This window comes from Nymphalis io, chromosome 20 (assembly GCF_905147045.1).
Source record: "Nymphalis io chromosome 20, ilAglIoxx1.1, whole genome shotgun sequence".
Taxonomy (NCBI): Eukaryota; Metazoa; Arthropoda; class Insecta; order Lepidoptera; family Nymphalidae; genus Nymphalis; species Nymphalis io.
This window is the reverse complement of record NC_065907.1, coordinates 7,465,446-7,587,341: the sequence shown is the minus strand read 5'-3', so window position 1 is coordinate 7,587,341 and position 121,896 is coordinate 7,465,446. Positions and strand designations below refer to the sequence as shown.

Here is a 121,896-nt window from a genome sequence, read left to right as displayed (position 1 = left end):
AGATGTTTTAAGTTAAAATAGCCATCCTACTTAATTATATTCGGTATAAAATAGTAACCCATATAGTCTGTGATTAAATTATATTTATTATATTTATTTACTAATTTTTATATATTTTTTAAATACACCATAACCTACCTACTCTTTATAACACGCAATTTTATAAACAGTCTGTCGGAAAGCATATTTCATTAATTTAACTACGAATTAGCTTAAAAACTTTAATCAACGTACTTCACCGTGGTTATGAGATGACGACCATTTTGTTAGGTATAATATGATTTGCTTATGTTTCAAAACAATAGGGATTGAAGTTCAGAAGCAATATGAATAGCTCTAGTCCAGTAAATTAAGATCGTATGTCGCTTCGTTAAGTCACTACAAGTTTATAAGGAAAAAGTAATACATTGCTCATCTCTGCCATTGGGGCTGATGATATTTCAAATCATTCTAATATTGCGCTCGAGGGCTCTGAGTAAGTCTTACGTTAGTTGTAAATAAGTTACAAAATAATATTCTAGTTTAATTAAGTGATTTGCTGATGGTTCTTTCATTTGGTCAATTATATATCTCTGAACACGAAAATAACTCAGGGAGGCAGTATACCAACTGATTAAGAATTGTAAAAATTTGATCTATATTATGTATGTATATATAATTGATATTTTCTAGACGTAGATTTTATTTTTGACAAGAGAGTTGATTTCTTCAAAAAAAATTATCAGTATAATATATTCAAATTTGTCGGTCTTACAAAATAAAATAAAATATTATCTAAATATTGTATTAATTTCCCTTTGTTTACTTACGGGCTAAAATGTCGCATCCTCAATTTCTAACAAAAAATGTTTTCTGTCTTTAGATATGAGATCCTTTGTGTTTTATTTATTTTGGTGTCATATTTGGTACAGTTCTGCACGGTGTTTTTGTTATTTACGGTGTTTTTTATTTTTTTATTACTAAAAAAGCCGAGATATTAGAGGTAGAGGTAGAGGTAGCTAGCATTTAGAGGTAGCTTTCGTTTCGCTGCTTCTAAGTGTTGGAACGATATCCCACCTCCGATTAAGAACAGTACGTCTCAAAATAAGTTTAAGGCACAATGCAAGCAATGGCTTCTATATATGCAAAAGACGCAATGTGTCTGGACAAATGTGTGTAACTAAACTTCAATATTTAATTGGTACTTTGATTGTAATTAATTAAAACATATATCTCTATTTGTTTAAACATTTTAAATATTATTATTATTATTTTATTTTCATTTTTTATTCAATAAGAAATATTTTCCTTTTTCTAGAATTTAACAAAAAAAAAACCTCACTGTTTTAGAAATGCTTGCATGTTTTCTTTTATTTTAGCCTATTGGGCGTGTTATAACGTTGTATTAACTTTTATTATTTAAGTTATTTAATCTTCTTTTACCTTTTACTGCACTGAATGTAGCGTTTGTGTTGGCAGCATATGTACAAGGCGTAGACTGAAAAGCAGCCTAGCTGAGACTACGAACTTTTCACCAAATTATGAAATATGATATTATTAACTCTTTTTTTATGGTTTTGTACCTTAATTTTTGTCTTTGTTTCTTTTTGGTGAATAAAGTTATTTTATTATTTTTATTATTATTATTATATCCCAGTGGTTAGAACTCGTGAATCTAAACCGATGATCGTGGGTTCAAGCCCGGACAGGCACCACTGAATTTTCATGTGCTTAATCTGTGTTAATAATTCATCTCGTGCGGTGAAGTAAAACATCAATGGAAAACCTGCATGTGTCTAATTACACTGAAATTCTGCCACGAATGTATTTTACCAACACTTTGTTACAAGCCAATTAATTTGTTAATTCTGAAAGCATTAAAATTCATCAAAATTTTAAATTATTATCTACATTACCCGCATTGGAGCAGCGTTTTGGATTAAGCACCAAACCTTCTGTTCAAAAAAGGAGAGGAGGCCTCAGTCTCAGGAGCAGATATTATCAATTGTCTCGCTCGTGGTAGTCCTATTAGTCTGTGTCAAGCAACACAGACTAGTATTCGAACTAAAAACGTCCCAAATTGAGACGTATTTCAGTCTTCAATTAAAAATTATCATGAAACCTACATGCCTTATCATGAAACCTACATGCCTTATCCTGTAGGGTAATATATTGATAATTTTTAATATGATTATTATTAACTAATTGAATGTCAACATTATTCAGTCTTATTTAAAATTATTTTAGTACCTATCAATCACTGTCTATCATCATATTTATTGTCACATATACATACAACAATTTCGTCTATGTTTGTATATTTTTTGTTTCGTATAATGTCGCGCTTTGCTTGCTACCATTTAAAATTACCATTATACAAAAACTTCTCTTATGGCTACATATTTAATTTTTATCTGTGCGCGATGCTAGTCTACTTCAACAGGTTATGTCAACTGTGTGATGTGTCAGAAAACAAAATTGTCAACAACGTATTTGTATAATTCAAACGTTTGATTCTATTTTAAAGGTATTTTCTATGTGTTAGTTAAACCACATATAATAAATTATACGTTGCTTTAAATTCTAACAAACAATGTTGACTAACATTGTTATATCTCTTTAATGTACAAATAGCAGCCGAAAGTAACTGAAATTGCTTATTGACTAGGTGTGGCATAAATTCCCCCAACGAATTTCTAACATACTTATGTTATTGTTTATAGGTTTTAGGACAGTCAAGAATATAACAGTTTTGAATAGATAAAAGTGTATTCAGCAAACGAATTATATTATTAATTTTTAAGAATGCCAGTATTAGAATCTTGTTGGTCGCCATGTATTTGGTCTTCAACTGTGAAGAGCGGGACAAGAGCGGTTGCTGTTTACACCGCGGCAATGAGTATAATTCTCATAATATTTATTGCATATCAAATGGATGGTGGTGATTCTACACAGCTATGGAATCCTCTATTTGAGGCTGATGTGCGAGGGTGTAAGTCAAAACTTCGATTTGTAACTTTAGGGTTATGTTCTTATTGTGGATTGCAACAAACTTTTTTGTGAATTGAAGTGATTAGTAATTAGAGCAGAAAACATATCTCTAATTGAATTAAATGAGATTTGTATTGTATTTTGTTTTAATGAAAGACTAAAATGACTAGTTATAAATTTCATAAATAGTATTAAACTCAATCAAGAGCTATACACAGACTCATTTATATTATATTCATTATAAACAATCTACTTCATGAAAATGAGTAAAAATGGATTTAGTGCACCCATGAGCATTCCATTCAAATCTTAAGCAGTTTTGAGGTGGTTGTATAATTTTAATATCAATTTACTTCTTCTATTTTCAGCCCTACAAGTATTTGGAACCATTTTCATCATAATATTGGTTGTGTTTATTGTGTCTTCGATATTAATGGTAAGAAATATAATCTGATATAAATATTTAAAGCTAGCTCATTCATTCACCTTTAGATCTAATATAAAAAGCCAATTGCATAAATTAACCTGGATAGACATAGAGAGCCCGTTGGTGTGGTTGGTAGCTTGCCTTTCACGCCGAAGGTTGTGGGTTCGATTCCCACCCAGGACAGATATTTGTGTGCATGAACATGTTTGTTTGTCCTGAGTCTGGGTGTAATTATCTATATAAGTATGTATTTACAAAAGAAAAATAGTATATGTAGTATATCAGTTGTCTAGTTTCCATAGCACAAGCTCTGCTTAGTTTGGGATCAGATGGCTGTGTGTACAAAATGTCCCATGATATTATTATTATTATTATCATATTATACATAGATATATGTAGATATTCCAGGACAATCTTTTCTTTGTTGCCATCACTATAAATGTTACTTTTCATGAGATTAATTCTCCATTACAATAAATATGATATTATGTAGATGGTCCTTATATTATTATTCTTCTTGGTAGTAGGGCTTTGTGCAAGTCGTCTGGGTAGGTACCACCCACTCATCAGATATTCAAATACATTTGTTGCAAATAGGTACAACCCCCTAATAATAGGGATTATATTGTTAACATTAAAGAAAAACATAGAATTAGTGTACTACATTTAAAAGCTAATTTTTCATACTTTTTACACATTCTTATACTTGAATAATTCAGAAGCTTGCAACTTCGTACTGATATATAACATAAATATAATAAGTATTTTACCATCGTCCAGAAGAAGCATCATTCTTACACATTAGCTTGTGTGAGGCAACATTTGTATTTTAACCGAATAATATACCCTCTGGATATTACTTCAGTCACATAGAAAGGGTTACCGTACCGTAACAGCCTGTGAATGTCCCACTGCTGGGCTAAAGGCCTCCTCTCCTCTTTTTGAGGAGAAGGTTTGGAGCTTATTCCACCACGCTGCTCCAATGCGGGTTGGTAGAATTCACATGTGGCAGAACTTCAGTGAAATTAGACACATGCAGGTTTCCTCACGATGTTTTCCTTCACCGTAAAGCACGAGATGAATTATAATCACAAATTAAGCACATGAAAATTCAGTGGTGCTTGCCCGGGTTTGAACCAACGATCATCGGTTAAGATTCACGCGTTCTTACCACAGGGCCATCTCGGCTTGTTAGAAAGGGTTAATGCAGTATAAATAGTTGGAAGTTCTTTGAGATATGTAGACTATGTGATTAGAATTTTTTTTTTTTATTTTAGGTAGTTGGCGTTAACATATGGATGCGAGGGTTAATGCTACCATGGATGATTACAATGGGCTTAATCATAGTCTTCCAGTTATTATTTGGCTTGTGGCTCATCGGAGGATACTATATTTATGTGAGTTTAATGGATATTTTATGTAATATAGAAAACCTACCTTTGAGTTAATGGTCTTTAAGTATCCTACTGCTGTGCTGTGCCTTTTATCCTTTTGGAAGGAGGTTTTAGGCTTATTCCACTGCACCATGCGGGATACATATGTGGCAGCTTTTCATGTCACACATGTAATTTTCCAGAAAATATTTTCTTTCACCGTTGAGTGTAAATTAAGTATATACCCAAATTAGGTACATGGAAATTCAATGATACTTGTAAAGGCTGACATTTGTAAATTTTTAATTTATTTCATTTGAATATTTGAGTTAATATTTTTCTACAAATGGAGGAGTTTCCGTGCATCGTAGCGTAGTCAAGTTTTCTGTGATAGAAAATTTAATACCCGAAATTGAGGTAGCTTTTTCTGGTATTTGCTCATGGGCAGGTTAAGTTTTAAGTATTTAGACTGATATTTTTAAAACCTCTATATATTTTTTCTTGTCTGAGCCAGCATTTGTTTTCACACCATTCTTCTATGTATAGAATTCACGAAATTAATAATGTTTATCAAAATGTAAATGCAAAACTGTATGGTTATTTTAATTTATAACATAATAAATATAACAAGTTACCTTACGATAAGTGGCCATCATCGCTTACAGACACTGGGCCAGAGTAATTAGTACACAATTAAATGGACACCTTGTGCTGTAAATGATGCCGCAAACCACAATATCTAATTTGTTTTGTTCTTTGTCCCTGTAAGTACAATGGCTCACACAACAGTAATGCTATGTATTGTTGTTTGGTGGTGGAATAACTGGTTAGTGGGTGGTACCCACCCAATAATCCTTGTACGAAACCTTACCACTGGTAAAAATTATAATATTTTTATCTCACAATTTCAGCTTGATGCTACTTTTGCTGCATTTCTTGACTTCTTATGGATGGCATACAATGTAAGTACCCATTATCTGTTCCTTATATAATTAAGATAAGATCTTTTAAATCTGTGACAGATTATCTGTGTTTAATAAAATATATTTTTTAATTAAATTCGGTAAAACTTAAAAATAATAAAATATAATAAAACAGGTCCAAAAAGCTTTAAGAAGTAAAAGAAAACATTTGTATCATCTTATCTTATTATCTTTAGTTATATTTAAGTTTTACTTTATTGACTTAGCAATCCCCCTACACAACGACTCATAGATATGTCCAGCTGTTACTTCATAGCTTATGTACTTCAAACACCTGAACAATCTTTCTTTAAGGGGAAGAGGCTTAAAATAATCGAATAATTTATTAAATATATAGTAAATATTTTAAATTTGTTAATTGAAAATTCAATATATTAATGCTTGAAATTGCTTGTTGCGAACAAGGTAGGTACACCTACCAAGTGTAGGTGTTAGCATAAATAGCAAAATTATAAAAAAGAATTTACTTATCGTTTTCATAAAAAGGCACGCAATTATGATAATTCTAATTGTTCTACTCCCTGCTCTAATCACTTAAAACGTCACTACAGTTACTTCTGATAAGCACGTCCTAATATTATTAAAAGTTTTTACTCTCATTTCAGATTTATTGCTGGTTATGCGTGTTATCGCAGTATCAAATAATATTGGACATGCAGTCACCGAACATAGAAATTTTAGTTGAATACTAATAGTGTTATTTAATCGAGTGAACTGCAAAACATCAAAGGTTGTACCAAGTCTCCAAATGTATGTAAGCATTGTTTTTAAATATGCAGGTCACAAAATAATAACTAGACAGCAAATAACATTAAACTAAAAATTTTTTACTTAAGCATTTGTTTGTTAAAATTCATTTAAAACTATGAACTTATTCAATGTTTATTTTATTAAAATCTCTTGATGCTTGTAATGATTATTAAGTAAACAATGATATATAGAGGTGTAAAAAAATATTATGACCAATCAAATTTAATTAATGATAGTGTAGTAGCTTATGTTAGAATTAATGTGTTCGACTTTAACAAAGATCCTTAAATATTAGTAGTATATTAGTTATAATAACATTATATATGATTGTTATTAAATGGCAACACTAATACATCAAATAAAATTTGGATAAACGTAATTCATGATTTGCAATTTTTGGTGCAAAGAACATTCCAGTGAATATAACATTACAACATACCTTTAATATAAATATGATAGCTGAACTAATTGATAAATAAAAAACCTTAGTTGAATACAAATGCAATTTAGTTGTATTCTATCTGTATTTTCTATTTCTGAGATTTCATTGCGTACGATGTGTCTCAAACAATGGTAGCAAGAGTCGATTAGAGGTAAATTTTACACAAGGCCCAGACAATGTTTATGGTATTGGAACACCAATCCTGCAAGAAAATTCCAAAGGAAGGCAAAGCAACTCAAAGTTAAATTAAACTAAACATACTTGAAGTTTCACTTAACAGATGTTGATCTATCAAAATTAAAATATACTTTATTCAAGGAGGCTCTAGCGAGCACATTTGTTTATCATTTTACAAAATTAAGCTACCATAACAGCCTGTAAATGTCCCACTACTGGGCTAAGGCCTCCTCTCTCTTTTTGAGGAGAAGGTTTGGAGCTTATTTCACCATGCTGCTCCAATGCGAGTTGATGGAATACACATGTGGCAGAATTTCAGTTAAATTCGTCACATGCAGCTACCATTGACTTGGAATGTAGATTCTACCGAGTAGAAACTGAGACAATTCTGACTGAATCTCTTGCCGGATGCAAGTGATTCAGTAGTGTTGAGGGGTCGTGTGTTTTGGTTTGACAAATTTTATTTGATGATTAATGACCAAGTTTACTGGACATCTCACTGGAAATATTAAATATAATTCATGATGTGTTTGACCTTTTAGTATTAAAAATATTCATGTAAAAGTAGCTAAATTTTGACTGTTTAATATCGTTACAAAGAAATAGATTCATTTTAATGTATACTAAAGATAAGATAAAAGACAGTAATATTATAAAAAGTATGCTTTGAATCTGATGATTTATTGTATAGTAATAAATCTGACTGAATGCTTTTCTTGTCTTAGTTGGTCATGACCTGTGAACCAAATAATCTACGTTACAAAATAAAATAATCAGTTGATTGTTAAAGCGCAATATGGATATAAAAGTTTTTTTTTTTTAATTAAGTCTAGCACAAAATTACAATAATTATTGTTGAGTTGATTGATTGATTGGTTTTATTAGAAATAGTGTTCAATATAATCGACAGCATTAATTAGTGTAAAATACATATATTTTATTGTAAGTAATCAATGAAATCAATGTATTTTTGTAATAAATTATGTAATCGTAATTATATATATTAAAATATTGTCAAAGTAGATTAAGTTTAAAGTGCCTGATAGCAATGTATATCCGATTCCAATAGCATGAGTAAAAATAAATAAACGGCTTTGATCCTGAATTTACATGACGTCATTGCTCGAGAAATATAATCTGTGGCGTTTATGAGATTTGTGAAAAAAGTATTTATGTCTATTATAAATAAAGATATATTAATCAAGAATCGTTCGTAATAATATAATATTTTGACTTTGACTATCAAATCTCATGGAATATTGAAATCTATGTTTTGTTTATCTTTACTTGTACTGCCATTGGAATGTAGTATAGATGCGATTGTTACGTTTTTTAATAGTTATGGCATTTTACTATTAGTTATGTATAAGTGCAATTATATGAAAAACCTCCGTCCATTTTTCTGACTTTATTTTTTAATTACAATTAAATTTGTCTAGCATTTACTATTATATATTATTGTTAATGTAATAGCTGGTTCACATTGCTATATCTATTGTAATATATTTCCATATATAACCATACAAATTTACTTGATTTTGTCTTTAAAGGCTGATGGTTATTATATTGGAAAATGGTTCGTTTTGCTCATTAAGTGATTCAGATACTACTATTGGCTTGTTAAATACTTAGTATGTCTTTGAATAACGGTTAATGTATGAATAAAACTGGTGTACTGGTGTTAGGGCTTAGTGCAAGCTCGTCTGGGGAGGTATCACCCACTCATCAGACATTCTACCGCAAAACAGCAGAACTTGGTATTGTTGTGTTCCGGTTTGAAGGGTGAGTGAGCAGTTACAGGCACAAGGGTTGGTGGCGCATTGGCGATGTAAGCGATGGGTAACATTTCTTACAATGCCAATGTCTATGGGTGTTGGTGACCACTTAACATCAGGTGGACCATGTTCTCGTACGCCTACTATACGATACTTTAAAAAAAAACTTGTAATGAATATAGTATAGAGATATTATCTGCCATAAATTTACCAATACAATTGAAAATTGTCAATGTCAATAAGATGAATTAGGGTTTTATCTGTATGAACAGTTATTAATATATACTTGTATTGCAACAATCAAGCAGCGCAGACAGCAACAAAAGGGTTCGACTTGATGCGAACCAGCTCTAATATATAAGTATTACTATGTTATATATATAAAATGTTCATATTGAAATATTGAATGTTTGAATCTCAATTGTATTAAAGTTTTCCTTAATAAATTAATTTTGCCTTTATATTTCCACCGATAAAATTGTATATGATATTTTGTATCAGATGTTTCTTATTATTTAATAAAAGGGATATTTTATATAAATTTGTGTTTTAAATATAGCTTGTGAGATTTTTGAAGAGTATCTTATATATAATAAAATATTATAATTAATGTGTAGTATAGACGAAGGTGTAGCTAAATGAGCCGGTTGGTAGATACTTGCCTTTCGCGCCGAAGGTTGTGGGTTCGATTCCCACCCAGGACAGAAATTTGTGTGCATGAACATGTCTGTTTGTCCTGAGTCTGGGTGTAATTATCTATAAGTATGTATTTACAAAATAAAAGTAGTTTATGTAGTATATCAGTTGTCTGGTTTCCATAGCACAAGCTCTGCTTAATTTGGGATCACATGGCCGTGTGTGAGTAATGTCCCAGGATATTATTATTATTAAGTAATAATTATTTACATGCAAAGTAATAGCTGATAGTTTATGACAACAACAAGCAGTAACAATATAAAGTAACAGTCACTGCTGGGCTAAGGCCTCTTCTTCAGTTTTAAGGAGAAAGTTAAAAACTTATTTCAACATGCGGCTTCAATGCATGTAGGTGGAATACACATATGGCAGAATTTCAGTGAAATTAGACACATGCAGGTTTCCTCACGATGTTTTCCTTCACCGTCAAACACGAGATGAATTATAAACACAAATTAAGCACATGAAAATTCAGTGGTTCTTGCCCGAGTTTGAACCCACGATCATCGGTTAAGATTCACGCGTTCTAACCACAAGGCTATCTCGGCTCTTAATAACAATATATTAATTATTTTTCTTCATGAATATATTAATTTAACATCCAACAATTAAATACTTGTTATCTATATACATACAAATAATAAAAATGTAGTGATCGCTGTCTGTACATGGAAGAGATATGTGTCTATTATCGGGGGTCTTTATCAACGCAATAGAACCCAAAACATTGATTGTTTTCTAACAATTCTTTTTTGTCTTTTTGTCTGTGCGTTTGTGCGCGCATATCTTAGGAACGGCTTAACTGATTTGGTTGCGGTTTCACTAATGTATTATGGCAAATGTCACTTAAAATTTACTGTTTGTTTTATTTTAAAAAGTTATGTCAAATTAAAGAATCATGTCGAATATTTATTCGGTAAAAATGCTATAAAATAACTGTTCAGTTGAATTCGCTGAAACTTAAGCTATCTATAAATGATAGTCTGTAAGATTATGATGATTGAAAGTTAAAGTTAAAAAATGGAAAGTTTCAGAGACATAAGTCTTCTAATGTAAGTGGAGCTCAATATGATTAATCATATAGGGTTATATAATAGGGTTCAGCTTATGCTGGACAATCGCCGGTTAAACTTGCCCACGCATATATGTAAAGCGTGCCGACTGCCGCGCAGTTACATGCAGCGAAAACAGATATGTCGGAGACGCACGGCGCTCACTGCTAACAAGAATCTGGTAAACCTCTGTATTCGTTTTGTTAGGATAGTGGTTTATTAAAAAACTATATATATTACATCGGTAATATATATGTAAAAAAATATAACAATATATATAATACACATTTCTTTTGTTACTACGTCTAACTAGCTAAAGTAAAGGATAAATGTTATATGGAAGTCTGCGATGTTAAAGTAAGAAGGTTTCCCCGAAAGCGGATGACTCCAATCCTGGTAAAAAATGGACAGTTTCAGAGATTATTATGTAAGTTGAGCTCAGATAAATATGATCAATATGTAATGCGCGCCGACTGCCACGCTGTTACATACAACGAACGCAAGCATGTTATGAATAGTCGTTTTTATAAAGATGGCTCTTTGTTACAGTTTTGACATATTTCAACAGGTAATTGAGTAGGTTGTTTGAAAATACTGATACTTAAATATTAGGTCCTTACATATGAAATTAGCGTTTTGTCGTACTGACCACTTTGATCTGAAATATCTCCTCTTTGGTTAAGAATTCCAAATTCAAATTTATAAATTCCTTTAGCTGGTACATTTGATTTTTGAAAACAGTCATTCATTTGTTTTTTTTTTTCACATAATTTTTTTCTTTGGCGTCGCTTAATACCGCACAATGGAAAACATGAAATATTGGTATATTTACGAGAACGAGTTCTACCGTGGCACCAGTGCTACAGAAACAGCTCGAAGGATTAATGATGCGTACGGCGCTGGTGTCGCAAAAGAAAGCATGGTACGTTTTTGGTTTCAACGTTTTCGTTCTGGAAATTTCGACCTTCAGAACCAACCCCGTGGACGCCCGGAGACCAAAGTGGAAAATGAAGAATTAAAGGCTATTGTGGAAGCGGATCCATCACAAAGCACTTCAGAGATAGCTGCAGGCTTCGGGGTAAGTGATAAAAATGTAATATCCACTTGAAGCAAATCGAGAAAGTAAAAAAACTTGAACGATGTGTACCTCATGAATTGAGTGAATCGAACTTGCAAACACGCGTCGACTGCTGTGTTACTTTGCTGAACCGACACAATAATTAAGGGATTTTAAATGGAAATGCCGAGATGGCCCAGTGGTTAGAACGCGTGAATCTTATCCGATGATCGTGGGTTCAAACCCGGGCAAGCACCACTGTATTTTCATGTGCTTAATTTGTGATTATAATTCATCTCGTGCTTAACGGTGAAGGAAAACATCGTGAGGAAACCTGCATGTGTCTAATTTCATTGAAATTCTGCCACATGTGTATTCTACCAACCCGCATTGGAGCAGCGTGGTGGAATAAGCTCCACAACCTTCACCTCAAAAGGGAGAGGAGGCCTTAGCCCAGCAGTGGGACATTCACAGGCTGTTACTGTACTGTTACTGTAAATGGAATCATTACTTGTGATAAAAATTGGATACTGAAAGATAATCGGAAGCGCTCGTCGCAACGGCTGAACCCTGGAGACCCAACCAAATCCTGCCCTAAACGAAAATTGACTCAGAAAAAGTTACTTGTGAGTGTTTGGTGGACTAGCGCCGGTGTCGTTCACTACAGCTTTCTATAATCTGGCCAAACGATTACGGAAGATATCTATTGACAGCAACTGCAAACCATGAAGGAAGAACTAGCTGCTAAACAAACGAGATTGGTCAATCGTTCTAGGCCACTGCTGCTTCACGACAACGCAAGACCACACACTGCACAACAAACAACCACTAAGTTAGATGAGCTACAACTGGAATGTCTGCGATATCCACCGTACTCCCCGGACCTTGCTCCAACAGATTACCATTTTTACCGGAATTTGGACAACTTCTTACAAGGAAAAAAATTCAACTCCGATGCGGCAGTCCAAACCGCCTTCAAAGAGTTCATTGATTCTCGCCGCCATGGTTTTTTTAGTAAAGGGATCAATGAACTACCTATGAGATGGCAAAAGTGCATAGATAACAACGATGCATACTTTGATTAATTAAATATATTTTACAAAAAAAAAAAACACTTTATATTCCTCCCGTACAAAACGCCAATTTCATATGTAAGGACCTAATATTTGTTTTCGGTTTGTAAATAACTTTGTGAGTTAAAGATTAGATAGGTATTTCCTTTCGTCGCCGCATATATTTTTTCTCGTTATTTTGTTAAATTTATACTTGGTTAGTTGACAATAAGTACTTATTTAAAAAAAAAAACAGATTTACGTTTTAGTTTTAAAAGGACACAATATCCTGTGAAGGTATCGTTTGCAGTTACACTAAATAAAGCACAGGGAAATACATTCAAGTTTGTCGGAATAGATTTAAGGAATGATGTTTTTCTCAAGCCCAATTGTATGCTGCTCTATCTAGACCCGGTTGCGGCAAAAACCAATAAATACTAATATCCCACGAAAATAAAATAAAAATGTTATATATATTGAAATATTATGTCTGCTCTTTGTGATTTTTTTTAAGTTGTACGCGGGTGAAGCCACTAGCATAGCTAGTTAGTATTAATTCATATTTTATTATATAATATATATAATAATTAATAATTTACATTAAATTGTTTTGAGCGAACGCCGAACTTGTCAGCTACTTATAAATTTTTCATAAATAAGAAGTGCTACGAAATAAGACTATTTCGCGGCAGACAGCAACTTGTAATGTTTTCTGAAGTGCAAAATAAAACCAGTAAATTGAAAATTCTTAATATTTTAATGGAGATTTCGTTCACGTTATCGTTAAAAATAAAAATCAGTTCATAAAAGTGTTTTAACATAACAAATAATTTCGATACAAGCCTATACCCAATTATTATTTTAATTACAACTTTATTACAATTTTAAAGATTATCTTAGATTACGATACGATAACGAAGCCTTTAAATCATAATGAACAACTTTTCCTCTCATATTGCACAATAAAATAGCATAAATATATATAATTTTTTCATTATAAAATGACATAAAAAATTTAATTTGCATAAAAATAGACTAAAAATAATACACTGGAATGGACATGAGTATTTAATTGTCATGCGTGAGTCCTTAAAATAAAATAAAGTAATACTTTATGGAATGTCAACATTTCAAAGGAAATCGTTTGTTTTTAAATTGATGTTACAAAAGAAATACAGGAGACGAATTCGAATTACACTTTATCTAAAAACGTACAACTAAGATTCCGTACTTTGTTTTTGCTTCGTTGGTTTACCTTCCAACAGTAACCAGTTGCTTTACTGGCATAGTCATAGAGAGGCTTCGATATAAATTCTATACATATATATATATATATATCATGTATGTGTGTATATATACATATACATATATATACTTTTTATATTATTCGCGAATTCTAGAAAATAGTTGTAGTACGGATTACAATTAAAAAAATCTACTTAAATTCTACAAAATAAAACGTGTAACAGAATTCTCTGAGCATTTTCGAGAAACAAAAAAAAATCCTGTCATAACTAAAAAACGACATATTTACATTGAAATCTTATTTCGTATAATAAAATATTATACAATACTTAATCTATAATTTACAAGGTTATTCAATACATCGCCTAAGTACAATGTCTAACTATTTTACAATAATTTACAAAGCTTATTTTAAAACATTAAAGTGATATGCAATAAGCTATAGATATAGCTTGCGGGTAAAAATAATCCGCTATTTTATTCGCACTAACAAAATACTGTTTTGGCTCAAATTTTACCGCCATTAAAATTACACACGACGCCATCTTGTGACCATAGGGTATAGACAATTTAACAAATTTATTTAAAACATAGTTTTTTATTAATTTCAAATATTTTTATGTGTTGTATTATTTTTTTTTGGCACAGGCATGTTTTAAAAATAAACATGTTAATAATTTGTGAGTATTTCATAAATTCTTCTTTGTACGATTCAAATGATACTTTAATATCGAATTGAAATTCAAATTAAGTTCCATTTTCAAAACAGAAAAAATAACAAACCACGCTTAAAAACAGTAACAATAAATAAACAAGTATCGAACGTACAAATCAACGCTATAAGGAAAATTCCTTTGAATATTTCAAAACTTTCGTCACTAACGTAAACATGGCTATGAGCTGGTGGAATACCAATTAGTATTCGGTGGCGCGGACTTGTCTACTGGTTGGTGCGAGTGAGACGCATGCGCTGAATGCGCTTGAGGATGATAGAGATGGAAAGAGGATGGAGGATGAAAGAACTGTGATTGGTCCAATGAGGATGCGTAGTCCAAAGCACCGGGGACTGCCGAATATGCCTGAGGCTTCAACGGCAACGGAGCCTCTCCTAAATACGGATGCCTTAACGCTTCGGAATAAGCACTATTATCGTAAGGCAAGGCATACTGTTGCTTGTCTCTCGGCGACACTGACCCCGGCGGCGTCATTGCTGAATGATAATCTGCATATCCTCCATAGGCCAAGGAACCTATATCTGTACCTTTGTGACCTAATTGTTCACCGTATCCAGAACCTTCGCTCCCAGGTGGTGTTGGCAAGGGTCCTGATTGACCATCGCTAGAATAATATCCCGTTCTGCCATCTCCTAAGAAATTACTTCTAATAACGCTTTCTCGGTTCGCGTAAAGTTGTCTTAGCAATGCTGAAGCTGGTGTTGACGTATGATTACCTGGTATTTGACGATTTAGATGGTTTAAGTGGTGATTCTGGGTGCCAATCCATTGTATGGTCGATTTTTGTTGCTGCTGTTTCAATAGTGCATCGGTGGAAAAATCAGTCGGCCGATGCGCTATTTCCTTTCCATCCAACGCTACCGATGGCAAATGTTTGGACATAGCATTTTCTAGATCTCTAACGGATGTAGCGTCGGTACTTTCTGGAAGCGCTAAATTTGTTTTGTTCATATCGCGGTCGGCGGGTGATATGGCGGCCCCGGGATTAGAGGAACTCTTTCGTCTCTCTTCTTCCTTCTCCGCTTCGTCTTCGCAATCTGTTGTATGTTTTCGTTTCTTCAGTCTTCTAGCTGGCATTGGGGAGGTTCTCTCTTGGTTTGTGTGGAGTGGTATGGGTTGTGTGTCGTTTAGTCTTGTTAAATGTGTGACGTCAGACGTTTGTGGAGCAGTTGAAGCGGAATCATTATTGGTGGGTGCTTCGGTTCTCTCTGCGGTGTGCCGCTGCGGGGGTGGGGGAGCTCCGGGCGTGTCAGCATCTGGGGGGCCATTTTCTGGATCACCCGTGGTTTCTTCGCGCTTTACTCCTTGTACGCTTTCTTCTAGCTGACAACAGTCCATCACAGTGTTTGGATACTCACGTCCGCTGAAAAGTAAAAATTATCTTTAATACTTGTCTTTCTACAATCTTATAAAACTTTAACAAAATATAGAAAAACTGAAATAGTGTTTATAAATTCAAATAATAATAGATTAAAATTGTAATATTACTTTTTAATTGTTATCTTTATTAAAAAAAATTAGCTAATGTTAGATCCTCCTCCTAACATTCTTTTCTACAGAGTGCAATACTCTTTCTTACCTTATAACATAATTAACGCAAATAATGTTCTGCTCTTCGGCGTTCTTTGAGGAGCAGACAACTGTGGCGCATGTCTGCATCCACGTGTAGCCTCCCAGCTTGTTCATCAGTCTGTAGTAATGTGTCAGCACTTGACCTTTGTTCATTACTGTAAGAAAATTATATATTTCATGAGCATTTTGTCACGGACACATAAGCCACTGAAATTATATGAAATTTATATAAATCTATCTGTGTTTTTGTCTGACAGAAGGCCTGTTTAGTGCGAGATAATATAGCGTGAATGGTTGGCTGAGGCGTGATGATCGTTTTAGTTTTATTATACTGATTGCTGGTACCACTACTATTAAAAGAATTTTTTTCATAAAACACCACCCTTTTTAACCTTTAGCCAATTGGCCTCTCAAATGTCTGAGAGATTTTATCAGCCTGATACCGAATCCCATTGTTACTTTTTCTATTCTCCATCAGAATTTAGTATCCGTTGACGACTATCGATGTTTTGAAAAGTTGTGACGGTGTACATCATAAAATTCTAAATATTTTAGGGTATTTGTTATTATGGCTACAAATTAAAAATTTAAACATCATAAAAACCACCAAGTAATTATTACTTCACTTTCCATGGACGGTTAATATTAATCAGACGAAAGTCACTCAGTATGACGAATTAAGCAAAATATGCATATTTAAATAATTTTATTTACATACAAATAATAACGATTAATCATATAATTCAACCGCCATAATTATATTTATTGTAACTAAATCAGGACAGATACTCATAATCGCGACCTTGAATTAGCGACTTAAATCATTTGATGACGATCGCATAGAACAATAATGATTTTTATATAACGTGCGTTATCATCAGACACGACAGTCTTGAGACAACATCGCGATGATTTTGATAAGAAAAAAAAAACATATGGAAAACTGTTTCAGATAAAATTGAACTATCTGTACCTACCAAACAGCTCGACAGCTGCGTGGTGGAATAACCTCTAAAAACCTTTTCTAAATTGGCAGTGAACTTAGATTTTTCAATATTTTTTTGTTTTAATATTTACACAGTACAGTACAGTACGGTAATAGCCTGTGAATGTCCCACTGCTGGGCTATGGCCTCCTGAATTTAATATTTACTCATTTTAAATCAATAGGTATTTTAGTTAAACATTCATATGTGACATTCTAAGAGCTTTTCTTTAAAACTTAAAGTCTTGCGTGTGTACTAATCAAAAGTTGCATTATATTCCATACATACAAAAGACAAAGTGTTCGACATGTGTATTGTGTACGTGAATCATTAAGACAAACATGTTTTTTGGTTTTGTTGTTTTATTGTTTATTGTTGTTTAATTTACAATACGCTTGGCTCCGCGCCAAAACTTAGGCGTCATTTGTTAATAGTAACTTATTGTTGTGGTAAATTGTTATGGGTTTGATTTTGTTTTTAGTTTATCGATTATTGAGATGGCTTAGTGGATAGGACTCATGGTTCTTTATTACACCTTTTCAACCTTTATTTAACTGTCTATCTAATGTATTTACTGTTGGTTTTTCAAAATAGATAAAATAAAACAAATAAAATTAAAGGTCCCGGGGTTTAAATATAATAAATTCTGGATTTTTTTGTTTTTGTTTTGGTTATTTGACAAAACAAGCAAAATCTACCAATCGATATATAAATATTATAAATAAATAAAAAATAATTAATTTCCTCTCACAAATTCAAAATGTAATACGTTTAAGGTTATGACAATCTTTTGCGTGTGAAACCAATTTTATTTAAAAGTCTTACCCCTCCATAACTAGAAATTACAATAAGAGATTTTTAATAATATAAGTATACATTATTGTTATACAATAATGAATGGGTAAGTAGAGCTTAAAAATAAGTAAGCTATCTCGTCCACGGCGGCAAATCTCAAAGAAAATTAACCAACTGCGCAGGACATAGGTATTTTAGTGCACAAGTGTGGACGCAAACACACGCAACCTCAGAAGGGCGGCAATCCGACACGACCGGAAGGAACTTTGTTTTAACTAGGATCTAGGACTAAGTTTTATATGTACAATGTACATGTATAGTAAGATATGATACTTTGTATTGATAAAAATAGGATAGATGCTGCTATTGTTCTACTTATAATTTTAAAAGATTTTAAACAAAACTTTAATATCATACTCTTTCAAAATAATTTCAATTTAACTCTGCTAAGAAACTTGGCTCGGTTATTTTTATTTTCAAATGTGTATGAGCAATTATAATATTTAAAAATCGATAATTATATTATTTCAAATATGAGCTAATATGGTTGTGTAACGAAAAAATTAATCGTATTTGTGTTAAATCGAGTATCCTTATCGATTCAAACGATTGTTTTCGATGATTCGTCCACCCATGACCCAATAAGAGTGAAATCAATCGACAATAATGTCGTAACGCCACTTCGTATTCAGTGTGTGCGAATAGAAATTCATGTCAAGACAAGCCTTCAAGGTAGCAGGAAAATTTATTACTGATCTCCTTTAAAAAGTTTCAACTTGTAAATTCAAATTAATATTAACGATAAACTTTCTAATTTAGTCGCATAGTTGTATTAATTAAACTTAATATATAATAATAATTAAGAAACGAGATGGTGCTGTCAATTTTGGATATGCACCATAATTTTCAACGGAGAAGGAAATCATAGTGATATCTGCATATGTCGCAGTGTAGCAGCGTAGTGGAATAAGCTAAATATCAAAGAAAAGGTATTTGCCTAACAGTGGGGCATTTATGGGCTGTTACGTCACTTACTAATAGTAAGGTTTGAGCATTTTCTTGTCATATAAAAAAAAAGTTAAAACCAGTCTGAGAAAAAAGTCAATATATCTGATCTGATATTATACTTATTTTTATAATAACTAACAAGCCTACAAATATTTAAACTAATAAATGAAACCTCTTTTCTCATTTTTATAATAAAAAATAAAAAATGCCTATTTCGGGACTTCATGAGGGCTGATACTTATATTATTATGTTCTTGAAGACACCTATGACATAGACAATAAATGTTAAAACCAAATCATTTGTCAAGAACGAATTAATTATTATTATATACCTATAGTATTACGTATAAAAAAATATCCTTATAACTCCATGTTTAGTTAGAAGAACCTTCAATCACACATATATTTCTCTTGATTAACTCATCGTACGCTTCCTTATATACAAAAGCGGAAAATATATAACCAAATAAAGTCCTCCGTCCGTATGTATGTGATATCATTATTTTTCCACGTATCCGTCAGAATACAATTTAGGCCTAGCGCCATACCCGACTGTTTGTGATTTGAATAATAATATCCTAGCATCATTTCGTTTCCTTTCCACAGACTTCGACGTGGGAAATGTCGGCTCTTAATGCTTCTTGAGCCTTTATCCATTTCTTAGGAATGTTATAAAGCTGTAGACATTTTATATTTTTTAGTAATAATTCGTCATTTTATACAATTGTCATAACTCATCACATCAAAACATTTTTATTTATTTACATACTTTTACTATTGTTATTGTAACCCCGGTTCGGAATGTTGATAATCGGGAGTGATTTATTATTATATCGAAAAGAATCGGAAAGACAATCGTCGATTACTCTTTTATAAAAATATACAAAATTGATGATTGATTTGATGAAAGTATATAAAGTTACAACTAATTATTTCTACATGAAACACAGCAACAACTCAATCAATACTTTGTTGTCAGATATTCCTATATAAACTGAAACGAAATAATAGAACATGACGCTATAAGAATATGACGGTTAAAGTAAAACCTTGCATTCTACATTCTTGTGTAGAATTCGGTTTATCGTGCTTCTGAAACCTAAGGCCAATTTATATGAAACTTATGTTTATGCTACTGTTGGTAGGGATTTTTGGAAGCCCTGCCTTTGCCCTTGCATTGCCCTTCTGGGTATCGCCTACTCATCAGCTAGCCTACCGCTAAATATAATACCTCTAAATACTTTGTATTACTGTATTCCAATTTGAAGAGCGACAAAGCATCTAATTACAGGAACAAGGGATGGGTCTTAGGTGCCATGATTGGTGGCGTATTTACAGCGTATTTATTATAGCGCTAATGTCAATGCAATTGGTGACTACTTGATTGATGATCACTTGCTTTGTTTTACTACAAATAGCAATGTAATATTTCGTTGGACGTAATGTCAACTTAATTAAATAGAGTTGTATTTATTGCCTATGTTAATGATGTAAATCTAAATGAAGCAATTTTATACATTGCGTAGGTATATTGTGTTTCAAAAATCACGAAATCAATTGCCAACTTATGTAACCATACACAAAACAAGATGGCCGCCGATTAAATCGAATCACGGAGCATCGACGTCATTTAGTAACTTTTTCACTACAGCCGTTGATAGCTTTACGAGACCATTAATTTGAATTTAAAATGCACAATATACAGATGCCGGTCAAATGTGGACATTTCTGGTGTAGAATAACAATTGTATGAATTAACATACAACACCGGGTGTTTGCTAGAAAGCGGGTAATTTGGTTACAACCGTACACGCGAATGGGATTCATGATTCTGATATAAGTGTATAATATTAAAGTATGTGTGGTAATAAAATTAGAAGATTATGGCTAAAACTTCCGTCACGGAGCGATGGCAGAATTTTAAGTTGTAGACATGTTAAATTATTATTAGTTTTAAATACATCATTGTAAAGATATTTATTGGCATTACGTTGGGAAATTCTTAAATATAATTAAGCTCCAGAGCAACTTTCGGCAACAGCGATAAATCTTAAGGCTGTGTACAAGATTGTGTATTTATAGTGAGCGATTAATAAAAGGCCATCGGACTTTCCGAAAACAAATTATTAAAAAAAAAGATATTATATATATTATTAAAAGTAAAGAGTATAAAATGTTTATTAATTATAACATGGAACCTTAACGTGCCACGGAGAGCACGTTATTTCCACAACCGCAAGGTTAAGATCTCATTCAAAATCTTATTATTCAATCACCTCGCAAAAAAGCAGCATCACTCAAAAAAAGCTTAGTTATGTAATCTATGAAATATATTATAAAGAGTTACTTACAATCAACATGACATTTTCTAAGTTTATTCGCATCTTCGCCGTGACATAGAGCATATAGATTTTTCCCTGTAAGTTCTTCAGCTGTATATCCCAGCAGCTCTGACACCCTGCTGATATACACAAAACATATCATTAATATTACGATACGTGCAAAATTTAATTTAATTCAATAATAGATTAATTTCAATACGTAGATGTAAAACGCCTGAAGCTATCAACTTTAAGGTATTTTAAATGCGAATAAGAATGTATTGGTTACAGAAGATTCAAATATTTAACATAATTATATCGTATTTATTTATTTGTAAAACACTTACAGCATACATATAAAACATTGAAAAAAATGAATTTATAAAACAATAATAGTATATCTAATATGCATGTTAATTACAAGTGTACATAGGCATTTCCAAATTCGAAGTAATGAAATTAAAATTAAAAGTAACAAAATTTTATCAGTAATTTATAGAAATGTCAAAATAAAATTATCAATTAATGTCATTTTTATATTTCAATACAGTTCAACAATTACTTTTGATTGGATGTCTATAAGTTATGTATTTGTAATACCTGGGCTCGCAATGCGCTATTCGAAAGTCAAAGCCGATCCTCGTGACAAACATATCGGACTCCAATCTGATTTCGTGGACCGACGGCGGTGGCAGTGCTATAGCCAACGCCACCATACCCAATAGCGCTGGAGGAGTCTTGCGACTATGTGAAAATGTATACTGCGGTCGCAGGCGGCAAAGCATCAGTACTACCTAAAACAAAGAAAAGAGTTTTTATTATGGTAAAAGAAAAAAAATGGATATCGGTTTGTGGAATTCGTTGACTTTGTAGATACAACTAGAAAGGGAGCATAAAATTGATAATACAGTACAAATATACTTCATTATGTATATACCTATAATGGGAGGAAAAAAACCTAAAGAAAAATTAGTATATAGTGTTGGACACCTAGATTATTTGAATAGTTAATGTAGTGTTCAGATGTAATTATATCTTAATAATCTTAGCTAAGACTTTTCAAATTTAAGATTAAATGCGAAACTTGGTTTACAAAGAAAACAAACTTTCAGTGATTTCGAACAGAATCAGAGAGGTTTAAGTCACGTATACAAATTCCCAGGTAACTCCTAAAGTTAAGAAGGATGAACTAATTTGAAATTTTCGCAATAAACGCTTCGCCTGTGGCACAAAAGCCATATAGAGGGTTACAAACGATTTTCTCTAATTGCTCTGTCGATATTTACGAATTGTATGAGCAATTTAGATGTAGATAAATACGAATTATGGCTTTAATTCACAAAGTACTAATCTCGAGATGTATAATTTATTCTACCATGAATTTGATTGCTTATGGAAACAGAACTGAATTTAAGTAAAGATGTAGTTGAAGACGAAATAACTAATATTCACTTAAAAGACTTAAGCTCGTCTAAAAGTAAAATTATGGTTTGACAAAAGATAACAAGACAATAAGAAGACATCCTAAAACTGATAAATAAACGAGACATAACCACCGGAAACAATCTATTAAAGACAGTTTAACCAACCTAGTACGTTATTCGCAAGTCGCTAGAGATATAATCACATTTTATGTTCTAACACCGAGTTAAGGCAAAAATTATGGACCACAATTCGCCCTGAGGCACCCCACGCCGAGCAATAACTCTAACAATAATATTTGTGATGCAAGCCGGATAAAACCCGTGCGAAATTATTTAAGTGTAATAAAATGGTAAATCGTTTATTTATACGAATAAACGATTTGATTTTTCAATGTTTTAAGCCATTTTCATTGTTTGAAAGGTAAAGGTAAAGTGCTATTTCTGGCTGGTTTACATGGTAAAATCGCCATTACAAACTCGTAGGAGATTCACTATAAGCTTACATGTTTTGAAATTAAAACTAAATATATAAATTGTTAATGAAATACTTTTGGGATCATGAACACAGTAGATTTAATTAATGATAATTAACATTGGATGATTAACACAAAACAAACGAACAAAATAATTATTTCTGATTTATTATAAAATGTTGTAATTCTGTAATATATCATGAAATTTTGTTCCAAATGCTGTCAAAACTATCATAAATATATAAATAACTGATTTGAATTATATAAAGTGATGTTTGGTAGAACAATAAAAACGGCACTTGGCGTTACGACGTATAAGCGTTGGGTGATAACGGCTGTGAACGGACGGACAAATCACTAACCGCACACTATGACCAATTGAAATAATCATATTTCATTAAATGATTTCAAATTATTTGATGCGACGTGGACAGCGTAAATTTTTTTTAAACAATTGTTATTGAAAGCAATAAGCTTACTGATGACGTACGCGATGTGATGTGACTTATCTAAGATTTAAAACGACAAAATAAGTCAGACGTAAAAAATGAAGAGAACACACATCGTTACAATATCCTTCAACTAGGTTTCGATCATCCATTACAAGAGAAACAAAGCTAGAAGGTAATAGATTGGTTTTTAATGAAAACAAATATTATTGTCTGTTCCAAATCCTAACACAATGAAAAGTGTTTCTTCGTGTCAGATACCCACCCGCCAGTTACCACCCTCTCCGTTTCTCGTATCACGGTCCTTGCTTCTTCCAACCTAGATCGAAAATGAAAATTCAGCTTCCATTTAATTCTCATATTAGATAAGAAAAATGTCCACATATTTTCGTACCGTTACAGAAATCAACTTGTTAAAATCAAAATCTAATCATTCGTCAAGTGAGCTCTTGCGAGTACAAGCAAGTTTTAAAGTCATGTTACTAGACTAAAATGTAATATACCACTAGTTCGCAATGTAGATTCTACGGAGAAGAAATAATACTCTGAAAGTTCAATTGACTATTTTCATACGTTTTTGAAATTAGGATCATTACTGCTGGATACCAGGTACCAAAATTGATTAGATTAGCAAGAGATTTTAGAACTCTAAAAAAAGCTAATTTAAATTTAAATATAGGTGTGATTACTCGTATTTGTATGTGTTTTAGCTGTTTCAACTGTACTTCAAGTAAAAACATTCTATATTTAAATCTTTTTTAACTTATTTGTCACTTTTTATATTTTCAATAAGACTACTTATATAATCATCACATTAAAGAGTGTATATTTGTATTCTTACCCTGTAACCAGAGGATTTGAAGTGGCAACCCCTCTTCGTCAGGGTGCTTTTCATTCGTATGCAGAAAGCCCTGTCCATCCCTCGGTACAGCGACCCACTCGCCGCCAGGCTCATTTGTGCTGACACTGTGAACAATATTTTATATAAGTAAAAACTTTCTTACCTATTAAACATGAGTAATTACAATGTTCAATTAAAGTTAAGGCTTATTTTTAGCTTTTTTTATACGTCTAACTTTATTGTGTTTTAAAATTCTGTCTTATTTTAATAATCCAGGTGGCCTAATTGTAAGTGCATGTGAAATTTAACAGAAGGCTGCGGTTTAAAATCGGGAGAATCACCACATTATCCATGTGATGATACAACATCGTGAGAAGACCTGTTTATGACGGGTGGAGTTCTGCCAAATGCATCAATCCGCATTAGAGCACAGTGAAATAAGCTCCAAAACTTCCCATTATTTTTAGTCATCTAATGACGTGATATTCTAAAGGCGTATACATACATATGTTGATAGTAAAAATGTTCTTTGTATAAAATTAATTATAGTCCTAAAAATATTCTCCAAAGCCTAAAATTATTCGTTAACGCAGTGTAAATGTTTCGAATTCGAATGATAGCTTGATTGATTACGGCGCATATCTAATTAATGGCTCTCTATCGATGGGAGCTTCGAAGCGTCGTTTAATTGATTTCATTGGAGCTGAGGACTTGGAAAAAACTACCAACGCTTCTCAAACTTCAGTAGTAACATTACATTTTAAACTTGTCCACGTACGATTGTTACATATTTTATATATTTTAATATACAAATTACTATTATTTGACTATTTTATTTAAGGGAATCGTTGTATTCAAATATTTTACATTACTCAATTTAAAAACCTCCATTTTATGCAAAATTGTACAAAACCACGATTATACTTAACAATAGTTACTCCGTGAATCATGTCCCAAATACAAAAGATGATTCACGAAGCGAATGTTCAAGTCAAGTCGGTAATATCTTTCATACGTCTTCCTTATAAAATATTTTTACTGTTGTAATTATTCACAAAGGAAATGCGATTACAAGTCATAATCATGACGCTGACTCCTTGTCACATACCCATAATAATAGAAGATTCTTATTTTAAATATCGAATTTTAATATTAAATTTAATTGATTATTTTATAAATGCTATTAACGTTTCGAAAGTTTGGGAAGCCAAAGATCAGAATAATCACCACCAGATAGATACTTGTATGGCCATCAGACGACAATACAACTTTATCCACGCACTTCACTTGTCCATCACTTCTGTGCTTCTTTCAACACGCCATTCGGAGTACAATCGACGACTGTCACATCAAATCCTGATAGATTTTTTTCCAACACTTTTTTTCCACGTCCAAATTGATTCCTTAGCATCACGTAAAGTGTCTTTAAAACTGGGTTAATAGACCGTCACCTTGAAGAGCTTTAATTTTTTTTAAGGTTTAACATTAATTAACATTTAATTTTGAAATTATTTTTTGTTATCATGAATTTTTCACTTAAGAGTTAAGTTTTACTATGTATTTAGTTATACATTCATAAAATATAAAAGTGGAACATAACGAATACACATTATAATTGATTTCGAATCGCATTTAACATTATAATGAAAGAAATTCTCTATGTATCATTTGATATTTTATTATTAAATAAAATAAATAATCTATCAAAACAAGTACAAGAGCAAACGCGTTAAATGCAGATCATAGTTTTTATAAGAAAATGTTAAATGTACTTCTGAATGCAGTGAAGCGAGTAACGACCGCTATCAGAGAAATTACACCCAGTATTTTTTGTCCATACTCTCTTTTAATTAACTTTAACCTATATTTTGATAAAAAAACTATCTGCTAACGTCTCGAAAGTTAAACGATACGGTTTCCTAAATTCAATAAACATCTGATTCTTTCCCATAACGATAAAATATAATATTAATCAACACAATAAAGGTGCGTACTGGCTCCCCATTGACCATTTCATAAGATGCCAACACCGTGAACGCTCCATAATCTAATTTCAATTTGGTGCACAATTTGTTACATTAACAGTGGGCGATTGGATGAAATTTTGGAACCAGTACAGTCACAGCTTAAAAGGTGCCTTCGAAATGGAGGCACCTTAATTGAATTCCATCTAATTTTGAGATAGAGTTTTTTAAGGCCATTTAAGCTGGCAAAGCTAAGTAAATTGGCTAACGGTATTACGGCTCTATTTAAAAAAATATACGTTTTTGCAGACATTTCTTACAGAACTCTACTACTAGAATCTAAATATTTTAGATTTACCTTTATATAGGAATAGGCGATTTAACATTGTAAGCGGGTTAGAATTACGACGAAATTGCAGTTTAGATTTCATGCAACAATAGATACGTATGATAATGTTTGCATTGATCAATCGATAGGATTATTTATGAGTTTCCAACTGTCCCCACAATACCATAATTTATCCTCATTTACATTATCGCCGTCCATCACGACTATTTCATATAAGCCGCAAATTCCACAGTGGTTTTGAATTTTGATAGCAGACTTTTTTTAATTAAAAACGAAACATGAAAATAGCATATGTTTCATCAAGATGGGTCTAGTTACGAGAATATTAACCGAAGATTGTGAGTTGAAATCTATACACGACTGAGAGATGAATTTTAAACTTAAATTACCTTCATGAAAGTTCATGTAAGTACTTCTTCGACGGTAAAGGAGAACACTGTAAAACTTGCATGTATTGCTATTAAAACTGCCATATGTGTATCTACCATTGCACATTGGAGTGTGGTGGAATAAAGGAAGGCTTAGCCTAGCAATGGGACAATTACAGGCTGCAAATAATTGCTTTTTTATATTTGTTATTGCTTTCAACTTTAATGAAAAAGAAAATTGTTTTTTTTAAGCTAAGTTATTATTTTTGACTTTCCGTTTTGTCTAGTTGATGGAATTTTAAATTAAATTTAAGTCCCCGTCCATCTAATTTTAAGTTTTTATACAGACTAGATTAGATTTTCATAAATATTGGCATAAAATGAGAATTTACATTCTGACGGTACTTTTTAATAAGTATTTATGTTTTTAGTGAACGACATCCATTATTGGGTATTGCAAAAACTTGGATAACTTTTTGTTAAATCTTTGTATAGCATTGAAAACTATAACGGAAGCTTACTTATTAAAATTACTATACATTTTTTCTAAAGTTCATTACGCTATACCGTTTGGTTAGAAAAAACTCGATATTATAAATTCAGAAGAAAACAAGTTGGTTTATTTATCTAAAGTTTGCAAAACAAACAAATTTTTCGAAACCTCATCGCATCCAGATTCGGCCACCATTCGCCTTTTATTATTAAGAAGGATTTGTGTAATACTATGAACATACGTACTCGTATATGTTTATCGCCTTACGTATCTTCAAGCAATGGATGTTATTGAATCTAATATCATATACAAATCGATAATTGTAGTAAAGAGATTTGTATAACAAAAATATGTAAGAAGAATAATATTTTTCAGCACATTTCAAGTAATTGCTGAAGAAGCCTCCTGAGGAGAAGAATAGGGAGTAATTTTATCCGAAACATACAGTCAGATCCTGATTTCCCATAACCTCCGAACATAAGATACTACGAACTAAGCACACGGAAACTCAGAAATGCATGTTCAGATGTGCGACAGCTATGTTCTGTTAAATTACACTTCTTCTCACTGAGATATCTGAGTAGAAATTAACATAATATTATGAAAATTTACGAAAAATAATATATCAAAATCACCTACCATCAGGATTATTAGTCCCATGTTGACTCCCTTCTTCGCTGCCTGATGCAGGACTGTTCAAGCCCGCACCAGACCTGCCCGCCAATGATAGTCCAAGCTGTTCAGCAATTTCCGCGTGGTCAGCTTGATGCACGTAGTCAAATATGCTGCTACCAGTCATTTCTACCTGAGAAGATAAATTATAGTTTAATAATAATATTTATTTATGTATAGTACTATTAACACTTATACTTATCTCTAGTATTAGTCTAGAGAAAATTGGGACGTTTTTTGTTTAGGTAAAGTAGTATTTTTAGATTATAATGATCGATTCTTTTATATATTAAAACTTGTACATACGCTACTCTTACAAATATTCAACTATTTGTATAGTTAAGTACGATCTTCCTATTAAATGAACTGTAAGAAATATCTACCGAGTTTCTCATTTAAAAGTTCATCGTTTTGAAACAAACTTACTTACTTCTACAAAGTTATTAATTATATAGTTCGCCGTGGGAACATAATAATTAATAATAATACAATTCTATTAAAGAGTCCATTGAACATATAGTTACCATGCTTGGCAAAAATATTTTTTTTTTTTGGTTTCATAAGATATTTTGTCCACGATAAATTAAAAAAGTTACATTGGTAGATTCCAAAATATTTGTGCCTAAAAAGTTATTAATCAATTAATATATATTTAGTGGTACCAGACAGGGCGTCACTAAGTTTTTATGTCCGTGTGTCTTTATATTTATAAAATTTATTTATGGCGAGCAAATGAAAAACATCGTGAAGAATCCTATATGTGTGAGATAAAATTGTGCTACGCTTAAATGTAGCATAATCATTGGAGCGGCGTTATGGAATAAGTTTCAAAACCTTCTACTTAAGAGGAGAGGAGGCTTTTACCCAGCAGTAGTATGATGTAACTTAATACGTTAGTTTTAGACTCAAAACTATCATTTAAGTATATATAGCTATAAATCATTAGCTTAAAACAACTTAACGTGTCAATTTTTTTTTAAACTTGGACCTTGTGCCTTAAGTAGTTAAGTTTAAAACAATAAAGGTAGCAATGAAGAAGCTAAGCTGTGGTAGTCAAATGAAGACGCGTCACGTACAGTCATCGTTATGAATGAACAAACTGTTATCATACATCGCGAAGCAGGTGGCTTCGAAAACAACAATAAAGTACAGAAACTGGAAGCCGTGAATAGCCTCGAAGACAGCCAGCCATTTAAATAAAACTTAAATTGGCCTATGAAAGATAGGACATAAGAGATAATTCTAATGTTAGCATAATGTGAATGACAAAAATAGAAATTTTTAAACAATAATTTTTAATAACCATAGTGATCTTTAGTACTTAATGATTTTCAAATAATAATAAAAGAGGAGAAAGTAGTAGTAGATAATAATTAATTTGAAAGCAAATAAGGTCTCTATTTTTCAATAAATTATTAAACGATGGAAAATTGTCATCGGATACTATTTGAAAAGTTGTTGCTATCTAACTTTCTTGCAGGTCCCTTACACGGCGTATGCAAATGTATCTTTAAATAAATTTATCAAATATAATTGTGAGACCCTATTAAGCATTCAAGTGTCGTGTATCCGCAGTGATGTCGCGCATGTGAATACCACAAACAATGGTGAAGTTACGGTGGTCGGTTCTGGGAAAGATCCTGAGGATTTTATGGCATTTACCGATTCAACGATTGACGGCCCACAAATTTGAAGCTGGTGACAGGTGATTTGAAGTTGAATAAATTAGTTAAGTTCGCAGTATCTTGGTAGTTGTTGATGCAACGGACGTTTATGTTGATGTCCAATTAGAATATTTAATTAATAGTTGTTCATAGTGATTAGATAAGAATCATACACACATCACACACACACATCCGCTAGAAATATATGTATTAACAGATAAATGAATCGTAAAATTAGATATGGTGTTTGAAAGAAACATAAAGTTCCAAAAAGCATAAAGATAGATCAAATACCCTTTGAAATAGGTCAATCTGGTCGAGACCTTCAATAATGAACCGACAAGAAGCATCACGTAAATAATTTTCAAGAAAGGGTCGGAACATGTCAAAACAAAAAGTTAAATATCCATTTTCTGATTTATCTATAGAAAATACGACTTCGTACTGGCGACGTTATCATCAGTCTTTACGGGCCCCGAAAAAATGGCCGCAACAGAATTTAATATAACGAGAGCGTTAGACAGGGCTTATAAGAAAGTTGTGTCTGCTTATTTACCAGGAAGTTTATGTATTTTATGTCTACACACACTAACGTATGATGTAGTGTCCATATGTTAGGTGTTTGGATGATATTTGAGTTTGTGTGCAAGTTTGGGGGTGTGTGAGTTAGGTTCGCAGCATTAGGATGAAAGGCACGCGCGCGCCTTGCCCGGAACGTGACTAGCATCTCTCATCGTCCCTTTCCCCCCATCCTCTGTCTCCCTCACACCACCCTCCAGCCATTTTGGATCAACTGTTTCTCAGTTTTCAGATCTTTTCCTTTTCCCTTTAATTTCGTAATGTTGTTTAATTTCATCTGGATGTAAATTTTTAGGTAATTTTTCGTGTGGCTTTTCACCACGTTTATTATTCTCCGTCTGTTCTTTAATGGCAATCCTGTGTACTGTTTTACTTTTGTCTTTTAATTTTCTTGGATGAACTCTTTTATGTAATTTTTTTGATATTGAATTGATTTTTTCTTTTTTTTGAAAATTGAAAAAAATTGAAAAAAATCAACGATAAAATATTTGCCTTTCTTAGGTATATTGTATATTATTGAGGCATTTGAATCCTACCCCTACTACTACTACTACTACCCCTTTATTAAAATATATAATATTATATATCATGACTATACCAAAATGATATAACCATTTAAACACTTTCATTTAACATAATATACTATATGTTACAATGTAAATAAATAATAATAATAATATCCTGGGACATTTTTCACACACGGCCATCTGATCCCAAATTAAGCTTGTACAGAGCTTAAACTATGGCAACCAGACAACTGATATACTACATATAGTATTTTTCTTTTGTAAATACGTACTTATATAGATAATTACACCCAGACTCAGGACAAACAGATATGTTCACGCACACAAATATCTGTCCTGGGTGGGAACGGACCAACAACCTTCGGCGTGAAAAGCAAGCATCCACCAACCACGCCAACCGGCTCGTCAATGTTGAGTTAAAATGCTTCAGAACTGAAAAAGACTTAATGAAGGAAACTCGAGAGGGTTATTATAATATTATAATATTCACTACCAACAATAAATACAAATTGTGTCTATATGTATATAAGTTAATAAAAAATAAAAAACACTGTCATTCATAGTTTCACATGAGACGGTACAGATGTAATCATTATTCGGCGTTAAGACCTCCGACAGATTTCGGATAAGCAGTTACGTGGGCAGATGGGCTTAACTTTAAACAGGCAATTGTGGTTACGCTTGTTAAAAAATGTTTTACAGACAAAAAGTTTTAAACGTTAGGAATCAGTTTATAGTTATATACTCGAAAGCAGTATTTTAAATAAATAATAAGTGCTTATGTGGCTTAATTAAATCTTGTTATATTAATATTGTAACATTTTTTGAAATATAGTTTTTAATTGAGTCTTTGAATTGAAAAGTATTGTAAATAGGTCTTGTGTCTTGATAAAGAAAAGATTTGGATGTTTTATTTCTCCGTGATGAAGATTATTCAGGTCTCAGAATCAAATCCGGTAGTATATATTATACAGTAAAGTAACAACCTGTGAATGGCCCACAGCTGGGCTAAGGCCTACTCTCCTTTTTTGAGGAGAAGGTAGGAGCTTATTCCACCGCGCTGCACCAATGCGGGTTGGTGGAATATACATGTGGCAGAATTTCAGAGAAATTAGACACATGCAGGTTTCCTCACGATGTTTTTCTTCATAGTCAAGCACGAGATGAATTATAAACACAAATTACTCATAACTCAGTGGTGCTTTCCCGGGTTTGAACCCACGATCATCGGTTAAGATTCACGAGTTCTTACCACTGGGCCATCTCGGCTTCTTATATATTATATACAATCATCAAATAGGTTATTTGGCAAGTGGACTGGTAAATTGACCACCTGATGGTAAGTGGTCATCACACCCCATAGATATTGGCATGTAAGGAATATCAACCGTTTATAATATTCCAAGACTAAAACATAAATTAGTATTATGTATGTAATTAGTATATTTTTTTATATATAATATCACAACTGTTGTGTTCGTGTCTTAAGTGTAACTTTTTCAACGAGTATTATTTGGATTTACTTTACTTTTGATGAGCCTTTAATTTATATGTTTTGAAGTCTTAATTAGACTTTTCGACATATTTTATGACCCGCAATGTTGTATGGTTGTTTTCCTTTAAGATATGTTATTTGTCTACGTCCTCGATTTCCAGTGTATTATATGACCAGCCTGTCAATTATCGTATCATCTCTATTATATTATCCCAGTGTCAACACATAGTCATATTTCACTGGTGGTAGAGCTTTCGCAAGCGCGTCTGGATAGGTACCACCCACTCATCAGATATTCTACCGCAAAACAGCAGTACTTGGTACTGTTGTGTTCCGGTTTGAAGGGTGAGTGAGCCAATGTAATTACAGGCACAAGGGACATAACATCTTTGTTCTCAAGGTTGGTGGCGCATTGGTGATGTAAGCGATGGTTAACATTTCTTACAATGCCAATGTCTATGGGCGTTGGTGACCACTTACAATCAGGTGGCACATATGCTCGTTCGCCTTCCTGTTCTATAAAAAAAAAGTCATACTCTGATAAATATCAGATGCAGCGAAAAAATCCCAGCACATTGGAATTATTATTATTTAATCGGGACTTTATAAGAGACGCAATTAGTCACGTAATGAAATACGACTCCAGGCAACACCCAACGCAGCGCGTACGATGAATTTATAACATTTTTAATTACCATTAAGGATATTGATAGAATGACATACTCCGGATATGAATTTATTAATAAGCATTCAGCTTGTCTAAGTGTTGTCTAACGTCGCTTCCTTTAGCGACTTGTTGCGAGAAACAAACGAATATAATGTTTGAAAGATAACCAAGGTGGTTTGCTTTTGATATTATTTTATATAAATACTTATCGCCAGAGTAAATACCTTTTAGAAACAAAAAACAATGCCGATGTTCTTGACGAATTGATTGCGTTAAATGAGTTTTACTTAGTGTTATTCTATTTTATATTATACGAACCACAAACAGTATATATATATAGCATAGTAAAGTGATTGATTTCCAACTGTAGCATAAACTTTACAATTTAATTTCCCACAAACGGTGATAAATGTCAGTCTGAGTGTCGCATTCTAATATAATGTATGTACATAATGAGTATGCATACCATGTATTTATATGATTATAATTATAATCTAATAGAAATAATGAAATAAATTAATGTGTCGGACATAACACGTGTTCGTGCGCTTCATTAAACTTTTTAATTAACTCTTGTCGCTGAAATAAACACAAATAAATACACAGCACACATAAATATATAAATGTATTTGTTATGTTTGTACATAAGATATTTTTAATGAGTAGATCGTTGAGTACATCATTGGTATATATGCCAAAATGTTTATATCCTGGGATAAATTATGAATATTTATAAAAAATAAATATTTCCGGTCAATCAATCAATCAACAGCCAATCGTTGTCCACTGCTGAACATAGGCCTCTCCCAAGGTGCGCCAAAGCTCCCTGTCCTCCGCCTTCCGCATCCAGTTGGTGCCCGCCACCTTCTTAAGGTCGTCGGTCCACCTGGCTGGAGGGCGCCCTACGCTGCGCTTGCCGATTCGCGGTCTCCACTCTAGGACTCGTCTGCTCCAACGGCCATCGGTCCTACGACATACGTGACCAGCCCACTGCCACTTCAGCCTGCTAATTTTGCAAGCTATGTCGGTGACTCCGGTTCTTTTCCGGATAATCTCATTTCTGATCTTATCCTTCAAAGATACTCCGAGCATAGCTCGCTCCATAGCACGCTGAGCGACTTTGAATTTGTGGACTAGTCCCGCAGTTAGTGTCCACGTTTCGGCACCGTATGTCATGGCAGGTAAGACGCATTGGTTGAAGACTTTCGTCTTCAAACATTGCGGTATAGACGACTTGAGGACTTGACGAAGGTTGCCAAATGCTGCCCATCCCAAGCGAATTCTTCGATCGGCTTCCTTCTCGAAGTTGTTCCTACCGATTTGTATAATCTGTCCTAGGTAGGTATATTCACTAACAACTTCGAGAGGTTTCCCCTCGACGTATATCGGTCCCGGCACGACATGCCTATTGAACATGACCTTGGTCTTGTCCAAGTTCATGCCGAGACCGACACACCGGGAAGACTCGCCTAGGCTACGCAGCATTTCGGTGAGTTGTTCCAGCGACTCTGCTATGATGACGATATCGTCGGCAAATCGAAGGTGTGAGATGTACTCGCCGTTTACATTGACTCCATACCTAGTCCAATCCAGCGTTTTGAAAACGTCTTCCAACGCGTTGGTGAACAGTTTCGGGGATATTACATCCCCCTGTCTCACCCCTCTGCGCAATTGGATCGCCTTCGTCTTACAGACCTGGATGTGGACAGTCATTGTAGCGGCGTTGTACAGACATCTCAGTACCTCGATATATCTCCAATCGATATGACATCTCTGCAATGAGTCGAGCACTGCCCAGGTTTCGATGGAGTCGAAGGCTTTCTCGTAGTCCACAAATGCCATACACAGCGGCTGATTGTACTCTTCGGTCTTCTGCACAATCTGCCGAACAGTATGGATGTGGTCCACGGTGCTGTAGCCTGATCGAAAGCCGGCTTGCTCTGGGGGCTGGAACTCGTCAAGTCGTCTGGCGAGACGGTTCGTGACGACTCTTGAGAACAGCTTATACACGTGACTCAGGAGGGAGATTGGTCTGTAGTTTTTCAAGAGGGTTTTATCACCTTTCTTGAAAAACAGTACCACCTCACTCCCGCTCCACGTTTCCGGGGTCTTGCCATGTTGGATGAGATTTCCGGTCATAAACAAAAAATTGGTTATCAATAGCCAACGTCTAGACGAGTGAAATCTAATTCGACGCTAGATTTTCAAACTTATTCAAAACTTATAAAGACATCTTTGTTAAGATGAAATTAAAGTGAAACAAAGTATAATTATAACAAAGTATAATTATTACATTAATCGTCACTAATATTTATTTATTTATATATATTAAAAGTTGTAATTAATCGTTTTATAAGAAATAACCAATTAAGCATAATATTTGCTGTATTAGTACTGCTGATAATTATATATCAAGGAATTTATATTGCTATTTTCACATTGGAAGACAAAATTTTTTATTTTTTCAATTAAATTCAATATGATGTGTACAACGGTTCGGAATTTAGATTCTTTTGAGAATCGGCAATTAAATCTTTTTTCTTAAACGAGCTATATAATAATGATTTATTTTAACTTTTAAACATATTCTATCACATATACCTTATTATTATTTACTTTGAATTTAATTAATATTGACCCAAATATAATTTACGAAAAAATGTTATATATATTATTATTATTATATGCACTTACTTGTGATAGTCCTAAGTATATAGAAACAGTTTCTGATATGTACAGGAATCTCCCATCGGCTGCTACCGACAACGCGAATCCGTCGAGAGACTGTGGACAAAGGAAAATATATCTTAATACCTATGAAATATGATTAATTTTTCTAATGTTAATTTAGAAATTAGTCAAGTATTGAATTGTTGTTATACTTTTTACTAAATAAAAAAAAATATATCAATTCTATGAATCTATTGATTTTATTATAAAATTTGAATATTCTTTTGCTAACGCTATCTTATTTAAAAAAAAAGAAATAGTTTCGAATTCATTTATTCGCTATTCGATTGAAGTGATAAAAAAGCTAAACAAACATTAAGAAACGAAATACTGTTATGACATAACTTAAATACAAATAAATGGATACGGCGTATTTAAAACGCAGTGTTATAAAAATATTGTAATACTAAATAAAAATATTATAATAGGATAAGGGATTTTTAAATTATATCGACAAATATAAGAACTTTTCGTAATCGTCGTTAAATAAGCCATATACTATATAACAATTTTCTTATATTCTTTTTCCTGATATATTCCTTAAGTGTTCGTAGTTGGTTAAATAAACTTAATTAAACTAAATTGTCATTTCACTATTAAAATTGAAAGTGTATTAAAGATGCCCCCTCCATTACTTTGGTAGCACCACGTAAATTATAATGATAGACAGTTGACAAAATAGTTCTTAAGACGAAAATATTTTTTACGAAAACTTCAATTGGTCGATGATGATTGAAGAAAATAAAATTCAACAAAAACCGATGCTAATGTTTTTACGACGATTTCTCCAGACGTGAGCCTAGTTCGAAATTGTACATGTCATCCGTCTGTTAATAAGAATAAAATGATTAGTCATTGATTGCGATTTAAATATCGAACGGTTAACATTATGAGCTTACATTTTTCTTTTTTTTATATTAGAGGACAAGCAAAGGTAAAATTCAGCTTATGTATTTTTATCTACAAATCATACCGTGCTTAGCGGTTAAAGTAAGCATCATGAAAATCCGCACGGGTCTGATGAAATTCTACCACATGATTAACTTAACAGACCTTAACGGTCAGACCATCATTATGTCAGAAAATATGACGCTTATAAAAATACCTTTAAATGTACAATTATAGCGATATTTTATTACAATCAGACGTATTTTAATGAACGAAATAATTTTTAGTCAATATCTTAAAAAAATCGATATGACCTCCACAAGCCGCTGCATGTACGTCCTTATTTTTTTCCTAAAAACGTACAAATAGTACCGCAACGTTGCATTAAAAAAAAAAAAACAATCGGAGCAAGGAATCACGTACTAACCCGTTCTCGATCCGTAATAGAAACCGCAACACCCACAATGTTATAATACAAGTTCGATTGCATAAAATTATAATTTACGTGATCGAATGACAGGTAAATCGATTTTTTAGCGTACCGCATTAGTTATAGTGGAACTCGTTAATCGATTTAAAAAGCTAAAACGATAATTATAAGCGATCGATTTAATCGATTAGAACGACAGTTGTTATGACAATGAGTTTTTTTTTTCATTCTTTATCTGACTCCTTTATTAATTACATAAGTATTATTTATTCATCCATCTCTACTTACTTTCTTCAAAAAATATATCGATAATAATTTATTAAAGAAAAATGTTATTATTAAATACATATTTTCTTTACGAAAAGTAAAAACCACGTTATATATATTCGTAAAAAAATTATTCGATTAGTTGTTATAAAGTAAAAAAATGCAACAGTACAAAATCTGTTGTCTGAACCGAGACGAATTTTGACTAAGTAACTTTTAAGTAATCGCTTATGGCAATCTCGCGTCACAATAGACAATTATTAAAAAAAAAAAAAAAACGAAGACCGATATGGTCAACAATAATCAGCCTTTATCAAGCACCATTCAATACAGAACTAAATCACGAAGCCTTTCGCACTTGACCGAGTTTTTTTTTCTCTCAATCAATCCTTTGACAAATTGTTCCACAAAGTATATATCCAATTAATTTTGTTATGAAATTTCGGTGAAATCGTCGAATTATTAAATCGAAGTGTCGAAAGTTTTGTATGAGTAGCCGAAGTGGCCAAACTCTTGTATACGACCGTTCTATTGTATAGATGCTATTGTATACTGCATAAAAAGCATGAAGTCGGCCGATTGGGTAATAAAGTCAAGTTCGATTGTGTTTTGAGACGTTTTCGGAGGTGACGAAAATAAACAAACTCTTATCAAGCGAAAAAATGTAACGGAAACAAATCATCGACATTTAATAGTTACGGCTGTGAAGTTAATTTCTTACTCGGGTGACCTTGAGTTTGACATGAACGAAATAAAAAAATCCATGTAAATTTGATTGAGCATTTAATAGGAACCTACACGAGACTGCTGCCTTATTTAAGACTTTCACTTATCAATTTGTCGTTAACTTTGCATGATAATTTAACTACAGAGTTATTTGCAATCATTTTATAGTTAAAAACGTATAAAAGCATAAAGATAATAGTTATAAATATAATTATTTTTTCGCGGCAACACTTATAATCCGCATTACATTTTTAAACCGAAAAATATTGTCAATAAAAAAGGTTGTACACTTTTAAATTGCAATTTTAAATTTTTATTAAATACACAAACTTTCTCAATTATTAAACGTAAATTGGATACTTCATCATAAGTAACCTTGAAGGCATTACTGAACTTGTTCAAAGTGAACAATTAAGTTGCAACCCTTGTGTCATGTGCTCAGTTCAATATTCAGTATTAATAAAGGAATATTTAGTGTTAAGATTTACCCGAGAGATCATCTTAAATTACTGTAGGTAATAACGATACGATCCTAATTCAATTTCAATCCAACTTTGACTATTCTATGTTGATTCGGATCGGAATCGAACCGATATGATGTCAACATAAACCGTTATGTCTAAATAAAAATTAATTGTTAACTTTTACGCCAATAGTCAACAATTTAATTAAGAATAGAAAAATGGATAAGCGGCAACTATTACGCTTCGATTCGATCGCGATTGGAAATCGGTGTCCAAAATTTGGGCTAAACCATGTAAACTTTGCTTCCGCGAAATAAAGCAGTAGTGCTTGGTTCAAGCTCGTCTGGGTAAGTAGTCCAACATCTGGACTAAAAAGGCATATTTATATATGTAGTACAGTAAAGCTTACCTGTAGTATGTGTGTGCCTTGATGTTGCTCAAACAATTCCATAGCCAGCCCTGCAGCTGTTCGTCTGTTTTGAGCACCTGCAACAATGTGATATACTTTTAAACAAAAACTAAATACCGTCTAATAACCATTTTTATCATACTCTATATAATATTACTTTTTTATCTGTCAAAAAACGAACAAACATTACGGATACGGCGACTTTTTTTTTTAAATATAAAGTGTTGCAAAGCAAAAGAAAACACTTAAGCCATAGTTGGTAAGTCCTGTATGATCGTCTTAAACAATATCATAACAACACAGCGGATACAAACAAAAATATAGCGTCGAAATATAATATTGTAAAAAATAAAATATGTCATCGAGAACAACAAAGGGCGTCATAAAGTAGGATGTAACCCGAGACTCCGATGGTATCGCAACTGGCGGTAGCGACACGAGTCCCTCTTCTACGTACCTGTCGGGGTATCTGCGTACTGAGATGATCATGATTTTTTATATAAGTTTAATTAAGTTTATTCATATATTCTTTATCATTGTTGTAAATATTAGCGCAAGAATGTAATACATTGATTTATTTATATGAAAGTTACAAAGTTATGTAAATACTTAAACTGGACACGGCTTCAAGCTATAACACATTAATGCCCTGATCGGCTTTGTGCCTCGTTTCGGTGTTCCCCAAACCCACTCAAGTAGTTGTTTTAAAACATCGCTCAAATTAAATGGTGAGTGAGCCAGTGTAATTCCAAGCACTCATGATCACATTTAGATCTCATGGTTCAGGGCGTATGGTGTAAAAAATAGTTTATATTTCTAACAATGCCAGTGTCTATAAGCGAAGGTCATTTAACTGTAGACATTTACCGGTCTGCCTTTCATAAATCAATTATTTTTTTCTTATCATTCATAAAAGTAATGTTTGCGTAACATTTTTTTTCGTACCATACCATTTTTCTTTCTTTTCAAATAATTTATTAATATTAGAAAATTTATCGTAATACTAAAAGTTACTAAATTTAATTCCTTATATTATGCGAATAATAAAAAAAGTAATACATAACTAAAATGAACGCAATGCAATGTATGAACTTCTAATAAATCATTCAAGAGTACCGACAGCACAAAAAGGGTACGAGTTAATTCATTTGTTATTGAAAGTGACACTAGTCACAAGGACACAAAACTTCGTGACCGTGCTTCGTGAGGCGGCGACAGACGGACATACAAGCACGACCCGCGCAATATTACGATATTAGTGCAAGGAAGTTAACCATCACGAGTTTATGTAATGTTACCGAACATGAATTCACACTGATTGTTCACGTGGCGTGAAGTTTTATTGAGAAATAATTATGCGCGAAGACTTATGATAGGGAAGTTATGGTCGCAACACACATAGATAACAGATGTTCTGAACAAAGCCTTTTCTCCTCTTAAGAATGATTAGAGCTCATGTCTGTATGACTACTTGTGATCAACACCAATATCACAATTTGCATATCTGCCTTCCAATTTTAAATTAAGAAACGGATATAAAAAAGTTAGAACGTCTCAATTTTTGATGCTTCTTAAGTTTAAACTTAATAAACATTAAAAAAACTTATAGATGAAACACTTTCACTAAATTTTATAACAAAGGAATATTAAAACATTGCATATGTTAAATGTTTTCGAGTAAAATACAAGACACATATTGTTTAAATAACGTTGTCATAAGAAGTCAACCGTAACTTTTCAAACAAAACAAAACAAAACTGTTTGTGCTATGAGTTTAACCAAAGTGGTGACTGCATATGGAAGAAAGTTTAAGGATAGTCTTGTTTTTAAATCAGTTTGAAGTGAAGCTCCTTTGGTGACGAAAATAAAATTTAAGTAAAACGTTTCTGTTTGCAACGTTTTAAATCAGAACGCCTTATTTTCTTAATAGGTATAAATTTGGAGCATCATAATATCCTGTCACTATTTTATGACAAAAATTTATGAGCCTTCTAAAGTTTATTTATGTATAGATAATGACCAAATTTAATAAACAAAGTAATCAAAATGTTAACAGCTACAATTAACTTACATTTTTTTTTTGTTATATTCGCCGGGAGGGCAAATGACTCTACTCCACCTGATGGTAAGTGGTAGTAGAGTCCAAACGCGACGACGGCCAGTACAGACGGGAAAAACGTTCTGCACTAGCCGCTTTCGCCTTGCCGGCCCGCAAGATGCCTCTTCACGCCTCGTTTGAAGGAACCCGGGTTGTAAGAGGAGGGGAACACGTGAGCTGGTAAGGAATTCCATTTTTTGGAAGTGCGACAAAGAAAGGAGTTGCCAAATTTCTTTGTTCGCGATGGAATTGATGTCACAGTTAGGCGGTGACATCGACATACTTTCCAATAAATATTTACTTGCATCTTTACGGATGGATCTTAATTGGAATTATCGTATATGAATACTTTTTTATATTAAATATAGTTTTTTATATTAAATATAGTCGTATTTATATAACATTTAATTTTTTGACATTTCAAGAAAACATAGGACAGAAATAAATGTTATTCTAACTTACTGTAACCTAACATATTTATGAACACAAAATGAATCCTATATATATATAATAATTGAAGTATCATCGTCAGAGTAATAATCGTAAAATGATCATGATAAAATGGTAATAGATAAGAATAGTAAAGCAGTACAGTTTTAACAAACTTAATTCGAAAGTGCTTGCGAAAGCTTACTAGAGTATAACTTATTTTGATCAGTCCGGACTATCCTGCAATACAGATGCCCCGTATCCATCCTACATACCAAGTCGGCGATTTCAAAGCGCAGTTCTCTCTGTTCTGTTGAATTAAATCGTAATAAAACACACGCTCCGGCTATCGCGACATCGCGAGATAAATATATACCCAAATATAGCATGTGAACTTTTTTTATCAGTGTAAAATTTCAGGGTAGATTGGGTCAAACGATTATGCTATGCGCTTTACAATGCCTGAACGATTTATTATTTGCTATTACGGATAGTTTTAAAAGGTAAAAAACATATTATTTTTATCTGAAATGCTTAAGTCTGTTGACGGTCTTATAATGGATGAATGTAATGGATCGGCACATCGGTCTTGTGGCTATTTTATAGCTGAAGATATCATGGTCGTGGGTTCAAACTTCGTGTCGGTTCAATAAGTTTAGCAGCTTTTTGAAATTGGCAGTGTTAATGCCTCGGAAAGCCTAACTGGCTTTCCGAGGCATTAACACTGCCAATTTCCTGCCCCATGAACTCTTCGGCCGTTTCGGATTGCCATCCCATCGGATTATTAGTGAGTGCACCTATATTTCCGCACGCACTTGTTGGCCACAGCGCTCGTGGCTCGGCGGCGATATTATAGTACTTAAGTGTGTGCAAATCGGTTACAAAGACATCAATTTTCACCTTACTGTTGCGAAGTCAAAAGGAGGGTTATGATTTTGTACGGCATATATGTATGTGGGTATGTATGTATGTTCGTCTGTTTTCTCATAACTTTTGAAATACCTATCATAATTTGACAATTATCTCAAGCGTCTATATGGCGTCCAATTAAATTGAATATGGCGTCGTCTAGAGGACATAAGGTTATTAATTAAAATAATAAAAAATCTTAACAGCATTTTAAAATTGTGTAGTATGAAGCTGTATGTAAGCATACCGATGGTCGATACAGAAAAACCAAAGACAAAAGATAGTATAAGTAATAAATAAAACAATTTATATTACTCGTTCGACCCCAAGCAAGAACAAATTTTTATTAAGGCCGCTAAGACTCGGCATAATTTTCTCATTACGTACGAAACGGTGTGGTATTACCCTTAAGTCAGATTCCGACCTCATAATGGCTGTAATTTCAACGCATTACGAGCTATAAGCTAATAATGTTATATTAATCGATAAATATATATACCCGTGACGTCACATCTACACTAGCTGATGTGTAATTGAGTAGAGATGAAAGAAATTATAGTCCTTTAAAAGTAAAGCTGGTGGTCCAAATGATCTATTTTTAAAATATTAGTCATACGGTTGACTTTTTGTGTCATCGGAAGTTTAATTGTTATATGAGTCATCTGATGGTAACAGCGCATTGATACCCTGATATCAAAGATATTATGTCCCTTGTGCCTGTAACTACACTGGCTCACTCAACCTTCCAACTGGAAGAAAACAATACTATATATTGCTATTTAGCGGCAATATATGTGATGAATAGGTAGTAACCCTTTCACCAAGTATGTTAGGTTAAGGTAAATAAGTATGGATATATTAATGTTTTCCAAAAGATACTGTAAATTTGTCCTACCAAATAATTAGTAATATTATAAATGAGATTTTTTTGAGCTTTCAGTTCTTAACCTCTTAACTAAACAATGTGAAATTTCGCACACACATTGCATTGAAACCGGGCGGAAACTAGTATTAAATATATTTCAATTAAACTAAAATTAACCTATAAAATACTTAATTTGGAACAGTAGTTTTGACAAAATCAAAAGAACATTTAAAGTTGTATGCTACATTAGGTTATATTTTTGTCATATAATTTAATTTTATTTTTTAAACTTTGCGATGTACTTATATATGTAATAAAGTAAAGTAAGTAAAGAACATTTCTCACGTAAGAAAACGAGCGTTTGACAAGTTTTTAATTAAGTTCATCAATAATTACCATATAACGAAGCCTTAAAATGTCAATTAATATAATACAAAATATCAAGAAGACGAAAAAGAAATTAATATTAAAAAAATATATCCTTATAAACTTTCCCGCAATAAAAACTCATCGTGTTACATTTCCAATGTTTGGTGAGAACAGTAATAATTTGGAGTTATTTGTCCTTTTCGACATGTGCGGGCAGTGCCAACATTGACCGGGGGTGTTTTCTCAAAGCGAAATTAAATAAAACTCAACGCCTAATAAACTGAGGGTTGGTGGAATTCGGGTACTGGCTGGCCCATTTGGACGATAGATTGGTGGATTATAATTACGAGCTTTATAGTTATATAAACCGACTAAAAACACCTTCTGTTTCATTGTATGTTAGTGTGCGTTTTTTTTCTACACGGTCGTTTCTTATGATTTCCTAATATACCATCCATATGAATACCATAATAATAATAATAATAATAATGTCCTCCAGACCGATTTCGGCCACGGCGGCCAATCTCAAGAGAGATTAGCCAACTACGCAGGAGATATTATAGTGCACAAGTGTGTGCGCAAACACAGGTGCACTCTCTATTCCCTAACTCTCATAATCCGATGGGACGGTAATCCGACACGACCGGAAAGAGTTCCGGCGCAGGACCAACGGCTTTACGTGCTTTCCGAGGCACGGGAGTGTACACACTTCCAACTTCTAGACTCCGGGCTGCTACTGAGAATTTTCTGACAGAAAAACCCAATAACTTTTTTACTGGCCCGACCCCCAGGTCGGGCCAGTAAAAAAGGAGGTCCTAGGTTTAATTCCCAAATTAAACCCAGGACCTCCGGGTCTGCGGCCTTATATCAAGCCACTAGACCAACGAGGCAGTCAAGTCAGTGAATACCATATTTAGTATATGAAATATTAATTAAAGTACTTTGATATTCCTATATATACATTTATGTAAACGTAATATTATGCTATACTATTTATGGTTATATGGTTTTTGCATTACTTATTCAAATTATTAAGACAATTACTATTCATTATTACAAATCTATTAAAAAAAAATCTAGATATATTTTATACAATAAAATATTTTATTTGATATTGCAATCATATTTGCAAAAACGGCACAATTATATTGATATAAAAAAAAATTCAAAAGGCCATCAATACATATAATATAATATATAAGTGAATATAACTAAACGAAAATATACTCCATAAAACTAAAAACGATTCCGAGAAATACCCCAAGACAAAGTTTTCCCTCCCTTAAAAATAATACAACACCCGTTGATTACGAACCCCCGGGGCCCTTGACCGGAACTCGGGCATCTAATGAAGAATTACCACCCTTTGTGGTTCAACTACTTTAAGATCACATGTTGTTATCAAAACTACACTTTTGGTATTTCTTAATGGATATCAATTTGTTATATGAATATTATCATAGCCATAAATATAAGCAATAATTCTAATTAAAAAATAAATTCTAAAATCAAAATAATTAGTCTGGCTAATTAATTAAATTCAATATTTTATTTATACCGCTTACAAATTTGTAAGCCATATTATATACGCCATAAAAAATAATACAGACCTAGCACGTACATAATAATTTATATTTAATTATGTCAGTACAGTTGTGGCATGTGTGAGAGTAAACACATAACATAAATATGTGAAAAATACCTAAAAATCACGATACCGTAGCATAATGAATTATAACTAGCCAATTACACGGACGAATAACCCTTCGACCGGCTGCCGGGGTTTGTGCGACCGACGATCGATACCAAATAAAAATGGCTACAAAATCCCGGAAAATGTTGCAGTATTCAGAACACGTACTGTCAATATAGAATGCCGGGCGATGATTGTGATGCACCGACAGAGGGACGAGCAAAAATGGTCTGCCAACAACTGCGGATTGAAAATAAACGCGAACTACGAATAGTACCTATAGCTAGTTTGGTATTGATATTAAAACTGTGAATGTCTCATGGCTGAATGCAAAATTATATGTAAAATAATAGAATACATATTATATGAAGACTTCGTTATGTCATTCGACTATTTACAATCGATAAAATAAGCAATAAGGTACTTATATATGCAGAAAATTTTCGAAAATTAAAGACTATAAATAACGTAAGAGTAATTTAATTATACTAGTACTTAAAAAAAATGCCGAATGAATATGTCTTAATAGATACCAACTTTATTGAAGAAAAAAAGTATTGTATTAATGGTGAGTAGGGGGTTACAGAGTTCATTAAAGATGGCTTAGGAAGGGTTAAGTTATTGAATGAGATCAATGTATTGTATAAACTGTAGGTGAGGGTTCGAAGGATGTGATCAAGACTACTTACAAGATAATGAGATAAATACTTATTTAATTATAAAAAAGTCTACAGTCTACTAAATTAAAATTTAAAAGTTTCTCAGTCTCATAAAAAACAAAACATAAAAATGGAGTTATAACCGAGTAGATGAATAATTTTGGACTAAACTAAAATGATTCTATAAAAAATACTAAATAAAGCGGGTAGAACGAAAAATTGTGAAAATCCAATATTTCGTCTGAACCCGTGTCGCGACACATTTTCCCTTATTTATTGTTATTTTTCTATTTCGCTGGCAGATGTGCCGTACTATGATTTACGGTAGATTGTATTTGGAGCCGAAATTATAACGGGCTCATAATTTTTTTTTTATAATTTTCTTGAGGTACTATATATTTTATTAAGTGTTTATTATTTATCTAATTACATAAATGTCTTATTAATTATTTAAAAAAAATATATTTAAAAAAGATGCTATAAAATTACTTACAATTCGTCTTAAATATGGATATTTTGTAATTGTTGATGTAAATTATTTCATAATTTTCTATTATATAAATAAACAAAACTAATGTGTAAGAGAAGATTCGAAATTTAAAACCGAGACGGGATGTAAAAGATAATATTACTATACATTAAATAAAAATAAGGAATCGAAAGACTTGTTAACATACAACATGTCCGATTTCCACGAACGCCAACACCCTACTGCAATAAATCAAAGGTGCTGCCGCCAAACGGCAATATGGGGAACAAAACATGTGTTTACCACCAAGTTAATTTGTCGAATTTATCTGCTTGTCTCTTGTTATTGTATTGAGAAATATTGCGTTTCGCTGAGTTATGTGTTTAGATTCTAAGATAGCTTGCTTGCCATTTTCACCGTACTCATTCGTGTGTACACCTATCAATTTTATATTATTATGATAAATTTCGAATACACACATTGGTTATTTGAAAATAGTTGTTCTTTGATGAAACTTATCTCGAAATCTTATTGAAAGTATTGTCCGTTGGTAATGTAAAAGTAACTGTTATTTCAAATCGTATATTTTCCTAAAGCCATGTTGGTGACCCAAAATAAATAAAATAAAGCTATGTAATAGTAACAGCCTATCTCCTTCTTTTTGAGGAGAAGGTTTGGAGCTTGCTGGTAATGGTCCAATGCGAGTTGGTGGATACAAGTGGTAGATAATCATCCGCCACACGCAGCTTTCATTATGATGTTGTTTCATTCTCCCACGAGATGAATTATAAACACAAATTAAGCAAATGAAACTCAGAATTATCGGTTAAGATTATCGTGTTCTAACCAATGGGGTTCGAATATTTCAAATTCATCACGGCTCAATTATTTTAAATTTGTATAAATTATAACAACATAATTATAAAATGATAGTACATAACCCATATCAGGATATACAATAGAGTTAAAATTTCACACTAATTACACACTACTAATTGCGTACTTCACAGCTGACATCTGACAATTATGATAATTAATATCGATTTGGTAATTTAAATTTCAACGATGAATATTAGTGATAATTCAAATACATTTTTTACCAAATCTATATGAAACACATAATAATAATTCTTTGTTTTGTTTTTTATATTTCGTTTATAAAACTGACTAAGACTGCTTAAGATAAAAATATATATAACACTAATTTTCTTCAGCGGCTTCGCTTGCGTTAGGGGAGGAGGACAGATGTTAGATGTAAAAAGTAGCCTATGTCCTTTCTTGGGATTCAAGCTTGTTTTAAAAAAATATATCGGAATCGGCTTAGTGGTTATCCATGAAAGCGTAACGGACATACAGAGTTGCTTTCGCATTTATAATATTAGCACAGATTTATCATTTAAATTAAAATATATCTAAGATCATTTATTTGTAAATTTCCGAACGTATTTATATATTTTGTATAATTAATTCTATCACTAGTGAGTCTCAAATAGCATGTATTTACGGTTAAATATTTCTAACAGCACAGACATAAAAATAAAAAAGTACCATAATGGTGTTGGTAATGTGACGAGGTATTGACTGGACCGATCCAGTAAGCCATTTACGGTAGAAATATCCACTGTTATATGTATTTAAGAACTTAATTTAGCTTCTTAATAGATCAAGACGACATTGCAATAGTGACACTAGATTTCAAATTTATATATAGTTGTAATTAGTGTGACTACATCGTATATCTTTGAACGTGGCCATGTCTGATTGTGAAATGTAACCGTTTACATATACTATGTATACTAAAGTCTGTGTTGGATGTATTGAAAAGATTTAATTAATGTTTGTTTACCGTAACAGCCTGTGAATGTCCCACTGCTGGGCTAAAGGCCTCCTCTCCTCTTTTTGAGGAGAAGGTTTGGAGCTTATTCCACCACGCTGCTCCAATGCGGGTTGGTAGAATTCACATGTGGCAGAACTTCAGTGAAATTAGACACATGCAGGTTTCCTCACGATGTTTTCCTTCACCGTAAAGCACGAGATGAATTATAATCACAAATTAAGCACATGAAAATTCAGTGGTGCTTGCCCGGGTTTGAACCCACGATCATAGGTTAAGATTCACGCGTTCTTACCACAGGGCCATAATAATATTGAACTATTTATTCACGTGTATTATGATCAGCTCTATGGAGAGTATTACGTATAAACAAATATTCATTCGTTTTTATAATCTTAAGTGATTTGACATTTTTTCTCCATTTCTATTTATAGTCTGTTCTATAAGTGTTTTTGTCAAATAAGGCCAAATAAATAATGCAAGGTTAGGACTTGCTTTATTTGTTTGGACTGCTAAGATTAGTGTCCAAGCTAAGAACAATTCAAATAGAATAAGAAAGTATCTGATATGTATTTGCATTATTTATCTCCTAAATGTGTTGATTGGTTTAACAATTGAAGTAACAAAGAAGTTAGTCCCAAATTTAAATTTACTATATATAAAAAGTCGATTTATCCATAATTAACGAGAGTATACTTAAAAAAAACGATTCTAAAATTAAATCATTAAATTGTCCGCGTTACACCCATATGAGACTCCCAGTGAACCTCAAACTTTACACACAAAGCCGCAAGTGGCACAGTGGTGAACCAATTAAACGGGCCAGACAAAATCGTCAAACGAACCCCAACAATTTGAATAAACCAAGTCACGTTCGCCAAATAAGCAACACTAACAAGCGGTATATCGCTTGCACTGATTGTTAATTGATTAGATTAAAAATTTTGGCCCAATTCACGTCGTATTGTTACACCGGGGGATTGCCCGCTAAGTAATCAGATGTTTTATTAGCGTCGGTGCCTTTTACAATTTACATGTTGACAGTTATTAATCAATCGTTCTGTATAATTTTTAATCAATATTTTAATAATTTGAAGTATATTTTATTAAACAAAAATTTATATATATATTTTTTTTGTTGGTAGTCAAACAACACTTTTTACACTATATTCAAATAATTTCATGAATCATACGCGGATTTTACTAAAAAAAATGAAATCGTTACTTTCAATGAATGATTACTGGCAGATTTTTTTTAAGTTTGTTTTTATGTAGTGATGTATTTTGGTCACATTTTGGATTAGTAACTACGACTATATTATGTCAATAGCGCAGTTATTTGGATGACAATTTTTATCTTTGTCCTTAAGTCAATGCAGTTGATATATTTTTTCATTTACGCTCTCCATCTCTCGGGTTAGTCAATGCTCTAGACTTATTACCTACTTATTGAAAAATATGATAAAATACAAATATGCTTTATTCTATACCAAAGAATAAAGTAATAGACACACAAAATAAATGTTATATAAGTATGTAAAAAGGTGTTCTTATCGCACCTTTGAGTAGAGGTCAAGAAGTTGAAATAACTTAGGAGATTATACAAAGGTTCAGATCTGTCAATTATAATAAATTAGTTTTATATCGTCCTTACCTTTTATAGTTTAAGCATATTTAGACAGGATTAAATGTGATTGCTGTTTTTTTCTCGAAAGTGCAACTAAAAAGGGTAGCAAAATGAAATAAAAAAATAAGTACATCCGAATCAAATCCGATAACTGCAAATTTAATAAATTTTATTCGTCTCGTAATATTAAATAATATGTTCTATGATTTCTTTTTAGTGATATTTTGAATAGAACTAAAAATACCGTTTAGAGGCAGCAAAATCGCAGACTGTGCTATATGAATGTGCATCGTATAAATCTCACAGGTGACATTTACTTACAAATCGAAGTACTTTCTCAAAGTTCCCTCATCTTTATTGCGTACGTGAGCATATTGGAACAACATAGCCCCAAAACATTTTGCTCTACAATTCTGACACCCCTAAACGTGCATGTTTTATTGTCGAATATTTTTATTTTAATACCGCTATAGACTATAGGCGGGTTTGAAAATTGAGTTAAAATGACAGTGGCATACGTAGTGATTCGCTCCGCGGTCGCATTAAGCGCATTAGGGACTGAAATTGGATTTGTCGTGGGGCGGTCTGTTGGTACACTTGTTAGGAATTTGAGCCTCTCTTACTAAAAAACTCTTTATTATATCAGTATAATTTAGCTATTTAATTATATTAAAAATAATCAGGGAGATTATTACTATAAGTAGCAATAATATTTATATTTGTATTCTTGTATTGTATTCGTAACATACAGTCCCGTTAGACAAGCTAAGCTAAGCAATTGTTAATCATAACTTATATATTGTTATTATCTAAGGTTCTAAGCCAAATAAATATTATAGACAACAAAAAATGTTTTTGCACATGAATTATAAAATACGATATATATTACAATGTTATTAGAGAATTAGTTACTAATAGGTGAGGTAATTGAAGTTCAAGCCATACTTACTAATTCTAAGTACTAATATTAGTGCGGAAGTTGTTGGTCCGTACTTTTTTCGCGTAGTAATGGAGGAGCTGATAAATGTGACTAATAAAGGAACCGCTCCCGACTCAAGGAGTCGATGATTTCGACGCGGAGAAGTGGAGCCGACTCCGTGATGATTGAAACCGAATACTTCCACACGTGACGAGAGTTCCTCTTTAAAAAGACGTTAGTAAAACCCGCCCATTTCATAATTATATTATGAACACTTACAGCTCGTTTCAAAGTAAATTAGTAACATATATATACTTTATATCCCATAACTATCTTCAATGCGATCATATCGATATCATATGCGGTAGGCATGAATAGTTTTTATATCAATCTGGAAACTATACATGTACAAGTATTAAGTTTACTTCGTAAAAATAATATAATGTATAAATGAGGATGATTTACCAGAATACCTACAAAGACATCCAAAATACAAGCACAGCGCATTCGACAATCAACCGCATACGACGTGCGTCACGTTTACACAGTAAAACAAACATTTGTATTTTTTCCCAATAGCGTATAGGTAATTTATTTATTTGAAGTATTGCGGTGAATCAGAGTCCCCAAGGCGTCTTTATTTGCGTGCACGCGTCGCTTGTCAATGTTTGTGATTTAGTCGCGTATATTTTTTTGTCCACGGAAAAGTGGATTCGATGCACTGTGTTTTTTTCTCACACATGTGACACAATATTTATTTGAAATAAATTGCGATACAGGGAATCATTATTAAATTATTAATGAACTTACACATTTTTTTATAATTAATATTACATAAAACACTCGTAGCCTGTATGTTCCCACTGCTGGACAGAGGGCCACTTTATTCTTATGTAGAAGATTCTAAGATATTTCATCACGTTGCGCAATGCGTGTTAGTACCACACATGTGGTAAAATTTCATAACTTTTAAATAGTAGATAGACAACCGTAGAGATCGAGATGAATTATAAACACAAATTATGAAAATTCATTTGGTGAAACCGTATCGATTAGAATCCACCTATTGAACTGAGTCATCAGGTTCAGGTCATTCTTCAATAAATAATGATAAAAATGGGTCAATAAATAGCTATAACTAGCTAGTTTTATACTTAAGAGAATTGAGTGAAATAATAATAATTTTTCATATAAAAATAAGTAGAGTATATTTCGGGCGATACAAACAAGTTATTATTAATTGTAATAACATTAGCATGTTAAAAATGTATTCTCACTATTAAATATACGAGAGCCTTGTACAGTTGAAATCTTGTTAAACTGTCTGTACCGTTCGTAACACGGTTAGCACCGACAATGACTTGACGAAGGGAAATCAGATTTGCGAACCCTCCCAAGTTATTTTAAACCCACTCAGTCATTTTGCATAGTTCTGAGGGGACGAAATATTGTGTCTTTTAGTAGAATGTTAGACTATTTTATTGTACATCAATACCTATTGTGCTACACATTTATGTAAGTACTAGATTTTAACCGCGGTTTCGCACGCGTGTAAGGGCAGTGAAAATGTTTGGTTTATAAATATAGCTTTTCTCTTCCATGGGGTTCAAGCTGGCTTCATATAAAATTTCATCAAAATCGGTTCAATGGCTTAGCAGTGAAAACGTAACACAGACAGTTACTTTTGCATTTATAATCTTAGTATAGATATGTACATGTTAAATATAGTAATAAACGAATATATATATAATAATATATTTTAGCCCTTTTTCGGTAGAAATCGGTAATCAACATATTGAGCTAGTTGCTTGCTTTATACTTAATTAATCTTCTTAATTGTCAATTCCAAAGCGTGTATGTGTTTTTTGTTTTTTTTTTTGTTCTTTAAGTCGTATCATTTTAATTTTTTTTTAAATCCATAATTCTAATTTTACTACAGTAGCTATTACTGCTGTGGTTTCTTGTAACTGAGGGAGCACATAGACTTATAACTCGCATAATGTATTTAAAGCTTGTCATGTGTATTCCTTGTTGGAGATTATATTAAAAAAAAATAAGATTTGAGATTTTGATTATGATTATACCAACCTTTCAATGCTTTACTCGACGGCGGCGTGTCGCGACTCCACGGCGGGTCACCATGACCGGAGAAGTCACGTAATTTGAGGTAGCTTATTGTCAGCCTTATGATCGACGCCTTATCCAGTTGACTGGTGATGGCGGCTGGTAGAGGTAGCATCTTAGCCAGTTCGTAGAACTCGTAGTTCTCTTTGCCTCGTCGAGAACGCGCTGCGTCACGACTCTTCTCTTTCCGCAACTCGAGGATGCTGTAAAGATGTATGATATAAGTTTGGGATGTTATGGATAATTTTACATAGGCAATAATGTAACATACATTAAATAATTTAAAATTCGAATGTAGGATTTAAAATTATAGTATAAAAGTTATTGTTCATAGTTTAGACACTTACGACCTTAGGTAAGAAAGATAGAGTATAGCTGTTGGTAATATTTAAATTTATTTTATATGTATTGAGATGCTTGAATAATTGTCAATAATACTTTGATATTTTATAAAAAAAATATTATGACGACTTCTGTCTTGGCCTTTTTTTTCTATAAATATCGGATAACATTAATTATTTAATGCAACATAAATTACAAAAGTGTTTAACGAGTAAATTTGTAACACAAAGATATACATTCAAAAACGAAATCATATAAAATTTCAGCCACACGAGAAGGTAATATTAAGAAATATAATATTCGTAATATGTTTCATGGATATTCCTTCAAAGTTAATAAAACGACGGCTTGTAAAAATCGCATTAAGGCAGGTGGGTGTTCCGCTGTTACGCCACACCCACGGGCGGAGTTGCTAATGAATTTGTTTTAATAAGGACCAGCCGGCAGACGCTAACTCAATATGCAAGGAATTTAACGTAGAAACGTAATTACTTTCATAAGTATACAAGCAACATTGTATATAGGAATATATATTTACAAATTATTTAAATAGTAACATAATAAAACAATTTTCTTTTATTGTTATTAGACATTTTTTCAGTAATTGGATGGAAGATAATTAGATAAACTTTTTGATAAGTGGTCACATCTGTCCATGAACATTGCATCGCGTTATTAATCGTTGGTCTTAAATTGCTACGTCCTGTAATTACACTGGCTCACTCACCGTTCAACAAAACAAAACAGCGGGGGAGGGAAAAAACGAAATTCTTCCAATTAAAACGTTCAAATTTAATAGGCGTCTTAATATTTTGTGATGGTTAGAAGGCATTTGGTCTACCCGATGGTATGTGGTAGGCGATTTGTTTTTTCAGCAGTACTAACATTACGAATGTGTGTCACCGACAATATACGACGTCACTACTCACTAGCTTTTAAGTTTAATAAGAAAAATAATGGAAATATAAACATTTATCGTGACTTCTAAAATGACATCAAAGTTTTATATTTTCCATATGACGTCATTAATCAGATTCCTGTCTGCCTCATTCGATCTTTATTTATAAGTTCTAGATAGTAGGTATTTAGATTTATTCAATACAATGTTAATACGCTATGGAAATTGCGATTTACAATTCTTAATGTCTTGATTATTTCTTACAGTAACTTAAAATTATAGTGTAAAGACTTTGTTAAAACAAGCTTAGTTTGTATACAAAATTACCTCCTTAAGGAGATCCTTAAGGAGGTAATTCTAGGCTTAAATCAGGTCACGCTTACTTTAAAAATGCATTGTCATCAGACTGAACCAACGTGTAAAAATTCAACTCTGTAAAAAAGGGCGTGGTTGGACTTAAACTAACGATAAGAAAACATTGCAAGTTAAATAAAAACTTGTAAAATACGAATAATCTTATATCTGTAACTCTGCATACCCATTTCAGTATATTTAATTTGGTAGCTAGTGCCTTAGTATATTATTATAGAAAATCAATTCCAAACAAGAAAATTCATATATGTCTGTGAAATGTTCAGTAATGATAACGGTCGAATTTCGACCACTATTTACATATGTATTTAATAAATTTGTATAAGATTTTATTTGTTTCGGTCATTGAATATATAACTGAAATTCGTCTTTATTTTGTTTGGTTAGTAGAACATTGGAAAAAACTATTTAAATGAATAAATAGGTATATACATATATTTAATTTTATAATATAGGTAGGCGGACGAGCATATGGGCCACCTGATAGTAAGTGGTCACCAACGCCCATAGACATTGGCATTGTAAGAAATGATAACCATCGCTTACATCGCCAATGCGCCAACCTCGGGAACTAAGATGTATTATGTCCATCGTGCCTGTAATTACACTGGCTCACTCACCCTTCAAACCGGAACACAACAATACTAAGTACTGCTGTTTTGCGGTAGAATATCTGATGAGTGGGTGGTACTTACCCAGACAAGCTTGCACAAAGCCCACCAGTGAAACTTCCTTACGGCCTATAACATTTTTGGGAATGAAACGACCGCATCCAGGCCATTTCAAATTATAAATAAATAAATTATGAAACTACTTAAATTGATAAATTTGATATAAAAACCACTGAGTTTTTTTTGCAGGTCAGATTTGTTTATTTCCGAATCAATAGTAAATTAATGACAATCAATTAGCAAGTGTAACGCTTCTATATAGAAAAAAAATTTGACTTTGACTATAAAAAAAATATAGTTTAAAAAAAACCTAAATATTAGTTTTTTATCCACTCATAAAAAATGATCAAAATCACGATCCCTTTCTAGTTTTAATATATTTAATAATTTTCATTATCAAAACACAAATATACGCATTAGGACACCAAGTTGAAGATTACGTGCAGGGGTGCTAAACCCAAGGTGCGGAGTAAGCGATCCTCTGATGGGCCTGGTTTACGATCGAGCTAGATTACCAACTTCCCGGGAGACTCAAGTTTATTGTCACCTGAGTAAGGTCATTTGAAAATGTCCGTGACGTTGCTGAAATGTTGTCGTATCATGAAACTTAAACTTAACGGAATTTGTTTGTTTATTTTAATGCTCAGTTTCAACTGTTCACGTATTAAGAACTTTTTGGTGATATTTTATTATTTTACACGATAGCAATTTTTTTTCTAATTCATATACATCGTATACCTATGCGATGAATGACATTAAAAAAAATCAATTAATTTAGTCAAATAAGTATATTAAATTTTAAGTAAAGAACCATTCTGTTTTTATAAAACATGTTAATTTTTTTTCATTTCATTACGTTGTGATTAATTGTATTTAGGTATAACTTAGTATGTATGTATATAAAATGTTCTTTAAAGTGTAAGAAATTGAAATGAGAATAAAAGTCCAGTTCCCCTATCGAAAAATAACTACAGTTTAGGGACTAATAACTCTTAAATATAAAGAAAATCTTTACGTACCCTTTAAGAGTTATCTGATCAAATTTTCCGATAACGTTACAAAACGGTTAAAGTATAAAACAACCGGCCCTTTGAGCTTGATTTAATGTTACTCGAGGGTCAGTTGTGACCCATTGCAGCATTAAATTGTTTAAAATAACTTTACAGTGACCGAGGGTTGACCGCCCTTGGCTATTACGTGATATCTTAAACGATTTTTTGTTTTGAATAATTTTGATTTTTGTCTATGTTGTATTTTATTTATCCTCTATAGTTGTAAGGCTTTATTTAAGCGTGTATTATGACGTCACAATATGTTGATAATTATCATTGTAGATGTGTGGAGATGCTGATTAATAAATTATTTAACAAAACTGATTAAAATATTACACCATCGTGTTTATATATCTTATGACGATGAAGGATATTCTTTCTATACATAGAAATTACGAACATATATTACTTTTTCTTACAATTTTTTTGTAGAGTTATTTTTTATGGTAAGATTTAATAAATTTTAATATAAATGATAAAGTAATTTTATTTTATTACAAAAATAAATAATGGTTGGCTACACATAAAAAAACCTTTTAATAAGCCTTGAGCCAGTGCCAAAAAGGTCGTTAACAGTTCCATTCTGGATAGGTTAACACTCTTAGGTAAAAAGCTAAGCGTTTGCCAGCTTTGTGTCATCAGATACCTAAAAGGCAGTCATTGAAAGGAAGATATGATTTCTATACATTTGAAGTTGATTATCGACAATATAAGCAAAAGAAAATATTCTGGTAATAATAAAAATAAATATTTAATGTTTTTTTTTTAATTAATAATAATTTCATGAAGGCAGACGTGAAAATTGAAGATAAATAATTAACCTTCGGCCATAGTCACTGGCATAATGCAAATTACTTTTTACATTGTACATCGAAAAACAGCCAAACAAATTATTACTATTTGGTGGTAGAATAGTTGGTGACACCCAGCCCAGGCCTGCACAAAGCCATATAATAAAGTTACTTCACACTATACAATATATATGAAACAGAATACGCCCATTAATTAAAATCTTTATAAATTTATTTATCTTATGTCATTTTAAATATAATAAATGTATATATAAATATAAGCTTATAAAACGTTTGCACAATAAATAATACTTAGGCGATTCTGTGAATTCCAATAGTAAAACAATACTGCGCATTTATTTTGGATACCTTTTCCCCAATAAATTCTTCTTACTACTAAGATCACTCCAATGTTTTCGTTCCGTCCAATTTTTATGACGGACCTCCCTTCATTTTAGAAGTGGCTGTCTTTAAGTGTTCCCGTACGTGTCTCGACGCCCCGGACACCTGGGAATCAAACCCACAATACGCTACTAACGCCTTGACCCCCTTGAATATTCACCCAATAATTCTACGCGCAAAAACAACCTCTATTCCAATCGGTCTTAAAGTCTAAACTTCGCTTGCATTTGTCAAACACATTGGTCAGCGTTGATTGGAATAGGTTCGCAGAAAAACGACCGAATTCGAAAGAATATATACGCTAAAATCAACTCTAGTTCAAAGTATGAAAGGCTATGTGTATTCGATTGGGGAAAAAATAGTGCAAATTGAAATAGCCAGGGAGATGTACACGGAAATCGAAGTCGGGTAGAGGTAATAAAACGCCGTCCACTACGCAACCGTGTCGCGGGAGTTACGACTAATGTGCCCGGGACAAATTGAGTTGTGCCCGGGTAGGAATTAGTTCGCCCCGGGGAATAACTTGCATAGCATGATGGAGATGACAGTTCGTCTATTACATTTAAATGTCACTTCGGTTGACATCTCGCGATATTGACTAATTATTATGTATGTATGTATATACGTGACTTTTATGATTTTCATTTAATACAACAAAAAAATTCAGGGTTATATAAAAAAAATGTATATTTTTTTAATAAATTAAAAATTATAACATATCCTGTATTGGTAACTCACGCCAAGCATGTTTTTTTTTCTTCGCTATAAAATAAATCCTTGCCAAAGCATTATTTAATCCCTTATTAACAAGCAAGCAATAAAGTTCTCTTTTTGAAATATCGCACTTTAACCATTATTTACAGATTAAGCTATCAGGTAGTGGTAGATTAACGGAGCCTAAATATGGTCTTTCCGACCTTTTATATCATCGCATTTATTGTGATCTGTCACCTCTGAAGGGTTGACACTAAAGGTCGACACTTCGATAACCCTTGCAATGATGTGCGTCTATTCGGTTGTATAATCTCTTGTTATGGGTCTTTGATACAGCGCCTGGGAATTTTTAAGTATTTTCTGCTTCAATAGTCGTATGTCTAAACATTGGTTTTCTTTGTTGTGGTTCAATGTGATCAATGCATGGGAACGCGCAATGAAAAAAAAAATTTTTACTTAAAAATACATGTATACATATATTATCTTACTTATTAAAAGAAATGAACAATAAATTTAGGTCATTAATTTATTATTAGACTTAAGATTAAATTTATATCGCTTTACTCTATTTGGAAAAAATATATGACACATATATTTGTATTCCCAATAAATTATTTACGTTTATAAAACGTTAAACCTGGCAACCCTTTGTCAATCTAATATAATAGTTATGGGAATTTTATGGTAAGGAATATGACAAGACATTATTATTGACAAGTGGTAGCGAAAAATGAGCCACTTGAGTTCAATGGGACAACTCAAAGGTGACAATAATATGCTTCTTAATATTTTTATGAATTATGGGGCTGTAAGTGGGTATTATGGATCATTAAACTGTTACAATTTCTTACAAGGGGCTTGAAATTGTGGTTTGTTGCGATTATAGATATTATTATTAAATATGTAAAAAGCCGAGATGGCCCAGTGGTTCGAACGCGTGAATCTTAACCGATGATCGTGGGTTCAAACCCGGGCAAGCACCACTGAATTTTCATGTGCTTAATTTGTGTTTATAATTCATCTCGTGCTTGACGGTGAAGGAAAACATCGTGAGGAAACCTGCATGTGTCTAATTTCATTGAAATCCGGCCACATGTGTATTCTACCAACCCGCATTGGAGCAGCGTGGTAGAATAAGCTCCAAAACCTTCTCCTCAAAAGGGAGAGGAGGCCTTAGCCCAGCAGTGGGACATTAACAGGCTGTTACTGTTACTGTATTAAATATGTGTTAGTATAATCTATTTTAATTTTTTTTAATTTTATTTATACTAAAGTATTATATTGGACTATTTACGATATTACGATACTAAATATAAAGCCACAAAGAGTTAAATATAAGAACTTGTTTAAATAATATTAGGACACCATTTATGCAGCAAAACAAATATACGAACAACTTATTTATTGTATATATAATACATTATAATACATTAATTTGTCCTTTACACGTGTGCGATCATTCTTTAACTCGTTCTTTTAAAGAAATACGATTCCGTTAGAAAAATTCGATACAAAGTAGTGGGTGTAATAGAGTTAAACGGAGTGAAACTTTTCAAAGAGAAATTCACACCCTATAAGCTTAGGGTCGGCTAGCTTTCTTTAAAAGCGAACATTTGAGCCCCTGGAATTTAGTCAACCGTCCAGTCCCGAGGGCCTTTCAGACCCACGGTCACTTGGAAGGAAATTCGAATAAATCGAGGCATTCCGGTATTGGAATCTCTTTAGAAAATACAGTATAAGACGTTCTTATTATATACTTAGATAGTATTTATTATATACTCTAATTAAAACCAAAATAAACTTCTTCTAACAAACTGAAACTTTCACAATTGCAAGATTTTTGAAAATATGCATTAATATATATCAACAACAAAAGATCATTAATCAGCATTGACAATGTTAATATACACGTATTAGCTAAAACGACCAAACGAAATATTTATCCAAAGGGCATAAACGCGTGAAGGGTGTCACTATTTGACATAGGAAATGAAAATGTCATCGGCTTATTACGCCTCGGGATTATTGATATGGCCGACGATTATTTTCGCAGATATAATCTGTGAGTATAATGTCATAATGACAGCCGCCATCTTTGATTGCATAGATTGCTTCGATCCGCCCGTCATTATATGTTCTTAAGTTAATAAGGACATTCTAATAACTATTTGGCGTGGAATTCCAATCGAATCGTTCAAAAATACGTAATTATTTGTAATAATGATTTCAATATCTGATTATTCAAGGTAATATGTTAATTATAATGTGTTTAACTAATATTAAACGCTCGGACGAGTTATCAATAGTATTATAATATTTTTTTTAGTTTATATGAGGTATTGAGTTTCAAAATACAGGCACAGTATAACAAAAAAAGTTTCTTTTTTTTTAAATGCATCTTATGTCAAAGGGTGTGAAATGCTCAGGACGTTCAGCACGATCGGAAATACGCGTGTCCAAGCAAAGGTCACGGTAACCGTTTTAGATATAAGAAGACGAGTGTAGCGTAACCGAAATGTCGTGATACTTGAAGATCATTCGATCTTTACCAGTTCGAAATTTGAAATGTTGAAATTTTACGAGTACTGTATAAAAATAATGGTTTACGTTATAAATCAAGCCGAGATTATATTCAATAGATAAAACACGAGGATTATAACTAAAATCGAGCTTATTACGCAAGAACCGCTGAGTTCTCATATGGTTAATTTGTGGTTATTTGTCTATAATCAGTTTTTTGTTCGCGGTAAAAACTTTGCAAGGAAGTCTGCGTGTCTTTACAAAATATATAAAAACGTTGCTTCTATATTCACTATCAAACGTTCGCTTCGTCTAGTTCGGAAATAATCAGACGGTACCCGTCTCATGGGACACTCATTTTACTGGGCACCTTGGAGATGAATTTAATATGACTCGGCAAATTTCAGAACGACCTCGTGACTATGAATAGCTTTCCTCTTTGACTTATCAGAATTACTAAGCACATCGGTCAGACACCCTACAAACGATGCTACGTTCCCTTAAAACATATAGATCAGGTCTAAAATATATCTCAAATTATTTTTATTAAAAAAATAATAACAATAACACTACACTTAATATCTATTGAAAGCTCTGTGGTGTGTGTATTTGAAACCGGAAACATCGATTACGATCTTAGTATTTTATCCACTAGGTCATCACGATTATTATGTAGATTATTGTACAGTACAGTAACAGCCTGTTAATGTCCCACTGCTGGGCTAAGGCCTCCTCTCCCTTTTGAGGAGAAGGTTGTGGAGCTTATTCCACCACGCTGCTCCAATGCGGGTTGGTAGAATACACATGTGACAGAATTTCAATGAAATTAGACACATGCAGGTTTCCTCACGATGTTTTCCTTCACCGTTAAGCACGAGATGAATTATAATCACAAATTAAGCACATGAAAATACAGTGGTGCTTGCCCTGGTTTGAACCCACGATCATCGGATAAGATTCACGCGTTCTAACCACTGGGCCATCTCGGCTTTTTTTTTTTATAAGTAGATTATTGTATTCAAAATAATTTACGATCTTTAAAAAAACAGACAAAAAACTTTCCAAAATCTGCGATAATAGTCATCGACATATTATAAAAATATTTTTAATCAAACAAGAACATACTGCGCGACTTGTTTCTACGAATAACATATAAAATTAAATAAAAATAAAAAATCTAAGACATCATCTTATCCGAAATCGTCTAACGCCTTAATAATGTAAGAACAGTTAAATCTGACGTCATTTACAAGTTAAATCTAGATGATTTTTATCACTTAAATGTGGAATTCATGGGCGCGGGCCAACGTACATTTAATAGAGCTTAGCTACATTGTTAATAGACATATAGTTTAATAAAAATGTATTATTTAATTATTATGATAAAAGTACAAATTAATATTAATACCAGCTCTCAAAACGATATTATCAACAATAAGAGGGCTGATACCATATTCAAAAGTTAATAAGTGTTGTTTTAAAATGTCTATATTTATATAAGGATGTATATTTTTACAAAGTCCAATAAGCACATTGGTGCATTTATCGTAGAATTCTGGACAAAAATAAATAAAGCCAACTGCCCTGTCCGCTGGGACTAACGATTTGCGCACTGGCCAAATTGCCGGTCTTTAGAAGGACTTTAATAATCACGTCATATCCAATTTTCCTTTGAAACGAGATAAGAATATCAATAGGGTAAGATGTTGATTGAATGCTTGCTTATATCTGAATACCTAGTAATTAACAGGTATGTCTGTTTTTGCTATAGATAATGTATCTTATTAAATGCCTTAATGAACGTGGAAGAAAAATACTAAAAAAAGTGTTGATACAATAAAAACTAGCATAGAATACTTGCTTGTTTTTTTATATAATTAAGACTATGTATCACTTTCTTATAAAATGTGTAAGAAACAATTTCAAACGTCACCTTATTTAATGAAACATTGACGAAAAAATAAGCTAGTTTTTCTGCAATATCTAAATCAAGCTTTTTTCACGCGTCAGTCTTTTATGATGCTTCAAAATGTAATGACTAAATTATCGAATTGTAATAAGGTGCTTCGACGTAAGCGACTTTAATATAAATGGATTGCTTTGTTATATAAAAACTAGAGCAAAATAGTATTCATTCTGCATACAACCGTCTCGCACCCCAGTGGGCAGTGATCCCGCATTTATGGACAAAAAATGGCCAATCTACTCGACGCGTCGATACGAGCATGACTAATGGTTGCTAGCCGCTTAGCAAATTGCCTGCCGAAATCGTAACGAAACTGGAAAATTGTTTCATTCATAAATGCAATAACCGGGATTTGCTTTGGATGCTTCTGTTATGAATAAAATAGTTATCTGGGGATAAAGGTCCCATCTGAGAGTGGTCAACGGGATTACGGTTGAATTAATGAGATTTTAGATATCGTTTACTTGAATACGTAATATTATTTTATTTTTTATATTTACAAGAAAAAGGCTTACATATAACTATATTTATTTATTGCATTCAATCATTCTTTCAAAGCAAGAAATCTTAATGTCTACTTATATTGAACACGCACAAGTTAAAATAACAAAGTTAAATAATTCGAACGAGTGAATTTAGTTTCTAAGGTGACTCTAAATAGATCGAAACTAACGTTGCTTAAAATTAGCAATACAAAGAGAAATGTTGGGGCTGTATTCGCTGCCAATTGAAAGGAGAAGGAAATAATAGTTATTTGCAATAATCGACTGAAGGGACGGCTGATTGCGCCCGGGGCGGGAGCGAATTTTTCCCGCATTTTTGTCTGGAAACTTGCAGTTTAGGACCACTGTGGCGCTCTTTATTATCAGCGACTATTCCAACACATTATTTTGGAACTTATGCAAAATTTCCTATACATCATTACATATAACGACATCACTAACCAATTCACCAACTTCTCGGACCAATTCAAATTCGCTTGTTTTCAATACCTAGTAATAGCAATTTTTACTTCGAGCAATACTTTTCGTGAAAAATCTTTGCCGTAATAATTAATGATAGGCACCGGCTGATCAATATACCACAATGAATCGATGATGACCCTCACCCTATGTCGATGCCAATTCAACCCTAAAAGAAGGAATTAAAACAACAGGGGTCACTACAAAAGTCCCTTGATGAGGTAAAGGGGAAATAATGCATCATTTTCGGGACACTTGTCCCGTTAATCCCGACTGGTCTGACTTGATTGATGGTCACCCAATATACCACTTAGTTTAACGGAATGCTTATTAAATTTCTTAGAACTATATGGCAACTAACTGTGGCACTTCTATTAAGATGACGGTAGAATTCTTTTTGTAAGATTCTTGAGCCATATTTTCTTGTAATACATATTATGTAAAAAACATAAACTATAACTTGAGGAAAATAAGATCTATGATAGTTAATTTAGTGCAGGTTTTAATTGAATCCGCTCTTTGTTTTTGGTTTTGAACATTTCCAAATAAATAATTCCATAATAAAAAGTTTTGTTTACGGAAAACATACGCGTATGAGTAATTTATTGTTCCCCAGAGATATCGTGTACAATTTTCAAAATCTGGTATAAAATAATGTTAATTGTGAAAAAAACATACAAAGTTCTGCTCTTGATCTTATGACAAACTCAGATATGTTGCTCTGATAACACTGCATTCCACGAGATTGCATGGTAATAAAAATGTAAATGACAACTGTATCGTAGCTATTTAAAAATAAATTTGTCGTTTTTTTTTGTTCTTTCGAAATGTTACCTTGAACCCTTTGTTTAATACAATAATATACTAAGACTATTTTCCATATTATGATTATACGAAAGTCGAGTTAGGTTACTTTCAAAACTTTGTTGTCATCGCCTAATTAATTATTTTTAACATAAGAATATGGATGTTAAAAAAAATTCGGCCGTAAGGAAGACACGAAAATATAATTAATATAATCATTTTTAGCTGATGTTTAGTTAAAACTGATTCATCTCTTTCTGTCATCATAGATTTAACATTCGAAAGAAGAAGACATAGCATTGTTTAAAAGGTGACCCCATTAATAGGTTCATAAAATTGTGAAAATATTTGTAGTGAAGTAAAACTATTACAAGCGATAGAATTTTTAAACGAAATATAAAGAGTTCAGTTTTAAAATAACATTTCAAAAAGCACCTGCATTTAACCGCATTCGAACCGCAGACGAAAATTGATGCAGTTTTTTGAAACATCGATTTCATAAATTTTATTCGCTTTTATAGCCAATAATGGTTTCGTAATGTTGGATAATCGTTTGTCAAAATATAAAAAGAGATAAGTATAATTGACTAAATGTGAAAATAGCGGAAGCAATAATAATCTATATGGCTATTCTGTAAGAACAAACTCGAAACTCACCGCAGAAAACGCTCGTGAAATGTCAGAAAGTGATATGCGACATTGACCGTAATAATTATAACATTTCAAGAATACACGCATCAAAATTGTATATCGGCTGTCAACAATACGGGTCAGTGATGCGGCTTTGAACGACTTAGGTTGTTTTTTATAGCTATCATTAAACTTTAATTAAAACTTACGCTTAGGTTCTTGCTATTGAAGAGCTAAGATGGCCCAGTGGAAGAAACAGGTAGATCTTATATCTCAACCGAAGGATGTAGTTTTAAACCTAGCCAAGTTTTGTGAGCTTTATTTGTATTTATTTCGATTTCGGCTTGCTTCTAGTTCTAATAAAATGGATTAATACTATACCGTTCATTGCTCGGATATATTCAAAATGTATTTTTTTTCGGTTATTCTATAATATATCTCGTTGAAAGTGTTAAGGCACGCTATCCGGCAGCTCGACAAAAACTCGAATGGACAGAGGGCGGGACGAATTAGCGTGATTCAGCGTTCGCCCGCTGATTGAACCCACAACCGTGATCTACAGAATGTGCATAAAGCATTTTATCATTATAATTAATAGTTTAATTATTATCATAGAACTTAGTTAATATTATATCGTATAACAACACATGTCAGAAGCAATATCTGAGAGCATGAAATTCATTTTAATGAAACGCTACATTTAGAAACGTTGCTCTCATCACATTTGAAACGTTTTTCTAAAACAAATATCAAATCAATATGAACATTAGATGTGAACAATTTTTTTTATGATGTTTAAAATAATTGAAAGATGAAATAATAAAAAGTAATAAATATAAAGAGAAATTACAAACATCCTGTATACAGCGGGAACAACAGAAGACAAAACCTAATAGATCCATATATTCTAAAAAGGGCCCGGCTATCATTTTTAAATCCAACAAAACTGTCGTTAACTTTTAATACCGATATAGCATTATCTCAAGGGCGTAAAGTCGAAAGTCGCTTGTATATTTTTTGTTCATACATCATGTTGTAATGGTAGACCCAGTTAATCTTCATCTAATGATTGCTAGGTAGCTGTTGAATAGTTTTGATATTGTGTCCAATATTGATATTAGTTTTTTTTACAAATTTAATGTACAGCATATTCGACCCAAATTGCGTTTTATAATGCTTTTGAAATTCGTCGGATTATAGGAACTCTAGAGATGATCAGTAATTATTACACAACTGGGCAAAGTTTCTTCTGCTTAATGAGATTTATTTTTATTTTTACCCAACAGTGAGACTTTGCTTCACAGTTACATATTCGAAACACAATTTTTGTTTTTCCTTAACCACTGGATTAATTATAAGCACAAACAAAACACATGAAGTCAATGGTGTTTGATCTGTTTTAAACCCGCAATTCGGTAAAATGGGAAATTTTAGCTCGGATCGGATATTTCGAATTTGTTATTACATTTTTAAGAATTTTTTATTTATTTCATTTGTTGAAGTAATTAATATATTTATAAAATTTAGCAAAATTAGTGTACCATCTAATATAATCTTGATAAAATATAGAAAATCAAGAATATCAAAGGCCGTACTTAGAAACGTAAACTAATCGGCTGTGTAGATAAACGCTGATTCGCCCTTTCTGTCATTATTGATTTGACATTTGAAAGAAGAAGACAGCATTCTTTAACTAATCACCCACTAAACAATGTTTTAAGGCTGTTATCGTTAAGAGTTTTGAAGACGAAGAAATTTTAATAAAAAAATATTGTAAATATTAGTAACAAATAGTAATAATTCCATCAAAACTTTTTTGTTATTGATTAAAGAAATTATTATAGTATATTATGAATGCTCAATGCATATTATGAATTCACAAGTTATGTCTCGTGTTATTTTCTATACCCTACACGTGTATTAATTTCATGTTGATTGATTAAGTAATTAATACGTGAAAGCGTAACAAACCAACAAATTAACAAACTCACTTTCAAATTTATTATGTTGATTATTAAAGAAAATGGTTCTTTAATAAAATACATTATTATTGGATTTTTTTATTTCTTATTTATGTTGGAAAAAAAAACGTATCAAACGTCAAATTTGATCTCTTTGTCAATGTCTAATAGATTTCAAATCTAGACAAGTCAGCATTCATTCACTTCCAACGTCTTATTGCTTGTAAAAAAGGTTTTACTGTTACTCAGACGTAAAAAATGCCATAAGTTCTTTAATAGTTCAGTAGTGACATTATGTCAGTTAATTTAAGATTTAATATTTTCTTATTTGTTGTCTATGTACAATAAAAAAATTACAAAGCTGTAATTGTACGTAATTTTTTTTAAAAAATATTGCCGGCGACATCATGTTGAGCAAAAAAAATGTATTGAATTTATTTCGCTGTCTTTTTTAGTTCTAGGCTGTTTTTATTTCTGAACATGTTCTATTACTAGAAAAAAATATTTAATTTCCGTACCGTACCGTCACCGTAACCCGTGAATGTCCCACTGCTGGGTTAAGGCCTCCTATTCCTTTTTGAGGAGAAGGTTCGGAACTTATTCCACCACGCTGCTCCAATGCAAATAAAATTTAATTTAGGAAAAGATAATATGGCTGAACTTTAGAACTTACTTATAATTAATGACTGAATTAATTATAACACAACTTAAAATAATAATTCGTTAGATATTTTTGACAAGGGAGGAATTTCGTCTTTTAACGTATTTTATTTCAATGAATATAAATACACATTATTTACACGACCAAAGTCAAGTGATTCCAAAAAACAAAATAATTATTAACATATCTAATGTGCATTAAATATAAAACTAGTACCGGCTTGCAATGATAATGCTACCGATAAGAGTATTCGTACTGTTGCATTATCTTATTTAATTATCATTGCAAGCCGGATTAGCATTAGCAAATACTTTTTTCACTAATATTGTTCGGCAAATAGCTTTGCGAAGTCGTAAACGTAGCCCATTATTAATTTAATTAATTTTCATATAAAAATATAAGTTAAATTAGGTCAAAGAAATTTGTATTACAAGCTGATCGTTCTAAATATTTATAAGGACCTTTTTCTTAGCATACATATAAATCTTTTATATTTTATTTTCTTTTATTTTTATTACATATCAGATTCTCTTGCACACATATAAGGATATTTCATTACAATCGTAGAGTTACATAGATACGCATATTTAGACACGGTCTTTATTTTTCAATCAAAATAACAACGGATGTAGGTTACTTTTTGTTTTCTAAACATTTCTAAAGATTTTTTGAGAAAAATTCTAATGAAGTGTGAAAGGGTTCTTGAATTGAGTCAAAAGGTTTTGTTTTCTTATCGAACGTAAAAAACGTGATTCAAACTAATGTAAAGTGTTACCATATGTTATTAGACAATTAATATATTATAATTGTTTTTTTTAATACTGTATAGGTATAAAACTCTTTAGAGGCTTTTAATGGAGAATAGTTTAATTATGCATAAGTGCATTGAATAAACATTTTTAATATTGCTCTATTTTATTCCGAATATTTCATTAATAATCATTGCATTAATGAAATATCGTGTTAACATAAGAAAGACCAATCACGACAAAACCTACACAAAATTTACATTGAGCAAGGATTGAATGTAAAACTATTTGATCAACTTTGTTTTTTTACTTGTTTTTTTGTTTGTTTTTTACAAATTGGGAACTTTTAAGACGATAATGCTACATTTGAAGTAATTTATCCCAAAAAGCCTAATAAGTTTAATTCTCAAGCCAATTATCGTCTCATATATGATATTTATATTTGAACAAAACGTAGTTCATAGCTCATTAGGAAGTTTCTGTGTAAACGACAAATTGAAAATTTAGTCGACGTTAGGCACATTTTGCCAAATGACAAGATTCTTATCGCACAGAACCTTGCGTGATATTAGTAGTAATTATATTAAACATATTCTTTAAACTAAATTCATTTCAATACTTGTTATCGTTTTTAGTCTCACACATGGAAAAGAGATAGCAATATTATTAATTCTTTCAAATATTTCGATTTTCTATAAAATAATAATGTCAGAATACAATATTATTTTATTATTAATATTAAAAATTACTATTGAATATTGTAAAAGTTGTGCTCGAATACATTTGTGACTTCAAGTTCTAAAGCTTTTCGAGTGTTACCTATTTCTTTACCAAGTTTAATAATAATAAAATAATTAACGTCTATATATGTATAATATAAATCGCCTCCTATATAATATAATTTTATGTAAAAATAAAATATTATAAGTAAAATATATATTTATCTAAATCGCTCATTAAAAAATAATTTTATGTATTATGTGAATACATTTACATAATTTGATATAACTTATAATTACTTTTATAATATTTGTATACTATTTCAAGCATTCTTTATATCATATATCTTTATATCATATGAATAAGACCCTCCAGGCAATATTAAATATCTTAAAGTGAACTACTCTGCGCCTGCGCCGGTGCGTTATTGTTCAAGAGTCACGACACGATAAAATCTTAATTTACGTAACTTCGTTGTTGTATATCGTAGATAGTTTTTAATATTGTTATTATAATACGGAAAATAACATCAACCTTGGCTAGTTTTAGTTACTGTAACAGCCTGTTAATATCCCACTGCTGGGCTAAGGCCTCCTCTTCCTTTTGAGGAGAAGTTTTGGAGCTTATTCCATCACGCTGCTGCAATGCGGGTTGGTAGAATACACATGTGGCAAAATTTCAATGAAATTAGACACATGCAGGTTTCCTCACGATGTTTTCCTTCATCGTCAAGCACGAGATGAATTATAAACACAAATTAAGCACATGAAAATTCAGTGGGACTTGCCCCGATTTGAACCCATGACCATAGGTAAAGATTCACGCGTTCTAACCACTAGGCCACCTCGGCTCTTACTTTTAGTTACTAAATTATATTGTTTAGGCTCAAAATTGCGATGTTAAATGTGTAACATGTTATGTAATTGTAAGCGGATCTCTATCTTGTTTTATTATGATAGAATATCTTGGACAATAAATTATATTACTTCCTGTCCAAGCTTGTAATGACGGCTAGACCCTGTTTGCGTTGATAATAAAAAAAATATTACAAAAACTAAGTCTCTTATTTTATATAGTAAATGCAATTATAGTAAAAAGTTTTTAACAAATTTGTTATTTAAAAGTATCTAAAATTATAATAAAGATTTAATAGCTTCGTTCTCAGTAACGTTTGATTTTACGTAACGTAAAATTTAATTAAAATTAATAAAGCGGTTTTCGCGTTTTTCTATAGAAAGTTACAGACAAATATTTACAAAAATTGTTTTAGCTCAAAGAATGTCTAAAGTTTATTGTTTTTTTAAGCATAAATTTAAAATTTATTTTGTAAATCAGTTAACAAATAAAATTATAATAATATAACTGTTTAACTTATTATCAAGGCTATTTCATAACAATGTACTCAAATCCTTAATGACGCCTCGCCTAGAAAATAATCAAGTCGAAAAACCAGCTATGATGTCGTTGAGATAAAAATCTGTATATTTTGGAGGTAAATTCGCTTGTCTCGTGCTCTTTATATACTATAGCGTTAACAGTTTCATTACAAGTTTTCGTAATAATAAAAAAACATTGAAACAATTTTGTGTTAGTAATTTCACGATTATTATGCTATTGCTTATAGTTTTTTTTATTTTGTTTCGTTGAGTTTTAATGACGTATTTAATAGGTTTTTATTTTGACGATATTCTATTCAGACTCTGATATGGCTCTTAGCGGTTAGTAATTGGATTTTCAAGAATGAAGTAATTTTAATGTTTATTCCAGGATTTCACAAGTATCAGCTAAGCTTAGTGATTACAAAAAAACATCTTAGAGATGTTTCATTTGAGTTTCTTGGTTCAAATTAAATATTTAAAAAAAAAATTGATACATTACTATAACTATGGCTGTAACTTTGGGCACTTCTGGTGCTGTTGTGATGAATGTCAATAATGTATCAAATATTGCCGCTAAATAAAATCTTGTTTTTAAAATAGTTCCTATATAAACCTATTTTACTAAACTATAACACTGACAACACCAATTTTCATTCTAATCTATAGAAGCACATTAACAGAAGCCACGTAAAAAACAATGCGTAAATAAAAAAAAAATGCAGTCGATAAACGTCTTCGAATTAAGAATTTACTTATTACATTTTTTTAAATGACGAGTGTCTGTTCTAAGTACAAAAAGTACTGATTAAAATTAAATTTGCAATTTAAATTTTACTTTTACGCTGTAACTAATTAACATGTCTTTGTTCAAGTACTTAAGTTAGGGAACTTAATGTTAAAATGTGATAAGTAAATTTGATAGAAGAAGAATCTATAGCTAAAATAAAAATATAAAGAAAAAAATGAAACGTGCCCAGGTTCGAGATGCGATTGGTTGGATGCTTGTTGCTGCCGACAGATATCCGGGCTTGTCTGTACGAACCAGGAATGGGTGAAAGCCGTGTTTAGCCCCGGGTTGAGGCCTGGCCCAGGCCCTGGTAGACCCATCACACCAGGTAGCCCGCCAGGCCGCTGGTGGTGGTGGAAACCAGCGGACGCCACCGCGTAGTCCATTGCCACCGCTTGGTACGGCAACATTCTCACACACTTTAACGTTCTTGCGATTACTCCGATCTGTCAGTTCCACTTTCCCGCGCTGTCACACGCATTTTGTCCAAAATAGTCTGTATTTAAAGTTCCATTTTTAATATTTACGCGCACTATTTTTATTTATTTACGAGCCCTTGTGACACTAGTTCGAAATTGGAATGCCAAACATTTCGCTCCTAAGTTCGTTGTCACAAATATTCACTAGAAGCAACACTGCAATGTCTATCGTTTCAGGCGCAGACGTTTTCAGTTAACAAACAAGTCGTCCTATTTCCGCGACCGATCATTTACGGGGCTAGCTATTCACAGGAGAAAAGTCACGCACAGCCACCCACTTAATAAATATTCTGGGCATATATCCGTTTTTACGCAGACGTGACTGGCAGTGTACTGTCCGATTTTCACGTACGGAACGCGCGGCCGATTATCGAAAACAGTTGCATGCGTCCCCCTCTTTCGACCTCGGACGTGCAACTGAAACCAAGCACGCGCCAAACGCGACTCTATCACACTCGGCCTAGACACGGGGTACGGCGCCCGCTCGGGAATCGAAACGAGACGTCGCTCTACGGACGAGCGAGAGACGCATCGATCGGACGTCATCGCGAAGTTAAAAGCCTGCGTCGTTACACGGGCCGTAATAGGCGGTTACGTGATTGGGCGTGGCCTGGACTATTAAGTTGAATTGTCGCGCTCTGATTGGTTAAAATTGGTAGTAGTCGCCTACGTGATATGTTCAGGAATACGTTTATAGCTCGCGCTCATAGAATATAATAAGTGAGTTGTAGGTTGGATGCGCGCCAGTTGCGAGTAGTCTTCTTGTTGCGGTTTCGCTCCCGATCCGCGTAAAGGTTTTTAATTATTGGCAAAGGAACCGTTAATAGGTTACCGTGTAGTTATCCGATCTTTGAATAATAAAGCACGTTTCAATGAACGTGTGGGTGCTGGGTGTGGTTCACACCTGTAGGTTACGTATTGATTGACGCGAGCTTGAGAATATATGGTATCTTGAATAGCATTATAGAGACATATATCAAACCTTTACTATGAATCAGAACAATAAGCTGTTAAGATATATAATTAAAGACATATAGGTATTCTTAAATTAGGTTTAGCTTTTGGCAAATACTAAAAAAAGTAATTGTCTATTGAATTGTAGGTATGTGATAAATATTTTAACTACCATTTAATACTTACCATATTTAGTCACATACAAATTGCTGTTGATAGAATTTATAATAATTTGAAAATTAAACTTAAGTAGTTACGTTCTATCGGAACTAAAGTACGTTTCTAACATAACGATTCATAAAAAAACACGTGTCAAAAACCACATCAAAAGGATAGCCTTGACTATTTACCCATATACAAAAAGTATCAAAAACGAAAGAGTCGCAAAAACTATAGAAACGAATTCCGATAGAGCTGTCATTGTTAATTTGAAGATTAGTTGTAAAAAATTTCGTCATTCGTTTTGTATTTACGAAAAAACGCTTTTTATTTCTTCTAGTAGGTATCTTATAATAGTGGCTAGCTTATAAATCTACAGATCCCGAGGTCCCTGGTTGGAATCCTGATTGCAATGAAAATGCACATATGTTTATGCACACACTTATGCAATAGACTATTAAGAGCAAGAGCGCAGATCAATCGTCTTTCTGATTTGTGACTTGATTTTAGTATATAGAATGTTATTTAATTACGTAATACCTAAACACCTTTCATTCGCTATCCTATAAATAGTAATTTAAATTGAGAAATAAAAAATCTAAGATGTCATGTACCATGTGCCTGTAATTACACAGGTTCACTCACATTTCAAACCGAAACACAACCATACAAAGTACTGCTGTTTTGCGGTAGAATATCCTACCCATACGAGCTTGTACAAAGCAGTACCACCAGTGAAAGTCTAATGTCAATATTTTAACCATAAACATCTAAATATTATGAAAAAAAATAAACTAGGTCCATAAACAATTCGAGTATGTTAATAAATCCTCTGCTTACATCTTACTTACAATAAAAGACAAAAGCGTCTGCAATGATTAATTTATACCTCAAAACAAACATATGGACGGCCATTAGATTTAAATATATTTATTTATGGGTAATTCTCCAATAAATCCTTCGTCAAACTTCAGTCAGATTGGGTTGTAGGTAGGTAGCGTAGGTACTAGCCCCGCCCACGGCGCGTCTAAATCAATACATGCCGCTAAGAATATTCCTAGACAACTTCACACACCTATCTCGTCTGTAAAACTGTTCTATATTACACAAAGCTCTAAATCACTTATACGCTATTTTGATGCTTATATCCTTTAAATGTTATAATTATTATAATCAATATTGCATATCATATTTTGACGTTTCACGATATTTTACGTTAATTGATCTCACAGAACAGCTATAATGTAATCATAATTAGAGCCATTCGGGTGAGATTTAATTTGTGTGAATTGAATTTAATTATTAAATGCGTATTCAAATTAGTATCTGTTAATAATAAAAGAACACTTTTGTAATTTAAAATGCCTCAATAAGATAGATAAACTTATTTTTTTTTTATAGAATAGGAAGGTGGACGAGCATATGGGCCACCTGATGGTTAGTGGTCACCAAACGCCCTTAGACATTGGCATTGTAAATAAAGAAATGTCAACCATCGCTTATAGCCAATGCGCCACCAACCTTGGGAACCAAGATTTTATGTCCCTTGTGCCTGTAATTACACTGGCTCACTCACTTAGAATATCTGATGAGTGGGTGGTACCTACCCAGACGAGCTTGCACAAAGCCCTACCACCAGTGAAATTGTTTAAATTTGCTTAAATTGTGTTTATTTATTCATCTCGTTCGTACTCAGCGGCGAACGAGAACATCGTGAGAAATCATTGAGATGAATTAATGCCACGTGTGAATTAGAATATTGTATTGGAACAGCGTAGCGGTATAAACAACAGGGAATTTATTCACAAGATATTTAGCTAACATTATTACTATATTTGTCAACTAAGTCGGAAAAAATCGTGCGAGTTGGCGTGCGCTGTGTTAATCTAAAATTATATGCAAATAAAATATGTAATGAAGTTGTTCTTTTCAAACAACGCTAAAATAAAGATTACGATATTATATTACGTATGTACCAACTTAGTACATTTTTAGTAACCTATACCAACTTAATGCTACCCGTGCGAAAAAGTGGGTTGCTATATACTAGTTTATGCCCGCAGCTTCGCCTACGTATGAAAGGGGGAGTTCTTTACCACCCTGAATCCTTTTTCTATATCCCAGACAATGTGTATACATTTCATGACGATCGATTGTGTAGATAACACGTGAAACTGTAATAAACAAACTCACTTTCACGTTTCTTTATTTTATAGGAAACCAATACATATAATATGTATTAAAAATTAACAATTTTAAACAAAGACATTTAGTAACACCATACATCGCAATTATAGGCTAACTCATCATGCAATTATATAAATCTAGTTACACAAAAACGCAAAAATCCAAGAATATTTAATAATAATTTTTAATATTAGTAAAAAAGCATTAAAATAACATTAAGTCATTACAAGCTATTGTTAGTCTTATTAATATAAATTATAGTAAACATATTTTTTTTTTGTAAAACTCATATCTAATGAATAATTAAATTATTTCATTTTAAAGTATTTATTTGTAAAGATATCGATAACGAAAAAACTATTGTAGCGTAATATTCAATCACAAACAGCAGCCATTATTGAATCGAATTTAGCGAATTATCCGCAGTCCTGTTAGCCGGCTTAGCCGGACGTTCATGCGTTTGTGGCTTCCGTCCGTTAGCCGACGCCGGCTAGCAATTTAGCTGTTAGATCAGTAGTGAATTACACCATCTGATTCAATCATACAGTTAGCCAGCCATCACAATAACGTGCTGTTTTAAAAAGATAGCTCATCTTATATTTAAAAAATAATAAAAATATATAAAATACTAGATTTCGCACGCGCATTTAGAAAGAGGCCGTAGGTATTATATAAAAAAAAATTATCATATATCCTACCTTGGGCCTCAAGCTTGCTTCGTAACGTATTTCATCAAAATCGGTTCAGTGCATTAAATGTGAAAGCGTAACACACAAACAGAGCTACTATCGCATTTATAATATTGGTATAGATTCAACTCATTTTATAAACGCGACAACGACAAATTCTCATATTATATTTTGTTTTCCGTCAGAAAATCTCAATAAATTTTCATCGTCCCGAGCTGGAAATTGAACAAAGGAACTCGCGACCTACCGTGCATTTTTGAAACCTATATCTACATATATCACTGCACTCTACACGATAACATTGTAATAAATATATACAATCCTATATTTTATTATTATTATTTAACCTAACTATATATATATAATTATTAATATATATATTATATATATAATTATTTAACCTTATTATTTAACCTAAATGTGTATTATAATAGTAAGATGCATGCATAGGGTTTATTTATATCAAAAAACTATTTCTTAAATATCAAAATATCTAAATCGTTGTATGAGCTTCACGACAAATTCCAAACGAATCGATCGGATACAACTTTTGTTTCATCATAGCGATGTTTTTGTTTTGGCCATAGTTACGGTAAACAGCTCCTGGTCATAATCAATAAAAAGATCGTTCGGTGGACACGGTCACGCGACGCTAAGACGCGCGGACGCATTGGTACGCGAGGTGAGGCTGTACACGCAAGAGATAGCGACAGTACAATAAATTGTTTTTGTAACACTTTGTTTAATGGATTTAAATAGTAATATTTCCATGAAACGAAATAATTATTAATACTGGCTATCCTAGCTAAGTTAATTCAATAACTTATCCATAAATGTTATAACAAACTTTATTTGTTTTTAATGATAGCTGTCATCTGGGTTCGCTGTTGTTTTGGTATTAAATATCTATGTTGGATTTTTTATTTATACTCTGTTTCGCCATAGTATTTAAATTAATTAATTATGCATGTTCAAATTCTAATTTTATTATTCAATATAGACGTCATTATGTCAAATTTATAACTACTACCGGTACGCATTATGTGATGAGCTATTATTACTAAAATATATATAACTTTTTTAATGTATTATTTCTATTGTAAATTTATTGTATCTAGTGTGGGATGTCCTAAGTAAATAAATAAATAATGTTTATTCGCAGCATTATATAGACTAATTTTAATATTAATTCGCTTCGCTTCTCAACGAGACCCCAGCCGAACAACATTCAACCAGAAAAATGCTTCTTATTGGATAATTCGTGATTTTCATTTTTTTTACTCCCATCAGGTGTTTGAACCTGCCACGATCTTGACATTGTAAGCACATTGAACATTTCAGGTATTTATGATGCACCAATGGCGTCGCGGTTCAACGAACGCAAATTGTCTATTACTTACTGTTACGTATTTAAGCGCTTTCTGCGCTTACTAACTGATTATTATGATTGATAAATAATGTGGTAGCGCTTGGCCATTCGTAAGAACTTAATTATTATTATAATTACGTAACGTTTATAAATAATAACGTTTATAAACGTATATAAATAAATAGGCATATTAATCTTTCTTTACAATTAATCGTAGTAAATATGACCCTGTGAATAGAACACTCAACATTAACCGAAAATTGCAGGTTCAAACCCGGCCAAGCCACTGAAGTGTCATGCATTTAATTTGTTTATAATTGTGTGTTTATAATTTATTCACATATGTATCGACCAACCCGCATTAAAGCAGCGTTGTGAATTATGCTCCAAACCTTCCCCTCAAAAAGGAGGAAGCTAAACCCAGTACATTTAACATTTACAGACTTTTACTTAACTGTATACTTTTATAATTAATCTTATTATTATATATTTTATCTATATTGTACATGTTGTAGACACGCACGAAAACGGTTTTAGGCTTTTTTATATATGTTTGGTATATTGCATTTAACTATTTACAAAACAAATAATGAAAAAAATGATAAGAAAAATTAGTTTTCATGTTAACATGTATGTAGCCTTATTAACATTCCTTGCACATATGTATCAGGATAATTTATACGAACAACGCTAATTAAAAACAAACATACTAGTCAATCAATCTTGTTACTTTGAGGTAGTTTGTTGACTTTGATGTATGCAAATTGACCAGGAGTACTATTTTGTTACATACGAAGATACTTTGAAGTTATCAAATTTCTATTGATAAATCTGATACAAGTATTCGCCCGGGGCTTCAGTCGTTAGGGAAGGGGGATCTGTATCTCAGGTGCTAGATATAAAGTAAAGCCTATTTCCTTCTTTGAAGTTTAAGCTTTCTTCATACCAAATTGCATCAAATTAGGTTCAGTGGTTTAGCCGTGACAGCGTAACTGTCAGACATACAGAATTACTTTCGAATTTATTATATTAGTATGGATATTTTTAAAATCTTAATAACAAATTTTCTAGTAAAACTAACTAAGAACCATTGGTTTTTATTTTGGTTTTGACTACAGCTGCTTAACAAATTTTAGTTTTAACTGACAACGTGGGAAGAGTTATCTTGGCAGTCATGGGGAATGGAGCGTGGTAGCGGTCGGTGCGTACCATTTTATTTACTAAGTGGTAAGGTACTTTACAAAATATACAAACTTTTTACGTTTTTCTCAAATATATTTTAGTAGCAGTACTTATTATTGACATATTATTAAATTTGAAAATATATAGATTATAAGAGAGTAACTATTTTTTTTAAGCAAATGGTCTACTTGAAAGTAAGGTCCGTCGATTGGCGCTGTAAGAAATATTAAACGTTCATTTCGTCGCCATCGACTCGACAGCACTTTTTAAAATATCTTATATGTAACATGGAAGATCTAAATTGAATATTTGAATACAGAAACACGCATAACATAAGTCCAAACAAACTACGACAAAATCTTGTGTTGTATCTCTTTCTTGTATATATAATATTAATCAGTCATTTGGAAATGAGCTCATGACTATTGGCGCAAGAGCCAGGTATCGTGTCCATTACGCTTATTATCGTCTAAGCTGTAATAATGCAGCGCATAGATTCGACTTCAACGAGGGGCAAATGAGCTTGGCTCTTGGTCACATTCAGCCTTCGATCTATGAAGGTCGCCGCGATAGCCTTCTTTAGTGTAAGTAGTGTACTAGTGACGTCGCTAATCCCCGCACCACGATACAGCCGATACGGAATTTTAAGCAGCATCGATCGCCTCTGCCCTACATTCGACAAGGGACGCACGTACAATGACCTAACCATTATTTTATTGGTAGGGTGTCAAATAAATCTTCGCCTCCAACAGTTAGTGCATTCGTGGCTTGAGAGTCTAATTGATGTTTAACCTTAACTGTATTTCTCGGAAACCCGATGAATAACAGAAGAAACCAGTGCCAAAAATTTCAGAACTATATAGTAAGAAAATAAATTTATTTTCATTTCGAAGATTTTCATCTGTCTTTTGCTATTGGATATTCCATCTTTTGATATCGAACCGAAACGTAAAATGTAAATAAAGTAAACACTACTGTATTTTTCGTCACATTTGTAAGTCATTACAATGATGCCGATTTTAGAAGTTGATTCTAAAGTTTTCGATGAATATCCACCTTTCGATCGATTCCTAGAGTTTTATACACACAAGATCTAACTAAACTTATCCCAATAGTAGCTACGTCTAATCTTGCAAAGTTACTTAAAAACAAAACCGGCATTATTGTTATAATATTCACCCTTTAACCGTGCTTTAACTCTAAGCGTAAAATTGGTTATTGGGTATCATATCTTATATATCAGCTCGCTATGCACACACACTGCCTTCACTTCGCGCCAATTCCAATATATATTCTATTTTCCCGCGCTCCACGATGTGTGTCATCCGAGATGACAGATGGATAGATACACAGATAATATATATAAATATTATAAATACTTATTAATACATTATTGTAGATGTGTTTACACTATAATTGTATTTCAAACTGCATCAAAATGTATGAAATACTTTAGACTAATCGTTGGCTTGTTCAAATTTCAGTTGCATAATTACCCATACTAACAGGTGTACTGCCCAAAATATCAAGACCAAGTAAGTACAGCTAAACAATGAGATACCATTACAACATATTACAATATACTTTGTCCTAAAATGTGTATCTACCCACATAAATTCAGAACACAAACATTCACTTACACAAATAAACATGTCCGAACGACGCGGGTTTATCTCAGCATTACTGGAATTAGGGAGCACACATTAAGATGGCAACCCCGATACTTTGATATGAATTAAGATATTCTAATTTTAATTGCGAGTGTTGCAATATTACTATCACGGAAATTAGCTTGTTTTTATTAATAATTTTTGATACTATACAAGAAAATTCTTAGTTGCTTGTTTATTATTTATAATAAGTTTTACTAGGTTATTTACCTACCCAATTAAATATTTTGTTATATTTTGTTCAGGTAATTACTTTGAATACAGCTCCGAATTTATACCTTGGCTAACAAGCCACCGCTTAGGGGCCCAGCCAGACAAGGGCCTACTTAAACAAAACTAATATAATTTTATTGTAACAATTTCGAAATGGGGGCCTCAAATGTCTAAGTGCCGAGGGCCCTGGATTTCTTCGTTCGGGCCTGTTTGTTTTTAATTTTATTTTGTTATATTTCAAAAAGAATTACCTAAACAGCAAATTTTATTCTTAAAATGTATATAACAAAATGTCTTTGAGAACAATATTGTAGTATTATTTACCCCTTGTACATAATACTACAATATTATTCTGTATGTAGGGTACATTATATTTACTACTATTCAGATGTATATATACATACTTTTTAAATTGTTTTGTTAATATCAGCATACCGTTAATTTTTTATTTAGTATCAAACATTAATATAATACGACCAAAATGTAATGTTAACCAAATTCAAAAGTTATTGTATTAAATTTAGTCTTCATTTCTTAGCATCATAAAACGAGATATCCGTAACAACCCCACCAAGAAAATGTATTAAGCATTGATAAAATCAGGGCAAAACATTAAACTCTGCATATGGGGCCAATTATGATGAAATTTGTATAATTTCGAAGATACGCCCGTAAATAAATTAATAAAACAACCCCTAAGTGAAGGGTTAAGTTGCGAGATATTATCTTATAACCCTTTTATGCTTACTGTATGGGATATTTAAGAATAAACATTGTTTAAAGAATTTTACAATGCAATGTCTATTATAAGATTATGGTGCATACTTTAGTTAGATTTTTATTTTTATTTAAAATAGGTATAGTCAGGTAGCCCAATTGCCAGAAATTTCTGGCAATTGGGCTACCTGATGGTAAATGGTCACCACCCATATCCATGACTAGGGTGTGGGAAAACATCGTGAGGACACCTTTATATGTGGGGTGAAATACAGTCACATGTATGTCCATCAACCCTTTTGGAGCAGCGAGGTGGAATAAGCTCAAGGACTGGAATGGACTGAATTTACTGATGATAGGGCTTTGTGCAAGCTCGTCTTAGTAAGTAGCACCCACTCATCAGATATTCTACCGCAAAACAGCAGTACTTGGTATTGTTGTGTTCCGATTTGAAGGATGAGTGAGCCAGTGTAATTACACTCACAAGGGACATCTTAGTTCACAAGGTTGGTGGCGTATGGGTGATGTAAGCGATGGTTAACATTTCTTACAATGACAATGTGTATGGGCGTTGGTGACCACTTGCGATCAGTTGGCATATATGCTCATCAAAAAAAGAACATGAACGGGTTTCTACTTTATTCTTATAAGTAATTTTATACTATGAGATACGATTACTTACGAAAATTTAAGGGTTAATACTAAGTACATTTTTATTCGTACGTATGAAACGTACATACGAACGTTTAAAAGACATATTCATCTATTTTTTAAGTCGGTTTATCCTCATCAAAACTCAAGACCAACCTTCACAGAAAAACATAAAAACGAGGGATCCTCAACCTCTTATTTCATCAGCGAAACTCAAAACTTACTCAAAGGAAAACAAAGTCGTTAACGCTATATTAATCCACCTCTAAAAATAGCGAGAAGAACCGGATATGAGTTTCGGAGTTGAATCAAGTATTCTGATCACGTGACGACCCCTGCGACGAATGTACCATACATAGTTATATACACATAGCAAGTGAATAGAAAATCGATTTTTATCTTAAGCTTAATATCCTATTTAAGTCCGCTTGCCTCAGTGGTAGCAAAGTTGGTTTTATTAATAAGGGTTATGACTTCAATTACTTCTATATTAGGTGTTGTACTTGCTTGGATGATCAATTATAGCTTAAATATTTTATAAAAGGGTTTTTTTTCTAATTCGGTTCTATGTTCTAAAATTAAAGATAAGGATAAATTAAAAACAACATCTTGTTGAGCATAAATTGTAATAAATAAAATAAAATAGACAATTTTTTTTTTCTATTTTATTAAATTGATGGAAAAGATATATTGAGTTCCTTGGCGATTCGTCCGAGTAGAATTTACAACTGGTGGTAGTTTTCAATTAAAAATCTTGTTAAAAGACTAACAAAAAATATATATTCTTGTAAAATATAAATAAAGTTCGCGCGATGCAGCAACGTCGCAGGAGTATAACCCTAACTATTGCATCAGAATCATTTCATACAGAAAACTTAAAATCCAATTATTTAATTTTAGTCTCATTCATAGTGAGTACATTTATTGGAAACAAGTTTCACATCAAAACTCCGAAAGAAGTTTTTATTAATTGAACATATTCGAAGAAGTCTTTGTGTTATTATTACGTACTTAAGTTTTATTTACAATCAATAATATGTATCGTAATCGATGTACAATGGCGTATCTGCAATTCTTTAATATGATAGGACAGCGTTTTAAAGTTTAGAGGAGGATTTATTTTGATATTCTCTGATTGACTAATAAAGAAAAATCGTTGAATACAATTAAATGTTTGCCATTAAATTTAGATTCTATCTTTACTTGAAAAATAATCTAATCATTTGCAAAATAGCCTTTGTTCTACTACTGAAAATATAATGCTTAGAACCGTTTGACTAAAGAGGTCGTCTTCGAAATGCAATTTCAACAAATTGCCGCTTACACTTTAAAAGAGCTAATTGTATTAACACCCTCTGCAAAGAACATTTTTCTTGCTTCGGTGCGTGCATTTCTTCACCGTAGCCAATAAAATACGCGTAAGTGAATTTTTTTCCCCTGGAAACCTAATAACGTGGGTAATTTTTCAATTGCCTTTAAAGTTAGTTTCAAATGCCATCGCGGGTCGGTATTATGCAATCGATACATAAATCAAGGATATATTAAACAAAATATATCTATAATTGTAGCATTAGTAATTTAATTTATATAATACATATATATAAAGGAAAGAAAACATTATATATCAAAACTATATTAATGAATTCAACGATTAAAACGTCCTGCGTGAACAATATAACAATTGTCTTAAATGTGGCTGATGAAAGTGCCTCATATTCTTAACGGCATCATTACAAATGTTTAACCTAATCCATCAATCAAATGATTAACCCAACATGGGTGCATTCACTTATGATGGAAATGTTACTTATATATGAAAGACAATTAGAAATTCTTTGGTTCTATTGCATACCATCATCATTTCCAGCCATTACATACACAATTTTTCTTAACTGGGTTCCTTGTTCTTTCAATTTCGCAGTCTGAAAAGCTTATAAACAGTCTTCCTTACAATACTTACGTTAAACATTTCAGATGACAATAACAATAAAAAAAAACATATATTATTTAGCCTAAATGTTTTAGAGTTCATTTTTAAAAATAGAATATTAAAAAAACAATTCTATATTTTAAAAATCGTGCCCAATGGCTGACATGTCAACTAATTCAACTATTGTATCTGACTCCCGCATGGTTCATGTTGACGACGTGTTGACAGGCGACTGAACTTGCGACCCAGCATTGCATACGCCAATGAACAATGAAGAATTGCTAATGAATAGACTTGGAAAAAATATATACAAGTTGGATTATTATAACTTAAATGTGTGTTGATATCGTTTCTAAACAGTTGATGCCTTCTTCTTTTGAGTCTTTGAAAAAATATTTGTTAGTGCAACAGGGCCAATAAATTAAATTTTAATTTAATTAATTGTTTATAACTAAATAAATAAAATGTTGCCTCGAGTTTATTCTTACATACATCTATTTTTATTATACCAAAAAGAAAAAAAAAACGCATGAATTTTTTAATAAAAAAATGTGTTCTATCTATACTTTTCGCAAGTCTATCGCCCACCCCTCAGTTCACTGTAACAAACTTAAGTTTGTGGGTGACTTTAAGAAAAAAAAGAACGTTTAAAAAAAGGTTCGAATTAAAAACATGACTTGTCCATTATGGCGGGCGACATTTCGACTTATAATAAGGTTATAATTGTGATAAATGTTATGAAACGGAAAACTATATTTTTATATGAAACGATTACGAACATAATATAACAGATTCGTTCGCAAGGCTTGAGGCAAAGACGATATAATGAAAAGTTGATATATACACATATATTTATGTAAGGAAACGAGGAGGAGGCTCACTTGGTGTAAAGTAACTACCGCCCATGGACAATCTACAACATCGAAGGGCTTGAAGGTGCGTTACCGGCCTTTGAATATATATTTTTTAATAATATCCTGGGACATTTTTCACACACGGCCATCTGATCCCAAATTAAGCTTGTACAAAGCTTGTGCTATGGAAACCAGACAACTGATATACTACATTTCTTTTGTAAATACATACGTATATAGATAATTACACCTATACTTAAAAATATAAATAAAACTTTTAGCAATAATGGAAGATTACAGTGCCTGTATACTTTATAATTTCGGTGGTACCACTTTCTGTCAGTTCAATTCGACGGACAAAATTAAACTGCCATTGTGAATTTGTATTTTATTATTATTTCACTCATTAACGCATTCCGGTTTTCATACATTTTACATGAATATATATATTTATTGTAAATTATTATTAACTAAGAGTTTTATTACCTAATATTGATTCAGTTCGTTTGCTGACTTAAAAAAGGGTTTGGTATTTTTTTTTTTAAGACCTCTTTATATTATTCAATGTACGATACGAATAATAAATGAACTATATTTTCTATTATGATACATTTCCTATAGAAAATTCTTCAAAAATAATTAATTTTTGAATAATAAATTAATTATTTAAATTCTCAATGTAGGCTTATCAATATTCCTTAACCAATTTTCATACCTTATACCTACTCCAAAATACATAAGGAATTGCATTTATTTTATTTCAAACACCAATGTCCTATCTCATTTTTAGTGTAAGGAATATCTATAAAAAAATATAATATCGTATTTAAACATACTTGTCAGTAAAACAATGAATGAGTTCAATACAGTAGACAGTAGCAAAGGTATGCGTCTTTGTCCGTCAAACGTGTAGCGTGTCCTTTTAATCGATGCGTCTTGATACTTAATTTTTTTTAATTTAAATAAGGTAATACCAAATCTAAGTATTGAAATATTTCCAATTTAATATTTAATGTCTTGTCAGTAAGTAATAATATAACGTAACATAATTATGTAATTGCGTCATATCAAATGAAAAACACTAATACAGCTTAAATGATTTTTCATAGTAATACTTATTTAAAGAAATGTTTTCACAGTATTTATAATGTAATTTATAATGTAATATAATGTTTGGCTTAGTAAAAAAATATTTTTACTAAGCCAAACATCGAATTTTAAATGAACTCATTAGTAGTTATTAGCTCACAGTATTTCAATCTTTCTTGAAAAAAAAAAGAATTATTGTATAAATATAATTAAATAAAACACATTACAAACAAAAAACAAGTTATAACAGCCTTACGTATTGAAACGTTGTTTTTTAACTATTAGTAAGAAAGAAGAATCCGTAACAGCCTGTGAATGTCCCACATCTGGGCTTAGGCGTCCTCTCTCTTTTTTGAGGAGAAGGATCTTATTCCACCACGCTGCTCCAGTGCGGGTTGGTGGAATACACATGTGGCAGAATTTCAGTGAAATTAGACACATGCAGGTTTCCTCACGATGTTTTCCTTCACCGTAAAGCACGAGACGAATTATAATCACAAATTAAGCAGATTAATTAAGCACACAGCAGAATGAAGAATACACGACCGTATTTATTTAATCACCCACAAAAAATCGTATATTATTTTACTATAGTTAGGCCGTAAGTCTTCATTAAAAGTTTTTGACGATTTATTGTATTTAAAACAAACTTTTTAAATAGTTGTAAGAAAGTTGAGGGACTTAATCGAATTCGGATTACTGTTCTTACAATTTTAATCTAAAAAGATTTGAAAATACTTAAACTTATAATGGAAAAGAGTGCGTGATTAACTTTGTATTGATGAATAAATGAATTTAATAACAATAATTTGCATAATATTAACAATAAACAAGATGTATTGTATGTATGTATGTAACACACATGTAGTGAGAATAATAACAAGTATCAAAATCAACTCTACAGCGATCTCAAAGTCGAACTCAAAAGTCACGTAAAGGCGCGGTCGTCACCGCACGTACACCAATCATCTGAATCGCGCCCGTGACCGTACCGCCGTCCCTTTCGCTCCAAACAATATCCCCTCGCTCTGTCCCTGTCACTCGCGTCGATCCACCGGGAAATCTGAATGGTATGAAGCCATCGTCGTCGAATTAGGTGCTTTGACATTTCTGTGTAAGGCGTTGATAGATTGTATTTGATATACACTTTGGTAAAGCAAGGTGAAATGTAGGAAGATGGCTTTATTTTAACATTTATATGTTTAAATATATATAAACGAAATACCACTCATGACGCGCACAGAATGTAACGGTTCGCAAATGTCCCTTAATAGTTGGGTTTTCGTGTTATTTATCTTATTATTTATTTTGTATGTGCATCAATAGCTTCGTCTATTGTGAACCAATTTTAATAATGATTTTTTATTCGCTCCGTTATATCTCAAGATGGGTGGTTCCACGGCAATTAGTGGTATGAGGGTAAAAAATAAGTTGATATGTCAATTGTTCTGTTTTTATTCGAACCGATTTCAATGATTATTATTTTATCAGTTAGGATCGCTAGTCAGCGCTATGAACGATAATTTGTTGCGCATATTTTTGTATTTTTTTTTTTTTTTGGTAATTGGTGTACAATAATGACTTAAATACATAAGTCGATGGATGATCTCATATAAGTTAAAAAATATATTGAAATAAGTAATTTGAAATTAGTTAATCTTATAATTAAAAAGAGTGTGCGTGATCTTTGATCGCGATAAATCAATTAATATAAATGCAAAAGTAACTCTGGTTGTCTATTACGTTATCACGGCTAAGCCGCTGAACCGATTTTGATGAAATTTGGTATTAAGCAAGCTTGAACCCCAAGGCAGACATAGGCCACTTTATCTAATACCTGCCTTCTGCCCCCTATCGCGTGAGCTAAGCCGCGTTCGGAAACTAGGTATTTATATTCTATCGTACAGCTAAAGCGTTTCTCCCAGAATCAAATTCTAATTAAAGATAATTTTAAATAAATAAAGAAAATATCAAATAATATTTTTTTCTATATAAAGCATATTGAAGCTACATGTATATATTCGATTTATTCCCAAATGTACGTACAGACGAAAAATAACGTATCTTAGAACCCCCGCAAGGAATCGCTCGTGCGTGCCGGCAAGAAATCGAGTTGCGGATTGATTCTGATTCTGAATAACTTCAAATACAAAATAACTTTAATAATATATGTCTAACAATGTATATATTATATTTCCTGGTTTTATTTATGGTTTAAAATTATTAATAGTCTATCACTTGCTGGTAGGGCTTTGTGCAAGTTGTGGTAAGTACCGCCCAAATAAAAAAAAAAACATATTACAGGGAAAAATAAAGGTTCTACCATCACAGAGAGATCGCCAAAACCGTTTTGTTGATGCCGATGGTATCAACTAGGGTATTGAGTCAGGACACAAGCTATGTATATTCCAAATTTCATGCAAATCTATGGCGTTCTTGCGTGAAAGACAAATATCCATCCATTCACCTCACAAAATTTCGCGTAATTAAGTAATAAAGTAGGATTGAGATTTGTGGATTCAGTAGTTACATTGTTTAAGTAAAAAGTGTGCCATTTCTGGATAAAGGCCTCCATGAGATAATTTAGAGCCACCAAATAAGCGAATAAAAACTCAATGGTGATTGCGCAGATTTGAACTTATTGGTGCAAGATAAAATACATATTATATTATAAAATTGATGCACATTACTTGTGAATTTATTTTTTACTGCAATTTTATTATTTGAACGCGATGCTGCTTAAATCATCTTTCAAAGATGCAGAGGCCTATATATTATTTGAACGCGAAACTGTCTTTAATTGAACTATGATGAATCTATGATGAAAAAGTGCTGAAAATTTCATATTTCGCTTAAGAAATAAAAGCTAGTATTCAATATATATTTTAAAAAAAAGGACACGAGGGTTCAAAAGGATTTTCATTTCCTGCTTACATAGCGTGTATCATACTATCAAAGTCAATTTTTCTGGTCAAACGGACTTAAGTGTGCGCAACCGACGCCATCATCGATCCATCAACGCGGCTCGCGAGTTGAATCGCAAATGACCAATTGCGTAGCCCGATTCAAACGGACTTAAGAATACAATTCGAAATTTGAAATTCGGACCAATGACTTTTGTTTTACAGATTTAATTCGTGTTTTGCGTTCTTCTGTTCAATATAATATAGACAACTCAATTTGAAATCTATGACAATGTAATATAGTTGATATTTGATTGCATCAGTGAGGGTGAACATCAATTTATTGCAATTTGTTTTGAGAATATAAACTATTTCCTGTTAAAAGGTCTCTTTCGCGCTGCCGTTTCACTTCGTGGTGATGTCATGCGCAGCTTTCAAATGGTATTGTTATTATGTAGAAAAAAAAACAACACTAAAAATATTTGCATTAAATTTTACGTCTTTATTTGTTAAACAGGAAGTCGTTATTTAAGAAATATTCGTAAAGTTTTATAAACCTCAATAAAATAAGAAAAAAATGTGTTAGCATGTAATTTGCAAAAGACAAGGTGATTAAAAATAAATTTATAAAACAATAGAATTTAATTTCTTTTAAAATATTACTTCGCAATTTATTAAATTAACATTTTCAATATAAAATTAGTATTTTGAAAAAAGAACGAACGTTTTAAATCAAATCAAATTAATTTACAATAAAAAACAACAATTGAGAGATATTAAAGTATCATTCGACATACCATAAATTCCCGAAACAACCCTTCACTTCAGGTGGATAAAAATAATTTATTCAAATAAATCTTTCGAAAATTTCACTACGTCGGGGTCTAGCAGGCCCCGGGGCGTCGTTTTGCGATTCTTTTAACTGCACTGAGGAGATTCTTTTTATCGTGATCTTAATGGAATATACCAAGAAGGTCGTTTTTAAAATACTTAAAGATTTTTAAAAGTTAATAATTATGTTTTGACGAATAATATGTATAATTATCAATATACCTTTTATTGTTCCTCAATACTCATAATTAAAAAAAAGTAGCTTTATACCTTGAACATTATAGAAAGAAACATCCAACTATTTCTGGTAAGCAAAATTACATTTAATTATAACAATTCAATTTCGTACTTCAAATAATATTAATTTATCAGGCATTCGTCATAAATAAAGTACAGATACAGTTTAAGAAATTCATTAATAGAGTAGAAAATGTATTGTGCTAGCATTTTTTAAAAAAGAAGAAATTGTTTACGAAAAACAAGAAATGACATAACATATATATACTCATATAAACTGTATGTGTGATTGCGTTTGTGTTGAATAGTATGACTATAAATATATTATTTTTACAACTAGTAACTTACAGGTAATTTTGAATAACATACGCTGTGGTTTTTATTGTGTGGTTGCCTCCTGTTGGTTAAGCGGTAAAACATTTCTTATGGTAACATTTAAGTGTAATGGTTTGATAAAGCATTACAGTATCAACCTGTTAATGTCTCACTGCTGGGCTAAGGCCTCCTCTCCCTTTTAAGGAGAAGGTTTGGAGCTTATTCCATCACTTAGAATACACATGTGGCGGAATTTCAATGAAATTAGACACATGCAGGTTTCCTCACGATGTTATCCTTCACCGTCAAGTACGAGATGAATTATAATCACAATTTAGCACATGAAAATTCAGTGGTGCTTGCCCGGTTTGAACCCACGATCATCGGTTAAGATTCACGCGTTCTAACCACCCGGCCATCTTGGCTTTTTTAAAGCATTTATCGTGTTCGTACAACAACATATACAGTTATCGTGGTCGTACAACATCGTATCTGCAATACATCGTTTGTGAACATTAAAATGGCTTTGTTGTCATTTTGTTGTCAATTTATCAAAGTCCATTTGTATATATTATTCTATGTTTAAATAAAATAATATAATATAATTCAGAACAGCCTTGTTCTAGGACTTTAGTGACATATATAAATATTTTAGTTATTTCTGAATTCGTTTTATTAAGGTCAAATAAAGGATGATGAGTGAGTTCCATTTAAAATATTTCTTCTGATGAATATAAAATATAATTATAAAAGTATTGCCATTAAATGCCATTGAAGATAAGTAATAGCATATCATTACCTTATATTATCATGGAAATGTGAAAGACAAGGAATGCTATTGCAAAAAAAGTCAACAGTATGATCGGTTATCAACGTAATCTTGTTTGCTCATTTAAAATAATGTGTTTTCTTATAAAAAAATAATTACTTCAATTCGTTATATCGATTTGCATATTCATTGAAATGATTGTCAATGATTACTTAAGTGATATGAAGTGTTTTATTTAGGTACTCGTATACTTCCTGGATACTTACATCCTTTAATAAACCTAAATTCAAAATATTTTAATGTAATATTGCACTCAAACTCCACACTCCCACAATGCCTCAAGATCAAGGTGTTTAACCAATGTGCCTTGCCTATACTCACCTACGGTGCCGAAACATGGACGCTTACTAAGCATAGCATGCACAAAATAAAAGTGGCACAAAGGGCGATGGAGCGTGCTATGCTAGGCGTCCCCCTCGTTGATCGTGTACCAAACGCGGAAATCCGATGAAAGACGAAAGTCGAAGATATTGGGAAGCGTATCACGAGGTTGCGGACGAGAAGACGGAAGGTGGACTAAAGTCGTCTCGGAGTGGTGGCCTAGAGAAGCAAAAAGGCCAGTGGCAAGACCACCCGCCGATGGTCAGACGATTTTAGGAAAATGGCGGGTCCTCAATGGATGCGACTAGCACAGGACCGGGAGAACTGGCGCGCCTGTGAGAAGGTCTATGTCCAGCAGTGGATTAATGTGGGCTGAATGTGATGATGATGAATATTGCACTTTGTATATATATATATCATATTGTGTAATATTTACATTGTATATTACAAAAGCTTTTTCGTACAAAATTAGAATGTATTTGTATCTCATTTAAAAACTATCACAAATGAACAATATGTAAGTAAAGAAAAAAGTTTAATTACGTTTTATATATTATTGGTTTAATAATCCATTTGCAATTGCAATTGAACACATTCATTATATAGTATTCATTAATTCACTTAATAAACTCATCCTACAGTCACACTTCTTTCAAAAACTGCAAGCACTGACTTACCATCTCCGCCATTCGTCAGTAAATATGTGACAGAGACGTAATATGTTATATATGTGATGTTTTACCGATTTAGAAATACAATTGTTTTATAATTTATCTCGTGCTTGACGGTGAAGGAAAACATCGTGAGGAAACCTGCATGTGTCAAATTTCACTGAAATTCTGCAACATGTGTATTCCATCAACCCGCATTGGAGCAGCGTGGTGGAATAAGCTCCAAACCTTCTCCTCAAAAGGGAGACGAGGCCTTAGCCCAGCAGTAGGACATTCACAGGCTGTTAATGTTAAATGATTGGAGAGTAAAGAAATATTTTTTTAGATAAAGAAAGAATAAATTTTCAATAGAAACACATCATTATAACAACATTAGAGAAATATAATTTAATATCTTTCAGGAAGTGTCGTAGGTCGTAAATAAGATAAATACAACATTATCGCGCTTGTTTTAATTTCACTCCGCATTAATCATAGCTATGTCGCCCCCATTTATAACTCTGGGTACTTTTAATTTGTAGCGGCACGCGGAGGGTTGGACTTTCTATGAGAAGCTGTTGAACGTAAGAATGAATGGTTCTTGATAAAAAAAAATTATATTGTAAACGAAACGGGCAAAGAGTTTATTAAATAGGTTTATTAATACTTCTTTTGTTGCTATATTTAAGTTTTAAATTATATAGTAAGTACGGACAACACGCCTTAAATTTCAAGAATACAAATTTAAAAAAAGGAACCTCTATAATCTCTCTATGGCTATAGGGAAGTTGACTGTCAAGATGACCATTTTACACGAATGTCCAAAAAAGGAGTGTAATGTTATCAGGGTTCATGTAGATATGACGTCAATAGACTCTTTAGTTTAATAATATATTTTGATTGGAGGAAACATTCCTATTATTTTTAGTCAAAAAACTGACTACAATTATACAATTAAGCTTAAAAATATTATACAATATACAGATGTTTTACAATTGCGTCTTCTCGGTTTTTTTTTACTTTCATTTTTAGAAATTACTCTTAGAATTCAATCAACTAATATCACGTTTACGCGAACGTAATATCGAAGAATCTTATGGTAAACGAAATTAAAAAAGTTCTTTCCACTGTTCATATAACTGAAATAGATCATTTTTTTATAATCACTTCCACATTATATATACCCAGTAGCGAATATCAAGACAGCGCGATTCAGGAATGTGAGAGATTCAAACAACGGCATTTATCGCTACAGAGTCGACATATCGATTTTATATAATGCTTTAAATTTACTTAAACTTGAATTTAAACATTTTTTTTTTACACGTAATAATTTATTTATTTATTTTTATATATACAGACATTTTTATAAAATACAAAATTAAAATAAAAAAAAACCAAAAAAGACATACAAATTTAAAGCAGAAACACGCCGTCTAAAAGATTGTCCTGTGGAACATTTTTTATTATTATTCATTTAAAATATTTTTTCAGTGGAACAGGCATAGGTATTGTATTATTATTTTTAAATAATAGATATATACTAAAAATAGATGGCATGTTTAAATTCTGATATTTATAATGCTATGTTAATAGTAAAAAATGTTAATGCTCTCAAACTATTTACAAAAGTCAGATAAATAAAATTGAATAGTCAAAAATATTACGAGACGGTTCCGTACAATGCAACCGTCACATGTAGGCGCCTGTGTTGTCATCAAAGCATTGTGGGCTATTTTACGACACCATAAATCCGAACACGCATTATGATCTAACGATAATCTTACGACTCTTATCAGTCAGGTGTTTCTCTGTGTACCTGGGATGGAATTTTTTATAGAACCCACCAGACTTGGTGGAATCGATGTGACCTTTTGCGTAACCATTAATAATATACACGTAATCTATGAATCGAAGATTATTGAAATGGTTATTATTAAAAAAAATATTGTAAGAAGTATCTAAGTTTAATTTAAATGATTATTAACAATATTAATTATAATTAAAATGTTTTGATTTATAAAAAACTATAATGATAGTTTGTTTTTGGTCATAGTTGTTACATAAATTAAAGAAAAAATCGTATAATGTTTTTCTAAATAAAAGTGAAGTTAAAACATTCAATTTAATTTTGCTTTAATTTGCATTTTAAATGCAATGCAAAGATATCTACTCATTTTTCTGGATTTTTCAGCATATTGCAGCCCCTTAATATATTACAATATAAAATTCCAGCAACTAAATTTAAAAGAGTTACTTCTCAAGAAACATTCAACGGTTACTTTAAAAATTAATATGCAGTAAGGAAATCAGACGAAGCTTTACTGAATTCAATGAAAACAACGGTCACCTGTATTCCGATATCTAATACATAAGTTTACTCAATAAATGTAACGTAACCCTTAACTACCTCATGGGGTCTTTTTAGCCCCACTGAAAAAGATTACTAAACACAAAATTGATGCCAAAACATCTACTGGGAATAAATAATTATTATTTGTCAGAAATCTTCAAGCTTTCCTACTCCAGTTCCAACCTACACACACATTCTAACACCTACATACATTTATCACAACGACATAAAAAAATATTAAGCATATCTTCATCTGAGTTCATTCACAAACCTACGCACAAGATATAATCCGTAACACAATTACCGTGAAAACGTGTAACAGAACAAACATACTTACATACATGTTCTCATATCGCGTGTACCTGTAGTGTTAGTTAAGTATTTTCTCTTCTTAAGAGGGCTGACGATTGACTTTGCTGTACTTATTCTGAGAAACTAAAAGACTTCGAAATGATGAACTTATTGAAAAATAAAGAACAGTTATTAGTATAGATCATAGCGGCCTCAATTTTCTCAATTTGGGTTTAGCTATTTATATAAAGTCCAAACTCCAAAGCAAGTTTTATGTAAAATGCGCGAATGTATTTTTTTGAGTTTATGTAACTACAATGCGATTTACAAATGTTTCACAGCTAGGCTTTGAGATTTATTATTGATTATTCATTGATTATTCAACCAATATTAACGTAACCGTAACCGTAAAAGCCTGTGAATGTCCCACTGCTGGGCTAAAGGCCTCCTCTCCTCTTTTTGAGGAGAAGGTTTGGAGCTTATTCCACCACGCTGCTCCAATGCGGGTTGGTAGAATTCACATGTGGCAGAACTTCAGTGAAATTAGACACATGCAGGTTTCCTCACGATGTTTTCCTTCACCGTAAAGCACGAGATGAATTATAATCACAAATTAAGCACATGAAAATTCAGTGGTGCTTGCCCGGGTTTGAACCCACGATCATCGGTTAAGATTCACGCGTTCTTACCACAGGGCCATCTCGGCTTTTTCAATATTAACGACTAGTAGTTATTGTAATGGCTCCCAAGTGTGAAAAATATTAATTATAATAAAAAATTTAATAAATATTATTTTTGAGGTTCCATAGTTCGAAACTGTTTTAACCATTTACGTGGTTAAATGTAACTTCTAAAACTGTTAAATATAGATTTGATAATGTGGAGAAATTACATATAAATATACCAAATATACTAACTTGGATATTTAAAAACATCCAAATTTGTAGTTCTTAGTTTTTTTTATATAATATTTTAAACGCAAGGTTAATATTTTAAATTCAGTTGGGATTGATTCTATGGCCCAACTGTTCTTCAAAAGTAGAAAGGTTATTAGAAATATTTAATGTTATCATCAAGTATAGTCTTTGATATTTATCTAGCTTAGGAACCTTTTTTATATTTTGTTTAAAAAATAAAGTTTAATTATTATAATATAAACAATTACCAAGCTATTAAAATAGATAATAATGATAACTCTAAATTTCGTCACAAGAAAAACTACCCTTAAGTTCGCCTTTATTTCGGTTTAAAACAAAGCCATTAAATATTCTAAAACCACGTGCGGGGTGTTTAAAAGCGTGTCAACGAGAAAGCACGCGTAAAACGAAAACACACACGATATCTAACAGACCTTCTGTACTAGGAAACTGCGTAAATGATCTCCATCAAAGATTGTCATCTGAGATTTTTCTTTGAAGTGGAAGCAAAGTTTTGGGGTAAAATTGAATATTAATAGCGAAATTATAACTCGGTCCGTCCGTTTTCGGATTTTTATTACTTTATTAGTCCCGTGTTCCTTTTAATACGATAAAAACAAATCGTCGACTTTTATACTTTCTGGGAAGGGGCTGGTGTCAAAAAACAGTAGCATTTTTATAGCTTAATCGCGTGTGTTTGTTTCGTGTAATTTATTTATATAAGCACTAGTTTTTGTTGATTGTATTAAATTTTTTTTTGTTCGATTTTGAAGAGATTTCTGTGAGCCATCAAGAAGAAATTTTTGACTTTTTTTTTTAGTTGTAACTGGGAGTTAACGATTATTTAACAAGATTACCGTTAATAAAATATTTTATGTGATATTTTTGTTTGTAATAAAATACACTGATAAAAGGAATTGTTAATCATACTATGCCTGAATAAGATAAGAAAGTTCTTATTCTATTTGTTAACAATACATCATTATGTATTTTTGAATGTTACATATTTTTTCTTTTTTAATATTTCAAATAACAATTTGTTAATGGAGTTGAAATAAAAAAGAATTTCTTTTTCTATATCATCACAAAATACTTAACAGATACGGGTTAAACATTACGAAGGCTTAAATTAAAAAAAGAAAAACGATTCTTATTTTATATTTGTTTACGTATCCACCCCGATACTTAAAAATTAAATATTACATTCTTAAAGTATTCGTAAATCATTAGTTCTCGTAAATAATTATATCGGATAATAAATTAATATTACACACAGAATGTCAAAATAGTGTCGGATATAAACGGAGAAAAAACAATAACAAATTGGCTATAAACCAAAAACAACCGTTTTGTCTATGATTTATACTTTTTTTTGTAACAATAAAACTGAGGTTGCCTTTTCAAAAAGGGAACAGTGGTTTCGATTAAGTCATATATTATCTGCAAATTGCCACAGATAATATCAATGTATTAAATTTCTGAATCTTTAGACGTATTCCATTTTTTTTTGGCAATTTATGTCTAAGGGACAAAATGTATGTCATGCAAACGGTCCGAAATGGTGGGAAATGACATAAAAATTCTATAACATAAAATCACGATAACGTTACATCATAAATTGTAATAGTTCATTAAAGTCTATTCCAATCAGTTATTATACTTATTATTTAAAAAAAAATCACAAAATATATAACTTTTTAAGCTAATTAAGATTGTTGTGCTGTGTCATTAAATGAACTAATTTTGCAATAGATACTCTTAAAAGCAAATAAAATGTTTTTTTTTTACCAGAATATTAATAAATAGCAACATTAATTTTGATAAAATTCGACAGTAAATACATTGGATAATAATTCTGCTACTGCTTTGCATATAAAGGCCTGTATTTACTATGAGTGTTGTATAGACGGACGAATAAATACAACATCACAAGAAAATTATTTAAAATAAAATGTTAAGTAAAATATATAATAATAAAAAGTAACTTTGTCTGTATGTATATGTGTCTGTTTTCACATATAAATAACAGAACAGATTTTGATAAAATAATATTCAATTATCCTATATAATTTTAAATACATAAGAATATTTATTTATTATGATCCTGCCTGATAGCCGATGATAGATTATTCAAATCCGTGTAAGCAATGTAGAGTTTTGATGTCATATTTTTGTGTTTATAAATAATTTTAAATATCGCAAAGAATGCTGCTAATGCTGTGGATATAACAAGCTCGAGCTAACGAGAACAGGTCTTTGGCCAGCTGTGAATTTTTTAAGTGTTCATTTTTGTTACAAGACAATATTTATTGTTATAGTATAGTTGGTTAAATTTTTGTATTTTTTTTTTTTTTTGGTCGGTAGTCTGGCAAATAGGCCACTTGACAGTAAGGGGTCACCACGCATATACAGTAACATTTATAAAAAATATTAATCACCAGTTACATCGCCATTGCGCCACCAATCTTGGGAACAAAGATATTATTTCCCGTGTGGCTTTAGTACAATGTCTCACTCACCCTTCAAACTGGAACACAACAATTCTAAATAGTGTTTGGCGATAGAACTTCATAAATAAATTATATTTTCGAAAATATCTGTTTTCTATTAGAAGTTTATAATCATTGGACGGTATCCACTAACATAATATTATATACAATCTTTAAAATCATGGAATTCATTCAATTTAAAATTAAAATAATACAGTGGGTAATGCCTAAACGTGACTTTTAACACTATTAGGGCACCCAAAAGTAAACACTGCCCAGCGAGAAGACCATTTTTCACAGCGAGACTTAATTTTTGTCCGATCGTTTTTCATCTAACCCTAACGTCAGGCCCTCGGGTGAAGTGAGGTAAGTCTATAACGGGTGGATTCGGTGATTCCATGGACAGAAAACGTTTTGTATTCATTTGGAATAATATAATGTAGCTTAAAGGCTCTTTTCTCGATGGAATTGAATTTGATTCTTTCTAGAATTTATTTTCTTAAAATATATTAAAATAAAAAAAAAATCAAAGTATTTATATTTAGTGTTGCTATTGTTAATTTATAAGTACTTAAAAAGAAATTATTAAAAACATTTTCGAAATGTCTAAAAAACAATATTTAGTATAATAAGGTACTGTTTTATTCGTTTAGTGATAAAATATTTTGTATAAAAGATATTAATAAAACTTGGTTATACCATTTTATTTCACATCGAATTGAAAGGTCGCGTTTTGTCCGTGCTTCGAATAGAATATAACGCAATTTGCTTAGTGACAAGGTGTCCTTAAAAAACTGAGTATGTATTTATAAAAATGTTTAAACTCAAAAGTTCGTAAATTATTACGTGTGAATACTACGTTAAACACGTAATAGGTTACTATCATAACTATATTTTCTTCATATATTTATAGTTATAAGATGAATCATATCCTTTATTAGGCCTTAACGGCCGTTCAAAAATTGCCATAGCGGTCGGTATTTCACGACCACACGGCGGGGTATTGGTAAAGTTTTCAACTAGCAATAATCGCACCTCGGATTAACCTCATTGGTTACGATATTGCCTCTGCGCAAAGTTATTTTGTTTCTCAGAGCACGGATGTGTTATACGAACGAAGTGAACCAAACGATAGCGCGATGTAACTAGACTGTAGCGACATCTATTAGCGGCTCATCGCAACTGACGGAAATAAAACAAATTATGTGTCACACTGACCGTCAGTAACGCCTGAAATTGCGTCAAATGCTATTTAATTTAAATTTTTAAAAAGAGAAACGATGCAAATTTTATATACTATGTTGCGATTGGACGATTCGATGGCCGAATTTCTCCGAACGTCAAAATTCAAATTGTACCACGATCACGCGCGTGGACCGTTAGTGCACATTTCAGAAATAGAACATGCCGGCCATACTGAGTGCTTGGCCAGTAGCGATACATGCCCAGCTTATTAAACAGACTATTTATTTTATCGCAGTCAATAAAGTATGCATAAGGCGCGCAGTGACCGCATACGTTCCCGTGAAAATGGCTATAAAGCGGCGTATAATAGACCTAGTCAATGATATTACGCGACGGCTTCGCACATGCATGTTAATCCTACATTCCATTTCGTATAAGAAAATATAAACTAATGTATGTACTTTTATATCCAAAACTATTCGTTCTGTTGCTGAAACTATGTTTAATTAGTAAAATTGTTGCTCATTTTTTACTACAGGGGTTGAATAATGCTATTACACATAAAACTCTTTATATTAAGAGCGGCTGTGCGAGCGTTTATCAATGTCCCCCGTTTTAAGACGTATACAATGGAACCAGTTTTACTTGAACCTCATACAAAAATGATTCACTTCCCTTCATAATCTTTTGTTTCGAACGCGGGGCTCAGATTGTAATGGTTACAGGATACAAGAGTCATTTCTCATGTCAGATTCTGGTGATACCACGTCTCATAGTCTGATGGACAGAGATTTGTGTAATACAACCTATGAATATTTTTACTGTAATATAAGTTTATGACAGAAAAAATAAATAAGAATACAATAAATAAAAAAAATATTAACAACTTTTTAAATGTAATTCACTTTGTTTTATTGTTTATTAAAAAAAATTAGAATAACAATGATTAAGTATGCCGTTTTATTAATATATTTTACATTTATTATCTGTTTCTTATAAATGTAAACTAAAAAAATATATTTACTAAATTATTAGCATAAAATTATTCAAAAATAAAATAACATTTTCAAAATCCATTACAATTGTATGAATAACAAGGTACAAATCGCACAGCAGCCATTAATATAACCCCGCCACAGATCATAAATAAACATTAAAAAGAAACCGCGGGAATTCTTTTAAAAAATTCATCGTGATTTTTCTTCAAAGAGTTCGCACCTTACTTAGCCTTTCCTTGGGGTTTCATCTTTTCCCCGTATCAAATTTACATATTTCCTTCGTAAATTTTGTCTGTCTGAAGATTATAAGTTTAGAGCAATACTGCCTCGGGGAGTTCACTGCTTTGAGACGAATATTTTTCTCCTTTCGTAATTAACACTTCAAATACTCATCAATAAAAAGTTCTTAAATTATTAAAGCCACGTCATCATCTCGATTCGACCTGATGTTTAAAGTATTGCACTTTGGTATATTTAACAAACTGATTTTTTTCAGTGGCAATGTTAATAAAAAAAATGTTTAAATCAAATCATAGTAGGATAGACAAGCTATTACGTTTTTTAAGGTTCCTGTGACCTATTCTCATAATTATAGAACCCTGGCAGAAACACCAAGGCTTGCCTTTTCGGTGGTAGCCCGTAGAACCTAACCACTAATAAAAGCTTTCATAAGAACTACCTTAAGACTGCACTGATCACAGATAAGGACAAGCGAATGGAGATCAGGGGACATTCTACTAATCTATAACGATTACGATACGTTCTCGATTCAATTTCTATCCAACTTTGACTATTCTATATTCATTCGGATCGGAACCGAAACGACATGATGTTAACATACACCGTTATTTCAAAACCAAACTTAATTGATAACTTTTATGCCAATAGCTGATAATTAAATTAAAGAATAGGAAAACGGATATATGGCAACGATCACGCTTCGATTCGATTGCGATAAAGTGACAATTTGTTAGTAGAATTGGTTTCTAGATCTAATTATAAAATCAGTTGCCAAGCTCTGGACGATTTCAAAAAACATACAGAAAATATAATTACGATGACCTGTCAAACATATTGGAAGTTTCTAGAAAGAAAAACGGAGGCATTAGATATGACAGAATCTCATAGAAAATACGTGAGTTGAATAATTGAAATAGTAGGTATTATTAAAAATAATTTATTAACGGAAAGACAATAATGATAATTGTCGAGTTAATTTATAGTCAGCTTTAATAAAATTTTGCATGAAGGATATTAAAGTGCAGAAAAAAAAAGAAATTGGATAAAGGAAAATGGAGAAGAGCTCATCCCACCACGTTGCTCTAGTGCTCCAACTCTTGATTGATACGAAGGATTTAGTAAATAAACAAACATACTATATTAAAGTATACGGTACAATATTTACAAAAAATAAAACATTAATCATTACCCAAAACTACGCAACTACCCAAAATACTCGAAATATTTTCGATTTTTTTGTTAGTTAAGGTGTTTCCACTGAAATGGCATTTATTGCAACTGTTTGCGAATCTTTTGTAAGAAAACAATGTTATGCCGGTACTTTACATTGTTATAATCTTAATTATATTTTATTATATTATTTTTTATATCATGATTAATATTAAAATACTCAGTACAGTCTGTACCTGTTACGTGTTCACACAGAACACTGCATGTATTTATAATTCTGCAATATGTGTATGAAGCCACTGTACACAGCTCAGTTAAACACTGATTTATCTCATTCTATCATCAATGATTTTACATTTGAAAGAAGGAGACACCGCATCGTCTAACTGATCACCTAAATAATATTTATAAGTAAGTGTTTTGCATCTATAAAACCTTAAGCTGCGTCTCCACTAAAGGTAAATTGGTAACTTTAAGTTTCTTCTACGAAATTGGTACAATAATTGTCTTTTGACTATAACATTATGTCAACATTAAGTGTATAAGCAACGAACGATTTAATATTCACAGCAAGTAGGAACACATCTGACAGCTAGTCAATAATATACAAAACTACATGAGAGAGTCACTTATAATTCCGACCATCTATGGTAGCGATGTATGACGACACTGACGAAGACATTAATCAAATAACACATTCAGGTCAGGAATCGAATCGACTACCGCTTCCTGTATACCCAGCAGTTGGGCAACATTAATTCAAATCTTATAATGTTGGTTAAATGATAATGGACTTTATTATCAAATATATATGGTACATTTTAGCATTAATGTAAGAAATCTTTATATGGGATCAAGATATCTCCACCGTTAAACTTTATGGAGAAATTATCACAAATAAACTGACCGAATACGCTTCGAAGATCATATATATATATATATATATATATATATATATATATATATATATATATTAAAATAAAAGTATTATTTCTTTATAAAAATAATATTACAATGAATTTATGATTTAATATCCGACAAGTGTAGTACTATTCTGTATAACAAACTCGAAACTCACCGCAGAAACAGTGAATTGTCAGAAATTGATATGCGACATTGACCGTAATAATTATAACATATCAAGCATACACGCCGAGATGACCTAATGGTTACGCGTGACGCGTGTGTGTAACGCGTGAATCTTAACCGATGATCGTGGGTTGAAACCCGGGCAAGCACCACTGAATTTTCACGTGCTTAGTTTGTATTTATAATTCATCTTGACGGCGAAGGAAAACATCGTGAGGAAACCTGCGTGTGTCTGATTTCATTGAAATTTTGCCACATGTATTCTACCAACCCGCATTGGAGCAGCGTGGTGGAATAAGCTCCAAGCCTTCTCCTTAAAAGGGAGGCGGCCTTAGCCCAGCAGTGGGACATTAACAGGCTGTTACCAAGCATACACGCATCAAAATAGTATATATCAAGAAAAAGATTGTCAACATTTCACAGCTGAGTAGTGAACTCACGTTCCTACAGAATAGAACTGTCTAACATAAAAAAGCATAAAGCCTACATACATACATACATCATCTTCCATTAGAAATATGTGGTCTACCCATTATTGATTTAAGCGAAATTTATTATACAGTCAATAAATTACATTTTCATACCGCTTTGAATCTGAAACTATTTATATTAAAATGATTTTTTTTTTATTAAATAATAATTAGCTTAAAGTATTATAGCGCTATACTAATTAACGTTTAGCAAATTACTTCGTTCGCTTTTTTTTTTTTTTTATAGAATAGGAAGGTGGACGAGCATATGGGCCACCTGGTGGTAAGTGGTCACCAAACGCCCTTAGACATTGGCATTGTAAGAAATGTCAACCATCGCTTATAGCCAATGCGCCACCAACCTTGGGAACTAAGATTTTATGTCCCTTGTGCCTGTAATTACACTGGCTCACTCACCCTTCAAACCGGAACACAACAATATCAAGTATTGCTGTTTTGCGGTAGAATATCTGATGAGTGGGTGGTACCTACCCAGACGAGCTTGCACAAAGCCCTACCAACAACAAAACCTCTTAAACAAAAACAAATTAAAAAAACGACATTAATATAGCTAAAAACGTTCACATTAAAAAATACATTCACAAGCAGATGTAACATAAATTCTTTTAAAAAATAACTTCAACCTATATTAACCGGAAAACAGAACATCGCCCCTTGTAAGCAACCCTTAAGTTCGAAATTTAAAATGTCCCCTCAGATAATAAAAACTACGGTTAGAGTGCCATAGACAATACGGCGATCATAAGACAACCCTCTTGAGCCAAAACGAAAATCCGATAAGAGTGAATTGTCACGCAGTTTATGATGGTTCTTTCACTAAGAAACCACACTTTTGATGTTAAATGACCGTTCAGATTAAAGTTAAATAAGTTAATTTGACTTAGATCAGCATTTCAGAAACTGGCCAAAAAAAATCATTGCACATTTATTTTTAATTAGTCCTCTACAATATACAAAAGATTAAAAATATCTCCATAAGATTTATACAAGAAAATTACTTAAACCGACATATAAAGATCCCAAATATTTAAGGACAATCTTCGATTATATTAAGATTAATGTTTGCTTTTTTTAAATATTCCTACGGATCTCTAATAGAGATGAAGGTGAGGCTGGCGGCGGTAAATTTGAACAATACTCTACCAAATGATGTGCGTCGGTACCAAGGTGCTTTAAACTGTCGTTACGAGTTATTGCGTTTTTATATTTGCGTGTTTTATCCTTTCCACTTATATACAATAACGCTAATTTTGTTTATATGCTTATATAGCTAATTGTTAGTACCTAACTATCAGTAAAGCCGAGATGGCCCAGTGGTAAGAGCGCGTGAATCTTAACCGATGATCATTGGGTCAAACCCGTGCAAGCACCACTGAATGTGCTTAATTTGTGATTATAATTCATCTCGTGCTTTACGCTAAAAGAAAACATCGTGAGGAAACTTGCGTGTGTATCTAATTTCAATTCTGCCACACGTGTGTTCCACCTTCCACCTTGAGGAGGTCAAAAAGGGAGATGAGGCCTTTAGCCCAGTAGTGGGACATTCACAGACTGTTACGGTTACTATCAGTATCGATATAAAGGACAAAATATAATCTATAAAATAATATAGTATTTGTGACATACATAAAATATTTATTGGATAATGAAAAAGATCGATTTAATAAAATTTTAACTGTCTCGTTTTATTTCTGTTAAAACATTGTTATCGGATTTCCGTTATTCGTAAGGAAAAAGGAACAATAAACACAGCTAAAACAAAATAATGTATATATCATTAAAAAATCTAAAATATCGGTATTCATTAATCAAGTTTATTCATAAATTATGAAATTTATAAAATAATACCGTTCAAAATAAGTACACGACTAAATATAATTAATATAAATTGTGTAATTTCCAATAATTGAAATTATTTTCGGCCTTATAAACGTTGGAGCTGTTTAGTTAAACAATGATTTCGCTCTTTCTATCACTATTGATTCGACATTCGAAAGAAGAAGACAAAACATTATTTAACTAATTACCTGCTATCTGTACCTAGGTATATTGTAATGTAATCTTGTCACGTGTAATTTGTCGGTAGTTCTAATAAAATAAATAAAAATACAATAAAAAGAAATAAAGAAGACTTAAAACAAGCAATTCAAAAACCCTATTCCAAGTAAAAGCAAATGATAGCCAATAAAAATAATAAGGGAGGCAATCCTTTTCCGTAACAACTGTAAGGGCGTGTTCACACTCCCCAGGCACCTGCCGCGACATATTTATAGCGATCGTTTAAAATTCGCTTCAATAGGCACGGATTGACTATCAACATGCTGTCTGCTTGCTATATGTATATATATATAAACTTTATATAAGAAAAAAGTCATAGGTCCAGGTCTGAAATTAATTTTATTTTTATGTTTAAGGCTTATTCAAATATTGGTCCAATTATTTTAAGTTAAAAAGAATGTATATGTAACTTATCAAGCTTTAAACGCAAACACTGATTATATTTTTTATTTTTTTATTAGATTGTCTTTAAATTATATTTGTATAATTTTTTGTTATATTACCTTTTTTGTCGGATTATAACATTATTTTAGTTTTAGATTAGGTAAGGCTTTATGCATTATACTATACAACATCAAGGTTTGAACGATAGTAATTAATGTCCATGTTTCAATGGATTCATCACTGGGAAGGGGGGGGGCACTTATGAAATGGCCACAACAGGTGTCCTTTCTTAATAAATAATTTGTATCTTTCAATATTGATAATTGTGATGCAGACGAAACAGTTATTTATATATCTAAGAATGAAATAAATTGGCAACTTAAATTTTTTCTAGTCGGTAAATTCTCAGAGATTTATCTTAAGAGTTTTATCCTACCAATAAAGCGTTTAACATTTTTACGGAGCTGTCGTTTGTAAATTTAAACAGATGTCGAAGGGTGCGCCCTCTTCATAAGACAGAATATATAAATGAACAAAAAAAAGCTGTTCATATTTCGCGATTTGCAACGAGTCTGAAAAAACGATTTATAATATCTTACGTAAAGGCGGGAAAGATTTTCATTCTTAGATATTATTTTATTTTTAAATTCTGGTATATGACTTAAGCTTCATTATAATATAACAAAATAAAAATAACTTAATTATTGTTAAAATTGAATTAATGAAAATACTGTTAGCATTCATACCACGCGGTCATGTTTAATCTATACAGAAGCTCTTTTCAATATTGATTTGTATATTATTTGAGGCCTTAACTCAAAAAATCTTATATAAATAAAACTATGAATTATTTTATGTTTTACGAAATTCATTAATTTAAACACTACTTACTAACATTAAAAGTGTTTTAAAAATAGCATAAATTTAATATTAAACTAAAATAAAAATACAAAATTCAAATGATACTTTTAGATTTAATAGAAAATGATTCAAAGGAAAAGACTATGCCTGATATAAATCCTGTTTTAAAGAGCGTCATAATTAAAATATTAATAGCAAAACTTTTAATCGCTAAATAGAACACTCGCATCGAATATTGCTCTAGTTTCGTGACTTGCTAATTTTTAAGTTTGAGTAATGTCTAAATACATAATAGACATTTTAACAGTAGTCGGATAAGTTCAAGTACTCATGCCACGTCTTCAGTCGCGATGGAGTTTCCAAGACAATTTATATGCAAATACGATCTCGAGTTACCTGCCGTATATTGGTACGAGGATCAAAATTTTACTACAGAATTAATAATTTATTAAATTTATTCAGATAATCATTACTCTTGTTACTGGATATATGTAAATATAGTTGTATTATGTAATAAAATAGTTACGAAGCCAATAATAATAATCGTAATAGTCTATTCGACTGTACAAAGGAAACTTATGCTGTCGACGTCAAGGGCCGTTCAGAGATCCAGCTCGCTTGTACAGTAGATCTTAAAATAGGAAAGTAATGATATTTTTTATACAATAAATATTTTTTTTAAATAGGTACGCGGAAGTGCCTTTATTTTATTGATGGTAAGTGATCATTACCTACAAAGACATTAGCGTTGTAAGCCAATATAGCCAATAGCATACATATTTGTATTTTTATCAGCACCTGATTACGTAACTTCAGCTTGTAACTTATTTAATATTAGATTTTAATGTCTTACCCAGACATACTAAAAGGTGAAAATACTTCTTAAAAGTTTATGTAACGCACGCCGCGGGCAGTCTCAACGTCTGACATGTTGTGAAGTTATCAGACGGACTGCTCACCCCGCTTGTTTATTAACCTCGTCGATATCACGATTGGGGTGAAATAGACAAATTGGAATAACAAATGAGATTCTGTTTCTAAGCAATGAATAATTACAATATTTGTCTTAATATTTATCTTGAATAGTGTTGGTCTTTATTTTTGGAGTTGAATGCAACTCAACGCAACGAACAGACAATCAGGCAATAATTTAAAAAGGACTAATCAACAGTTTGCAGTTGGTGTTTCTCGAAAAGAAAAATAGCAGATGGCATTGCGTCCGTTCTTCTGGTGATTTCTCTCCCTATCAGATTATGAGACCGAGGATATAGCATACTACTAATGCACTCCGTACTTGTGTTCGCAAACACACTTGTGCAATAAAAACTTTAAGGCTATATTCCTGACAAATTTTGTGATAATAATTATATAATATGTTTTTTGTTTATATAAGCAACTAGTAAAATAAGTATACCGCCTTGTCTGTAATTATGCTAGTGGGCTTATATACATATATAAGACAAATATTTGTATAAAACTGAATATCGAATAATTTAAAAACCTAAAACGTTATTTTTTTAAAAACTACGCAACTATTACCCGACCAATTTTAAAATACACCAAGCTATATACAGTTATTTTGAAATATAATGTTCCTGTTAAGGGAACGTGGTTTTATTTTCTTCGATAGGTAATTTCTTAAAAAGAGTAGATTACAAGGTACGTTAAGCTGTAACCCTTCCGTGGCTAATGGGCGAGTCTCGAGGAATTAAAAGTGTCCGTAGTTTGAGGGTTAAAGATTTTATTGTTATTGTCGACTGCTAATTGACCGTGTTATATTCTAAGACGAAACTTCGTCGGATAAGACTTGAATATTTATCTTAAATTAAGATATTCTCGTATCTATTTCTTTCAAACAATGCTATTATGTAAGTAATCACTTCGTATTCGTAAATTTAAATACATTATTTGTATAGTATAAATAGCCTAGAATTTAATATGATTAAAAAACGAAATTCAATATCTCACAAATATCTAAGGTGCCTGATAAATAGCGAATTCATTCAACTTAGATGACTATGTTGAGGTAGATGAAGTGTATGGATAGAATACGAAATGAGTATGAGGAAGCTCGAAGCCCCGAGCGCAGAATTCGATTATCAAACAGACTTATATGTCCCACTGCTGGGCTAAGGTCCCAGTATCTTTTGAGCAGAAGATTTGATTCCATAACACAGCTCCATGATGATTTCCTTCAACACCAACCATGGGATATATTATATAAACAAGTTAAGCACATGAAAATTTAATTGAGCTTGTCCGGCTTGAATCCGCAATCTGCGGTTCAGTCATGTGTTCTAACCACTGGGCCTTTCTTAGTTATGGATATATCACGTGACCAATTAAGGATGAATTTCATATTGCAATAATAATAATAATAGTGAGAATTTTCTGACAGAAAAACCCAATAACTTTTTATTGGCTCGACCTGGGAATTGAACCCAAGACCTCCGGGTCTGCGGCCGTACATCTAGCCCCTAGACCAACGAGGCAATTGCAAAAATAGATGTACCTATAGACTGACTGATAATATGTGCAAGAACTAATTTGGAATATAAATGACATAAGCATTAAAAACGAAATTAAAGCGCAATTTAATTTTACATGATCATAGAAACAGCGGTGTCAAAGAGAATCGTTACGGCGGGAAAACAAATTTTTGATGAACATTTTTGAAAGGAAGTCACAACTATATTATAAAATTAATTTAAATTTGGAATTCTGAGTAGAATGAAAGATGACACTAGCCAGTATCACAGTAGTCAAAATCGGAAATTTCATCAGTAAGTATTTAAGAATATTAGTGCAATGGAATGTTGATGAACAAGAAGACGATAATATCGAAGTTTTATATAATCGGATAATTAATTATTAATAACGTTTTAATTGATCTGTAGATAAATATAACCCGTTGTTTTTGTCTTCTAGCCTTCCCCAGAATTGTTGACATTGTATGTAAATGAAGAAGTAACTTTGATAAAAAATAAAAAAATAGCGTGATATTATCTAAGCTATAAATTCTAACATTAATAAAAGTTAAAAGCGTTTTTTTTTTGTAAAATATATAAACTATTAAAAAGCTTATAATATGCGAAAATATACGGCCTTTCTTATAAACGTTGCTTAGCGAGTCATAAGTTAAACAATCGAATGTCAAATCAATAATGACAGAGGGAGAAATCAGTGTTTAGCCAAACACCCAACGGGTGCGTTTATAAGTAAGGCCGGTAATTAATAACCTTGAATACCTTTTAAGGATGAATAAATAAAATGCTTGCATTTTTAAAAAAACATATGTGAATAACTTATTTAAAATTTTACTTAACCAGTTCTCTTGCGCATAGTATCTGAAACAAGTTATTTTTAATTAATATTTATGATATTTATCACCAAAAAAAAACACTAAAAATATACTAAATGTAAAAGTTCGTACGATTTTCATACCTGAAAATTACCATAGTAGCAAGCGTCGTGACTTAGCGTACATCGCTTAATTATTATTTTAATACTTTATATTTTATCAAAAAGAATAATAACAACAGTTTAATATAAATAAAAGAAACGAACGCGCAAAATCTTGTTAAATATAAAACCAGACCTTAACATTGTAGCGCCATCTCTTAGCAATAAGATAAACTAACGGGATAGTTATTGTTGGTTTATCCTACTGATACAAGATGGCGCCATTACATATATCGTACTGAAGATGAATATTGATTTTTATTTGATACATATTTTTATTTTAAGAGTATAATATATATATTGTGTTGGCCTTTGTTTCATTGGTTATTTCATTTTGAAAAATAAATTAGAAAATATTTTTGTTAATTTTGTATTTTATAAAAAAAAACGACCGATATTTTATGCTATAAATATTTAATGTCACACGTCGACCGAGTTAAAGTCAATTTGAATATAATCCACCATACTGCCCTAATGTGGATTGGTGGATAGATACATATATGATATTCCTTAACCGCTGAGCACGAAATAAATTATAATCACAAATTAAAGACTTAATTCAGAGGTCCTTGCCATGGCTTAAGACCACGATTGTGGGCTATAGTTAACGTGATCCTACTCCACTACCATCTCGCCACATATTGGGCCATCTCCTCTCATATTCGGCTATGTCGTCTCAACCGTCATCTAATATTGTGGTTCGCAAATTAACGTTTTAAAACTTGTACATATGTGATTAATAATATAATTAACGCGCTATTAAATTGATTAGATGATTTGAGCCGGTTGGCGTGGTTGGTGGATGCTTGCCTTTCACGCCGAAGGTTGTGGGTTCGATTCCTACCCAGGACAGATATTTGTGTGCATGAACACGTCTGTTTGTCCTGAGTTGGTGTAATTATCTATATAAGTATGTATTATCAGTTGTCTGGTTTCCATAGTACAAGCTCTGTACAAGCTTAATTTGGGATCAGATGGCCGTGTGTGAAAAATGTCCCAGGATAATATTATTATTATTAAATTTATTAGAACGCAGATTGACCAGAATTACGTCAACTAGGTGAAACTAGTTCAGTCTTCGCATACTTCATCATCTTACTATTTATTTTAAAGAAAATATCAATTTCGTCCGATTATCTTAATAAACATTCATAAGTATTCGTAATAAGTTAATATACGTAATGTTTGTAAAAAATATAGCATTTTATAAGATAGAAATATAATTGGTTGGGGTTGGAATTTTGAGGATTTCGATATTATACAAACAATAATGACTCGAATACAAAATATAGTTTTATGATAAAAACAAAACACTAAAGATACTGACAGTATAATGAATATATTTGTATAATAAATGAACACAGGACACATTACGACGTTTTTCGTATACATATGTAAATATATTTTATGTAACATTTTTGAAGACATTTGTGTATGTGACATTAACTATAAACAAAAGTATACCTCTGTTAAAACTGTGAACTATTGAAGCGAGAATCCCTTTTATTCGAAGTCAGCTAAAAACTGGTACGTTTTTATTTCTGAAAATATTTTCGTTATCACTTGACAGCTTATAATAAGCAATAAATACAAAATTAAAAATGAATTTAAATTAAAAATGAATTCTGAATCGAGAAAAAATTAAATAAATGAGTAAATTATCACCTTTACAATGTTATTAGTATTCTTATACAGACATATTATGTGTTATTGTTCGAAATTATTGGTGATTGAACAATATGAAAATACGCATAATGTACGCAAATTAATATGAGAATGTATCCCATGACCTTACGTTTGTAATCTGACCTTTACGAGGGAATTGTTCGAGTGAATATTTTCATGGGAGCGTTATTGGAATTCAGATTCGCGCTCTACCAATGGCTAATAATAATTTTATCTTAAATACTAATCAAAAGATTTGGTTTAGACGTAAAATTACGTTTCAATTATTATTTTTAATCTTTTAATGAGTCAATACATTAATTTTATTGTATTATTTTCGAACACAAACTGCAATTTTTAATTCCATTATAAAATAATTTATTGCTAAAAAAAGTTTATTTTAATGCATAATATTTTTTTCATACCATCCCTAAAATTAATTTCCAAATACAACCTTAAAAAAAATTATACCCTCCATCAAATAGACATTCTGAAATAATAACTGCGGCACACCTTAATCTTATTACATTATAATAACTTGGAATAACTTACAGATGTTTTGTCAATCAGATTTGTGGAACCCCAATTTTTCATCAATGGAAATTATGCTTCGCAAATTTGCATCGCCATCGGCGCCATCTATGAGCGAGTAGCGTTACTAAGAAAGACTTTGCCGATACAGTGCACTAACACAACTTTGGTTGATTTGGCTTTTATTACTTGCGAATAAAGTCTAATTTTGAACGTTAATAAGTTTATTAAGAACAGATGCCAATTTGTAATATTTTGAAGCACAAGATTAGGGTTTGCTCCGCAACGCCCTTTGCAAAAACAGTATGAATAATAATGCGATTTGCATAATATCGAAAACTGATCTAACAAGGATATTTACTTTGATAAGGGCTCCCGGAGTAGTTGATTTATGGATCAAAATCGATGGTTCGTAAGAAAAGAATTGCATTAAGTTAAAGACATTCTTGTATCGTTCAAATTGTATTGTTAATATTTTTTTTTAACAAACAAACTATTAACAATGTAAATGTGTTCCGGTTTGAAGGGTGAGTGAGCCAGTGTAATAAAAGGCACAAGGGACATAAAATCTTAGTTCCCAAGGTTGATGGCGCATTGGCTGTATAAGCGATGGTTGACATTTCTTACAATGCCAATGTTTAAGGGCGTTTGGTGACCACTTCCCATCAGGTGGCCCATATGCTCGTCCGCCTTCCTATTCTATAAAAAAAAAATACTCAGGAATAATTATTAATGAATTAATTGTATCTTTCGTAAATTATTAAGGTATTTTATATTTTTGCATTACAGTTGAAATATTTGCACCTTAGAATAATAGTGCAAAACATTTAAAAAATAAAACACCTTATTGCCTCTACTGATGTCGGGGCCGGTCGGTGTATTTTCCAATCGGAAGATCGGAATTGCGGTTCAACGTGGAAATGCATCTAGCCACCATTCTACGCGGTCATATTTGTACAGTAGATATTTTAATTTTTTTATATACTTAATGTATAATAATAATTATACAATAATAATTCATACAATTCATTATTTTAGAAGGATGTATGTGTGTGTGTCTGTAATATACATCAGTAATGTAAATGGTAATTTCGTCTCACATACCTCCAGAGCAAAAAATTGTATCGAATCGAAACCGATGTCAGCCAACGCGATAGCATAATGAACATCTGATTGAGTTTTCATTTAATTCGCATGTATTTTATTTATAAATAATAAAAAATTACATAACAAATATATAAATGTTATTATAAATATTAAATATGAGCAATTCTTGTATATATGTATATATTTCGAGTATCTCGGAAATAGGTCTAACGATTTGCTTCAAATTTTGTATTTAGATAAGGTTTTGCTTTTAAAGTTTATATATATAGGTGTCTTGCCCAAAAAATATTTATTTTCACACAAACTGAACCGAATTTTTTATACTTTTATTATAGAATTATAGACATAGAATTTAAACGAATTAAATATGATTTCTTAAAGCGTTCGAATAGCATAAATTTTTAAACAATCTTATTAAAATTCATACTACTACTCAGAGGAAAAAACATCAAGTATCAAACACGTCCACGAGCACTACACACAAGATCGAGTCGCCTTTAGATGTCCGTAATGACCGCGCACTTTACATAATTCGGCGATGCTGACCCGACCTTTATGACCTCCGACTGATACCACCCCACCACCCCACTGGACTACCATTTTCAATATATATGAATATTAGAAAAAATAATTCTTTAAGTATTTTGGTTTCTTATTGAATGTTGATATTTTAATAAAATTTATTTTATAATTAAAACATTGGATGTATTATATTATTTAAATAACAAATTTGGCAGAAAAACATGAATTATTATTATAATGATATAATATTATGATCAGTAGTATGAAAAATAAATTGCTAATTATAAAGGAAAGTAAAATTTAAAGTTTACTTCGTGATTTTTTTTAATGAAAAAAATTTATTATGTATAATATGTTTTGATTAACATCAACCCTTGAAAATATAAAATACCTCATATATGCAATATTTTATTTTCGACTTTTAATTATATTGCTCCTGCAAAATAAATTATTCTGTAATTCTGTATCATAAAGTGATATGCGACATTGACCATAATAATTATAACAATTATTCTTGAATGGTTACACTCATCAAAATAGTATATCACCATAAGTCGGTTGTCAACATTTCACAGGTGAGTAGTGAAGTGAGTCCTTACAGAATAACACAGCTGTAAGTGTGTTGTCCGAATGAAATCCTGGATAATATCATAAACGAGAAAGTGAGTTTCTTTATTCTTGTATTCCTTGCAATTACAACATAATAATGTAGTAGTAATTCCTTGTAATTTACAACATTGTTTTTATTACAAATATTAATTATATAAAAATATTAAAAAATAACATTATTCAAATAAATAAATATTATTATGTAGTAATTAAAAAATCACAAACAAACAGCAGATTTAAATTTGAACCCCTATAACTAGTTAACGTTGTATAGCGGTTGTCTATTTATAAAATAATTTGTCTTATTCTTTCGAATGACAAATAACTAATGACAGAGAGAGAAATCTGTAAGGTGCTAAATATTCAGTTGATTGCATTTTGACACGACAAAACGATCAATTTATCTTAGTGTTATGTTAAAACATACAAAACACAGGCGAACGAGGTGATAACGTGCTTAAGGCGTAATTTTTAAAATGTAAATGTTATGTATCTCTGCGATCAGCTGAGAAGGTGGCCGGACTGATTCCTATTAACTCGGGAGTTCGGAACGGAACAAAAACTTAAGACATAATACTAAACTGTAATATTCATTAAATGCTAAACGATGATAAACAATTAATGTGCGAAACGATTCAGGATTGACGATTTTGGTTCCGTATGTATTCAGCAGTGGGACATTCACAGGCTGTTACTGTTATTCTTAGTAGGATCTTTGTTCTCTTTAGACGAAATTAATAAATATAATATACAATATAAATTATTAAAGATAAGAACAATCACACATTCTTAATTTTTTTTTATTTGCATTGTAGTGTAGACTTAATTTTAAGACATATACGTCCATAAGCTAGCCATCCAGACGGTTACCTATTATATATAATTGAAGATTCACAGACAAATATTTAAAATAAAAATATTTACTTACTTTAAATATTTAACTTCAAACGCAACTTAAAAAAATATCAAAACGCATCTCGCAGTGTTCCAAATGAAGAAGATATAAACTAAATAATGTTATAAATAAAGACTATAATGTTTCTTTTTGACCAATTTCTTATGGAAAGTTATTTTAATGAAGAATTTCAATTTCGACGAAAAAGTTTTCATGTAATTTCGTCATATTTCACTGCGGAACCTAAAAAGTGAAATGTAAGCGCAGCAGGACCTGTCAATCAACGTCCCTTCGTTATTTATATTAAAAATGTCGTTTTTATGCGCACGCGCATAGCTTTAAAGACGAGAGCGATAACGAGCTGCTATTGTGGTGGAAAATAAAAGTATTATAAAACATTTATGTTTCGCAAATATCGTTTTAAAATAAAAATATGATTGTTTTAAATTAAGAAAAAAAATAATGACATGCATATTATTTTTTTTCTTCTCGATCTTATATTAATTACTATAGTCTGTGGTATCTTTATCAATAAACAATACGTGTCTTAAAGCACTCTCATTCTCTACCCCGAGCACCGAACCTGTAGATAAGTATTAATTGAACAAAATCAACTTTCCGGTTAAAACTAGCATTTTATGAGACATTTCACAAGGAATAATAAGTAATGTTTTTCAAATGTTCAATTGCATTGTTTCAAAAGGAGTTCTATTGGGCAAGTACAGTGGGCCATTTACAACGTGCTACAACAATTAGTTAGGTATGACGTTGCTTTATTTATACATATACAGCTTTACTTATAAACGTTTCTTAGCGACTATTTGTTAAACACTGATTTCTCTCTTTCTTTCATTATTGATTTGACATTCGAAAGAATAAGACACAGCATAACTGTCAATCACCCATAAACAACGTACATAAAGCCGTGAATTTTTTAGAACGAATATGTTAAGCAATGTGTAAATTTATAACATTCTATTTTCCCTTTGAAGATCGCTACCGAATTACTTATTCCATTATGAAAACGAAAGGTCAGTGAGCAGTCCATTCCAGACAATCTAACCGCGTATTTACTGCCGAGGAATTCCACTAAACAGCCCCCGATAGCTCTTGCTCTAACAAACGTTTATCGAAACTGCCCCGCATTTTATGAGACATAACCGTCCACTCGTCGACTATCTGATGCATTTTTAGATTCGATTTTGGGTTAAGACAATCGAATAATTGTGTGGCCCAATGTATAGGAGTTAGGGTTTTGATATTATTTTTAAATCAAACTATCTAATGTAACTAACTATAGGTTATGTATCATATTGTACATAAAATGTTCTACGTCTGTTTAATATAATATGTTTTTGATGAATAAATATCAATTCGGACACCCGTCAGCAGAACGGCTTTATTTGGCAATGCCAACTGTATTATTAAATTATTATAAAAAACAACAAAATCATGATGAATGTAATATCTTATGACGAATATATAAAATAATTTAATGATAAGATGAACGTATTTTCGAAAACGTATTTTAAAGCATTTATTGTTACAAAAATACATCCAGGTGGAAGTAAGTAAGCAATTCAGTGCATATATTCAATACAAAATGTCTTATTTTCACTGACATATGATAATATCATATTCATCATTGTTATGGTTATCTGTGTATGTGTGTGTGTGTGTGTTTTTGTTTCTTATTTTATCTCAGATATATTTTCAATCAATCAATCAATCAACAGCCAATCGTTGTCCACTGCTGAACATAGGCCTCTCCCAAGGTGCGCCAAAGCTCCCTGTCCTCCGCCTTCCGCATCCAGTTGGTGCCCGCCACCTTCTTAAGGTCGTCGGTCCACCTGATTGGCGGGCGCCCTACGCTGCGCTTGCCGATTCGCGGTCTCCACTCTAGGACTCGTCTGCTCCAACGGCCATCGGTCCTACGACATACGTGACCAGCCCACTGCCACTTCAGCCTGCTAATTTTGCAAGCTATGTCGGTGACTCCGGTTCTTTTCCGGATAATCTCATTTCTGATCTTATCCTTCAAAGATACTCCGAGCATAGCTCGCTCCATAGCACGCTGAGCGACTTTGAATTTGTGGACTAGTCCCGATATATCTTACCCTCTCTTATTTACAGTCTATTGATATCTTCTTCTCGCCTTTAAAATAGTACTGCAGTTTATTTAATTAACATATCACTTATTGACTTATTAATATACAGACATATTTATAAAATACAAAATTAAAATATAAAGAACAAAATACATCTAAAAGATTGTCCTGTGACATTGTACCCAAGACGCCGGGACTGTTACGCTGACACTCTGCACCGCTAGACTCAGCCTTTGGACTAAATAAGCGCCAGCTCTTGGGTCACCAGAAGTGTGGACCAGTTTCTTAGAAATATCTAATCTAATTTAACTAACATAGTTTTTTGTAGATTGTTTTATTAATATTAAGATTGTTTTCGTTCGAAACTAATACGCAAAATACTTATCACTTGTTCCGCTCAACAAAAACCAATCTTCCATGTATAATACAGTTCGCTGGATTAGGATAAACGTTGGTTTCCGTTTTTCTGCCGTTAGAGACTATCCCGGTAACGCTCCGAATGCTTTGCGGATAGTAAAAGCATACGATAAAGGAATTTTATTACATCAAGTAAAGGAAAAGATTACGGTTTTCATAATAACTGCCATATTCGACAGTTTTTTTACTTAATTTTATGAATGTGATATATACATACTATATTATTTATAAATCGTTGTGTACACTACTTATGTACTTCTTATGTACCTATGTTGTATGTATGTTTTGTTATCTATAGACGAATCAATTTATCTAACTCGATACTAGGGCTTTGTGCAAACTCTCAATAGGTACCACCCACTCATCATATATTGTACCGCCAAACAGCAATAAAGGGTGAGTGAGCCATTGTTTTCAAGGTTGGTGGCACATTGACGATGTATTGTAAGGTTAATATTTCTTACAGCGCCGTTATTTACGGGCGATGGTAACCATTTACCTATACGTGGCCCATTCGCTCATCCGCTTTCCTATATTATAAATAAATATAAATATTGTAAAACCTTTAAAAATAATGAGGTGATACATTTTTACGAACAATGATATTCAAATATAGTGTTGTAGTACTATTAATACGATTGTTGTTATCAAATATTATAAATGCGAAAGAATATATCTGTTAGTTTCTTCATGACTAATTAACCACTTATTCGTAATATAATTAAACCTGGAGAATAATAAATGCATATATAAAAAATATTTTTACGCGTATGGAGACTTTTCGTGAGCATCCATTTATCTTAATTGATGTAGCCATCATGTATTTCTGATTAGCCTAAAAACAGTAGGTTAAAGCCTTTAAGCGTTAAATCGCATAATTGTATAAGCATTAAGACTATTTTGGTCACACATCGCACGACCTAACTGCAGTAATATTCCTATAGACTATTTATTGGTGATAGGACTTTGTGCAAGCTCGTCTGTGTAGGTACCACCCACTCAGATATTCTACCGCAAAACAGTAGTACTTGATATTGTTGTGTTCCGGTTTGAAGTGTGAGTGATCCAGTGTAATTACAGGCACCGTAACCGTAACCGTAACAGCCTGTGAATTTCCCACTGCTGGGCTAAAGGCTTCCTCTCCTCTTTTTGAGGAGAAGGTTTAAGGTGTAGAATTACAGGCACAAGGGACATAAAATCTTAGTTCCCAAGGTTGGTGGCGCATTGACTATGTAAGCGATGGTTGACATTTCTTGCAATGCCAATGTCTAAGGGCGTTTGGTGACCACTTACCATCAGGTGGCCCATTTGCTCGTCCGCCTTCCTATTCTATAAAAAAAAAGAGTGAGCCAATGTAATTCCAGGCACAAGGGACATAACATCTTAGCTCCCAAGGCTTGCGACGCATTGACGATATAAGCGATGGTTAACATTTCTTACAATGTCAATGTCTATGGGTGTTGGACACCATTTACCATCAGGTGACCCATATGCGCATTCGCCTACCTATACTATAAAAAAATAATAAAAAATGGCTACGTCTGTTGGGCTGGTAAACAAATAAGCACACGCTTATTTCGGTCTATCAGTTATTCGCTAAATATATTAAGAGTAATACTATAAATGCTGCTAGCATGCTTATCACCATTGATCGCGGTCACGATTTGTACAGTAGCTGTTTTTAATTTTTATTTGTATATATTTAAGGACCTTAATGTAAAAAATTGTGCAATAAATAATCTTCTATAAGGAACTTCGTTCAGAAGATTGAAATAAAAATCTTAATAAATAAAAATCAATGTTTGTTTGTTTCTTTTCTATGCGCTCCTAAGCTGTTAATCCGATTTTGATGAAGTTGGTGGGTTGGTTTAAGAAAAAACTAGTTTTGTTTTTTTCGTTTTTTTGTCCTCCAATTTAAACGTTTTATGTATCTTATTCTACCCGTGCGGAACTAGAACGGACAGCTAGTTTACAATTAATACGACAATCAAAGTCGCGAACTAAAACTAGTTTTTAATAGAATTCAGCAAAACCAAATGCAATAAATATTTCAAACCAGCCTCATACATTTCAAATGCCGCAAATGGCGCACCGCTGATCCTAGACATATAAAACAAAAATAAAATACAGCGGTCATGCTCTATTTATTATTTATCAATTGTATAAATTATTGAATTGGTGTAGCCTAGCGTCTCGACCCTTGCTATCGTGGGGGTCACTTTTACGATCGCCCGTCGATTTCTACTTAACTTAATTCAGCGCGTTTGCTTACGAATCGCGATCTTTAAACACCGTTTCGAATAATTTTTTTTTTTATAAACTATGATCATATTTTTTAAGTTTTTAGAATTAAGGATTTAAAAAAAACCTACTTCAAAAAGTACCTAGTAACAAGCAATGAATACCTCTTTTTTTCTCTCTTTTTCACCCTTAGGGATGACATTCTTTTTTTAAATTTTTAATGGGATTAACCCGATTTTATTTCGGACATTTATATAATTATATATATATTATAAAATACTTAAAAAGACTAATTAATTATAATAAAAGTAAATTATTTCATGTCAACATGAGCAGCCTCAAATGTTCGTATCTGTGTGCAAACACAGACGGCAATCCGACACGGCCGGAGCGAGTAAGATCAACGGAATCACGTGCTATCCGCCGCACGTGTGTTATACAGTCAACTCACAAACATCTGCCTGATACTGATGGCTTGACGAAAAACTCATTAACATGATATTTTTAACATTTTCATTGGCTCTACCCGGGTTGTACTCAACGACAAACCTACCTAGGTCTAAGCTACCTAATACCTCGGCATATGGAACTTTATAAAACAGGCAGTAGACTTACAGGCTGTCAAGTTATTAATTACTTTTATGCTATGCTCAAATTTCATCAAAATCGGTTCAGTGATAGCCGTGAAAGGGTATCAGACAGACAAACTATAGCAACATTAGCATTAGTAAGGATTATTTTTACTACTATATATGGAAGAAATATGAGGTAAGAATAGCAGGTTCTTAAGACTATAAAAACTTTTTCTTCATATCATATCATTAAGCAAATAACTTCTATAAATATGTCGCTCTCTATCTAGGGTTTAATTTTTTTTTATTATTTATAAAATTTAATGACAACGATAATATGTTTTAAGTTAATCAAATAAGTCCTTCAGATAAATGGTTTTAAAATCGATAATTTTCTTTATTGTTCCACATTTAAAATACGGTGAGAAAAATCCACAAATACTTAACAATGTGCATTCACACCTTCTTGCTCCAACGCCTTATAATCGATAACTTAAACAGCTCATTGAAAAATCGGGAATTTGTGTGAAAAAAAAACAAAATTGTGCCTTTGCTATTTTATTTTTAGGGTTACTTTCGATATATTTAAAATTCGAAATATGAATTTCTGTAAATATCACTACTTATTGTAAGTGGAAGCCGCGTCTGTCTGTATTTTCGTTTCCGCTTATCTCAGAAACTAATATGGACATATTATTTACTTAGTGGCAGGGCTTTATGCAAGCCTATATTACTATATATTCTACCGCCAACCAGCAATAGTATTTTCTTCTAATTTGAAGGGTGAGTGAGTCAGCTTAACTGTAACTACAGGCACAAGGGTACCATCATAGTTCTCAAGGTTGGTAGCGCATTAGCAAAGGAATGGTAATATTTCTTACAGCGCCAATATGGTGACAAATATGCCCGTCCGACTGTTTATTTCATAAAAAAAGTGAGAATTGTTCTTTTTGTAAATTAATTCTCGATGAAGTAAGAGAAAATTATTTTTTATTATTAATATTGGAAAATTAAGGATATAGACTTTGTTCTCTACGGAACCCGCTATTTTGAACACACATTTTTACGATTGATATTAAACGCTGCGTTAACAATCAGCCGTTGTATAATATCTTTTTCTCTCCTCTGATTCTATATGATTGCACATTTCACTAAACAACGTGAACTCGCTGAATTCGAATGGCATTCCTTAGCAACTTTTAATTTAAAATCCATCACTCAATAACCCATCTTAGTTCAAATAACATAAAGTTCATTTTCGATAAGCATTTATTTCCTTTCAGTTCCATCTACAATGGAAATTGTAATCTTTATGCACTAGTATTAAGATCGATTATTACGTG

General features: G+C 32.1%; 2 protein-coding genes and 1 non-coding gene across 5 annotated transcripts; 1 reads left to right on the top strand and 2 right to left on the bottom strand.

Annotated features, from left to right (window-relative positions):
- The first annotated feature begins 2,403 nt into the window (after positions 1-2,403).
- Positions 2,404-9,347, top strand: LOC126776428 (uncharacterized). Its single transcript, XM_050498945.1, has 6 exons — positions 2,404-2,506; positions 2,703-2,971; positions 3,339-3,406; positions 4,675-4,794; positions 5,682-5,732; positions 6,359-9,347. Exons 2-6 carry the CDS (start codon positions 2,785-2,787, stop codon positions 6,443-6,445), a joined length of 513 nt encoding a protein of 170 aa, XP_050354902.1. The 5' UTR covers positions 2,404-2,506; positions 2,703-2,784; the 3' UTR covers positions 6,446-9,347.
- A 4,153-nt stretch (positions 9,348-13,500) lies between these two features.
- On the bottom strand, positions 13,501-72,550 carry LOC126776318 (protein trachealess). 3 transcript variants are annotated; one of them, XM_050498753.1, is made up of 10 exons: positions 71,856-72,550; positions 53,253-53,491; positions 39,294-39,370; positions 36,074-36,163; positions 28,415-28,580; positions 24,602-24,726; positions 22,015-22,208; positions 21,445-21,554; positions 16,313-16,460; positions 13,501-16,096 (listed from the first exon to the last, which is right to left on the bottom strand). In XM_050498753.1, the coding sequence occupies exons 1-10, from the start codon at positions 72,077-72,079 to the stop codon at positions 14,893-14,895; spliced, it is 2,577 nt and encodes an 858-aa protein (XP_050354710.1). In that variant the 5' UTR covers positions 72,080-72,550; the 3' UTR covers positions 13,501-14,892. The 3 variants fall into 3 exon arrangements, with proteins under 3 accessions (XP_050354710.1, XP_050354711.1, XP_050354712.1); XM_050498754.1 differs by having other exon boundaries at positions 21,445-21,551; XM_050498755.1 differs by lacking the exon at positions 71,856-72,550 and adding an exon at positions 54,358-54,466.
- Positions 72,551-98,889: 26,339 nt separating this feature from the next.
- LOC126776634 (U4 spliceosomal RNA) lies at positions 98,890-99,028 on the bottom strand. The gene has a single exon (XR_007669966.1). It is a non-coding gene; the product is annotated as a U4 spliceosomal RNA (small nuclear RNA).
- Between the last annotated feature and the right edge of the window lie 22,868 nt (positions 99,029-121,896).

What these genes read in the sequence shown, in the direction of transcription:
- LOC126776318 (XM_050498753.1), bottom strand. Translation starts at nt 72,079, where the DNA reads ATGTTGCCGTACCAAGCGGTGGCAATGGACTACGCGGTGGCGTCCGCT. An exon ending in CAATCGCATCTCGAACCTGG is followed by an intron (nt 53,492 to 71,855) that starts GCACGTTTCATT and finishes ACATCTTTACAG; the next exon opens with CATCCTCGAGTTGCGGAAAG. An exon ending in TGCGTTAATTATGTTATAAG is followed by an intron (nt 16,097 to 16,312) that starts GTAAGAAAGAGT and finishes TTTACTTTTCAG; the next exon opens with CGGACGTGAGTATCCAAACA.
- LOC126776428 (XM_050498945.1), top strand. Translation starts at nt 2,785, where the DNA reads ATGCCAGTATTAGAATCTTGTTGGTCGCCATGTATTTGGTCTTCAACT. An exon ending in TGAGGCTGATGTGCGAGGGT is followed by an intron (nt 2,972 to 3,338) that starts GTAAGTCAAAAC and finishes TTCTATTTTCAG; the next exon opens with CCCTACAAGTATTTGGAACC. An exon ending in TTGTGTCTTCGATATTAATG is followed by an intron (nt 3,407 to 4,674) that starts GTAAGAAATATA and finishes TTTTTATTTTAG; the next exon opens with GTAGTTGGCGTTAACATATG.